The 144,179-nt window shown below is 44.7% G+C and overlaps 1 protein-coding gene across 1 annotated transcript; it reads right to left on the bottom strand.

The window, feature by feature from the left end:
* Positions 1-24,438: 24,438 nt before the first annotated feature.
* Positions 24,439-138,660, bottom strand: fto (FTO alpha-ketoglutarate dependent dioxygenase; the record flags this gene model as incomplete). Its single annotated transcript, XM_079160427.1, is given in 11 exon segments — positions 24,439-25,940; positions 26,660-26,800; positions 86,999-87,126; positions 104,717-104,836; positions 110,712-110,855; positions 111,153-111,232; positions 114,902-115,027; positions 117,313-118,348; positions 118,576-118,653; positions 138,584-138,633; positions 138,636-138,660. Coding segments are annotated over 11 exon segments (1,935 nt in total). The 3' UTR covers positions 24,439-25,933.
* Positions 138,661-144,179: the final 5,519 nt, after the last annotated feature.

Here is a 144,179-nt window from a genome sequence, read left to right as displayed (position 1 = left end):
GAGAGACTGCGGAGGTATTACTGAGGGTGACAGTTCTGACTGCCAGGATATAAATCCCCCCCCCCTCACACCCAGCATGTTGCACAGAATCCACAGTGCCCCCTACAGTTAAAACACACACATGTCAAACTTTATTGGCCTTAATAGTAAATGCCAGAATGATAAATAAAACAGTATCAAGAGTCCTGCTGTGGGGAGTTTAGTATGAAAGATCAATGAATGGCTGTCTACAGGGAGTAGGCTAAAAGCATCCGTGCCATCTGCGGAAGCAGTGGGTTGACATGGCACACTAATCTCCTCTGGTTTGTGTGTTTGGGGTCCACGACGTCCAACAGGCTCAGTGACAGCTGCACGTAGAAGCAAATCTGAACCATGCTCGCTAACGGAGCAACTGCAAACTGATGACAAACGCTTTGTTTGGGGGAAAAGATTTTTTTCTTCTCTTGCCTGTTTTAGTGGGATCACAAGTCTGGATGTACTAATGGGAGAAAAAGAGTACCAATTAGGGATGTAGACCACGCTGGCCTCAGTTATTTCCAAACCACTTAAAATGTGTAATAAATGATCAAATGAGACAACTTTGTTTTAAGCTCACAGTCGGATTTTGTTTTCCTCAAGAGCACATTGGCTCTAATAACAGAGCGGGCCTTTGATTTAGCTCTTAGTAACAGGCAAGTGGGCTGCAGACACAAAACTTTCTGCTGTTTGTGGTGGTTAATCAGTGAGTTGGAGGCATGTGGGTATATCCCCCTCCTTGGCTTGAGTCTGCTGGTTGGTGTGAGGTGGGTTTTTGCTGGTAGACGGATCACCTTAATCCCTAAAACATTATGATTCATGTCCCAAACTGGGACACACGTTAGAAATTGCTAAGTCTGTGACTGTGAGACATGAAGTACAGATCATTGAACGGATCATGTGAAAAAAGTCACTTCACTTGGGTTGTATATATGTGGTTATGAAAAATTCCCAGAATCCACTGCAGCTACTGAGGGTGTCTCCCGCAGAAAGGAGAAGGGATAAGAAAACATGTGTCCTATGTCAAGGCTTGAACCAAACACAGTGTCTACTTCTTCCCCTATGTCTTTACATAATGCAGTACTTTGATCACAGCCAAACATGGAAAGTGGACCATTTTGATTATCCATTGGCATTATGACTGAATAAAATCCCTCCTGTGTCAACACCATGTTAAGCCCTGATAACAGCTCATCCAGCAGGACCTTCTCCCACCACTCCCATTCCCTCAAGAAATCACCATCAGTTCCACGCCTGACTTTCAAATGCTGTGACTGAGTTGTACAAACACAACAGCAACAGAGGGGCGCAAGCAGAACGGTGTGACAAGCAGAAAGGACGGGAGGTAAAATGGGATATAAAGGTAAAAATGAAAAGACTGAAGAAAGTATAGAAGAAAACCCAAAGTCTCTCACCATAGTCCTTATCATATATCTTTTTTATTTTCCTAGGATGTAGCCTTTACACAATGGTAATGAAGTCCACCACGGTTCCTGAACCGGTCTTTGCAGACTCACATGCTCACCAGCAAGCCTCCCGCATTTATGTAATTGCGGCTGGTGTGCAGACTCAGCGCGTGCCTCTTGAAATCTGAAGCATTAGCGTCCGTGGTTGCGCAGCTCCTTTTTGATGATTGGCTTCTGCTTTTTGTGACCAACACTTGTAATCAGTTGGTGGTCACACAGAACAGTATTCTTTTATCTGGGGGATTGTTTTTAATGGCATAAAAGGATCAGCACTGTAGAAAGGAATTCAAGGTTGTACACAGTTTTTTAGGCTGTCTTTGCGGTTAACCTCCCGGTCTGCTTGCTGCAGATTTGCCCACAGCACAAGCTGAAGTGCCTAACTGCAATGCTAACTTTTGCACATCCGAACACCTGAATGTGGTGGCACAGTGTGTACATTGTCGCAGAGGACTATGCTGAGCCCTTAAGATGTGTCCTGTAGGATGGACCCCTTTTCCAACTAGAGGAAATTAATGCTTTGAGGTTTTTGGAATGATATACACTAAGACGTGTTTTTTTTTTTCTCTTTACATGGTCCCAATAAGATTCCTCTTATTCTTAAGACCCACTCGCTTAAGTCCAAGCTCCACACACCACACCCCCACTCCTCAGGACAAGCACATGGTTCTACTTTCTCCGGTCTACATCAGCCAATTCATGTGCGTTTCCAAACAGAGGACGTCATCACCGCAGATCACTTTACAGGGATCACAGAGACATCTGCTAGGAAAATGGAATAACAAAACTGAACCAGGTTTTTACATGTTCGCTGGAATTCAATTAAAATCTGATTAGCAGGAGTATTAGAGGGAGAGCTTGGTGCGCCATTGCACGTTTGGTTGCCACTATCCCCTGGCCTGGTCAGGTTACGTTGGGGATTACCCCTAACAGGATGGCCTCTGACCTCTAGACAGGTGCCAGTGGGAAGGATGGGAGAGCGTTCATTTCACCATACCAAGTGGGATTCACAGTGGCAGACAGGGGTCTACCCATGCCATTCCAGAGAACATTCCAACTTTGTAATCACACAACAGCATGCACATACTCCAAATACTCAAGAATAATGGATTGCATGTACTGAAATCACAATAAATAACCTGATCAGTTATACAAATTCTAATCAACTCTGTCACAGTTTGCAAGTACTAAAACGTTAAAAAATATCTAAAAACGGTGTCCTTCAGTAAAAAAAAGGTTACTTATAAGATTGTAAATGCACAAGTAGCAGACTGTTTGTTTTATTCCATGTACAGAGCATGAGGACACCAGAATTAAATCTAATGAGCACTTCAACTTCACACTTTAACAACTAGATTATGTTTATGACTTCAATTTTGCGCATGTCAACACTAATCAGGACCAGATCACAATGTGAAAACAACCGCTTCAACCTGTATGACATACAGGGCATGAGAGGTGCAAACAACACATCAATGTCCTAATGCTGTAAAAAAAAAAAAGGAAAAGAAACTTAATTAAGTGATCAATAACATGTTGGAATCATAATGCTTGGAAACATGTGCACAGTAACTGTAACCGTCAACATGAAGGCAAAGTGGAGTCCAAGTGAATTTACACATGTGGAAAAGCTCAAAGATCAAACTACAATGCTGCCAAGATACATTGTGGTCAACACAAAACAGTATGAAAAAAAATAATGCTTTCATTGTAATGTTTCATCATCACCAGAATAAAGAGTTTGGTATGCCTTGATCATCATAGCAAATCCATTATATTTCCCAACCCAGACTGATAGTGTAGAAACAGGAGCATTTAGATAAAAAAAAAAAAAAGAAAACAACACGAAAACTAAAATCCCCAGCTGCTTCCATTCTGCACTGTTTACCATGGTTTTCTCCACCAGACTAAATAGGCCCGTGTTTGTCTTCACCATGCGCTACACAGCCGCTCCAACCCCAAGACCTCTACTTAGGCAGTGTGTGGAATAAACAGCTTTCCTCTGAGGGCCTGAGAGTGGAACCGGTGGTGGATTCGTGTGGCGATGGGAGAGGTGAGTGGAGGTCTTATTGGATGAGCCGTTATCACAGTCCAACACAGCACAGATGCTGGAACACTTCTTGTTTTTATTTATTTATATATTTGTGTCTTCTGTTGCGACATTATTGGATAATCACACTGGTCTACTTTCCATGCCTGGCTGAGCTCACATTACAAAATTATGTAAAGACATAGGGAAAGAAGTAGACACTGTTTTTGATCCTAATACACAGAGATTTGGTTCAAGCCTTGAGGTAGGACATACGTGGAAGCGTTTCCAAACAGCATCAGCACCGCCAGCTCCTCGCTGAGGCCATTTGCTGGGGAGCATGGCATCTCTGAATGCCGTGGCGAGAGGGGGAGCTGCAGAAATGTAGAAAAACAAAGTCAATCTGTACTTTCCAGCAGTTTGGAAATGCTTCTGAAGGACGGTAGATACGCCGTGGCAAATACACTGGAGTGAAATTCCCTCATTTAGGGATCATGACCTGTTCTCACAAGTGCATTATCTCTGGAAGAAAGCCTCTGTGCTGCAGAATCAATTAAAAACAACGAGACAGAATGGAAGGATTAAAAAAACAACTGCACAGCTGATAAGAGTGTTTGAAATCCTCATTTATCAGATAAAATGATTATCCTCGAAAGTTGTTGATGTGGCCATTAAAAACAATGGAGCCAGATTATGGGTGTATTTTAAAGTTTACAGTCAAATGCCAAACCGCATCGATTGCCACAGCTGAAGCCCACATATTCCCTATGCTAAAGGAAGAAAAAAAAACGGACTGAGAAGTGCACTCACGCTTGATGGAGTTCAGTTTTTGTTAACATTTGTGTGTGTGTGTGCGTCTCTTTTTTCATTTTGTTGCTCCTTTGTCCATTTGTTTGCATGCATTGATGGCTCAAAGCTGTGCAGCATCAAGGACAATCATAGATTATTTGAATGAGTGAAGAACAACAACTGGGAAGCAATCATCCATAACCCTCTTGAAAGAAGTGAAATATCCATATAATAAGAGGCAGATTATGTTTTAGTCTTTATCAACACAAACAGACACACTCAGGCTTAGTGAAAAATCTATATTATCTGTACAGTACACAGTTTGATATCCCAGCCATCATGTCCTTTTCAATCCATTAATCACTTACTGACAAGGCAGCGAATGTAACTCCACTCTGAGAGAGGCATTGCAGATAAAGTCTCATCAGTCAGACTTCCGCTGTGTGACGGGCAGATCACAGCTGAAAAGCATCACACTTACAAAGTCTTGATGCATGAGCAGGTTCTATAATGTGTTGTGGAGATGAACGTGTCACATCATGCTTTCATTTGGGCAAATAATACATCAGTGTTCAGAGAGAGAGAGATAATAAAGTCACATTGGATCCTTCTCCTCAGTCATGGAGCGTCACAGTGACCCTTCAGCTTTCATTAGAGGAAAACAGGCCGACCAATATGGGAGGGAGTTGTCCAGCTCAGGAGGTTGTAGTAAATATGACTGAAGATCTTGTGATTTTAGTGCAGCCTAATTGAGCTCTGACCAAAGACATATTATGATTGTACCCTCCATTACGCGAACCAAATTCAAAATCTGGTCGACCACCCCTGTGAAGTAGTTAATAATTATAGAAAATGTGCATGTTATAGGCCTAACTGTTTTGAAAACATGGGGTCTTCAGCTTTAAGAATCCATAACCCTACTGTATGTTTTCCAAATTTTGTCAGTTACTAAGTGTTTTAATAACAACGTCGTACATCCTTCTTGAATATAAGACCATGTTGTGTTCAAAAGATCCGACCGGGATCATTTTTGAACAATAACATGTTTGGTATCATTGGATGTTAGAAATTCCGAGCTTTCCAATATACACAAACGCATCTCGGCTGGAAAAACACAACGCCGGCTATTAACGCGTAAACGAAGCAGTAAAACATCACATTTTACAGCTACACTGACATTAATCTAGCCCATGTTGTTGCCAAACATATCTAACCAGGGCGCCAAAAAACGGCGGATTTTGGTTACTTACGGTTCCACAGTAAAGCTCGGGCCAACGGGAAATAACAACGAGGCTCAGGGGGGAAGTTGGCATGTTAGTCAAGTTTGACTGACTTGCACCGGTGGGAGCGCTGGCTGTTCGTGGGCACCTGGTGGCTGTGTAGAAGCACAACAAGCCTTATTTTTGGGTGGAGATTTATGTTTATTTGTAAAATGGTTATCTGGAAATAAATTGTGGTTTGAAGTGAAAGTCAACATGTAAACAGTTTGCTGTATCTTCGTGAACTGTATCATGTTGTATGTTGGTGTGTATTCATCAAATTCACAGTCCCAGGTGTAGAAGCCTTAAGTAGACGACATTCAGTTGCATCATTATACATGAAATTTAGATTACATACTCAGCAGGGATAAACAATCCTTTTTCCTTTATTGAATACATTTACTGTGGAATTGTTTACTGCTTACAATGGATTCATATTTGTTAACTGTTTGGCCTACGGGGGCTATCACAATATCAGATATTCACTACATGAATATTGTGGCCAAATAATTCATGATAACAATATTATTGCACTATAGAACATTTGAAACAATAATAACTTTACTTTGTTTGTTATGCATTTTGTCTCTTTTTTTGGCAAATTAATTGGAGAGGTGGAGAGAGTCTGTAACCATAACTGTACAAAAGCATGATTTTAGAGGCACTGAATTATTGACCCAAAATGATTATTGACATCATTATTTCATTTTTAAATATATATTTTAAATATTGATGTCAATACGTCTGTTATTTAGGCATTTTTCCTGTAGTGCCATAGACTTAAGTGGTTAAACTAAGTCTGATGAAACAAGCCCTTTTGAATATGTTTGTTTTTACTCTGGAAAAATTGGGATACCTGCATCCAAATTTACATATGGTACCCTAATTAAAATATGTATGGCATGAAAGGAAAGCACTGCCAAGCCACTGCAACAAAAAACTCTTTAGGACAAGAGAAGCCAAATCTCTTTTCTCTACAGTGCAGACTGACCCGGCCTGTCACTCTAGTTTATACATTTCTATCACTCTCAGACATTTGACCATTTGGCTCTGCAGGACCTCAAACATGTGCCACCATCCACAGTGGAGATGAATGGAATTTTGCTTTTGATGTGTAAAATATTGAATAATGACGTCTCACCACCAACAGCGTTCCTTCAAATTAAGATAATCCACAAACCACACTGTCAACAGCTCAGATCGGGACAGTTTACTTTGTTGAAAGTAGCAATAAAACTGATGAAAGCAACTTTTGTGCATTGCCCTGTGAATTACTGTTACAGCTTTATTGGACAGATTACAGATATACTGTTCAGTAGATCTTTAGTCATACCAATGTATTCCTATTTCAGTGTTGGTGCAGATTTCACAATCGGCAAATTTAAAGAACTTGAACATCAGCTCTCAGTATGTTATTTTACAACCAAGAAAATATAACAACTGTGTCTATCCCAACACCCATTTGCAGCTTATGTGATTTAAAAGTTGTTGGCGCACACACACAACATCAACACCTGTTTTGATAGGTTTGGACAGTCCCTAGAAAACTTGCATGGATTTGCATCAAAGTGGCCGTTTATACATGCACATGGAGAGAGACATAGATGTAGTGATAGCAACATAAAAATAGGACTTTTTTTTGGTTATATTATAATTGATCATAGCAACTTCTGATTTATAAATTGGTGTTGCCATATTTTTCCAATTTAATATTCTAATTTAATGTGATGTCACATGATGTTACATTTTCCAAAAGAAATAAGAAAACATAGGATTAAACTTGGAAACACACTTGCATGTAAAATGTATAATATTCAGATCACTGTTCAATAAATATATACATATTTCTATACAGAAACATCTATCTTTCAGATCTGATCAGCACAGGATAGCAACATTCTTTTTCCAAACAGATATACAGCACATTGGACCAAAACGATATATTTTTTACAACGGTAGATGTTGGAATTGTGATCATCTTTTGACGTTCATCTTAGTTTACCCACCTTTTGATTTACCACTGCATCACTGGCCGTCAGGGAGCTGATGTGGGCCAGAGAGGTGAGGGGCTGCTTTGTTCTGAGCCGAGGCTGACAGCCTCTTTATCTCCTCCTGTCAGACAGAATACTGTTTGATCTGCAGCTTCTCTATGTCTTCTATCTCTGGTCAAATGACCTCAGCCCACTAGCAGAGGCTGCTTTAACAGCCCCACCACTCCCAGGCTTGCTGAAAGTGTGAGGAAAGTGTGATAGTGTTCCAGTCCATGTGGTTTATGTTTAATGAATGGTCCAAATCACACACACACACACACACACACATTCTCTTTGCCTTTGCTTGCATGTATTGTACCCATGTTGTGTTCAAACACACTTCTAACCATTTGAAACACACAATATATACAATGTACACATATTGTGCTTGAAGTTTGGCCTTGGCCCTTGCTGTAGAAGTAGCTAGAGCTGAAGTGAATGTATTTCACTGCCTCTCTCTGTCTCCGTCTCCTGTTCTTTTATAGGATGGGTGTCTTTCAGTAGTTCACATCACAGAGCCCTACAAACGGCAATTAAAACGGATGTGCTACACTGGTTCTGTATGGGAAGAGAGTAGAGAGAGAAAGAAAAGAGAAATGAGAGGGGACATGAGCGAGGGAGACGCAGTGAAAGAAAGAAAGAGAGGAAGTATGCGAGGGAAAATGTACAGCACCACCTCTCCTTCAAAACCATGACTGATACCGTGTCTATTGATCTTTATTACAATAGCAGCAAGCTGTAAAATGTTTGATGGTTTTGTACAGATCTTAGTCCCCCTCATTCATAATTACTGCTACACATGTAGAACCAAGGGCAACTTCAGAAGGGGCGCTGTTTGAAAAGCTGCTGCCAGACTGTGGGGATGATGGGAAATCTCGGCGGGGCCTCATGGTAGCTCCAAGCCCTAAGGCTATCATTCCTCCTGCCGAACACCTGAAGCAACGTAAGTTTTACAAAGATCAAATTATGGAGCTGATTTCAAATACGAAATGAAACCAACCTCGTCCCTCTACCCACAAAGTAACTCTTCTTTATTTTGATTTCCGACTTTGGTCCTGAGGGTTTGTGAGAAAACTCAATAGCGCTCATTTTGCAGAAATTCAACACCTAATATTTAGAGCAAAGTGACCTATGTTTCAACTATAAGTTAGGTATTAGCATTTAATGTTAACAAATGCAGATGTGATGTGTTTGCTTGTATTAACTATACATTGAATGTGGCCATTCTCTCCCTCATCCCTTTAAATACCCTTACTTTGTTAATTGCATGTCCCTGCGCTCAAAACTACACTGAGGAGAAGTTTGAGCTGAATGCTACACTAATCACTACTCTAACTCATAGTTTTGGCTCGGAGAAACAGCCTCACTCTAGCCTAAACAAAGAAGCAGTCTAGAGTCTTTGCAACTTATCATCCCATGCCCTGTTTTCTGGGACAAAAGTGTGCAGCAGTACACCAGGACCCTCAGGCTGGCCCTGACTCTCCGTCTCCCCTCTCTGCTCAAATTTTAATGTCTTCTCTGAGTGGGAGCCAGGGGAGATACAGAACAGAGAGCGGGGAGACAACAGACCCAGAATACAAGACAATATATTTGGATCTGTTCCTCCATCTGTGACGAGAGAAGCAAAGAGGCTAAATTATAGGACAGCGGTTTGAGTTTAAAGAGATGACAAGAGAAAGTTGTGTGTATGTGGAGATGTAGAGGGAACAGCAGAGTGCAAGACGGTGGCCAAACGTCAACATCAATAAATACTTTTCAAATTTCCCAAAACTTAAAAAGGTGACATAATAATCAGAGTTTTTTAACGCCAGCACAGGATGTCTTTGAATCAACATGTATCTGGCAACAGGCACTAAAAAGACTGAGGAAAGTATGCATTTACAGGCCAGAGAGATGAAGAAAGTAATTCCACAAGGCATTTGGATTTACACCAAAAATGAAAATATCACCATGATTCAACAGAGGTTGAGAGAGGCAAAGACAGACAGGGACAACAGCCAGAGAAAGGAGAGGACAGATAGTTTACAGACAGAGAACAGTGTCCCAGCAGGAGGAGTGTAGCTTCCACCAGTTGAGAGCAGGGAGAACAGTCTAGCCTGGCACACCCTGAATAATGCATCACCCTCTCTGTAGCTGGGCAGATATACGGGCGAGGGGAGCACTGATTTTTTGCCCCCTGGCATTGTTAGAGATATGAATAATAGATAGGTTAAATGCTTGTGTTAAGAATGAATTAATGTAGGGTCTGCTCAGTGGCTGTATTTATGTAATCATTTGGTTTGGACTCTACAAAGGGAACAAAGAGCGTTATATAGTTAGCACTGATCTCACTGTGGTCCAACATCTACTGCAGCCCAATATCATCCCAGATGAGTTGCAGTACACCACCAGAAGCTGGAGCCTCTCTTGTCACCCTGCCGCCTGCCACTGATTAACATTTTACAACCAGGGAATACTTTGTCACTGAAAAGAAAAGCAAACTTTGAGCTCTTGAAAGCAACGGTATAGAGAGAAATGGGGAGGGAGGGCTGGAGGGGGAAGGAAGGGGGTTAAAGAAGAAACAAAAGAAAAGAAAGAAAAGAGCATGATACACACAGTACACAGGAAGCATTTTCACATAGCACGTCATGTATACTTCATGAAGTCCTGACAGAGCAGTGTGCACATTCCCCATTCCCTTTGGCTGTCTCCGGCCGGCAGTCCGCACAAGCCAGGATGAACAAGTTGTTCCGGTCTCTCTCGCTGTCCTTCTTTCTCTTTCCCTCTTTCGGGCTCTCCAGGCTCGGGCACTGCTCCCGCGGGCAAGAGGTCATGGTGATGGAAACGAGGGAGGGGTGGCTGGAAGGGAAGGCAGGCAGCCCAGGCAGCCCGGACTGCGGTCACGGCCAGCGCTGCAGCCGAGCTGGGCCGCCCTGCTGGTGAAGCTGGTGAAGCTGGTGAAGCTGGCGAAGCTGGCTGTGTGCTCGATGCCCCCTGCTCCACAGCAGTGCATAACAGTGGGCCTTGTGTTTAGACAGTCTGACAGATCTCAACCTGAACACCCCGAGAACCCAGGGAATCAGCACTCCACACATATATCACCCAGCCAACATCTACATCCTCTCTCTCTCTCTCTCTGCTTGTCTGTTTTGCGAAGCTATCTTGGTTTGTGTCTCTTCATCCTTCCCCGCTTGGAATCTCTTTCCTGACTTTTCCCTCTGTTTCACTCTCTTTCTCGCGCACGCGTGCGAGCCTCCCCCTTTCTCCCCCTTTCTCCCCCAGTCCCTCTTCAACTCTGCTCTCTCTTATTCTCTCATGTTTCTCTCTCTGTCTCTCCCTCCCTCTCCTTATGAGATTCAATAAGAGCCCTGGAGGCAGGAGAGAGAAAACAGGGGGGTGTAAAAACATCTATGGCTTTATTTACAAAGGGTCCAGGTATTGCCCGGAAATGATTTATTTTCCGCCCGTGTGTGGCACTGATCCCCGAGGCGTATAACTCAACAGTGGACCGGCTTCGTGCTTGCAATTTACGGTGGCTGCAGAGGCTCATAAAGGAAGAATGGATTAATCTGGAACACGACATAAACAATATGACTCTGACAGCCCTATTAAAACCTGTGCTACTCAGCATCAATTCTCTTTTGAGCTCTCTCTCCCTCTATCTTTCTGTCTGTGGGTCTCCGCAGCAAGCGTCTGTTGGTGGGAGGCCGACTGGTAGCTCTGGAAAACTGACCAGAGCTCACAGCCTTGTTATTGTGATTCCCAGAGTATCGGATTCAGAACAGGGGGGTGTTGCGCATCTACATATAGCAACCGGACCTTTTAACTGTTTAGCCTTTGGACATCATCGGGGGTATCGGATGTACCGGGTCCAGAGTGGAGGCTCCCACAGTGCTCGTTAGACCCGGGCCGAGAAGGCTTCCTGTCCCAATGCCGGTGGCCTCTCATTTTCCATGAGCTGGGCTTCTTTTGGGAATGTGCTGCGCTCACTGCTGTTGGCACGGGCCCTCTGTCTTTGGATGTGTGCACAAATTTGTGGGGAAAACATGTTGTGCATGTGATACATGATATGGATTAGTAGTGGATGCACATGTACTCACGGACACACACACACGCAGACATACACAAACAGTTGTCAGCTGCTGCCTGACCCCCCTGGGAAGAGGTCACTCAGCATCTTCAATGACCCCCAATGGCTGATGGCACACTCACACACACATATATACACACACACACGCACACACACACACACACACACACACAGCTTGGCATTTCCTTAGCTCCATCTCTGTCAGGGACAGGTGTATGCTAAGCCACACAGAAAACACCCACACAGAGCATCCATCTAACCACAGAAGCTTTTAACACATTTAAAAACAGCATTTCCAAGATAGCAACCTGTCTCCGAGAGACGGGCAGAGCGAGCGAGAGGGATGAGCAAAAAAAAAAAGAAAAAGTCCCCGAACAAGAGACAGAGTTACTAATTTATGTCCAGAAATGGATGAAAGCTTCAGAAGCGTCAGGCGGGGAGAAAACAGCCCTGAAATTGAAATCAATAAGTTCATTAGACTGCAGAGCCTGTTCGTGCTGCACCCTCCACTTCCCCCGCAGACAAACACAACAACACCCTGAAAAAAAACTGGGGCGAAACAAGGCTTGACCTATGTCCACTAGCCAAGCATTCCATTTATTTAGCCCTTATCGCAAGCCTGATCTGAAGAGGCAGCTACACACTGATAACGCCCCAGGATAATAGCAAGACCAGACAGGGTCTGACCAAAGAAAGACAGCCGAAAGAAAAGGGAAAGCGAAATAAAGAAAAATGCATTTGGGATCTTCTTGACATTCGTTCTCTCTTTTCTTTGTGTACACTCACACAATGCTGAAATGTGAGGGGCTTGTAGGAAACTTTTACAAGGGTTGTTTTTTTGCAGCCGCCTCTCTTGTTTGAGCCTGTAATTTAGTGGATCCCCATCAATAAGTGAGAGAATAGCTTTGTGGATGCTTGGCCTGACAGCTAACAAGACCCAGGCTCTATCTGCAACAAACAGACAGAATAACAAACGCTGTTGTCTGCGTGCGCACATTGAACAAACCATGAATACAGCTCATCGTTCACGAGGCGGTACAGTATTGTCAAGGCTTCGACTGAGCATATTGTACAGAAGCGATTGTGTGTGGTACAGGCATGCTGTAGAAAAAGTTTTTAACCTTCTGAGTAACCTAAATAGTGTTTCTTCTCGTACAGTGGTAATCTCCAGGGCCCTGCAGGGTAGTAAAGATCAGTGCAGCTGATGTCTTCCTCAAACTGAAACAGGGCCCATTATAGCTCCAGTCCATATCAGCAAGGCCCTGCAGCCTGTGTCACGCCACTTCCTATTGCTGATTTATGGCTACAAGGCTCATGGGTGTTAGCGTACTGCATATTCTCACAGTAAGACACACACACACACACACACCTAAGAACACACAAAATCAACGAGGCACAAATTGTTCCTGACCTGAGCTCCACTTGCTGCACCAGAGGAAGCCAAACCTGTCTTCAAGGGTGCCTTTATCGCACTCACAGTCCCCCTTTTCACCTGCAGATTAGCGCACAAGGCTAAATGGCCTGGCTAGACCAAGACCATATCTCCATTCACTAAAATGAAATACAAATGGACTTCTATGTATCTACAAAAGAAAATCTTTATTTCAATCCCTCTTATCCTAATACCTATGCAACTCTGTATGACATTTCTTTCTCTTTTTTCTTCGTCTTTCAATCAAAGAGAGAAAGTGTTCGCCCTCCATCCGGAGGCTCAGGGAGTCACAATCCCGGGGGGTTTCTGGGAACCAAAACACACTGCTACTGTTGGCAAGCCACTGCTCGCTAAAGAGTTCAACAGAAGCCAAAACATTTGTTACGGACTCATTTCATTTCCTGGTAGGAATGTCCAACACTGCAAGGCAAATGTGAGAACACGCGTTTACATAGGAAAGCTCAAAGGAAACCAAGCGTCAAGCTTTTCCCTTAACAGAAACAAGAGCAGCTTTGGAGCTATTGGGGGAAAAGGGTGGGGGGGGGGGGGGGGGGGGGTCAATGAAGAGGGGAGGGGTAAATGGTCAGTTAACATTGTTGGAATGCAAAAGGGAAGCCCAGTATATGGCGACACAGTTAACTGGTTGTAAGGCTGAGTGCCGTCTAAACAAATGTCACCAGGTTCAGTTCTTTTTGATGAGTCAGTGTATCGCTCAACGGATATTTTTGCTCTGGAAATAACAGAAGCTAAACAGTGGACACTGTATCTGCGCCTTCTGGCTCTGGATACAAGCATACAATGTGAAAAAAAACACATCTAAACTAATATTCCTCGTTGCACACCCAACAGCCTTGCATTCCCTAAGATGGCATGAAGGTTTTTACATTTTCTATTCGGGGGTGTCTCGCCGTGTGTACAGCTGAGCTTTATCCAACATTATACTGACTACATAGGAGAGTGTCCAGAGGTGTTTCACAGCTTATCCATATTTAAGGCCTGGAACTTACTGGCAGGGCTTAGCCTCGGGCACACGAACAACTCCGCCATATATATACAGGAGACAGGGCAGTTGAAGAGGCCACTGTTGACCATTTATTTATGAAATCAAAGCTCTGTGGCAACAAGCTATCCACTCTGAAATGACTTAAAGCGCTTATACCCAAGCTGAATATTTCATCTTTGGATCGCTACTCCTTTTGAGTCCCTTTCAAGGTAGGGGAGCGAGGAGGAAAGACAGAGGGTGAGTAAGAGCATAGAAAGAAAGAGAGGACACTGTAGGTGATGCAAGACCCCTCTCTAACCCAGTCAAAGTAAACAGGTGGGGCTGGCAAAGCAAGCGGAGGAGGGAGGGAGAGGAGGGGGGGGGGAGGGGAGGGAGAGAGGGTGCTGCTTACAGGCCTCCTCAAGGTCAGAAGAAGGAGAAGCTTAGTATTCTTTCTCTCTGTCTTGTCTTGAGCTTGCGCCGGCTCATTCTTTCGTCTCTTGCTCTTTCCCTATCTCCCTCCTTTCCCAGCACAACCATCTCGGAAGCTAAACCTGCACCTTTTATGTGCAGAGTAGAGAAGAAAAATGCTTAGGGGCAAAAAAAAAAAAAAGGGCCTCAGAAAACAAAACGTTGTTGGGCACAGATTTGACAACATCCAGGGAATCTTTCCATCTTTTGAAAGGACTCGATCTGTTATGAAGCCAGGATACAGAGCAGAGAGCCCCGGCTCACTGAAAATGTAAATGCGCACTAGGCAGGCAGAGAGAGCAGTCGCCTACCCCCTTTCTCTCATTCCACCTCCTCCTCCTTTACCTTCACTTTGCTCTCTTTCATTTTGATCTGTCTATCCACGGTCTGTGTGCGAGAGGAGAGGCGGCTGGCAGGTGGCTGTGTGCAAAGGTATTGAGGCCTATGAAATATTTACCAAAGCAATAATGACTCCCTGGACAGAGTGAGTGGAGGAAGAAGGCGAGGAGGGGAGAGGGGAGAGGGGAGGGGCGGGGGAAAGAGTAGGAAGAGAGAAATAGGAGAGTGAAGAGTGCCTGTCTTCTTTTTTGTCAGAAGCAAGGATGAACAAAGATGAAAGAAGCCTTTCAAGACTTTCAAACTTTAGTTGTTCTGTGAATGGAGAATAAAGATTAGTAGTGACACAGTGAAGGGCCTAAAAGTGCAGAGAGCAGTGATAACAAAATCAACGGCAATTGGTGATATTGGTCCCTTATCTTTGACAAAAAGATATGAAATAAATTACAAAACCCTGCTGCTCGATTACTAGTAAAATATTACATTCAAAGAATTTAAAGTGGTAATCATTGGTTTAAGCTACATGCTATTTTAGCAAGCAATCATTGCTGTGGTGTTTTTAGACTCTTTCCAAAGATCACTTGTAAATAAAACCAAGTGTCATGTGTTACGACAGATTATTCCTTCAATTTTCTTCGAGTGAAGTTTGACTTCTAAGTAGTTCTCTTTTGCTTTACTGTCCAGTTCTTCTTCTGTGTACACAAGCACACCATTTCATGTCTGTGAGAAATGGAATGATTTCTCCCAGGAAACACCTGCAACCCAGGACCCTTTGTGATGAGAGAAAGTACTTCTGTGACTTTGATGTATCTATAGCATATTGGACAAATAAATGAAAAACATTTTTTTTTTTTTAAAAGGATGCTTTATAAAGAAAATTGCCTTAAACATACAGTATCAGAACACATACACACACATAAATAAACTATTTTTGTAACATTACCCTCTCCAGGACTGTTGGAGAGTAAAACTTCTAGGACGAGTGCCCCTGTGGTGAGTCTTTAATGCATGGGCCCCATCTTGTTTGCAGACAGGACTCAGCACCACACTGTGGGCCAGTTTGATCCGGACAGCCAGCAGAGCCTGCTTCAGATGAGACAGAGGAAGGAAACGCCACTGCGGTGCTGCTGTTTTCCCTTCATAGCACTACCAGGATGCTGGGGTGGCTCAGAACAACAGTGAGCTCTCTAACCCAAGACTCAGGGTTAAGGATGGAAGGACGGACTGCCTCGGTGTGGCGGAGGTAGGGGGTCCATTTGGATGTGTCTACAATGGGAGTGAGCCGCAGATAGAGAGCAAGGGTTGGGAGAAACAAACATGAACCTTTGCCCTGTTTGACTCTGTATAGGACAGCCGAGGCAGGAGAAGAAATATGCATAAGATAAGTAGAAATGGTTACACTTGAGTTGAGATTTTCTTTCAAGTTGGCCTTATAGTTTTTTGTCTAGAAATCTGAAAATAGAATTAATTAAATTAGAAAGTAGCTTGATACAATGCAAAATGTACCAAAATCAAGAAGATGGAAGAAGATGTGGGAGTTTTTAAATCGAATTAAAGATCGTGTAAGGTACAGCAGGATATTGGTTGAATTTGTTTATTTCAAAGCATTCGACACTAGCGTAGTAGTGGGTACATGGGTTTTCACTTACCTCAGTGGCAATTAAACCAATAATTCCTGCAGTAATATTAATTATGATGTGCCCTCTAAGCTGCAAACACCAATCAGCACAAAAAGTCCAATAATCAGCTCTTGCACAGTCACTTTGAGTAGTTGTTACTGGCATCTTCCCACCACTTTCCTGCAGCGCACTGACTTAGCAGGGCGCTCCACTGCATGTAAGCATGGAAGATTTATGTCAGGCTGCGAGTATGTGTCCAAAACATGACACTCCCTGTGTACTCCCCGAAGCGAGAGGCTACACTTCCTGATCAGCAAGCCTGACACACTGGACAGCTGACCCTTGACCCCTCATTTCACCTGAGTTGCACAGCGACCCCGCCGCCCATTCTCTGGCTCCTGCGAGGTCGCTGGGGTCACAGTTGACACAGCAGTACTGTGTTATGCTGAGCTATGAGAGCCTCCACACATTGGCAACACCCCTTCACTCAGGAAATCGGTGTCAGTACAGCTGTTTGTCTAAATGTGTGTAGACTTCCTTTTCTTGTTCTTTTACATCTTCTTCTTCAAATAATAATAATTATTACAACGCTAATGATGATCCAGCGTTTCTGTGTGAGTCAGTCTGTGTGTCAAGCTTTTCTCGCCTTCACCTTGAGGAAATTCCTTCAATCTAAATATTTATTTTTCTTCCTCCTCTACGTATCTTTATCAATGCAAACATTCATTTCTCCCCATGCAGATATTGCAAAACTAAGACAAATAGGAGGAGGGAGGTGGATAGAAAAGATTGAGCGCCTTTTAGAACAAATGCGTCATGGGGGCCATTCAAAACAAGCCCATCTGTATGATCCATAATTGATCAGCGTGACGGAGTGTAGTGCGGCAGCGCTCATGGGCCACATCTGACAAACGACTAGACACGACCTTAAGAGCTGACCTACACACAACTAGGAGAAGGGGGGGTGGGGGGGGGAATAGAATGAACATACAAGAAAGCCGAGGAGAAAAAAATCCATGCAGCTGAAGTGAAACCGCATTTCGTCTGATGAGCGATGTTAAACAACAACTGGACCGGCGGGCAATTACCATGATTGGAGTGCTGCTGTGCCTTGTGAGAGTCATCGAGACAGACGCAGAGAGACGGAGTTAGTGGAGAGGTATCCCCACCTTCTGCCTTCTCCATTGGCCACAGAGGCCCAGTGCTCATTAGCATGCAAGCTTTTACAGGCCTGGCCAAAGTAGTCAATGCTCTCCACTTTATTTATTAGTAAATAGAGACAGATGGCGATGAGGAGGTGGTATCGACTACCCATAGCCTTTTAAACAAGAATCAATGGCAGGGGTGGAGCACTGAGATGGGGGGCATTAATTCGCTAATATAGCCTTATGAAATGAGCCGGAGTTGTGTTGTGGCTTCTGAGGCTGGATTCTCTCAGTCTGCAAAGCCCATATACAGTGCAGTATACAGCTTTTCTTTTTGTTTGTCATGGCAGGGGGAAAAGATGACTTTACCGTTAACTTACAGGACCTGACAGCTGTCAGCATATTTATAAGCGGATACAATCCCATCGATTAGCCGAGCAGTCGTGTTGCAGGTTTTTATTTTAGTGGCAGAAAAGCATTAGAACGTAGCAGGGCTCGGATCGTGGATCGAAGCACGCACATGTTGTGGTTGTATGTGACAAGGTGAGAGGGCCTTGTAGCCGTCGGGCTGACTGATGCACACACACTGTCGCAGTTTGTCCAGATATGGGGGAGTCAGGACGGCAGACATACACTGCAAATGTCCACATTTACATTTACAGCATGTCCAGTTTAAATTAATCCCACTAGTGGGTATTGATTGTGGGCGTGTGGCTGCAGTAAATGTACCAGTATTTTATGGAATGGAGCGAGAAAGTGCAGAAAAAAAAGAGGAAAAGAAATAATAGAAAGGTGGTAGTGTTAGCGTGAGACACAGACAAATGAAGAAGAAAAAGATGGATAGATAGATAGATAGATAGATAGATATATAGATAGATAAAGACAGAGGTGTTAGGCTCATGTCTCGTCTCTGAGATGCTGCGGAGGCTTGCTGTAGAGCTGCTGTCAGAGGTCATCTCCATCATCTATATTAATAAGTCTTTATCATCTCCCAGCACTGTCTGCCAGCACACAACAGCCCCAATCCAACACAGAACAACTCACCCTACCCAATAACCCCGCAGCCCCCTGCACAGGGACCGGCTGAGCTGCAGTGAGCCAGCGCCTCACACCACCCACCGCCGAGGCAATTAAGAGTTTAACCTGGATGCAGCCCGGGGAATCCAGAGAGAGACTCCAGTCAAATAGAGCAAGGCTCTGCAGAAGGAGAGGCCGAAGGGAGGGAGCCAGAGAAAAGTCAGGTGAGGAATGTATGGAAAAGGAAAGGGAAGGATGATGCAAGAAAGGTAAGAATGGATAGGAAGTGACAGGAGAGCAGGGAGAAAGAGGGAAGGAAACATGTCTGAGTACATAAATAGACTGAAGAACGGCAGAGGCTGGTCGAGGCAGAGAGTGAATCTCAGCACAGTGTACACAACCCTCTCCTCCACGAGAAGAAGGTCACCAGCTCTCTCTGAGGACTCCCTTGAATAAAGTCCCCTAACCTGCACTTCTCTGGGCAAACAACCTCCTCTGCTCTTTATTAACTAAATATGAAGGGACTTTGACCGGGGTACAAAAATTCAATATTTTTCCCCCACCAAATATTTAAACCAAGCAAATAAACAGACAAATAAATAGATCTCCTCTGCCAGGGGAGAGCGGGCCAGTCGGTCCCCTGGATGTAATTTGACGGCCCACTTACTTGGAGGGCCAGAGCCCAGTGCTACTCAGACACTCATTTGAAGAGCTGTCAATCAAGGGGCAGCCGAGTTGACGTTGGGGATATGTATATGTCTGTGTCTGTTTGTGTGTGTGTGTGTGTGTGTGTGTGGGGGGGGGTTTGAGGGCTGGCCTGCAAATCATCCTCAAGGTTGGAGCAGATAAGGTGAGCGTCTCTCCTGATGAATACCTCACACATTACTGCTCTCCATACCTCTTTTAAACTATCCCTCCGCCCTCCTCATATCCATTCCTTACCACTTCTACCCTGCCCATCAAATCGCCTAATATTCACCATTTTATCATGTCGGTCTCCTGGTGATGCATTAAACATGGCAGCGGTGTAGAAGCAGAGATATGCAGCTGCTAATTCTGTGCAAATGATTAAGATTTAAATTGCTGTTTGAAGGCCTATACCTCTAATGTTTACACCTATGCTCCTTCTGTCTACCTTTCTTTCCTTTTGAAATATTTTTTCCCTCAATTTTTGACATTAGGCAGTGTTGTGACCTACCCCTTTCCTTAAGGTAGTTTTACTTGTTTAGGCTAAAGTACCTGTACTGATCTGTTTTCCTTTGATGTTACGGGTTAATCTTGGTGTTTGACTTCTTCTTCTCCTCCTTCTCCCCTTGGCCTGTCTTTCTAAAATGAAGTGATGCTAGCCTAAGTCTTTTCTCCCTCCTGCTGGGTAGGGAGTGGTGGTGGTGGTGGTGGTAGGGGGGTGTCGGGGGCTAGGGGCTGGCGATATCAAAAAGTCCTTTCATCCATTTTAGATGAGATGCAGATGACTCAATTATGCTTGGCTGGACATCAAGTCCACTGGGTGGACAAGCTGCTAACGCTGGAAAGCGATCCATTTAATCCCACTGATATGAATGGCAGGGCGCTAACAGGGCTTGCAATGGTAAGAGAGTGAGACAGGTATGAGCGGAGATGCATCAGCGACGCTCTGGAGAAACAGCAAGCAGTGCACATGAAAACGGGGGATGAGGCCTCGGTAGCGAAGGAGAGACGGGAGGGAAGAGAAGGATGTCAAGATGCTATCCGCAGTATTTTAGTACCATTAAAATTTAGACCAAGTTGCTACAACACACTTTTGTTACGTTATGTCACCGATGAAAGCAGAGAGAACTGGCATTATGCTAGAATAATGGAATAGAAATAAAGTTGAGCGTTATCTGACAAGCAAGGCTCGTTTAGTACTTCCAGTTTATTTCTGCTATCAGATCAAATGCCAACGGACGAATTGGCAGTTTCGCCTACAAAGTCTACAAAGTCTCCCAATCTTCTTGCTCACAACCTTTTTTTGTTCACGGCAATCATGAAGATGTATCTAAATCTATCCAGAAATCATTTAATTCAAATTAAAATGTGAAAATGCTACAAATATGACTTGTTTATTAATAAGGAAGCCCCTTTTGATTGGACTGTAACTGAAGATTGAGTGGAACATTTGACCAGAGGTGTGCGAAAATGGGTCAGCCACTTCAGATTGGAAATGAGTGAGGGAGAGATAAAAAGAGCAAGGTCCTGCAGGACTGATGATATCGGGGCCGCTGGTCACTAGAGCCAGGGCCACAGCGACGACCCACAAACATGCTCTATATTTGAACAGGCAAGTGTTTGATCTGCAAGGCCTCTCTCCCGCAAGAGCCCCACCACACATAAAGACGCACACACTCATCATACCATACCCTCTACTCATACTCATCAAGGCTGCTCAGCTGCCAGGCGTCCTGACAGCATCAGCTTCAAGACTTCCCCATCACTTCTCTTTCACTCTAATACTTAGTGAACAGGGGCCAGTGAGCATGTCAGTGGTGATCAGCCTGCTAACAGAGAGGGCAGTTGGTTTGCAGGAAGAGAAGCTTCAGATTTTAGAAATCAGCTCAACAGCTCCAGTGGCCCCCGGGTTTGGTCGGACCAAGTCATTGTATCGTGATCTTACTGAATGACATTTTATTTAAGACACATTTCATTAAAATACCGTCATCAATAAATCTAAATTAATCAAAAAACATGATTTAAAATGGGATTTGATAGGAAAATATTTTGGCTTGAAAGAAAGAACTTTTATCTTTACATTGATTAGGCCCATAATGTCTGTGTGACCTTAAGTGTCAGAGTAGTCACTGTAAATGCTGCCTTGTATTTACACTGACATGAACCTCCGGCGGTCTGCCTTTTTTACGACCTTTAGTGCAATTAACAGTTGCAAAACGTTAGGGCTGGTGTTGCTTCACATGTAGTCAATCAAGCCAGTGTTTTGTCGGTGCAGAGTGGTGTTTGTCTGCGTTGGTGACAAATGAGTGCAGCCCGTCCCACTGCTGACAGCCGCCCCCAGAGCGGCGATGCTATCTTCAGCTCTTCAGCCTGCTTCAACAATTACTACTGCCTCTCTGGCCCCAGGGCCTCCAACACCAGCCTGCACTTTGAAACCTGGGACACATACACACACATTGAGATACATTACACACATCTATTCCTTTGTACAATCATCCTCACAGAGAACTTTACACATTCTCGTAGACACAAATACTGTTGCGTGTTTTGTACAAAGTCAGAAGAATGCACCAAGCTGGTCAAAAAAACAAGTACAGGTTATGCAATCTAAATATACAGTATAACATTGTATGACATTAGGCTTGAGGTCAGATTTACTCCATTCTAAACATAAAATAAAAATGTCTTCTGTTGACATTGATACTCATCATTCACCAAAATAACATAATAAATATGTTGTGTTTGTTGATCCTTCTTTACAAATTGGATATAAAAACAATTTGAATTTAGATCCATGTCCAGATTTCATTAAAGTGCACTACAATCAACTCAGGCTTCATAGCCACACACCGAAACATTTGACTTGGATATGACCCCAAACCGATACCTTTCCCCACCACACACCTGGTTATTTTATCTATCCCTGCACCTATTGTTGGCCTAATTGAGGGTGGCTTGGCTGGTTGGCTGGCGGCTGACCCCAGTCAGAACAATGCATACCTGTGGCTCTCACCAGAGCTGTGTAATTGTCTCTTCAAGTGGGGCCCTTTTCCAGTCTGCCCCCGAGGGGAGAGCGCTCCGCGCTCATCCATCACTCAGTCACTCAGCCACTACAGGAAGTGGTTAACATGGGTGACCTCTGGGATGGCGGTCCACTGTTGGTAGGGGGTGTGGAGTTGAGGTTTTGGAGACACATACAGAACATTAGCCATCACTTCAACACCGACAGTGACATCACTCAATCAATCAATCCATCAATCAGTCCGTCATAGAAGCTGTTTGGTCTGCTAATCCAGCCGGTTCCTGTGAAGTTTAGAGAAAACAGAAAGCTGGCAGCGGGCTGAAAAAAAGAAGATGCGAAGAGCAGATGTCTTTAATGTCCACTTCTCAAATATCAGAAAAAAAGTCCACGATTCATGCAACAGTGTTTGTGGTTCCATTACCTTTGTATCTAGATGAATCTACAGCCATAGCTGTACTTAGGTACAGCAGTGCTTGGATCCAAATGCTAACATCAGCATGCTAACAGACTCACAATAACAATGTTACCATTGCTGCTGCTTCACTATGTTTAGTTTCCAACACGAAGGGAATGTCATTAGTTTTCTCAAGTATTTATTCATCAAAGTTTTGGACAAATGAAATCCTTGACCTACTGATGGTGCTGAATCTGACAACCCTCTAAGCCCTGTCTACCAGTTACTTGGTTTGTGTGCCTACTTTCTGGTGTACATGGCAAAGGTTCATCGGTAAAATGGCAACACCAGCAACATTATGTGCCAGTGCTCTTTTAAAAACCCACTTGGAGCGCATGTTACTGTCTCTGTCTCCGCCCTGGGACACTCATGTGGCTCTTGGTTGACGTTATGGACGCGGTTTGTGACATAAATTAAAAGTTATGGGATCACCAAATTATAGCAATTCATCCTGTGGGGGACATGAACATGTGTACCAAATATGACAATCCTTTTTTTTGTTGATCAAGATGGTTCATCCCCAGGGAACCACGAATGTCAGTACAACACTTCATAGAGAAACGCTAACAGAATAAGCCCCAACTAATTCAACAGAAAAACGTTGAATGATGCAACACTTTTGATGATTACCATATTTGGTCCATACAACAATGTTAACTGATTTGAGATGGTTGCATTCAAACTGGAAGTAGTTGGAGGTCAAAAGTAATGGAAAACCAGTTCTACTTGTGAATATTTGACAGTTTTGTGAAAAGAAAACAGCACCATGCTAGTCATAATGCGATAAGTATATCTAATATTTGTTTCTGCTTTCAAACCAAACGTTGTTTTCTCCATGGGAAACTCACATGAATGTATTTGTATTGCGATCCATTATCTTTAACACCTTATGCTATTCAGGGTCAGGGTGGCTGGAGCTGATCCCGGCTGACATTGGGCAAAGGCAGGGCACAAAGACATGCAGCTTAGGTTAATTAGGTTAATTGACGACCATAAATTGTCCATAGGTGTGGATGTGAGCATGAATGGTTGTCTGTTTATATGTCAGCACTGTAATAGTCTAGCGACTTGTCCAGGTCCAGGCTGTACCCTGCCGTCGCCCAATGTCAGCTGGGATCTTCTCCAGCCCCTCTACGACCCTGAACAGGATAAGCGGTTAAAGATAATGGATGGATGGATGGTATTTGTATTTAAAAGTTCTGGACTCATGTGTGCGACTGGCACTGTGAATTGTCCTGGTGCAGTGAACTTGACCCTTCTTGCACTCACAGCAACTTCATTCAAATGTTAGGGATTACTTTTTGGCCTACTTTGCATGTAAGTACTATTTCTCTTTATCTTGAGGGAGACAGAGATTCTAAGCACAGGCTACTTCAGAGCACAGTAACTCACCCACACCACAGAGGGAGAGCAATGAGACGCATGCTTGCATGGCTTGTCTAGGTTTAAGGTCAGGTCCAAAATATTCGGAGAAATACAACCAATCAACGTCTAAACTGAAACACACACGCAGGCATGTAAGAAGAAACTGTTGTACCTGTCGTAAGTGTGTTATCCACCAGCAATTAAAAGAGAATAGTGGACAAAAGCACAGAGAACAGAGGGACGCAGATTGTTGGATAAAACACTGTTTTTTTTATTTACTGCCATTCCTATTGCTTCAGACAGACAAGCTGTGGCACAGGGAGCACAGAGTGATTCAAACAAGTCAACGCTACTGCCGATCTACAAACAAATCTCTGACAACAACAAACAAGAGAGGCGCTGCAAAAGAAGAAGCAAGAAGAACAGCGTTTGGCAACCATTAACGTCTCGGAAACTTCAGAAGTAAAAAAAGGGGTGCATTCTGCATTTTTAATAGTAAACAGCGTCTCTACTTCATCATGAACTAGATAGAGAAAAGGAATCAAACAAGTAGGGCTTCTACACTGCTCTGACGTCGGCCCCCTTTTCCACCCTTTCTAGCTGTTTTGAAAGTGGATTTTGTCAGAAGCGCCGGATCTTTCTCCCGCTTTCTCGGATGGCCTGCAGCATTACAGGGGAATGTGGTGCTCTACACACTTTAAGAGTAATTAAAAGCGATTGAACAGCTGTAATTATGAGAAACGGCGGTTGTGTTCCGGGTCATTCTATCAGTGTTGCCTTTCATCAGAGCAGAGGCGCAGGGGCCCCGCTGCTAGCCTCTGTTTCTCCGTATGCATATCTTCAAGAACAAACAACTGGCAGGCTGCCTACAGGCTCACACACACACTATCACATTCGTACACTCGCGCCGTCATGTAGACACGTGGGAGAGAAAGCGTGCACGAACACACAGGCCAACAACTGATCACATGTATATTCACATGGCTAAATGCACACAAACACACACACACACACACACACACACACACACACACACACATACAGGCTGTCACACCTCCGCATGGCACAAGCACACAATCACGTGGTAAAACACTGAACAGCACATTCTTCATGCTCTCCATTGGGTGACATTCATGACTTCCTTCCAATAATCTTTCTTTGGTCGCGTCAGGTTCATTCTATTTCTGAACACAATAAAAGGGGGATACAATATACACACGTGAAGAATGAAATACTATGTGAGCAATTTTTACTATTGTATACTGTATTATAACACATATATGTATGTACTGTAAATACTGACAATGAGTTAATCTATTGATAAAAGCATGTCTGGGTTACATGAGATTAAGTAACAGAATACGCTGAAATAATAAATAGTTACACAATGTATGCCGACACTCAAATGCAGGTTCCGCTATTATTATGTTTCGTTAGACCATCGTGACACTAGTAGCTCGTGGCTAAGCTTGCGTTGTTGGCGTGTTACTGAAGCACTATTCTGGTTCTATTGCGGTGGTCTGGGTTTCCTTCAAGCCAACTCCAAGCAGGGGGTGGCTAGAGATGCCGGGGTGCAGTGGAGTAGGGGATGGGGTGGATGGGAGGGGTGTAGATGAACCAATCAAAACAAAATCAATCTTGGTGGAATCACAACAGAGGTGTCTGTCCTCTCAGCTGATGTGGGGGGGCATTCACAGAAGCTGGTGGGTTTTTCCCTGGTCTTTCTTTCTCACTTCCTCTATTCATCCTTCACATCCTGTTGAAAAAGACGAGAACACATATGTTATGATTGGACATAAGGCCTCCGGTGAGGTTATCTTCACGTTGCGATGTAATTGTGACCTTAATATATTTACAGAAGCTCAGTTGAGTTTATATATTGGCCATCCAAAGGCTTGCTCTGAGACAACAAGTGGTTGAAATGCCTTAATGCAGGTCTAGAGGGGCCCAGGATACTGTTATGATTGATCAATAGGAAGACCGACATTGTTGAACTTCAGCAAATGTAATGTATTGGCCACTCCAAACACCAATACTACTGAATACCACTGAATACATCTACTATTGGAGTCTGTGAAAGGACTTTCTGAGCATATTGTAGAGTGTGTATGTAAAATATGTGGGAAAGCAGGTGTTGAAGGGGTCAAGGCCAGGCCAAACCTCTGCCTTGGGCAGCTCCCAATGCTGAAAAAGTGATATTGTAATGTTGTTTTCGGCATTTGTTGCTTCACATGCACAACATGCAAAATACTATCTATATATCTTACTTGACTCTTCACCACCTCTCGAATCATGCATTGGTCTGTGAATAATCACACCAGCACCCATGTGGCTGTGTGAATTTATGTGAAAATAAAAATAATAAATACATAAAATGACCATTAAATCACAGATGAGTAATAAGTAAACAGGTTGTATGTATACAACGTGTACATACAACTCAAATTCCCCCCACTTCAACATCTCGGGGCCCACCTCCAGAGCAGTGACTCCACTCTGTTGATGATGTCAGCCAGATCAAAGGGCAGCGGCATGTTGGGGTCATCCACACCCCAGAAGGGCCGGTCCACTGGGGCCTCCTCAGGGGGTAATGTCTGCGCCAGACTTGAGTGGCACCTGAGGCGACAGGACACAGGAAACAAGCGCACCCATTAACTCCTCCCTCCCATCAAAACCAACTGGTAGACACTCATCAGTAATAGGGCACACGTCTCAGGTTGCTCGCTAAACCTTCTACCAGTGCTTCTCTTTTTGTGAGATGTGGGCACTTCTCATAGCAACATCAACACTACTGTGCCCAGTCAAATCCATATGAAGCAAAACATTCTCAAATCATCAAGAGTTCGGTTTCTTCATCCTTCTGTAATTGCAACTTTATTCATTCTAAAGGAAGTCGTGCCAGTTGACAACAGAGGCATTGTAGCGGGCGAAGAAGAACTGGAATCTTTCTTTCTGGATCTTCTGTATTGACTGATGGGGGTCTTTAAAGCGGTCGACCCCAGAAATGTCAAGTTGTTAAGTCAATGATATGTGTGTGTGTTAACTCCTCCCTAAACACACAGTGGGTAATGTGTGTTTGACCAGGAAGCAGTCGGCTTGTGTGTTTCCTCTCCTTTTTATGACCGCTAATAATACTGGCCTCAATTAAAACCTCCAGGATATGAGAGAGTAAGTGTGTCTGTGTGATAGGTCTGCACAAAGGAGACTGGAATTTATTTGCACAAACGCTTCAGATAAAAGCATCTTCACCCTACATATTGCTGATGATATTTAAACTGTTGACTTTTATGCGACTTGCACTTCCTTTTTTTTTTTTTGTTGCCATTTCCGTTTCAAAACCTTCAAGTCTGTGAGAGAAATGGAGCTGAGCGATAGGGAGACACTGATGCATCAGGAAAGTATCAAGCTGATGACAAATCATGATAGCATATATTGTGATTAATGTCCCATTCATTCTACCATGACGCTTTCAGAAGAACATCACTCTCTTGTCGTTGCAATCACGACAGAGCCGTGACGAATCCAGCCTTTTTCACGTCACGCCGTTATTTTCATATGATTCATAATCTGGGGTTAGTTGTAATTTCTACAGTGCTTGGAACCCCCACAGACCTTAGCCACATCTTTTGTCAGACCAATGTAAATATTTACTGCGGTGACTTGGTGTTGCTCTCCGCTGTCATTGTAAATCTGCCCTCCCTCTGCCTCTTGACAGATGAGAGTGACCCCTGACCTGGAGGTGAAAGAGGGAGAGGAGGAGGATGGCATTTGTGTGTGTGTGTAGCGTGTGTAGCGTGTGTGTGTGCGTGTTGGCCTAAGATTTCCTTCTAGAGCCACCAGGCCATTTCTAGTCCCCACTCAGTCATGATACCAGGGTCTGGTCCTATCATATTCCTTTACCCCATCCACACCCTAAAAAAACTCAAACAACCTCCACACACACACACACACACACACACACAAGACCACCACCACCTTGTGGCCAGCGACTAAAGAAGGGGATGGGGAAGGCACAGAGAGCCGAGGAGAAGGATATGATGGCCGGTTATGGATGGATGAGGGGATGTTAAAGTTGTCAGGGGACAGCCGGGGGCTGCCACAATTTGTGGTTATATATTTTCACCGGAGCCACTTAATGTTCGACTGGCTCTCGGCCTAAGTGCTGCATTTTGGTGCGGTTAGCCCTTTAAAGAGCTGCTGCATTACAGTGGTGAGGAGCAGCATTAACATCCACTGTTCCAATATATCTTCTGCGCCCTGGATCAGGGCCTGATAATAGCATCTGTTAACATGCACTAAGTACCATTATGTAGCACATCACTTCATAAATAATACGATTAGGCGACCTTGGGGCTTTGCGACGAGCCGTGTGTTTAAATGTTCTCATCATTTATTTAGGGTGCGAATTAAAGGAAGCGCCACTTCAGAGAAGGAGGAGGAGGAGGAGGAGGAGGACATGGCTGGCATACATATCTACAGAGTGTGCGAGAGAGAGAGAAAAACTGACCCAGACAGCACCCAGTCACACTGTGTGGTGCTGCTGACATCAGCTTGAGGACACCACAGGCCTTGGGAACCCGGGCCTTTGATTTGGTCTGATTAAGTATTCATGCAGTAGAGCTATGAGAGAAAACACTCGCCTCTTTCCTGCTGCCCTGACTCCTTCTGAAAGGCTACATGCCGTAAAAAAACCTGACCAGCCGCCTTCATGAGAGCTGCTGCATTTATCTGACAGGGGATCTTGCAACATTAGCTTGCAAATAGAAGGCTCCTGGGTTACCAAAGATATAAAAGATATCAAGACTGGAACACTATCAAAGATAATATAGTGTAGGTAATTCAGCACACACTTTTACACAATCTACCACTGTTCACAGCGTACCGTCCCTTGACTGCTAAAATGGAACCAAACAAAAAGTCAATATCGAGCGAGGTGCCTTAAGCTCTCCAGGGCTCTTGCTAGAAATTCAGTGTAAGCCACAGTGGCGTACAAACAAGACTTTCCCATGGCAGAGCAGCCCACCTTAAAGTTAAGGTCAAAGACAAAGAGGTTCGTAGGGGGGGGAGGCAGCGAATGCGTTTGTGAGTCCAGGCTGTTCCAATGGATTAACCCCAGACAGATATGGGCCTAACTATCCCATCTGGCGCTCGGTCAAGAGAGATTGGCAACACAATCACTCATTTCAATTTGCCCTGAAACCTTATAGCCTGGCAGGCCCCCGCTCAAATGGTATGCTAATGTGAAAGGTATCTAGGATTCTATCGCCTCTATTCCACAGAGGCCTTTCCCTCCACGCAGCGCAGTGCACTTGAACCTGCGGCTGGGGGCGGGAGCTCCACGGCCCTCGCTGCAATAAGGTCCGGAGCCCCCTTTGCGCTCAAACTAACCACTTTAGCTAAAGTGAGTGTTAATTATGGACAGGCAAAGCAGTCAATAAAAGGTTAATGTAAAAGTCAAAGGATAAATTCCTTTAAGCATTGCATCATTCCACCATCTCCGCGACCAACACACTGCTCGCAGGTCTCCTAATCAATACGTTTTACTGTAATGCGCTCCTCATCGATTTCCCCCCCCCCCCCCCCCCCCCTCTCCCCTGCTCTACGGTCCGGGCTCCATCACTTGGTTAAAGGAAAGGGAGAGGAAGAGAAGGGTGGGGGAAAGAGAGAGAGAGTAAATAAAATGATTAAACTCGGTTTCACTTTGTTGTTTCACTCTTAGTCTCTCTCTCTGAAAGGCTTGTTAGAAGAGTGCAGGGTGGTCCAATATCATCGTTGCCATCACCACCATCACGACCATCAGCATCATCAGCATCATCGGCCCACCCCATCTCCTGGCCGCTGTGTAATAGTGTAGCAGTTCACTCAAGCAGGGCCATACATTAAAAGGCCCTCTGCTCTTAACAGGATGGAAATCCGCCTAATAGACAACATCAGTGCTTCCGACTCTTGCAATTACACTGATAGATGCACAATTGTGTCAGGCCAAGTGAAAAAGAACCCTGAAAACGTAGATAGGAGACAACGCTTATTGCATTATTGCTACAGGGGGTCATTTGTAACCACATGGGATTAGACAGCTTGGGCTGCTTGACTCAGGACCTCATTTTAGGAAAAGGGCGGAGTCACGCCTCGCTGATGGAAGGCTTTTTGGAAGGAATATACTGAGGCTGAGGCTCAGATATCATTTCTAAACTTGATGTTTTTATGTGAGAGCCATGCAAATGACCGTTCCGTTGCAACAACATGTAAAATGTGTCCTTTGGAAGTTTTGTACGAAATGTAACATTAGTACCTTAAACAGAAGTATTTCGGAGGTTTTAGGTTGGGGTTTAATCGCATTTAATCAAATCCAGTCCAGTAAATAAATATCCACACAGTCCACCTCACAACTGTATCTTATAAAAATAGTTTATATAGTTAGTAAATATTTCAATGGATAGTAGAAAAATAAAACTTTTACTTGACAGACAACGTATTTGGCAACAGCTAAAGATAAAAAAAGACAAAAGATTAATTAGTCTTGGCTCTCGTTTACGTTATGAACATCTTCAAAATATGTGCCATGCCCTACGCATTAGTTACACCGGACCAAATAATAAAGCCTGCGTTAAAGTGAAAAGGCACAGACCATCAATCAATCATCCATGTTCATGTTGAGCTATAATATACGTCTGTGCTGATCAAGGGAAGCAGAATACCTCAGGTCACCTGCTTCCTCATGCTCTGCCTGCGCTCCATCTGACTCTAAAGCAAACCTGTGCAGGTGTGAAGTTTTATGATCTTGGCAACCTGAGTGCCCGATAGCTGAGAATGCAATCAAACAAGTCATGAAAAAACAGGCATGTGTCTCATAAATCAACCTTCCCCTGAAGGTAAGGCATGCATTCACGTTGCAGGAAGAGAAAAGAAAGTATATTATCCATGTACGCTCAGTATCTGTGCAGTGTTGTGTAAGAAATGAGTGATTGAGCACATCTGTCTTTGCATATCGTGCAGTTATATATGGTAGAGAGAGAGAGAGACAGGCAGATAGCATTTATCTACATACTTATCTTCCTACCGTGTTGTGCAAGATATTAGTGATGTCATGCAGAGGGCAATGTAACAGGGAGACATTAAGAACAAGCCCCAACCTGTGAAGTGTCGAGCTTTGGATCTCAACCTACACCACCCATGACTCCAAGGGTCCTGTGAACTCTCTGGGCTGTCCTCATTAGAGCCTGAACAGAGCCTCAGATCCCCACCCACCATCCCCAACTCCCATTATCCCAATCACTGCCACATTCAGCGTTAAATGTAAAGTGGTGCAGAATGTGAGCCCGCCAGCCAGCCAGCCAGAAAGCGTGGGCAGGGCCGCGTCTTAACCGTTTCCTCAGGATCAATCAAATGCTATTGTGTCTGCAGACAGCTGCTGACTGTACACTTTGTGAGTATGTGAGGTGGGCAATTGTGGAGAGAGAAACAGAGCGAAGGGTGGGGGCGTCATCAAATGCATGACATATGTTCCTTTCATTTTGATTCTCTCTAAGGAGCCTAGGCTAATAAAACTAACATCTGATGCACTCCTTTTCCCTTTAATTAATGCTTGTGGAAACCACACAAAAATGCATTAGCAATGGGGGTGGGTGGGGGGGTGGGAGGGGGTTCTGCGAAGAGGTGGGTGCAGCATGGTGCGTTCAACACTCTTCCCCACGTGCCACGATGGCTCTACTGCTGCTGCTGGGAACAATGATTCTGCCAGGGAGCATGGGTACCTTTGGGTGGGCCCGTGAGGAGTCCCTCGTGCCAGCTGCAGTCTCGGCTGCTCATTAAACCACATGAAACAAATAAGTCTAATTAATTGCATCTCCAGCCAGTTTGGAATGCAGGTCCTTGGGTTTGCATCGAGTGCACGTACCGTACAAAGAGTTGGAGTCCACAGCAGAAACGGAGAAGGTGCATCGTACCTGCACAGAGTGTTTGATGTGGTCTGGCTGGCTGCCCCGTCTAGAGCAGGGTGAACCAGATGTAACAGAAAAACACACACAAAGCCAGGTAGCCTCTAAATAGCCTTCATAATTGGAGGCAATAAAACACTATTGCAGTCTGGAAGTGCAAAGGAGGCAAGCCCCTGAACTACAGCTACTGCTCTCAAAAACCAGGTGGACGTCCATTAGGTGCTTAACAGCGTAACAAATTACCAAACACCCTGGCCTGCTCCCTCTTCTCCTCAGGCAATGGGATGGAATGTGGCCTAATGTCAACACAGGCGCAAAATTTACGAGCAGACAACTATTGTTAAAATGCAATCAGGTTCTAATAAAAAAAGAGGCAGGAAAAGGACAAACAGATAGGACCCTCCTGGCCGTTTACTCTTCCGACAAGGGTGGAGAGACAGATCACCCCCTAAGGCTCTGGATCTGAGTGTGTGTGTGTCAGAGAAAGAGTCAGAGAGCATATGTATATGTGTGCATCTGAGAGAGAGAGAGAGAGTGTGTGTGTGTGTGTGTGTGTATGCTCCAGGCTGACTGGGGAGGAATGAGGGTTGCTGCGGCTTTTGGCCTACCAGCCACCTGTGCCAGGCTACAGGCTAGCTCAACAGAAGCAGCTGGCTTGAAGGAAAAGTGAAAAAAACAACAAAAAAATACAAACGTTTACTCTAGGCCCTGCCAGTAACACCCCAAAGACAACACTAAGTAGGGACGGCCGCCTAGCTCAACAAAACAACCCTCTCCATCATCGCCGCAAATGAGCCACACATGGCCAAATACCACAGTGAAACATTTTGATATATACAGGCAAAACTAATTAGAGCTGGTTCTAAAGAGACACTGAAGTTTTTCCTGATGACGCTGTTCATTTATAAAGCCCAGGAGAGAAAATGGAGCAATAAGAGGACTTGATGGCGAGGGTAAGGAGGTTACGAGCCTGCGAGTGATTGCACTTTTTCACGGCTCGGCTTTCAAAGGCCGTAAATCTTCTGTTAGGGAATCAGGAAGAGGGTTACTGTGGCGTTGGGAGCACTAACTCTTAGTTTTCTAGGGCAATGGCAAACCGTTGCTGTGAAAACTTGTTCTAAGAGTGTTCTTGTAAAACGATAATTTTGAACCCTCATCCCATCCATCCATCGCACGCCCCCCCTCCCTCCTGGCCATGCGTCAGTGCCTTGTGGGCATCATCTGAATGGTGCAATAAAGCTCGTGATGGATGAGGCTCGCCTCGACAGCCATACAGCTGAGCCAGTGGACGACACCTGACCCCAGTCACATGATCAGGTCGATTCAACGTGGGCATATTTCCCACCTGTCTTCAGGTGACAATGGCGGGGTCAAGCGGGTCCAGCTAATTATAGTCTTTTGTAACTTCAATTGCCTGGTTACAAGTCATCCTTCTATAGCTCCAGGGGACGTGGTGTTATGTTCTGAAGCCTTTTTGTCAAGCGAAAACTGTGAGACAGAAGTTTTAAACTGTTGCACAACAGATATTGGGTTCCAGAAACATGTAACTGCATACAAAAAGAGAGAGACACTGAATGCGCTGTTCCCTTTAGATAAAGCGTGAAAACAAACAGTCAACTCTTTGTGGGTGTTATTCTTTGAATAAATATGAGATGTTGTTCAAGCTGCATACAAAAGGTCACCTCATTGTTGACATCCCTTGTCATGACGAGATCACATAATAGGCTAAGCCAACCAGTGACAGTAGACACGCCCGACTGAAACAGCCATGAATCTTAAACCCCATTAATTGGACAGGTCCAGGCGTAGGCTATAATATGACCACGAGCACTGAGGAGACATTCTTGTAAAAACAAAAAGCAGAAAAAAAAGAAACGTTAATAATTATATTTTATGTGTATGCTAGACAAAAGATGAAACACGTAACTATGATCTGATACTTTAATTTATTGCATGAACAGATAGATATCCCAGCTCTCCCTGATCTTTCTTCTGGTGCCGCTATCCGACAAACCTTTGCACCTTCAGACAAGAAATATCAAGTCAAGTCTAATTTGCAAATTGCCTTGATTGTTTTTTTTGGCAGGACTTTGGACTTTTCGTCCAATTTTAGCTGGTTTCTTTTTCTTTTACTTAAGCTTTGAATGGACAAACAAAAGAGTGGCACACAGAGAAGATGTTTACATTCCCACATGGGCATCCTCAATAAGTCAACAACTAAAACTACCATTCTATTTACAGAACGGAAAGAACTCATTCTGAAAATGACAGGCTGGGTATAGAGTAACTTATGAGTCGCACTTTCCCAGATGCTTTTTTTTTTCTTCTTTTTTCCAGTAAACAAACAAAAGAAAAAGTCCTAAACTCAGTGCAGCTTGTCATCCAAGCCTGAGAGAGGGCTATTGTATTTGTAGCACAGCAATGTGGGGGTGTACATGTGTCCGCTATGCGTCCATGCCAGAGGAGTGCTTTCCGCCAGGTGTTTGAACTTCTGCATCACCTGGTGCTCCTGCTGCGTGAACACGAGTTTTGTTTCACCCTATTAAGTAAATAGTGTAATTAAAGGGCCTCTGCATTTAAAACACGGCGAACAGCCAGCAATTTGTTTGGAAGAGCAGCCAGTCTCGGGCCCTGAGGCGCTGCACCAAACAGGATGCAGAGAGTGCACACAGCGAGCCAGGGAACGCAGTATAAAGGTGTGTGTGGGTGTGTGAGTACATATGTACCTGCCTATGAAGATGAGTCTGTTTGTGTAGGTGTGTTTGCAATCCATTCATTGAATGTTGTTCTGAGTGTTGAAAGACAAGCTGCTTGTGGTCTAACTGGTGCTTAATAGGGTTTCTGTTTGTGGTGACAATATCAGGGCTTTATATAATAACCGTACTACTGTCATAACCAAGGGCTGCGTGGCGTCGAACACAACCTTTTGTCTATAGAGGCACTGTCGTTCATATACTGATGGGAGTCAAACAAACATCAAAGAAAAAGGTGACACAGGCTTATCTTGTCTGCCGCAAAGGACAGCAAGAAGACATCAAGCACAAGCAGAGTTTGGCACAATGTAACAGAGGGATTACAGATGATGTAACAGAGATCAACTCTTCATTAGTTTCCCCTCTAAATGATTTTTCACTGCACAAAGTCGCCTGCTCTGCACTACCTAACCCAGAGAGGATGCTTCTAACTAAAGTCTCTGCATTTACTGCTGATCCAGGGTCAGCTGTGGGGAGTAAGAGAGGGATAACCTCTTTCTGAGCCCCATAGAAGCACAGATGGCTATGTGGAAGCGCTGATCCAAAAACTAGCTTACAACTCAATCGCTGTGGCCACATCTCCAAGTCCACAGTTTAACCCCCTCCGATGTCAGCCAAGGTCACAGATGCACACTTGAGAGGCAAAAAGAGCCAGCAGTGAAGTGCTGCCAGAGTCGAAGGAATTAGATCCGGGCTGAGTGGCCCTCATCTGGCTAAGCCTGGTAAGTAGCAAGACTAACAGGCTGAGGCACGGTGGTTTGGGTTCGCAGACACACACACACACACATGCATGCTTGTAAGCCTGCACGCAAACGGACACACACATAAATAAGGAGGTAAACACACACTTACGTAGTCACACACACACACACACACATGCACACACGGAAGGACTCCGAGGGCTACAGATGGTGTGCCCTGGGCCTGGTGACTGGGGCTCTGAATGAGCTAGTTTTAGATCCAGCGTGGAAGCTGTCACGACGCACAGGGCTCAAGGGTTGGGGCGGAAGACAAAGAACGGCGGAAGGAGTGCACGAGGGGAAGAGAGGAGCGGGCGGGGCCTGACTCCTTTGCCTGCATGGGGGCTCCTAAACATTTTTGGTACAACATCGACATGTCACTGTCCATTCGTGTGCACTCGCCCTCCTGCCCATGTCCTACCCCTGTGTCGCACCACAGCAACACATCTAACAGTGCAAGCAAATACCCCCAAAACTACACAAACACTGAGACACACACACACACACGCACGCACTCACTCTCTGGAAGCCAGCGGCCACTTCAGCCGTAATTCTGCCTGACTTCCGCTGCCTGACTGGCAGGAGACAGGGAGGGTGAGGACAACAAGCTGTGAATACGGGAAGAGACAGAAAATCATTGAGAACCTTGCCTTTATGAATCTTTGATGAGTGAGAGTGGGGGTTGGCGGGGACTTTGCCTCTGGTTAAATCAGAGCATAGCGTGTGTGGTGTGTGTATGACTGCCAACAGAGGTTGAGATAAACAGGGCTTGGACCAGGCCCAGACAACTGCACACCCCACAGTTGGGTACATTTGTCCCAGCAATTAGTCCCTGTCCTCCCCGTTCATGTTGCAGGTAAGTGGTATTGGTAGCTAGCAAAACAGCTGAAGCCACGGATGCCTTGGAGACCGGAGAGGGGTGGAATGTAGAAATGTACCAGTACTTCTTTGTGTGCCAATCAATCAATCATTCGATTTACACCAGGTAGGTTCTTAAAAAGGGGTTACATAACGTCTCATGCCATTTCACAAAAATTGCCAATATCCCTTAGCTGCATGTGTCAATCATATCCCTGTTGGTTAGTTTTAACTTGTCTGCTGTTCTTCTTTCATTATATTCTGTTTATCTGTATTTGTTTGACGTATTAATCGTTTTGTTGATACACATGCACTTTGGGCACAGCTGATATTGCCTACATTACTTCTGTAAGAAACGTACGTCAATGAATCTCCCATTTATAGCAAACAGGCATACAGTTTGATTTTCCTGTTTGAAGGAGCTCTCAAACATTAAATGGTAGTTAACAACACTTAAGGTTCTACGGGTCTGATGAATGTCTTTTTTTCTGTAATGCCATTTGACCCATGCTTTGGTTACTTCTTGACATGCAACCGTACTTCGGTGTGAAACACGAGATGGCTTCCAACTTACACTTGTATAACATTGAGGTACATATAAGAGGTGCCGCATTTTCTGAAAGCACACTGCACTGAGAAAGTTAGTAAAATTACACTTTGGTCATTGCATTGCAAGAATACGCGACGTCTGAAATATGACCATTCAAAACTATTGATATCTTTTAAGACGGGCGTCCCATTCAGTCACATTGTGCAGGTAGCCCTCAGCCTGGAAAGCATTTTATTTCTTATGGCTGACACGGCTGGTAATAGCCTCCATTTCTCATCCACGAGAACAGCAGTTTAACACACACTAACAAGTCTGGCATGATAAATGACATGTGACTATGTGCAAACAGAAAGAAAAACAATGATGTGACGACTGGGTATTATGCTGTCCTACAATGCAGTTTCCTCATTAACAATGATAAAGTATGTTGCAGTGTCTTGTAAGGACATATTTGCTTGCAACTAAAGCGTGGGAAGGTGTATTCCACCCACACCCTTGCGGTGTTCCTTTTTTCACCGCTCATTGTTTTACCCTCACACCTGTTCTCTCGTCGGGCACATGAGAAGCTCATGATGACTCAGAGGAGGTTGTTTTAATTAATAATACAAGGCATGTTACAACAACCCTCCCTCAAATCTCAGAAACGGCTTTTAATAGGTGTCAAGCAGGTGCCAATTTTCTTCTCAACACGAGTTGGGTTATGTTACGAAACAAGCGGAGCAGCATAGTAGCTTCATCTCATCTGCCACCTGTGACAGCTCAAAATTCCGAGTACTTCAGGAAGCTCGGCTCATGTTAATGTGTCACCAATGAGGCCTTTTGAAGACTCGATTCATCCACCTGTCAGCGAGCACAGAGGTGCTGCCGACTGACTTCCAATCACATAAGAGCTTGGCAATGAGATGAACTGTCTTAAGCTGATCAAGAGTTGCTTTGGCTTCTATCTACATCTGTCAGGTTCAAACTTTACACTTCGCTACACATGTTGATCACATATAGCAAAATACAGGCACAATTCAAGCTGCCGTGTGGACTAATCCACTTTAGGCTTGATTTAACACAGAATGTCTACTTTCTGGGATCCTGTGATGAAGGCGGTGGATTGATTGACAGCTACTCTAAAGGGCCTTTTTTCTCACAGCTTGTAGACCTGCCAAAGCAGTGAACTCATAGCTTCCTACAGCCTCAGGTACCGACAATGGCGAGGTATGCCAGGTGCCGGTTGGGTCGTTTACGGGGCAGGAGTGAGTCTAACAGTGCCCCCTGATGGTAACATGAAAATAATATACACCATACATCCCCTGTGCCAGGGAGGGGGGTCTATAGGTAGTGTGGCTAGAAAATGTAATGCCAAGGAATACAACATCACCTGACATCAAATGCAGCCTGTGTCCAGCCTTTGTTTGCAGGCAAAGGGAGGTGAAAAGAGCAGTACTTAGCAGAGCAGCTAACCTGTGGTCATATCTGCTGAACAAATCAATAGAAGTGTCTGAGAGCAGAGCAGAGTATGCTGGGGGGGAAGCTGGAGGGGCTACCCCTGGCCCACTGCCCCCCAGGCACCTCCTGGGGGGTACCTGCCTGTCTCTTCGCCCTCCATCTCTTCCGCCTCAGTGCTCCCATCCTGCGACTACTTGCTCATACACAAACAAACACACACACACACACACACACACACACACACACACACACACACACACACACACACACACACACAGGCGTGCAACAAGCCCACATATAGTCTGATTTAGGCGTCCCGTGTCATTGTGTAGCACCATCTGTACTGTGAAGTGCACCAGGGTATCCACATTGTCTAAAATGTTACACTGCCAATGCAGACATATAAAAAGTTATATATACAAGCAAATTCAGACCTGTGCGTGTACACACATACACACATACACACACACACACACACACACTGAGACACATATGGATAAATGTGCACACAGTTTGTCCCCTGATGCCCTATAGTTCATGGACTACAATATGAACACGCTTCAAATGGCTTCCCATTGTAGTGGCCTTTCACACAAGAGGGCAGAAGAAGCCTTACCTAATGCACAACAGAACATCTCCTCCCACCTGACCCTAAAGCCCCGGAGAACAGCAAGGCCCTGAGCAACAGCAACAACAGTACTCCTCCAAACTACAGGAGTCCAAGTCTGTAAAAAGCAGCGACCCTTCCCCTCATCTCTCCCTCACTTGCTGCTGCCTACTTACTTTCAATCACAGTTAACATCACAGAACAAGAAGTGGAGGGATGGGAGGAGGCGAAACACAAGCCTGCTGCACAATGCACTTGTCTGGCAGCTGCTTGCTCTGACATTTGAGGCCATGGGGACCTTGTTGAAAGAGCAGATGCTCACTGATGTACAGGCACATGAACATGGCAACTACACAAGTGGCTCAAGCTGAAAAAGAAAAAAATCTGCACAAACATATGACAGAACAGAACAAGGGGAAAAGGCTGAAGATGGCAGGCTCAAGCAGAGATGTGCCGAGTGTAGAAACACAACCACAAATAACACAGCAGAGTGGACATGGCACACTGACATGCACATAGATAGAAGATGACACCATGCAAATAGTGAAACGGATGAAGTACACTTACGACAACAAACTATTAGTTATTTGCGCACTAAAGGAGCAGAAAAAGATTTATGCAAAGTATACATATTTTGAATAAGGATTTAAACACGCACACATTTCCTCATAAGAATCTTTGTGATGAAAAAGACAAACACTCCCACTAACCCATTGGACAGGTGGAGTACAAGCTGCACACAAATCAACCTATATGCAACTTTTATATTGACCTACATGCTAAACACTGCCATGGGATACCTTGTTATGCCAACGATCTTGTTACATCTTCAGTGACAACATGTACCTGGAATACTTTCAACAATCACTGAATTAACAGGAAAGGACAGAATTCGATTGTGAGGGCTGGAAGATAGCCAAGAAAAAACGAGCGGGGGGGGGGGGGGGGGGAGAATAGAGGCACAGCAAAAGAAAGTGTGATGGAAAGATGAGATGGGAGGAAAACAGATGGAGACAAAAGAGAGAAATACAAGACAGAGAATTGCAAAGTGAGACGGGTACAGAGCAGGCAACATCACGGTGCATCTCCGGCAGAGAGAAATTAGTTTCCGCAGAGGACCGCAGGCAGCGTTATGGAAATGGATGGCTGGCAGCTTCTTTGGCTGACTGTAAACAGGATCTTGGTAAGGCATATAGCCTCTGGTGAGGCCCATGGAGCCTGGCATCATCGCGGTGCTGTGTCGAGCTGCAGCACTCCCACGGTCCCTCCTTCTATCTGTCTGGTTCCTTTGCTCCAACCTGCCCGAACTCCACTCGTGAGTAATTTATGAAGCCGGTCGGGGGTGGTTGCGGAAGCGGTACGCGCACATCCTGACACCAAATACATGACATGTTCCACATGTCTTCCCACGAAACTACAAAGAGGCCTTTTGTCTCTACAAAGAAAAAGAAACACTAAAAAGTAGTTAAGGCGTTTGGGGTGCTTGCATTACTTTGTGAACTGATGTGAACCAGGCAGTTGACGGCCACGCCAGTTAGGAGGCTAAACCAGGGTTAAAGTAGCTCTCTGTACTAATGGTGAGCTTAAGCACTAATTAACTTGTTCCTTCAAGGAACATGACGTTCTCTGGCAGCATTGTCTTGGTCATCTGGCAGCATTGTCCTCCGGTTATGCCAGGGTACCGATGTGAGATATTGCCAAGTGACTGTAAGAAAACCAGGCCAAAAGAATAGCCACAATCGTAGCACTCGGGAAAAGAAATCCAATATTAATACGGTGCCAAATTACTGCAAATGACTGTTGAACCAGGACAACAATATCCATGTTTCCAATTTGACTATCTCTTACCTCATTGCCTATCAATCTATTCCATCAAATTCAAACTCCAAGTGTCACATTTTATGTGGCTGTGTGTTAGTCCTATATGTGCAAGTATAAGTGTGTCTACTTGTCTGCCTCAGTAGCTGAGGGCAGGTCTCTCTCTCTCTGCTCTTCCTAACAGCTGTACAGCACAATTACAGAAGCGTCCTGCATTATCTTTGCCATGCTGCAAAACAAAGTGCAGTGGCGTAATGCGAGGTCTTACACAACAGTAAACAACTTCATCTTGTGTCTGAAATATGTGTCACTTCGATTGTGCAAAGCTGCCCATCGACACAGCTGTGTCGGGTAGAAGGAGCGCCTCCTAATTAATGAGAGAGAGAGAGAGAGAGAGAGAGTCAAAGAGAGAGAAACTCTCTCTTCCGCAGTTCTCCTTCAAACAAACACTTCCTACGGGACCCCATTGTTTGGACTGAGGCATCATGGGTAGCCTTATTTACAGATTTTAATTGCTCTGGTGATCTGTGGGTAAAACACCCTGTCGTAATCACCCCACAATAGAATTGCTACTCTTTCTGACAACTGTAATAAAATGCTCTACAGCGTCCGGGGGGAGAACGAGGCAGAGGAAACAGAGAAGGGCAGAGAAAAGGAGACAAGGATGGAAGACGAAGTAAAGAAAACAGGAAATAAGGAGAAAATATTTTGGATGCAAATCTTCTCAGCGAGAGGAACTAATCCGAGCGGGCGGGAAGCAGGGATGAGGATGGGACTGTTGTCCAAGGAAATGATTGCTCTCCCACCTCAAAGTGACAACCATGAGAGGCTCTCCGTTCCTGGACCTCCGAAGCGGAACCGCAGAGGAGACATGCACTGCAACCATCACACAACACACTCACACACACACCTACACAAACAGATTGGGAATGAGGTGGTAGGTCACCTACAGGAAGAGATTAGTGTCACCAGGCGGAGGTATGAACATGGGACCGTCAACTGCAGCTGGTCTGGAGGGAGCTGGCACAACTAGCTCTCATGTACTCATGCTGCGTTCAAAGAGGTGGTAAACACACTCTATGCTGGAGTTGAGACCAGAAGATTCCCAAAAATTTGAAATTAAACATAATGCGCAGAGATAAAAATCAGTCCATTACAAATAGGCAACTACCTTATTATGTACAATGACTCAATGCCTGAAAAATAAACATGTGTGCAATAAACACTACATGTATCCCACTTGAAACGCTCAGTGTTTTGTTGAGACAACTACCTCAGCAGTTTGTTTGTTAACTCAAGGCAATGGTACAATTTGAGGCCATACTCAGTAGTAGAGTTGTGTTAGACTACACTGCATGACACAGGAAGGTGTTTCTAATATGTTGATCACTTCTTTTACATAATATTGAAGAAGAAAAAATATTTATAAAACACCATCAACTCAAATCCAATAAAACTACATTCTCTAAACATTCTGTACAGTTCAATCAACAACCGTCTACCATACTGTCAAAACAAAAGAAAATGTATTTAAGTTTGTATTTATTCTATTTAAATTACAATATCGTGTGTGCTATCAGTCCATGGGGCCTCCATATGGATACATTGAACTTTTCTTTAATTGTAATGTATTAGCTGCACAGAAGACTGTTTCAAGAACGGAAGAGAAACACTGACGCCCCACTGCGGTCTGTTTGTTTCTGCTGAGACGAAGAGTAGCCGCTCCTTTATTTTGTGAAGAAGCCTGTTTTACTTAAGTGTGTCAGACTCTATCCCATTATTATGCCCGCTGATAAAGGTAATACAAACACCCTGTGCATCAAAGGTCCATGAAAAATTAAACAGCCAATCAGCTGGCAATTATTCTCTTTAATCTCCTAGAGGCAGCCAATGGGGATGTGCCTCTGGTGGTGGTGGCCTGGAAGGGATTCATGCCTTCGGTTCTGCACATTCCACAATCCAAACACTTGCTTTGCATTATGCTCCGCTCAGGCTAAAATAAAGTACGAGCAAACTTTCTAAACTGTTTTTCTTTTTCTCACTTGTCCTTATTTGTGAGAATTCACCATCTTGAGTATTGATACATTAAAGCGAGATAAGTCAATTTGCCTCTGTTTCTCCTAGACTATTGATCGTTTAAAGACATTTCAACTGGACATGAAGACACCCTGTTCATGTTCCAAAAGAGCTGATCAATTGCTCATTTAAAGCAGCAGGACGTGGTGCCATGGTGTTTAGAGGAGGTAATGTTTATTGTATTACCATCAGAGCTTATGCGCCGTTGATCTCCAGTTGTCAATGCCCTCCGTTAGAATGTATTACAAAGTATTGAATACTCTGTTATGGATTACAATAGATGCAGATCAGCAGCTACAAAAATCGGTTATTACAGCTGCAACATAAAAAAAATAGGAAATTTATGCTTTTAACTGCCTGGTGCTGCCAGAAGTCAAGCGTATAGTCAGAAGGCCACAGGCGCTGCTTTTGCAAAATGCAACAGTCTCGGCTGTTCGTCAGCACCTGCTCCACGATATAATAAGACGCTCATTTCTCAAAAGACTGAGTGCCATGTTGCACCCGAGATGACCTAAAAAAGACACAAAGTCTGACTCTGGATGTTATACGGACCGTCTTACGTAATGTCGCTGTGGCTGTGGCTCCACCCACCAGTTTGATTCCTGTCACTGCTGTCCACACTCTCCTCACAAACACTCACTCACTTCCCGTCCAATCGATGGGCGTGTAGAGTCGCTCAATGCCAATGATTCTCCCCTGATCTTAATTAGAGAAACACATCAGATACAAACGACATCTCAAATCAATCGACAAGTACTGGGTGAGGGGACTGGGGTCATATAAAGAGACAACTTTCAGTCTCTTTTCCACAGGATGAATTAAAGAATCCTGAAGTCCTATATCCTAAATTTCAACTGAACAACCTTGAGGCCTCACATGAAATGTAAGCAGCTCCACGCAAAGAGTCTCTCTGGATTACAAATTACTCTGAATCTTGCACAACATAATTACCAAAAACTATTCCTGAACGTGCCGATGAAATATAGATGGAGAGAGATGCAATCCAGTCAATCTCTGACTGCTCCACCCTATATCCTCTCCTTTCCTCTTCATCCCCATTTTCCACTCCATCTCTTCCCCACTCTGTCATGGTAGATGGATGAACGGTGGCGTAAACGGCAGAAACAGGCTGACAGGCTCCTTAGCCGCATCGCTGAGTGTATAACTAGCAAAATTAGTGAACATCTACACCCAAGGAGCCCATCAAAGACAAGGCTATTTAGTTTGGCGTCTAGGGAAATGCACACGCACGCACACACACACAAACACACACACACAAAAAGACACACCTGTTTGCCATACGCTTGTACACACATGTTCATTCTTATTGGCACATATGTGCACATTGACATTGATGTTCTCAAATATGTAAGCAAGTGTGTCCCCACACTGATATGTTGCAAAGGTACACACACATACACACACACACATACACACACCGCTAAGGGAGTCAATAGTGCTGATTTTCCTTGTCAGCTCCTCGGCAGGCACTGGTTTAAAGAGACATCAATCTGTGATGTCAGCACTTACCTAATGAACCCTCTCAGATCGATAGAAGCACTGGTCCGCTACACAGCCTGCCTTCACTGCCTGGCCTGCTTTTATGTATACTCTGGCTCTTTTGGGATCTTCCGTATGCTGGAGCACAACAGCGCCTGTGAACACCTGAGCATGTCTTTTGTCTGCGCAAAGGGTTGCATTGTGAATACATTTTCAACAATTGTCTTGTGTCTGTTTTTATGCATACACATGTGCCAGTCAAACACAACAGAACCTGGCCATCGCTGTATCTGTAAACCTGGATACTGATGTCCCTTCTTTTCTCCTAAAATGCTTCGGCATATGGGCTTGCTGGTGATGGCAATGCCTATGACGGCAGCAGCGTGAGATGCTGTGCAATTAGATTAGTTCCATTTCCTTTGATCGGCCTCACCCTATCCCATCTCGCATGTGACACTTCAAATGCAGGAGCCTTCCTGTGCCACTTAATTGACCAGAATAAACATATTATATTGTGATAAGTGTCGCGATTGTAACAAATTGTACGGCGTGACTGACACAAATCATGGCATTAGCCTTGCCTCTCTTATCGGCGGCCTCCTTGTGCCTTTTCAATAAACAATCTAGTAGACGAGAAGAGAGAGAAAGGCAGAACGAGGGAGAGAGGAAAAGAGAGAGGGAAGGGATTGATGGTGGGTGAGGCGAACGGGAGCGCTGTGGCCGTGATCTAACGTTTACCCACTTAACCATTCAAAAAGTCATCTTCTTCCATCAGCGCCTCACTCGGCGCTGCATGAGAAACATTATCTTTCCACAGGAGCTATCATTCACAGATGGCTTCCCCCTTCTCAGCAACCTGCCACCATGCATTTCCAACACTGGGTATTGTGTATGTGTGTGTTTGTGTGTGTCTTTTAGCGGGTATGTGTCTATAGTATGGGCATGTGAATGGTGTGGGATGTTCGGAGAAGAAATAAAAGTAACGGAAGAAAACTAGAGGAAGAGGATATGTTTGTATATGGATTTCTTTTTCGGTGTAGCTATGAGCGGAGAGGTTTGAAGGGAGAGAGGTTAAGGGATGAAGAGAACTGCTGGAGGCATGGGGGTGGGGGGTGGGGGGGGGGGGGGGGGGGGGCTGACGTGTTAATCAGTGAATCAGCGTCCATCCACTAATGTCTGCCAGTGTAAATAAGGCCCTCATCTCCTGCCGTCACATACGCTGGCTTTCCAGCCCATTAGGCCCGAGCTGGCTGGCTGAGGCGGCCCACCGCTCGCTGGAGACTCATTTACGTGTCTATAGGCATCTGTGGCTGGTGATAGGGAGCCCACGTGAAATTAATGGGACTATGGGTGCTGCCAGCCAACCAGTCAACCAGCCAGCCAACCAGCCAGCTCTCTTGCGCCCACACACACACACACACACACACACACACTTTACCCACACCAATCACCAGCATGTACGCTTGAATGCATGAGCTCGCACACCATGTGCATGCACACACACGCACACACACACACACACACAGAAAGAGGCATGGACGCACACACGTGCAGCTTTTTCTTTATGCATGCTGGGTAAACTAACCTTTGCAGTAAAGATTTAGCAGCTTTATTAGTTTAGGAAATGGCTGTAATTAAGGATAATTCATAATGGTTGCTTCTCCCCTCTCTGTGGTATTAAAAGGGGGCAGGCCTAATTTAGACCGCTAGCATTTGTGCACTAAGGCAGTAAAATGGGTGGAGTGGGGGAAATACATAGGCATGGAGAGCGAGAGGGAGGCCTCTGCAAGGTTCAGATATACAGTATGGTCGACAGGCCAGCTGAGGGTTATTGCCTCATGGTCTTTACACTTCCTTCATAAAATTCAACATTTTATTTGTCTGACAGTTTCTAAAATGAACACCATTCATGGGGAACATAAGGTAAATCTGAATAAAGGCAGGGCATTTCACCATCTTTAAAAAAGACGGCGCAAATTTCCCAGTGACAGTTATTTGAGTAGTTACAGGCGTTAACGCACTGTGTGATACTTTACAAAAAATCACCTTAATTGGTTTTTCCATTTAACAATAGCAATAGAGGACAGATCTTGTGTAATCACAGATGTCTAAACCATGGCAAGACAATGAGACACTAATGTCTCAGTGCCAGGTGGCCGGGCAGCCAGGGCAGAGAAACAGGGGGCTGGGCACGTTCCCTAGGCTCCAGAGAAGAGGTGTGCGTCTGGGTTCAGCCCACCTCCTTCTCTCCTCCCCCACCGGAGGTGAGGCACGAAACCAGAGGATAGGATCAATAAGTCCACAGATGCTGCCAGCTCCTTTCACTCATTACCACTGATGAATAATAGAGGACAGACCCAACCTCCTCAAGATCCTTGTCCTCTCTGCATGTGCACACATAGAGAGACACAAAAGAAAACACACTAATGCTGGAATATGAGGACAGGAGTCTGATCAAGTTCGAATCGCATGAATGCATCACATCGTGTTGGATCTGACAGGGCAGAAAGAAGTTGTGGAGCATTTTGTGCAACATGCCCGACTCACACAGCCCACGGAAAAGCAAATTAGTCCCCTCACTCCTCAAAACAACAAGCAGCCCAGTTCTGTAAGGCAGGAAATCGCACTCTGAGGGCGCCTCAGTTTTGGTTTACACCATCTTCCACAGTACACCTTTCACCTTCTTCAGTGCGAAAGGTATGAGCAGCAGTGCGGCACTGACCATCAGCCCTTAAATTCAAGAAAAAGAAGAAAAAAAACATCAGCTGCTTAAAGCTACACCCAATCAATTATGGAGAAGCAACCTGTCCAAAATGTGATTTCCACACTGTCCACCGCATCTTTCACACCATTATCGATTACCTTCGCTTGTAACGTTTTCTGTTAATTCTGTTCACCCACACAAAATCTATATGTGTGCATTTCAAAGCAGGCATCTGAGCAGAGCAGAGGCTGCCTCAGCTCTGCAGGCCAGACAATCACTGTCAATCTACCTAATGACCAAGTGTCTGCTGATGCATGCTAGTGAAGTGGGGAGAGTCCCCGGGTGCAACTTGAAGCAGAATGGAGAGCATCCCCAGCTTCTTAAAGTGTTGAAAGGGCATAAACCCCCCTGCTGGAGCTTTCCCAATGCTTCACACTTTCCTCTGTAACTTTAGTTAGATCAAAGAGAATGGGGCCCCTTAAGTAGAAGTAGTACAGATCAACTAGGGTTGGGGTGAGTCGCATACGGATGCAGAGGGAAAGTTGAATGATAGAGTATTCTGTCAGAGTGCGATTCCTTGGCTTAACGAAAGTGTGTTTTAACAATGTATGGCGCAAGAAAATCCTCACTGAAGGTTTAGGTTCAGTGAGGAGAGAGCAAAGGATGAGTGGTGGGCAGGAAGTTGCAAGACAAGGGGGCCTGATGTTCCTGCTGTAAGACCCTGCCCCCGCTTCATTTCTGGGAGCGCTATCGCAGAAGGCGCCGGCTCTGTCCAGTACATCAGCCTAAGGATGTAGGAGATTGAATCAGACCTGCCGGTTCGCTGGCCGATTCAGCAGCAAAATAAATGACAAGGCAAGTGCTCGGGGAAAGAGAGCGAGGGCAGCCCAAAGGTGTGACCCCACTGATGAGATGAGAGGCAGACCAGACCTGCCAGACGCACTATTAGAGTCTGAGACAGAGATGGGGAGAGAGGAAAAGATAGCGGGGGCCCGATGTCACTTTATCAAATTCCTCCCTGGCACATGGTAACAGAGGTCAGGGGAAGAAAAGCATGGGGGCAGAGTGTAAAGCTGAGTGAAAACACAATGCTGCTCTAATACCTTTCATAAAGAGAAAAGCCTCCTCATCCACCAGCCGTGATTAAATATAACCTGAGTGCCGAAAAACTAACCCCCGCTACCCCTCCAAGGCCTAACTTTGTGTGCGCATGTGACTGCGTGTGTACACTCACGGGGTGAGGAGGGTAAAAGCAATTTGTGGAGAACTTGTTGGGTGAGTGGAGTGTGTTTTCGTGGCACCGGGGAGGGAGCTGGGGGAGGGTGGGGGGGGAGGAGTGGGTGCTAGATGTGCACATCCTGGCCCGCAGCTCTCTGACACCATGCCGGGCAACAGTTAATGTGTTAGACTGCTGGTCGCCTGAAATTAATGCTGTCATCAGCAGCTGTTAGAAGAGGAGTTAGAGTGAGACGATGTAACTTTTGCCGAACAGCGGCCACTGTGGTCACATATGGCAATTACGAGATTCTCTTGAGTCTGTTCCTTTAATAAAGACATCATGAGATTACCTGAGGCCCGTTTTCACCATGCAAGCTGCGGTTTGCAACATGATCTGATTTCCTGTTAATTTTTGACAAGTTTCAAAGTTAACAGCTGTTAATTTCTGCAATCTGTGAGCGACAATCATTTCTGAAACGTGACATTGCCACCATTTGCGATCTGCATGTTCATAACAGCCCCTGGATGAGAGCGAGTAGGAGGCCCACGAGCAGGACACAACAAACACTACACTTGTCATGTAGGGTGTGTCTACTCTGTGCTTTACTTTAGTGATACAATTATGAAAAGTGTATCTGTAACAGTAGCACAGATAAAAAAAAAAAAGGGATATAAAGTCATGAGGGACCTGCCACCCACATATCAATATATAGGTTTTGGAATATTTTGTTATTTCTTCTTTCATGACATAGAGTAGCTTTCAATACTGGGAGCAGGTGAAGCTACACAGGGCACGTTGTTTTTAAAGAACACACATTCATTGTCCACAAAGCCAATATGTACATCCATTCAGACCACACTTGCCCCTGAATGCCCCCTGTCATCTGACCACACCAGTGAAATACATGTTTGTACATGAATAATTAGGATTTTTTTCTTTCATATGCAATGCGGCAAAAAGAGAACTATACACAAGGAAGACAACACCATTGACACTCGGATGTGAAGAGCCAATATAAACAATAACCTTATTTTAGATATGCCTATGTGGTCCTCAGAGATAGAGGGAAATTGGGCCATCAGTGTCACTCAGAGCCCCAGTGTGGAGGCTTGTTTTCTTGATCTAATAGAAGGTAATGATCCAGAGAGCAGGGCTAGGCTTCCTCTACCACGGAGCAGGCCTCCGGGGGCTACTCCACCCCTGACAGCGGCAGTGGTCGTGGCAGTGCAATAAGAATAAACACATGCAGGCGGGGAGTCTATTTGGCTGAGAGTGATGGCTAGCTTGTTGCTTATCCCAGCCCAATAAATCTCCATACAGGGCAGAGAGATGAGCGGCGCTTATCTCATCAGCCTCGCGACTGATGCCTCTGACCGAGCGCCGCCGCTCAGACCCCTGATTTATCATGAACAGGGGAGGGGAGAAGTTCCCCGCCGTAGTGAAGCTAAAGTAGAGAGAGCGAGGATGGGAGAGGGAGACAGCGGGAGATGCAAAGACAGGGAGGGAGGGAGGGAGGGAGAAAATGAAATAAAAAAGGGGGAGAAAAATAGACATATTGAAAAGCAGAGGGCAAAGTCAGATAATGCAGAAATATAGAGAGCAAACAGAAAGGTTTTCAAGGGAAAACATGGAGGCTTTGGCGTGAGGCGACGCAATAAACTAAAAATAAAATCCCCCAAACCTGAGGAGGGGGGGGGGGGGGGGGGGGGGGGGTAAATGTCACCATCTCCATGTCAGGGGGTGGCGGTGAGGGGAATTGCACTTGACGGCTGGATTCTGAGGGATTCAGCAGTTTTTTTTCAAGGCAGGGAAGAAGGATAAAAAGGGACACCAAGCTGTTATACTTTAAGGGAGCCAAATGCACTCTGTCTTATAAGAAAACATGCCCTTTTTCTGACTGATGCTAGTAGAACAAATACTGTACCGTGGACTCAAGGGCTGCTCATTATATATAAAAAACTGGTTGTTGAAGGTTCTTGAGTAGCTTGTATATAAAATAAATCTACTATACACGCTGGATGAAGAAAAGTTCATTTTTTATATTTTGGATTTAAGATCATGTCTGGCATCGTACGATGACACACAGATGGAGTCTCAACATTGAAGCCTCCTTAATATCTTCACAACGATGAGTTTCAGTCCAACAGAACTTCTACGCTGACAATGTGCCCCCATCTGCCCATCAGCTCCCCATTGCGTTGAATAGTTTGGCCCGGTAGCGCCAGCAGATTAACCCAACAAAAGGCTTAGAGCCGAGGGTCACAGGATGAAGAGAATGTGCACGTGTTGGTGGCAGGAGTTGGCAGTGGTGGCGGAGGTGTTGTTTGAGGGTGGGAGGGACAACAAAGAGGAGCGAGAGGGATCGGGAGATTTATGTCAGCGTGATTGTCAATCATGGGTGGCGGGGAGAAGGCAAAAGTCAAAGACGGCAAACCAGAGGGGCAGCCTGGGCACTGCTCTCTCTCATTTCACCTCGCTCACTCCCTCTCTCTCCATCTTGTGGCCGTATGAATTAGTGGGGTGAGAATGAAGAAGGTGGGAGGGGAGGATGAGGAGTGACGGGAAACAGACGGGAATAATATTCTCATCACTCTTCACTCTGCAGTCGTTGGTGAGGAGCGTGGCCCAGGGCACTCAGCGGCCCAGCCAGCCGCCTCGCAGACCCTGCAAATATTCCTAAACCTCAATTTTTCATATTTCCCTGTATGCATAAGGAGATGAAAAATCATCCGATCATTTGTATTGTCTGACTGAGGTTATACACAAATATTAGTTTATCTACTGCACCTAAGATTGCCTCCCTAAACAAGACGGATTGGTCTTTTGGAGAGGGCAATATTCCCCGGGAAAACATTCAGTCCATCTTTTATGTGCTGCAATTCACAGAGCAGCAGGTATGAGTTCCATCTCCAGACAGGCTCGATAAAGCTAAACACCCAGTAGAGACACTGTTTATTATACACAATATGCTTTAATTGCGAGACAATTTTCAGCCGGGTAAAATGTATAGTTTTCAAAACTGATCATGCAAAGAGGCTTGACACCTAATATTCATATTCATTTTCTGCACATTTACTGAACACCTAGCTAAAATGATTATTAAAGCGAAACATGCAAAATAATCAATTTGACTTGAGAGAGGGGAGAAAAGAGGTAAAAAAAAAAAACCCTCCTCAAATCACAGTCTCAATTGATTTCCGTTACCTCTTCTGTGAAGTACCAGAGTGTCTGGTCCTTTGCTCGGAGAGTGAGGAAGGGAGAAAGGGAGAAAAAAAATAAGAGGAGGGGGGGGGTGTGAAGAAGAGTTCTGGGTCAGAAATCACTGGGTGATTATTCACCACTCAGCCATGTGTAAAACTCATTAGACAATGCGTAATGCCTTTAATCAAATCAATGGCACAAGCAACTCCAAACTGATAGCCCCCATCAAAACTTCCATAAAGCATGGCAAATTTTTCATTTACTTATAAAAATAAGTGAAGACAGGGGAATTATCCCCAAAATGGTCCTAATTGTTCTCCGTCTTCAAATCAATACTGTGGTGGGTAATAAATAAATAAATAAATAACAAAAGTTAAGTGCAAGAACATTGTGGGAAGAAGGCTAAGGGGGCGAGAGAGAGAGTGTCTCCTTTAATATAATAGGTTTAATAAGAGTAAGTGGCGCATTTCAGGTAAAAGCTGCTGTAAAATCAAACCCTAGTACAGCCAAAACATTGTGACAAGTCATTTCTGAAGCAGGGAAAATTAAAAAAGGGGAAAAAAAACAATACTGTACGGTGAAACTGTACGATGAAGACCGGCAAAGTGGTAACACTCTTCTCACCTTCTCTCTTTCCTGCCGCTCTCCAGCGAGCTTTGAGGTGGTGACAGACTAGGAAGCGGTTGGGCAGGGGTGTTGTGGGTAATTAGGCGGCTGGAGGTACAGATGTTGAGCTGTGGAGGACCCTTACCGGGACACTGAGAAGCACTGGAGCATAAATAACCCTGCATCTGCCTCCCTCTGCCAGCTCTAAGTACCTTTCTTTGTTAGGGTATGGGTCTTCATTTTTTACTGTTGACAGGCAACGTTATTTCAGTTATTTGGTGGCATCTGGTTAGGCTGGGTGTGAGAGAAAGGGAGTAAGGAGAGAAAAAAAAGGCTAACACACACACACACACACACACACACACACACACACACACACACACAGGACGCACTTTAATTAATTGCAGGGAGATTACATGGTCTTCCAACCGTGTAGTTTGTCATCAGAGCCCATTACACACTTCTATTAGATGTTTCTTCACAGTGTCAAGTGTAATTTGAAGGAGAGTCTTGGTGGAGGATCTCTAAGTACAGTGAGAGGCCTAATCGGGCCGACTAAGGTTCATCTTGACTGAGGCAAAAATAACAAACTCTGCCACACCACAATTAGCAGAAAGCAATGTGTAAACAAATAAGTCTATTGGAGCGGGGCCTATTTCATGGTGTGTCACTCACTCATGCTGGTGATTCAGGGCTGTGGTTGTCTCCAGGCCTGGCGCTGGTCTGCCTCTGTTGCCCTATTGCCATTCCTCTTCATTTCAGCGGGAGAAGCTTTATTTTCATTGCCAAGCAATGAAGTGTCTTTGTATGACTGCGGAGCACACCGCAATCAATCTTACACCAGCGGAGTTAACAGGACAGAAACCAATGCAGCCGTTACTCGGCACAGAACATTACCAGTGTATGGACTCATTATTCATCAGAGGCTCCATTAGACACCGCTCACTACGCTGCCACACGGGGTATGAGACAGACAGACAGCAAGTCAATGCTGTGTCACATACACACACACACACACACACAACTCTGCCCACAGTGGAACAAAACAGTAGAGGAATCATGCGCAGGATGCTATTGTATACACTGCGGCGGTATCAACAGAAAACTCACGATTCATATGTTTGTTTCTGTGGTTTGTACAATTCCTGGGCAAATTTCATGACTCAACAAACCATTCAACAATGTATATTTTTGAAATGCAAAAGCCAATTTAAAAGTAAAATTGATGTTCTTGCTATTTTCTTTTAATTAGATGGCAACCATATATTGCGGTTCCTGGTTTACTGTAATAAAATCCCCCAGAATACTGTCACCGTTTTGCAGGCACATTCCTGTGTCCCGTGCCTTGTACCCACAGAGAAATGCGTATGGCAGACTGTGTGCCTTCCTGTGCCGCCACCGCAGTTGGTAGAGTAACTAATGACAAAGCAGTTAATGGTCGACATTAGGGAAGAAGAAATAATAGACTATAATCCATACATCAGCCTCGTAACCCCAGCTCTAATTGGCCACACACACTGTGTAAACCGGGAGGAACGCGCATGACTTCAGTGGCAGCGTCTCGTACGGGATTTTACAACATCAGACAGCAGTTAAAAGTGGTGGGGAGACAGACAGGGAGAGCTGTCTGCTGAGCAGAACCAAGGTGGCAGCACACAACACATGAGGAGTCCCTTATAAGCCTGTCTGCTTCTTCCTCCTCCTCGCTGTCACCGTTGCAACCGTAACCATCCCCTGCCATCACTGCCAGTGGGGCCTGGGACAGCTGCTCACCAGAACAACTCCGACACACACACACACACACACACACACAGCCCAACCTACAACTACAACCAGGCACTGGGACCCGTGGTAATTGGGCTTTCTCACTCCAGCAGCCAACAACAAGCAATGGCACATTCCTGTCTTGCCACAATGGCAGTTAAAAAAAATGGCATAATAAAAGACAGCACAAACAAACATCCCAGAGGACCCCGGCTGCAACATTCAGATGGTTGCAAACAGGGCGATAAACACCGGCTCGGGACCAGAACATGGTCTGGAAAACAGGAAGCACTCCGGCAAACAGGAAGTGACACGGGCCCTCTCATCTCGATCCTCTAGCTCAATAACGTGTAAAAAGGAAAGCTAATGAGAACAGCAAAGACATAGGTATGGCTGTTTACAAGTCTGCCTTCAATTTGAGCGGGAACTGAAATGGAAATTGAGGACAAACAATCAATGCCTCATTATAATCTCACATCATGTACGCAGACTTGTTTTTATACCCCTGTCAGTTTATTGTGAGAGACTAATTTTGGCTTGTGTTTGTTATTCTACCGCTATTACAGGCTGATGTGTCCTCATTCTTAATTTCTGTCCCAGTTACTTTTTTTGCTTTCTTGTTTATATTCTGCTGAAATGTTTCCCGTCGTACTTTGAATCTACTTTGCATCTTCAGCAGGCTCCATGTAAGTCACCCTACAGTGAAATAGTTAAGTAGATGACATAGCTCTCCCGTGCTTTATGTGCAACATTATCTTTTTATTCTCGTTTTCTTCCCAAGGCAGGGGGCGTGTTGATGTCTGCTAACTCAACTCCTATTCTGAGTCAAACCTGCAATTACCGCGGTGTCCATCTCTACCTTAAACATTGCTTAACAAGAAAAATATGCCAATATGCTGCAAACTCTGAATTTAAACAAACTGCTCCGAGCCATGTTGTAAATTACCTTGAGGAATGTCCAACCGGGTGCAGAAACAAAGAGCACATCACACAGACTCCCTCAATAGCAGAGCACTTATAATTTGTAACATTTTAGAGATATTTATTATTTTTCAACCTGTTCTTTTGTCCCAGTGGCCCTTCTCTGGCCTCAGGGTTGAGCTCTTATCAGATTAGTGTGTCATGTCAGAGATTTGTCACAAAGCCATAACATACACTTTGGCTTTCCAAAGGAGCAGAGGACCTTTCTTGGCATGTGAAGACATGACCACATATAGCCGCTTATATAGAGGAGCTCAACTGTTTAGCGTCTGTCTGTCTCATAGGCACAGTACGATGGCGTCATTAATATTGCTCCACATGTGAATGTGTGCGTCTATTAAAATGTGCATATTTTATGTTTGGCAATAAGGTTTTATAGTTACAATAGTACCAACCAAAACATGATGTGTAATTGCAAGAATCCATTCACATTTCAAATTATATTAATGTCCAAAAACATTTTAAAAAACATATGCAACCACATTAATCACTAAGGTAATTGAAAAGGCAACCTGAGAAATAGCATCTATTTTTTTTCTTGTGCTATAGAATAAGTTACTACAGATATGAATTGTGGATGGATTGAAACTTTGAAAAGAAAGAATTGTGTCTCATTATGCACGGACAACTTGGTGATCAAATTTCCAACATGCACAAAACCATAAAGGCAGAATTTCTGCATCATGCCATACCTCCGATGTATGTTTCCCACGTCTCTGATCTGCATATTGAACTGTACATAACAGAGTAGCAGGTGTGCTTGGACACAGCTTGCCCGCATGGTCTGGCTCTTTGTTGTTGGACAATGTTGCAATCAGATTCAGCTTCCGCTAAGTTCGGCAGTAACTTGATAACACTGCCCGCCACAATTCATTTGAACCCGCATTTGGTGAGTTGATGGGTGTTCATTGTAAGTCCTGTGCACTCATGACCACTAGCATCTGAGGGCAGGACTGGGCCCTAAACAAGCCTTAATACCTGGCCCAGTGTCCCGCCCCAGGCTGCTGTCAGAGCATGACGGATCAGACACACCTGATAGCTCTATCTGTAACAAGAATCTCTGAATCCTCATCAGAGCACTTACTGAATGTGATTAATTCCCTCCAACACTGCTGACAGACAAGTTGCTTCATCTGTCGCTGTTCACTTGCCTGACTAGGCCCCGAGCAAAAACAGACAGGCGGAATGGAGCGATACAGACAGAGAGAAAAAGAAAGCGTAATAGAGTTTAGCTGCTGGTAAAACAAACAATATTGAGAGCAGCGTACTGTAAAGGAGGGAGAACAAAGAGAGTGAGTGATCTATTGGCAAACCTTTCATTTAACAAAGGGAGTACTGTGAGACCAGTGGAGGAGAGAGAAAGATGTAGCGCAAGACAAAAAGAAAGTAGGAGCGGTAAAGAAGAATGACAAGAACAGAGTAGGAGGCAAAATAAAGAAAATGCCAGGCAAACAACAAAGGGATTACTGGAGAGACACGACGAGACGGGGAGATGTTCGTTATGCGGTAAGAGAGGGAGACAAAGACGATCAGCTGCTGACACCTTTACACTTTAATTGCCGAAATAAGAAATTAGTGCAGGCTCTTTGTGTTTTCTCTTGAGAAAAGAGGAGACAATGAGCAGTCATGGGCAAAAACACGCATGTCATGAGGACGACATGTGATGGGATGTCAAAGTGGAAGCCTCTGTCTCAAGTTCTATGCGCCATGCGCACATATTATATATGTATTTGTCAGAGAGCAACCACCCCGTAGTCAAACTTCTGCAGACTGCCAGAAGCCACGAAAGCAAATCCAGTGTCCCTCTGAATTCATTATCATGTGTTTTGAAAAAGACAAGAAGAAATAGCTGGGCCAACACTTCGGGTTAGTTTGCATATTAGCATCCAGGACGGGTTAGTGCTTACTAATTGTTTCCAGGTAGTGACGTGCATGTTGTGCTCGATTAGATGGAGGGATGCCGGGAGTATCCGCTGCTTTGGTGGTTGGTCTCCAAGGCTGAAATGGAGTAAAGCCGAATCAATGCTAGCTGCTTTACCCCTGTCATCGCTGATATCATAAGAAAGTGCTAATTAACTTACTGCAACCCCTGGAACAGCTCTGACCAGAGGGCTAATGTAGCCTAATCGCGTGTGGGGCCCTGTGCTTACTTCCCCAGGACTTTCTCCCTTCCCAGTCAGAGTTAATCGATTGTAAACTGCAGCTGGGGTCACAGCAGCCCACAACTTCCCCTGCTGACCCTTCCACACCCCCGGGCAGGACCTTAATGGAGCCATGCTCCCCAGAAATCAATACTCAAACCGGGCATGGATCACTAAATGAGCCCTCTCCTGATGGGATCTGACAATACGGCTGAGCTTTGAATGTCTAATACGAGAAGCAGTTACTAGAATTTATGGACGGACGCCTTAAATTATTTCCCCGATCCAACCGACTTCCAGAAAAGGATAAATGGAGCTGCAACAAATATGAACAGCTGTGTTTTCCAATCCAGGAGCTTCCTCCAACTCCCGCCTCGATACGACGCGTGCAGAGGAACACATGTCAGCTACAGGCCGATGTGGTCTATGGAGATGCCTAAGCCCATGCGCTGAGTGGGGAATGACCTAAAAGACAACAGCAGCAATAACCAATAAGAAAACCACATTAATTCCTCCTCACCTTGGGAGGACCTGTTTGAGTGGCTGTGTCCCACTAAGATTAATTCCCGCCTAATACTAATTGGTCCTTCGGCTGGGAGGGCCCTGGGGGAACGGTTCCCTTTGGTCCACTCTCGCTGGGGCTTGCCACCATTTGAGGGGTGCTGATGAGCTGGCGTTTTTATCAGCCGCAGCATTCCGCCAGAGCTCCCCCAGGGCTCTGCACAAGCTATAATTAAGTCTCACACAATCCATAATTGCTGTGTTTACAATTACTGTAGAAGAGGAACACAGAGGCAAGAAGAAGATAGGAGAGTGCACAAGGAAATAGAATAAAAGAGAAAAAAGAAAAAGGACATAACTGAGAAAAGAATAACCCTGGTCCTACATTAAAAGGTGCAAAATTCATATTAAAATCTCTTTTCTTTCTGCCCTATCTCCCTTCACTTTGCCTTAATGAGCTCTCAGGACTATTTGGCAGTGGTAAAACCCATCACTTATTTATTTTTCCCAGATAGCCCTATTAATTTTCCCCAGGCCTGGAGTGCTCCGGCAGTCAGAGATGTGGACTGGATCTGCCGTCCCTCGGGTGCTCCTCGAGGAAGAGCCGTAAATGACCCAAATAAAGGGTACTTTTGAAGGCTGCGGAGAGGCGCCGGCACCATTAAAAATAAATGAAGTGTTTATTAGCCATGCCGACAGCACTCTAAACACTGCCAGATCAAGGGCAGTTACAGTTAATGTGTCCCTCCAAAGCATTCGCTGTTTGTTTAGCCTCGCCAACGGGCCTGAAAGAACCAAAGGACAGACTTTTTCATGCTATTTTTCATGCATTTCTCTCGCCAAGTCTCTCCCTTTCTCACACCTGATCCTCCCTCGTCTGTCTTACTTTTGTCCCATCACCCACCACCAAGCTCCCGTTCCCGTCTTTCCAGCGGGACAAAGCCTGTATATTGTGATTTCCCTTTGGATCCCGAAGCCACACAGCGAGGTTAATGTTAGGGAGGTGTGACAGCAGCAAAGCACACCCACAGAAGGTAGAATAAAAACAGTAAGACGTTGTGTGCCTCTGTGGAAAGGGGGCCCGTTACACTCTGTGTACTGTCTGTGGCTGGGCAGTAGTCTCTCTGATGGGGGACCAAAAGCGGCTTTTAAGGCTCTGATTGCTCGGCATTCTGAAATTCCCCTTAAAAGTTTCCCTTCCCTCTAATTACATTCTTCGTTTCATTTCGGCTTTTAGACAAACTGCCAGGGAAGCTTTTGGAGAAGGCAAAAAAAAAAGAAAAGAAAGCCGGGCTCGATTTCACTTTATTTTTTTATAAGGTTTGAGTTTGTAATGAAAGAAATGTGCTGAAATTGGATAAAATGGGGAATAAACTGTCCATTTATCTTCTTTATATTTTCCCTCTAATAGGCAGAGTTATTACGCACATGACATAAAACAGACATTTACATTTACAAAAACACATTTCATAGCAAATACTGTACCTGAAATGGCTCTGTGGCAGGTTTGATGATGCCCAAAAATCAGCTGGTGAGTGTTATTTTCTCATTAACTCATATTTAACATTTTAATGTGATATTTTTTCCAAGCACTCGTATATTTTCCTCCACAATAATACCACGTGTGAGTGAGAATAATGACACTCATTTAGAGCTGAATTAAAAGTTCAAACAATGAAAGCTTATGAACTTTCATATGCCACCTCAAAACACATATTCTTTTCTTCCATACAGATCTCTAATTATTTTTCATAACCTCAAGCTGTGTACAGTAATATCAAGGCTCCCTGTTCTAACTTGCCTTGTCTATGGCTGACACCATTGAAAGCAACCCTCCACCCTTTCTGCCCCCACTTCTCCGTAACACTTCACTTCTTAAAAATGAGCTTCAGTTGGAGACTCAACAACACTAAATTGCTGTGGTTTCCAATGTAGATTGATGTTGGACACAGTACACTTCTGAAGTCAGAGGCTGAAATTACAATCCAGAGTGATTATCCTTGCCCATTAATAGCAGCAGATAGCATGTCACAATCAGGGATGTGCATAATTAATCAGTGGTTACTCTTTGCACCCCCTCCTCTCTCTGCTCTTACCCCTTTTCCTCTGGGCTATTTCCAATGTAAAACAGGGTTATGGACAATTCCCAGCAGCGTAACTAAATGCACCGCCCAAAGCTTACAAGACGACGGGAGTCCTGCAATTGACAAAACATCAGTGACTGGTAATGAACACAGTGACTGCTCTTACTAATTCCTTATTCCTCCATTTATCATCCCTACACATTATCACACACCTTCACGTGAGATCAGCCAACAGCAGAAAAAAACACACTCGCTTCCGATTGAACACAGTTTTCAAGAAGACACTATTTACGTTCCCTCCCTTTCTTGATGTTTGTGTGCCCTTTTTTAATGAGAACAGCCTGATTTTGTAATCCAGCATTATTTTTCTCATTTTCTTTTTGATATCGAAATGAAGCCCTTCAGGCAAGGCAAGAGACAGGAACGAAATTCAGACAAATCCAGCTCCCTTTTATAAATATTTCTTTATATATCTTCACCTGTCCTGGTCTAACACGCTGTTTGTAGATCAGTATCAAAGCGTTCCTCTCTCTATATTTGACCTTCCTCCCCAGAAGAAAACCTTAGGCTGATTCCCTTCGCAAAACAAAACAACACTCTCAAACCTAAAGCCCGCTGACTTTCAAACTTTCCTTCAGCATACACAAGACTGTTTTTGCTCGCCGGTCCTCTGGAGAACCAGGCCTTCCATCAATGCCAAGCCCAAACCGTGGAGCTCCAGCTCAGTCACTGTGATTTATATAAGTTATTATAGCCCATTACGGAACAAAAACAGGACAAAAACCCACTTCACAACAGAAGCCGGGCCAAACAATGGGCCCACAGCGGTGAGCGCTGGCGTATACGGGCGGGTGAAGTCCAGCACAAGCCTGAGCCGCCACTCACCACACATTGTCTTTAATCTAATTCTACACATGGTTTCGTTTCAATCCGAATCAAAAGCTCTCATGTTAACAAACCATAACAGATCTCCCTTAATCCGCCTGGCAACAAAAGATGGATGCCAGAGACACTCCGCCTCTCCGTCCATGAAATCACACCTCATTTGCATACAAAACACTTGCTGGAGGTAAGGGCATAATATTAAAGCCATTATTTTTTGCGTTGTTCTCATGGAAGAAAAAGAAGTTTGCATAATTGTGTTAAGCATTATGTGTGATGGAGCCTCAGCTATCCAAGAGCAACATAGCAAATCCTTCCTGTTGCTGCTGGCCATCCATACGCCTGCGTTCTCTTGATAATGCAGGAGTAGACAAATAGGGACATGTCTCCCTTGCAATAACCATACTGCTTCAAAGGCTTGCCCGCTGCAATGTATCTATGCATGACCTTCTTAAGAGTGTGTCCTCCATAAAAGTATTACAACAGCTGCACAGGGAGCCTCACGAAAAACTGTACTTTATGCGACATACATTCTCTAGAAACGGAGCATGGAATGATGACTTAGATTTGTATTAACATCAGCTGACACTGAAATTACTAAATTAATACAGAACTAACCATCAAATTGTCATCTCCACAGACATCTGTCAGGATGTCCACCATTGAGTTCTTACTCCTCTCTACTTTGTATGTATGACACCATGTTAACGTTTCCAGAAAGTTCAAAGAGACATCTTGAAGAACAAAGGCATGTGCCCACTTCTTCCTCCTGCCAAAAGCGGATGTCAGTCCTGTGATTGACAAACGGGTAAGGCCATGTGCCCAACTGATGACTGATGCCTCTTCTTAAAAAAAAAAACATGTGGGGAGGAGGGGGTGGGGGGGTTCAAAGACTTTACTCTTACAATCAAAGTGTGACAGAAGGCCTCAAGAACGTGTGCTGAGCCCAAACCCACAGCCAAGGGAATTAGTCAGTGCTAATGTGGCCACTTTGCTGGATCAGACGATTGAGAGGCTAGTCACTCGCAGCAGGACTGGATGATAAGCATTCGACGGCGTGTCGGTGCAGGAGGTCTGATTTGCACAATCTTCGTACTCCAACGCAAACAGTAATGATGAGAACCTGACTAGTACATCTGTTCATGACAGCCACCTCGGGCGAAATATGCAAGGGCTGAATCAAAACATAATTCATTATGTTGATGTGATGCTTTTTTATATTTTTACAACCCCTGCGCTCCCTCTTCCACACACACACACACACACACACACCTTTTTTTCCGAGATAATTTGACGTTTGTGTTGATCTCTATCACTGGGATACGCGGTAACTCACCCAGCCTGACTTGCTGGGCCCTGTTCTGTGCCGGGTGCCTTCAGGGGTTTTACCGCACACCTGTGTGTTGAGCGGGACTTGAGCTGTCCTGAGCGGCAGTTTTTTTTAATGTTGTCCCTGCCTCCTGGTGGCTCGGAGCAGCAGCACTATATGTATGAAAAACAAAACTTGAGCCTTCGATCTCTTCAAACGCAAACATGAAGGCCTTGGTGGCTGCTTTTATCATGTTGCACATTAGCCCTGCCCCCTTCATACATGTGAGTGCATTCCCTCAAAGGTGTGCTCATATCACATGTGTGCAGCCCTGTCATCTGCATAAAAGCGTGCTTACACACACACACACAAAAACACATACACATTAGCATGTTGTCATGGGTGTGTGAGCGGCAGCTGGGTGTAAATTGCACACGGGTCTGGCGTAATGAGGACTGATGGCTTATGCCTGCTGTATATTCCAGGAGGGTGTCTTCTGACAGCTTTGGGAGCCGATAAAGTAATAACTAATAATGTGCAGATAGCGGCGCCACAGTGTGACAACTATGCTAACGCTGAGAGAGTGTGAGGTTGTGTATGAGTGAGAGAGAGAAAGCGAGAGAGAGAGAGAGAGAGAGAGAGAGAGTGGGGCGGATGAGCGAGAGAGGGAGGGGGCCTGTGCTATGGGGGCTTCCTTTCAAGTTTCAAACACAACCTCCGGTGATGGTTTCAAACCTAATTCACTACCTCCAATAAACACACAGGCAGAAAGAGAATACATAAACTGTTTAACAATCACTCACTTTGAAAAAAAGAAAAAAAAGAAAAGAGAACAGAGGGGGGAAAAAAGAGAAGGTATCCATCCGTCATTGCTTTTTTATAATCCGTCAAAACTATAAACAGAAATTGAAATAAGAAGAGCTAAGATAGGTGTGTAAGGGAAGCACCAGGGACAGAGGAGACTGCTCTCTCCCCCCCCCCCCCTCTCTCTTCCAGCAGAAGCGAGTGATGCTGCTCAGGTTCTTAAAACACGGAGTCTCCTCCATAAATCATAGTCCCCACTGCAAGAAGACTGAAGAGTGTCTTGGCAGTGACAGAAGACTCTCTGTGCATACTGCTCTCCGTCTCTTCTCCTCCGTCCCCTCTTCCACTACAGCTTTACAGGAGTCAAAGCCACCATCTCGCTGACAGGGTCTTGTGATTCCGTAGCACAGAACAACCTCCACAGAGCAAGAGGTTCTGTGAACACTGGAGGAAGAGTTGTGGAGGGCCATGGAGTTAGCAGCGAGCACACCATTCCACATAGGGCACTCGCAATCAGAACCATTCGTGCAAAGTAAACTGTACATGTGTTTCTCATGATATGCAATGTGTTGACATTCACAGTGCAACGGATAATCCTGAAGATGTGTTCAGACTGAAGGCAAGGCGAATTTTAGTAGCATGGAAAAGTCGATGGAATTTGAAATGGATTAAAACATGCATGTGTTTGCTCGAGGTGGTGTTAATCAATGTAAAGACACGTCCGTTCAAGTTAAAGATGTTTCATTTGGCAAATAAAATGTGCAATTATTCCAAAACTGTATGACTGCACTCCATGAGAGAAACCAACGAGAGGGCGACTGGAGAGACTGGTGGAAAATACGAGACAGAACTAGAGTTGCTGGTAAGTTTAGAAATCTGTCTGAGTCAGGACTGTAGCACATATTCTGTACAGGGACACTGGAAAGTCACACACAGTTAATACATTTTTGCAAGGCAAAAGCAAACTGACCCCACAGTGGAGCCCACTGACACACGCAGTGAAATTTGTGGAAAATAAATCCCTGGTCATTTGTGTCATTATTCATATTAGAAAGTTTGTAACGTGGGCGAGCAGAAGACGGAATAACAAACCTCTAAAGACGTAAAAAAACGGGGGGAAAAAACGTAAAAGTGGACTCCCACTATTCCATTATTTTCCTTTTACAGTTGCTAAAGCACCTGATACACCATTAGTATCTCCCTGCTTTGACATTCAAGGTGTAATTAGCAGTGTATGCTATATATATATATATATACACACATATTCTGCTTAAGTTTACAAGGCATGTCAGCCTGTACGTTGCTGCTCTGACTCACAGTCTGCAGCTGAAAACGTAAACTGTCTTCACCAATATGAGATGAAACTAAGAACTCTAGCAGCATGCAATCCACGGGAGCTGTAAGGCCACATTTTGGCCCTGGTGTTAATCTATATATTTACAGATCTGAGTGGATCAGTGCAGCTGCACAATCAACTTTGATCAAATTCGGTTGTAAAAAAAGAGTCATGACAGGAGGTGGAGGGAACGACATAGTGGAAGCAAAAGAAAAAGAAAAGGGGAAAAAGAGAGAACGAAGGAGTGTGGTTATGTTTCAAGAGGTAAACCACAGCTTGGGTCTGGTGTAGCAGGACTGATCCGTCTTTTCCCTCTGTGTGATTGGGTCTCTCATTAGGAGCCAGGCCCTGAAACCGGAGCCCGGCCTAATGCCTCGCCGTGTTTAGAGAAGCACAGAAACCATTTGGCTATAATAGCAACCTTTTCAAAAACAAACCTCTGAAATGAAAGGCGGCCAGACTTGCAAAAAACCGACAGCCGATTATTTTTGAAAAGGAGGCAGGGGAGACATGACCATGAAAAATCGTAAACTGCAATTGAAAATAAAGCCAGGCGCGCTTGTATGCACCACCCACTCCCCTCTCATTTCCCTCTCCGCCTCTCTTCTTTCCACGGCTGTTCATCTGTGCATCTTCTGTGTGTTTCACTCACCTTCACCCTCGCCAAGAGATGTGTCAAAGGGTTAACTCACACACAACACCAGGCCTTCATTCCACACTGATGCTGTCTCACGATAAGCTGCTCTCTCTGTCACTTATCAGTAATTTACTGCTACTCCTTTTTCCCCCTTTTTGCCCCGCTCTCTTTCACACAAAATGAGCTTGTTTCGCCTGAAGCCATTCGACTGCCGTGGAAGACAAGAACGTATCCCCAACTCTCTGACTCTGACACAAGGTTTACCGACATCAACAAGCGTTACCTAGGAATTTTCCAAATGAACACAGAAATGTTCAGAGTATTCCAAAAGCACTGATGTCTCCGTGCCTCGACTTGCACCAATCACCCAAATGAGCATGAAGCTGTGTAGCCTGTGTCTTCGTGTTAATCACCAAGGATTCTTACGGTGGACGTGCCTGCTCCCACGGCTAAGGTGATAGCAAAGTCAGGGGGTAACTGGGTTTGGGGGTCAGGGGTGCTGGGTGCGGACGCATCCTAATTTTAGAGCTCCATGCTCCGGGGCACAGGCCATCAAAGAGAGAAGGCCACCCTGTTTAGAGCAACAGCCTGGGCCTCAGGGGCCCCACCAGTGACAGCTCCCATGTCACAGCCAGCCCTGTGGAACACAGGTAATGTACCCTGGGGCCCTGCAGAGAGATAAAAAAAAAAAACGAACCGGGACACCTGCGTCTGAAGCTGTAATTTGTCTTCTCTCATGTTCAAGGTGTTTTATGAGAGCAAAAGGACAAGGTGAAACAGCGGACAAAACAAGCAAGCAAGCCCACGTATTCCTCCGGAAATCCTCCCTCTCTGGGTTTGCAAGCTGCACATTCTCAAATGAGCCAGGGCACAAACAGAAAGATGTGTGGCTGCTGTGTGAGTGAGGACTTAAATAATACGAATAACTCCACTCCAAAGTTTTGGGAGGGTGAAATGTGTTATTGCACCGTCTAGCTTGAGTCACTAACAGATCCATCAACTAGTAGCCAACATAAGTAAGAGTAAAAAAGTTCACTGAAAGTACTTTTCTGTTGTTGTCAAAGTGAGTGGGTGTCTATGAGAATGTATCCGTGTGTGTGTGTGTGTGTATGGCTGGCGGTGACTGGTGATCCCTGCCTCTTCCTGTATATCTTATGCTGGGGTATTAGAGAGGGTCCCTCCCAGAGGCAGTGACTACACAGGCTCTTCTGAGAAGGCGCTCATCAACGCCCCTGCTTTCAAAGGCAGCTTTAGCCAGTGCCATTCAAAGCAATCAGCCCAGTCAGGGTCTGCCCATCCAGCCCAAATCCCTTCATGGCTATCAGAAGAACTCTGAGCTGGGCCTGCTGGGGGCAAGGCATGGGATGGGGGTGGGATTTGCTCATAAGGGATTGTGAAAAGGCCGTGACACACGCTTATTCATGCCCCAATAACCCCCAACAAAATATATATACTAGCTCATGAAATAAATAATTAAAAAAAAGATGGGAGTTAAGGGATACCCTGCTGCAGAAGAAATGGAGCCCATCTTGAATATTGCACATATTTATGTGCACAGTACGCAAACGAGCACTCATACACACTTGCATGCAGTCAAGCTGCTATCTGCCATGGTGGATGACTTAACCTCCTACATTATTCAGATGCCATAGGACATTGCTTTGGAGTTGGGGAGTGATGGCATGGCACAGGATAAGTGCCAAAGAAGTGACTACTGAGAGGCCAGCAAAGCCTATGTATGTGCCAAAGTTGGCAAATAATGGAGCTGTGGGGATGTATGTGACATTGTTCAAGCCGACAGTACACCTGGCATGTACGCTACGCAAATCCTTCAATGTTTTGCTCACTAGTGGTGCAGAATTTATTTACATAGACACAAACTTTAGTGGAACATGCTAACTCGCGCCGCAGTCTCTACAGTAAAGTGCCTCTACTCGTTTATAGTACGAGACTCACCTCTCTGCGAATTTAATCTACAACATCAACAGGGCATCGTTTGTTCTGAAGACGGATGCACTGAGAAATAATGAAAGCAAACAAAGAAGTTGGGAAATAGTCGGTTAGAATAACATCCGTTATAGTTTCAAACTACCATCTTAGATTATGAATGTAAGCAACGATCCAAATATGGTCCCAGCTGTGATCTTTCAACTGTATTTAGTATACAATATTTGATGTGTGTGAAAGAAAAATGCAAATGCTCTAGATTCTGCTGTGGACTGGTTTTGGTTATACGTGTGTGTGCGTGTGCGTGTGTGTGTGTGTGTGTGCGGAGGGGTTCACAGGGAATAACACTGGGCAGAATGTACCCATGAGAAACAACAAAAGATGCCTCAGAAGTATGTCAGCGTGCCCTGATATCTGCGGTTAGGGCAGAGAAGGTACAGAGTCCTGGGAAAGGGTCAACCAATTTTAGAGTATCTTGTCTTCTATCTGCATCTCAATCCAGGGGCTGTCTTTGGGCAGCTGCAGTGAAACACATAACAAAAGCTCTTCTTGAGAAACAACGAGCCAATCAAAACAGGCATCAGGGGCTAGATGCAGTAAATATGAGCCAGTTATTTGAAGTCTGAGGTTTGTTCTCCTACCAAACAAGCTCATTTACGTTTCAAGGTTTATGACAATTTCCCACGAAAGAGAAGAAAAAATAGCTGCACTAAACAATTGTTTGGGTTTTGGACCCATATCATGATACATTTCAAATATGTATGAAACACAAACAGATGAGAAAAAGACTGCTAAGCTTCAAGTTATGTAAAAACGGGAGCTGAGGGGTTTGACTGAGATGGGTTTATAACTCTGAATACCTACCAAAATTAAGCCATCAGCACACAATATTTTTGCAAATAGTCAACCTGTAATTTCTTTCCTTTGTCATACCAAAACTGTAGGTCGTAACTATAGTGTTTGTTGTCAAATATGAAGCTTGTTTGGGAAGAAAAGTACCGGACACAGTTAGCCGTCATAGGATATTTCACTAGCTTTAAATCAACAATCAATGTGCCAAAATCTTACAGAACAGTAAAATTATTTGACAATGTATTGCTAAATTCAATATACAGTTTGAAAATCATCAACTGTCACATCCAACTGTCTTTATAATTATAAATAAAATCGTTCAGTTGGAAATGTGGGTCAAATGGTTACAGTAATAATATCTATAATTCAGGCAAGAGACAAGGAAACCTTTGCATATTTCCACAAAACAGTCATGACCTGAGAGACGGTTGTAACGACGGGGATCTTGGGTGCGCTCGATGCTCTGCACAATTAGCTGCAGCTTTCTAGGGTTGATCCACCAGTATGGAACCAAGGCCCAAGCCTCATCCTGCATCTGGCAACCCACAACTCCCAGCATAATTACCCCAGCAACTGTGCTCCTCCTCTGAGCCTTGCTAATCCGTAGAGGCCGTGGCCCTGCCGTCAGCTCCACGCGGCTGAAAGGGAGGCGAGGAGGCACAGTACTGTACCACGTACATCCTTGCTGCCATGAATCATAATGTATAAACAGAGCAAAAGAACAGAGGACATCTTGACCTGAAACAGGATGAGGGACAAGGGAAAGGGCACAGAAAGGAAGGAGGTTATTGGCCCAAACTTTGAAAGCAACTATCTGCAGAGGAGTCTAAGGAGGGCTAAAATTCACCTTCTGAGAGCACTGGTGCTTTCAAGCCCATGGACAGTGGGGGTATCAGGAAGGTAAAGGGCCTATTGAGTGCCGAGCTATCTTGCCCTGGCACTTAATCAAAGGGATTAAAGCTTGGGAAGCCAAGCCCACAGGTTATCCTCCAGGAAGCATACCAAGTAGTTATCAAAAACACCAAAGTTCAAAGCAGCTCAATTTTCCTATATTAGAAGTGTTTTGGTCAGAGCCCTCAGGCTTGTTTCAAGGTAAAAGAACTGTGTTAGAAATGTTTGTGCTTGCATGCTTGGAAGGCATGAGGAGCGGGCGGTTGCTTGTACTTCATTGAAGACCTGAGTCCATCACGCTCAACGCAGTGTAGTCAATCAGTCCCAGACCCGGCCTCGGTCCCCAGAAAACCTGATACAACTGTGTCTCCCACAGACTGAACAGGGTGGGGCAGTGTATTTGTTACAGTTAACCTAAACACTTTCGGACAGCTGTTCGATTAGCCCATTTACTGTTGCACAATTCCGGTAGCCTTTGTATTTAAAACAGGAGTTAGCAAGAACTCTCTTGGTTCCTACTGACTACTGCCGCATTGTAGCAGCCCAGGGAGGAACAGGATCAGACTGGAAGTAAGAGGACTACTCTATAACAGCATACACGACTGTGGCCAAGCTGTTTACACACATGCGCTATGCATTGGGGATCAGTGTGAGATTGTGAGATTTTCTTTGACATGTATAATTGGGCAAGCACGGGGTCAGTGGTTTGAAGCTTAATGTGAGGAGTTTGAAAGTGAAAGCATGTGACAAATCCCATGACTCCTCAAAAGTTGTAAAGTACTGCAGCCTTTACAGTGGCCCAGTGCAGCTCAACCAGAATCAGGATTGCATGTCCCACAAAATGCTAACTAACATTGTCAGGTTTAGTGGTTAGGGGCCCCGACTAGGACGAGAGCTTCTCCTGCTGAAAACGTGTGCCTTCATAGTACTCTGAGGTGTTACTCTAAAAACATGGAAAACATGTGAATGAGAAAATGAATTGCTGTTCACGAGTTGATAGCATATAGGGACGAATATTATGGTATTGCATATGGATGCATAGATAGCCTTCATTACTTTGTATCCTCACATTTTAAAAATCACTGTGGACCACCAGACAGTTTTCCTTCAGATCGGCGGACCTTGCAGTGACTGCAGCCGTCTCATGAGACTTACCTATATGCGAATACCTACAAACACAAGTCCTGCATTTTCCCCGGACTGTCGCCAAGGCTAAAGTGCGACGGCTTGACTTTATGAAAACAAATATGTACCCATTCTAGCCCATACAGGCCTTGTTGTGATGAAATCAGCCTGGTCACATATTTAGCAAGTTCATTATTGAAGCCTCTAACCTGCCAGGATCCGGGTATGGCTTCAATAGACAGACCTCATCTGTCTGACGTTAGGACCATTGGAAACAGATGGGCCTTTAATTGTATTTTAGTCCACATTGTAAAATAGCTACTTGGGAACGAAGCTAAAATAACATACAAACAACAGCAACTATGATAACAACCGCGCCTGGTATGAAATGAGTACAGTAAGAGATCAAAAACATAAGGCGTACAAATTCAGCTCTGCTCTTTGAAAGAGGATCCCCCCCCAAACATTACTGGCCCAGTATTGATTTACACTGCAATTTCGTATTTCTCTCCCCACGCCAGCTCCACAATCTCTGTTGAGCAGGAGGTCCAGCAAATAGCACTCATCAGATTTTTCCAAAACATAAAAGATTGATACCTTGCCTCTTTTCAGACAAAAGAATAATTGCGGAAGGGTTGAAATTGGTATTTGGAAAAAAAAAAAGAAGCACCGAAGCCAAAAGTAGATCGCCAGGCCCCAGAGTTAGTTTAATAAACCATAATGGGAAATTGTTGCAGAAAGGGCACTTGTGTGATGGAGAATCTGTACCTTGTAGAAATATCCACTCTTACCCATTAGATCCTTCAAACACAATGCCGTGGTTATGAGGATTGCAACGGCATCTGGTTTGAACACGGAACAGCTACGACAGAAAAAAAAGGGGTAAATAGCTAACAATGTGAAGAAAACTTTTATAATAATACTTGTTGAATCATTTTCTACCAGCTTCAGACACTAAAAACAAAAGAGGAGATTTCCTTTGGTCCAACCATTGCCAGCAGTGCAGTGTATCGGAATAGCCTCCCTTTCCTAAACCCTGCAATTTTCAGCCATGGACGAAAGGGAAAGAACAGATAAACAGGCTTTTTTTTATATTTCAGTCCAAATCACATCAAGGTATAAACAGTGAGCCCAGAGCACATCTCCTATTCTTTTTCAAAGTAAGTCCTGCTGTTCCATTTCAAATACCTCAGGGTTATGGGTCATAATGCTGCTTTCCAGCTTCTGAACACGTTTATTCAGGCATCCTACTGTAAATAGGGGGAGATTCAACATCAAATATCTCTATTCCCCATGCTGGCCCTTTCGTCTGTTCTGAGTGGATGTGTGCTTTTGGCTAACAAAGTAATGGTTTCTCCTCTTCTCTTACCAGACTCTGAATACAAAGTGGCAAAATAATTGAAGCAAGTGTTGAATAAAGTTCTCTTTGGTGTCACAATGCATTAGGCAAGACCCTGAATAAGGTATAGAGTCAATCAACTTGGCAAAATAACCAAAACCTAAAGATAACATAAAGCCAATATATGTCAGGAAATTAAATTAGTGGTAGCTTATGTTATGGCTCACAGCTCCTCAGCCATTAAAGGGGTAATAAATGTGTTATAAAGCTCTTACAAGCCCCTAAGGCCATTAAGGCCTGAGCTGCAGAGCTGTTTACGAGATTGTTTATTACAGGCTAGGCTTATCATCATTTACCACACAGAGGTGGCTAAAATGAACTCTATAAATAGCAGATTCACTGGTGCTAAGCCAAGCTAAACAAGGACGCCATAACAGGAATATATGAATTGTCAGAAATGCATCCAGTGGGAAGGTGAGGCAAAGAGAAGAGGAGTAGAAGAGAGCAGGAGAGAGGAGAGGAGAGGGGCAGGGCGACTAGCAGGTGGCTTCATATTGTCTCTATCCACCACATATGTCCAGTCCACTGCTGAGCTGACAGGTAGGGACACAATGTGTTGACCCGAGGGCCTGTTAGAGACCGCCAAGTGGATAAATATAGAGCAGTGGGAAAGCATAGGTGTCTTAAATGACATGTCGAATTATACTCATCCTCTGCAGTCTGTTCCCTCAGTCCAGAAGAGGCTTACGAAGACACAACTGCCGTCGTGCAGGCAGAGCCACAGCTCTAACTGCTCACTCTTTGAAGTGAACATTGATAGCGGCACAATTGTGTCTCTTATTGTATCTTTCATGTGCTTCGACCATCCTCTTCTAGCGGCCGCATGCGCAACATAAACATAAACGGCCCTATGCCTCATTCGTATCTGCAGTGAATGGAGGAGATTGCAGCTGTGTGTGTGTTTCATTTGCATACGAGAAAACAGTTTCAAAAGGCTTGTCTATAATGCATAAGAGCCTTTTAGGCTGTCTTTACTGCAACACTCTATTCCTCCCACTGACAATCCATGCACGGGTTTGCATCATTTTGTGAGACATGCCAGTTTTGAATTATTCAGTCACTCGTCTCTGCCGCAGCACCGCATTTAACAAACACACATGCATGTTCACATGTGAAAAGACGGAGCGGTCTACAAGGATACTACAACAGCACCTCAGTCAGTCCCTTTGGAGAGGTTGGAATCCTATTACCTAGCTGTCAGAACCCGTCGGACGCATTTCCCTATGCTTTGTTAGAGGGGAATACGATGTACACCAGCAGTCCATTTAGAGGCTGCCTGCTCTGCGTGCTTTAATGGGCCTTGGGCCTTGAGCGTCATGAGCAGAAGACAACACAGTTCAATTTCCCCCTCACAAGTGCATAAAACAAGCACCTCCACTGTACCAGCGCCATGCATAATTCACTGTCGGTGATGTGTGTCTTAAACGCTGCTGAAATATACATGGCGGCATATGCAAATTTGGCAGTGCTCTCATGCTGTACTTGCTAAACAGACAACAAGAGAATAGCATGCCACGCAGACCGCCCCTTCTGGACACAGACAGTATGTAGTACAGTATGTCATTTTATGTGTGCGTGTTGAGGGAGTGTTAGCTGAACATAATAGGTCTTGAATGTGTAGAGAAACGTGCGACGGTCCATGCTGTACCTTTAAATGTCCTCCAAGCCAACCGAGGGATTTAAATCATAGGAAGGGATTTACACACTGAAGTTGAAAACACCGAAGTAGCATCTGTGAAACTGTATATAGGTTGCTGAAGGTTTCTGGACGATCGTTGTGAAGCTATTGCGCGGCTTTACCGCTTGTAGTCAACTTGGCGTATACTGGAGCCAGCAAAAGTTGTTCAATGAAACAAGGATTGTTGAAATTGCTACCAAGTTAGGGGTATAATTAACTATCAAGACCAACGAATATTCATTGCATTCTAATTTGAGGAAGACATTGACCAATTTTGAAAGGAATCCTGTGGTTATCAGAGGAACTGCAGCTCAAGACTCTAGACTACAGCTTGGATTTTCACTGTCTGTGCACCAGCATGTGTGCGTGTGTGTATATATGTGTCTGCGATCTTTGTGAAGGGATGTTGATGAGGGAGGAGGAGAGGGCAGACTGGTGGTGTCAGATTTTATAAATGAGGGAGGAAATGTCTTTATCCCAGGTTTGGACACCCCCACTACTTTCCTTACCAATCCCTCCCGGTGTGTGTGTGTTTGTGTGTGTGTGCGTGGTTTGGACCAGGCGCTGGCTCAGTCCGATTCCCAGCAGTGTATCTTTAACAGGGCCTTCCCGCCGGGCTGCCAGCCTGTTCCCCCCCTGATGGGACAACAGCCCAGCTGACGCCCCCGCAGCCCTGCCAACACGACCCACACCTTCGACACACAATCTGCTGCCCTGATCCTGATGGAGGGAGGGTGGGGAGTGATTAAGAAGAGACGAGAGCAGAGACAATAAGGAAGAAAAACGAGAGAAACAAAAGGTGTCCCACTCTCTCAAACAAAGCAGTTTAAGTGCAAACTATCGCTAAAACGAGGGGTAAACATACGATAAAAGGGTTTTATTGTGCCTTCGGCAGGACTTATGATCATAGGGTGCTCAAGTTTATCCCAGCACACATTAGGTAAGACATGGGGTGTATTCTAGCCTGGTTGTTGGTCTTTCACAGTGCTAACACTTTTTTTGTGTTTGTTTTTTTGGAAAACCCACGTAAATATGGAGAAAACATGCAAAGTCCACACAGACAACAGAGCAAACCACAGAGCCACCAAAATGCACAGATATATTAAACTTAGGTTGTGTCTGTGTGTGTGTAGCGAGGAATTTTAATCAAACAGTATTCCATAGAAACTTCTCTGAAAATGACAGGGCAGCTATACTAAGGCATTAACAAAGGTATCCAGTTCCATATATAAAGTAAATGAAGGCAATAACCAACTGTTTTATAACTTATAAAATAATGCAATATCTGACCAAACAAAGAGAGCCTGCAATAGAGAGGGAAGTTGCAGACGTGTAGTCATTAAACTTGAACTTGACATTCACTGAGCTGCTAATGTGCCGTGGATATGCTTTGATTTGACATTTATATTGCAGCGGCTTAAGATTTTTATAAGCAATATTTTTAAGCAATATTTCTTTTTATACCTTTTTTTACAATTTCCTATAACTTTATTTCATGACTCCTACTTCAACCTTTCTATAAATGAAGACAATTATTGCAATTTTAGCAACACATATCACTATTTTTTTTTGATTTCTTTTCTGGAATCCCACTGCCGAACTGCACATTTTGAAGCTATCCTTCTTTCCCAGAATACACCAAGAAGGCAGACCCAGTCAATGATTGCACACACAGTTGCTGCTTTGGAAAATCAGACTCAACTGTCATGCATATCGCAAGCACAAATAGAATGAAAAGTGCAGCGCGTATTTTTGTTTGTGCCGTCACATACGTACCAGCAAGGCTGGCCCTCGGTGCACATGTGCAGCTGCCAGAGCTGTGGTGTCACCGGTGTTCACTGGTGTCGAACAGTGTGTTAACAGGATGTGTAATGTGGTGTGCCGGTCCTGTGCTGCAGCCAGGGCTGGGTGGCAGCGGCACTGTAGGCTACAGTAGGGCGGTTATCATGAAGCAGTTATGTAGCTGCTCTGCTGGGCCAGTCTAATTACAGGAGAACAGCGTGCACCAGTCTGGGCCTCCAAATGGCACCATATGTTTTCCCAGACTAACCGGCTGAATAAATGCCATTTACTCATTCAGGATGCACTGGGCTCTGTGTCTGGGAATCAGTCACTCACACTCGTATAAAACCATTCACACCCCCAAACACCCTACCGCCTACCCCTCCCATATAAAACTCAGCTGTCTGTGATTTATCCTGCTCACCCCACCGTGTATCCTCACACAGCTTCCTGTTTAACCATTTACAACTCCTATTGTAAGTTGCTCTATGTCTCTCTAACACGCACGGACTCGCATAATAAGGCTGTAACCAGTTAAGTTAACTGACGGGATTTGGTTAATCAGAAACAGTGTTTCCAAAAAGCCAGGGTGTGGTCAGGTCCATCTGTCTTTCCTGCGGTGACATGTTGTGAGCGACCCGTGCAGCGAACACGATCGGTAGCTTGACAAAGGTCACCACTGGTGAAGTGCTGATGGAGTCAGTGACCCAAGAGGAAGAAGAAAGAAAAAAACAAAAGGAGAAAAATATTCAATTGGAGTTGTTTGCCTTTTCGGTCTTTCAAACATGATATTTCAAGGGACACGTTTGTTACATCTGGTGTCTGCGCACTGCAGTCTAGCTGTTAGCTGCTTGTGCTACTGATACTGGGTTTTGAAAGCCAGTCAGTACAAGTACTGTACCTCCGACACAGTATTCAGTCAGTGCCTCTCAAACTATTTGGCTTATGCCCATATAAAATGAAGCTAAAGGAACTTTATGTGAACAGTACAGGCAAGGAGTGAAACTTTCTCAGTAAAATTGACTGTCAGAGCAGAGACAATTTTGAAAAAATACATTTTGTGTAGCTGTTTTTCTTCCTTTCGTCTTCCTTGTTAATCGTGTCTCAACCCCCACCCAAGTTAGGGAGCAGTGACTGATTATGGGGCAATAATACAATTTAATAAGGTTCTGATACAAGTTAGCGTTAATGCCTTTTTCATTTGGCTTTGATTCGAACATGGAGTATTTCCCCACCAACCCTTGCTAGTGAAATTACAATCAGTGTCAATGATAACAAGAGCATAATTCTTTGTCGTGGAAAAAAAGCTGACAACATTTGTATCATGACCTCTTTTTTGGGGAAAGCTCCCTGTATCATCACTAGATAGACCTATCACACATCATCAGTCTGTTAATGAGAAGAGCCTAGGCTGAGGCGCTCACAGATGCCTATCGAGGGCAGAAAACAAAAAGAGAATGTAAGTAAATATGGACTGTAATTAGTATGACAAGGTTGAAAAAACAGATAACACACCGCAGCAGCCCGAAGGCCTACTCTTTTTTTCCATAAAAGCGCATGCACGTGTACGCAAACACGCACAGGACACACACACACAGGCCCTTCACTGTACGCTCACACACACACACACACACACTGGGAACAAATCAAATGTTTTAATCAGCTTGCTACAGCACATAATGAGGATCCACTAAGCCCCAGCTATCAGCTGCCATCGGCCACTTACTTGTGCCTTCAAAGAGCTGATTTTTCACTTCTTCTACAACCAGCTTAAGACATTAGCTATCGAGACTGAACACAGTCTGTGGATGTGCAATAAAACCTGAAAAGTGCAAGTGATGTTTCAGCAAGTGATATGTATGCAGTACAGCAAGGAAGCAATTATGTGCAAATAGAGAAGGCCTATGGGGGGAATGGCTGGGTAGCTGAATACTGTACATTCTATTTGTAACCACTGTGATTTGCAGCACGGAAATACTGGTTGTATAAGGTCTTGGCTGGAGATCACATGAAAGCATACGATACGCCACGCCACAGCTCATAAACCTGACGATACAATGACCATGGATTCCATGCATAACGCGACTCACTCCTACACTAAGAAGATACCGCATTAGATTTATCTCTCGCCTTGAGTGCACACACCTTGTGATGCAGCACAGTGTGCACCTGGCCACCTAGCCACACCTGCACAGCACAAGGCAATCACATGAATCAGTCAAGTCGGTTACAGCTAAACTAGTTTCCACAGAACTCATGGCATGTCAGAATTCTTACTCAACCATCCAGGTGTGTGTGTGTGTGTGTGTGTGTGTGTGTGTGTGAGAGAGAGAGAAGGGTGTAAATGCAGAGATGCACAGAATGTGTGCAGGTGGGCCTCCTGGTGCAGTTCGTGGCCTCCTGGCATAGCTCTGACCTCTGTGAGGTGGGCTTACAGCTCCAGCCCTCCAGCTGGAGAAGTGATGACCTGAGAAGTGAACGAACAGAGAGACTCGTCCTCCTGTCCTTGTCTCTTTCCTGCCTGCCTGCTGTAGTGTGTCCTGACTGGGGGACATGCAGAGGTGGGATATCAGGCTGGATGACTCAGTGTCCTCCTTTATTAAGTCACTGCTTGAAACTTAATTTCTTAGCTGGATTTTTTTAAACAACTCTTGTTACTAATTTAAGCATTTTACCACCTCTTTTTTAAATATATTGTTCTTTCTTTACCATGTATGATAAACAAATGTATAAATGTTTGTATTTGTTGGAGTAACGTGGAAATACTGGAAAACTGTCTTTATGCATGTAAAGATGAATCTGGGATTCTTTTTTTTAAATAAATTCTGTTTGTATGATATCTTTACAAACTTTATTAATTTCATTATTAATGTGATTGTCAAAAGTTCACAAATTCAAACAAACAGTGGAGTGTGTGAACGACTCATTTTTCTCCTGAAGTTTAACATCAGAGTAAAAATGTTTAAGAAACAAAATTGATTGGGCTGTCCCATCTGTGCCAGGGGTTGCTTTACATGTCAAACCTAAAGCAAGCTAACTCAGGCCTCTGTAGCAACATCCGCCGCAGCCTGCTGTAAAATAAATGACGTTGTTAGCTGCAGTCTCGCAGGTGAAATGTGCTGCTGCTACAATTATTCTAATGCCAGCATGCCAGAATGCCAGTGCAACCAAACGCTGCTGTCAACCCAGGGGTTTAATTAGTTTGGCACGTGTGCCACTTATAATCACCTGCCATTACCAGTTCTGGCTGCATCTGCTTACACGTCTGTCAGTGCCGGGCAGGCTGTGTATGTGTGTATAGGTTTCTGGGTGTGTCGGACACCAGGGTGGTGAGTGTCTATTTTGGCAACACAACACAGACATCATCCAATGTGAAATCTAGACACAAAGGGTTCATTGGCAAAGTTCTCTACAATGGCGTTATATATATTTACATACACATATTTATGGAGACAGAAATTAATCAAACACTGGTCGCCCTTTTTGAGTGTGTATTCAAAGTAGCTGTCGATTACAGCCAGGACAATTGTATTAGTGGTACAGACTTCTCAGCAGTCCGTCTGTACGGGTGCATTGTGAGAGCAGAGGGGAGCAGGGCTTCGTAGTGTCAAACTGCATTGTGAATAGAGCTACACCTCAGGCTGAATACATCACATTGTGATTTCATGAGAGCTGGAAGAGGCGGAAGAAAAAAAAAAACTTCAGGGCGGCTAGTGAATCTCGACCCAAAACATGAGAAATGGAAGTTAAAAGTGAATCGTTCACTCCCCCTGGCTGTAGCAGTGGCTACCTCTGGGGCTGTGATAGGAGGAGGAGGAGGAGGAACAGGAGGAGAAGAGGAGCCCCCTGGCTCTCACAGTCATGTGACAACTGAGCTCAATAGCTGAAGGATGGACCTCAGGCTGTGTATTTAGCTATCAGGTCATGAGCTCAAGTGTGTGTGTGTGTGTGTGTGTGTGTGTGTGTGTGTGTGTGTACACATGGCTCCATACATTTGTGTGTACTGTAGGTGTGTCTGTGCAGCACAACACGTTCACACTTCCCCTCCTCCAGATTCACCTATGTCTGCCGCAATACAATAGCTCCAACTGTCCCTATTCTTTGCCGGAAGTTCCCATTTAGCACTAAAACAAGGCTTCAATATTGTGCCGCCTCAAAAACATCTGTCGGGGACTTGTGTGGCTACACTAATTACAAATATCTGCAGTAATCCGGCGCCGATAAGAGAGTCATTACTCCACCAGACATTTATCACTATGGGATTGATGACCCATTTCAGAGGCTGCCTTTGTACACAGAAGTGAAATCGCTGATATCCCTTTTATCCTACATCGCTGCTGAAGCCATCCATTCGTCAGGAGGCAAGCTAGTTAGAATTGTAATTAACAGCAATGGACTTTGGCCCTAATAGAATTTTTGCAGGAAACTGCAGATTGACAGAAGAAGGGGAAAAGTGGGAGGTATACTGTGTTTTTCTTTTCTTACTAATTGCCACTTGGAGTGGCTGTCTGTTGAGGAGAGCTGCTCTCCGCTCTGTCAAGAATAGTGCCACAGCAGCAATTCAGTTTCTCCAAATGCAGAACTTCTGTACATTTGTAAATATGTAAGCACAGCCATTAAGAGATGTGCCTGTACAGGCACATTGCCTCCATGCAATAATCTGTCAGAGACACAAACGCACACTCATAGGTCAAACATAAAATATGCACTTCCCTGCTCCAATACATAACTTATGGGGTTCCTTTGACTCTTTTTCATTCTCAAACACGCTCGTACACCCACCCACCCACACAGACACACACACATACACAGAGTGGAGCAGCAGATGATCACAGTAGGTAAGGACTAAAGGTCTGGCCACCTGCCGGCCACGTCCCGTCTCTGTAGCGGTAATGAACAGAGACAGCTTGGGGACCGCCCTGCGAGCTCGTCCCCCCCTCCCAGTCTCCCTGCTTCAGGGGCAGAGCTGGGGGCCCCGGGGTGACAGCGACGCCAGAGATGTTCCACACACTGACAGGCAGGTCTTACCTGGCCAGCCCTCTGTGCACACTGGCCCAGCAACACACACGGGAACAGGCACATGCACACAGGGACAAATGTGGGGATACACAAAGACCTGCATGCGCGAGTGCCGTGTACACGTGCACACTGTAACTGTTCACATGAGTTCACGTGCCTACGCATATGCACAAACTGAAGAACACACACACACACACACAAACGCTGACCCGGTGTAATTCCTCCAGCACACGGCTGGTGACAGGAGCAGCTGCGGCCGCTACGGCAGACAGATGAAATTTTCATAACTATCTCCTCCAACTTCCATCCTCACCTTCAGGATAATTTATGACCCGCCTGCCAGCCTTGAAGAGACAATATGCTTGATATGAAATGAAGTGTTCCAGCGGTGTAGGTTATAATTAACAGAGGAGGGGAGAGAGATGTGCATATATAGAGGGGAAGGGGTGGAGGTGTTTGTAGGAGGGGAGCGCCCAGGTGTGGTGGTGGTGGTAGATGAGGTGGAGAAAACGGGAAAGGACGGAGCATGTGGTGGTGTGCATGCGTGTATACTGTGCATGTGTGTCTGTGTTTAAAGACGGCATACATTCTTTCAGTTAGTTCTGTGATATAGACATTAACGACCCGAACCCAGCGCAGATATGTCCAACCTCCAAGTGGCTGCAAAAAAAAAAAATCATACACAAAACACAACGTGAAACTTTAAAAGCATCTGATACGCACATTGTTTGTATGTTTACTGACGCTGATGCATAATTACTGTCATCATTTTCTGTCATGGTTCTAATTGCTCATCTAAATAGCTCACTTACCTTTCACAAACAATTATTCACACGTACACTACTCCAGTCTAGAAATCCTAATTTAATACCGTTTCAACGTGGTCCTCAAATGAGGACTGCTATCCCACCAAGAACAAACAGGATTTACTTGAGGTAAACAAGATGTTTTTGGTGAGCACACCCTCCGCCGGGCCAAAATGGTACGTCCTTGCCGTTTGTTTCACATCCTCACCCAATCATGCTCTATCAGCTCTCTGGGATTTTGGGTTTGACCAGAAGGAATGTCCTGGTTTTTGTGACTACCAGTAAAACAGGCCCAGGCCCAAACCCTAACCCCCCCCCCCCCTCTCCTTACCGCTTCGTCTTTTCCAAACACAAATCTTGTTTCCATATTAAAAAAGGCAGCATTTAATGGGCAACTGTCTATGCAACAAGTGTGTTTAAATGTCTGTGGGACATTTAATGACATTTCTAACTCTCTCTTTCTCCCTTTCTGTGCCACATTGCATTGCCAAGCTCTTACTCTGAAATGCGTAATTATGAAATGACTGTTTTCATTAAAACCTGCGAGCAATTTAATGCAGTTGTGACTCAGTCAAGGATAAGCAGAGAAAAATCGACAGAAAAAAGAGAGCGTGATACTGAACCCTGCCAGTTGCAAGCCTTCCATTCCCACACTTAACCACAAAACGAGAGAAAGCATGTACCTCGATGGCCAATTACTGACTTGTTTGAGAACAAGGCAAGACAGAGGTAAGTGCATATTTACACGGGTAGAACTTGTTTGTACAGTAAGTAGAAGGTAAAGAAACAGCATCACCAGTCATCTTATTCAAGGTGCATTCCTGCAAGAATAAGATATACTCTGGACTAGTTTCCAGCCTGGGAGCTATCTACGATGGGAGTGCAACGGGTACGGCAACAGCAGCTGTGAGGTCAGGACATGTCATGCATAACTGACTGATTGCTAAACAAGGGCGGGTGCATGAGAGAAGAATTCATAATTTACAATCAAGCGCACACAAACACACACCTCAAAGACACACAGGCCACAGGCGATCTCGTGGCACGCATGTAACCGGTCTAAGGGACCACACAGACATGTTTTAGATAAAGACAGACAAATTAGACGACAGCGTCTTCGGCTAACCACTGCGCTTGCACTAATTACAGGCTGGTCGGCGATGAAAGAGACAGATGACATGTACTTATTTGTTTTCTCCTCCAGCGCCCTGAACCAAGTAAACACAGCAATGTCAATGACGGCAAAAGTAGGTGGTACAAAAAAAACAACCACACAGATAAAGAGCATGGTTGTTGGATGGCAGTTCCACCCGACACACACAGGTGTGTGTCCACCTTTGCCGCGAGCAAGCCCTGGAGGTAAAGGGAAACAATGGCGCAGCCAGCTAAACTTTTGGCTGGCAACTCATTTCAAGGAAAACAGACTGAGCTCGCACTGTCTCTTCTGCTGTGGGGCTGATGTGGAGGCAAATGTGGGGCTACTGCCTGGGAGATCCGATTGACGTGTCACCTCAGGTTGCAACTTACATCACAGAGGCCTGGTTGACAATGTGCCCGGACCGACCTGCCGCCAACCAGAACTTTGGTTCATGACGCCATCCTGAACACCACCACCACCATCCTTGCTAATTAAACCTACTTATTGACAGCTTGATTCCAGCTTCTCTTAACTTTACCGCACAAACCCTATTTCCCAAACGCATCCACGTAATCCACGTCAGATTCCTTAATGCTGAAAGAAAGTCATGGAAGGACACGTTGTCCCCAAGCAATCACTTGTGCAATGACAGCTGAACAGATGACGGCTTTGCTAGAGGTCTATGGGAACCTGTGCCCAGCCTACCCTTGAGTGTATAAAGAGAGTGAGTCGTAAATGGCATGAAAGTGATCCCTGCAGTATGGCGTCTCCATTTCTAGGGCTTTAAGGAGGTCATTGGCCACATTAGACAAGGCTGTGGTCTGTCCATTTTTATTGTGGACACGACATTGACAATCTTTCCAACTCCCATCTGGGACAGGGGACCTCCATTGTCTTCTAACTCCCGGTCCCACCCCAGTGCAGGATTCTGGGCGGGGTCCGTCAGGGACAACACAAAAGAAATGTCACCACTCCTGGAATGAAATGCCTGCCAACGAGGGTCTCTCTCCTCCTTTTTCTCTGTCTCTATGCGTCTCCACAGGGGTGCAACTGGTAGCTGACATCATTGGTAGGGTCATCCCCGGCTGGGCACAGCTTCAACGTCAGGTCTCTGGCCCCTGCTGGCCCCCGGTGACCCTTGGTTTTGATGACAGACTGGGCCTTTTGTGAAGCATCGCCCTGTCCAGGTGAGGACAAGGGAGGATGACAATGGCAGGAAACATAAAGCCGATGGAGGCTGTGAGACGGCCCTACAGGTCATGGGTCAAGCTGGACAGCTGAGTGATGAGTGCAGCTGTGGACACGTGGACCTCCTTCTCTGTCCTTTAGCTCTGCCTGCCATGTCAGCTGATGTTGCCTTTGTCGTGGGATAAAGACCTCACTAACTCTCAACAAGTTGGAGAAAAGTAATAAACACAGGCGACAGATGTACTACCCCACAGATTCAGAATGTACAGCTATTATAGTGACACCCTAACCTGTGTGGTGTAGGTCAACTGCTTGTCTTCTCAAAGGGAGACAGAAATTGAATTTGATAATAAAAAGGCATTTGCCTCTGATAAAAAAAAATGAAATAGTTTTAATTAGAACATTTCATTTCTTCAAAGAATTAAAAATAACCTAAATTAAAAGAAATATGGAAATAAATTGAACTAGATGCTCTCTCGTAGATACATACCTTTCACTGTAGTTAACATTTGCATTGTTAAAAGGAACTTGCAAAGCGAGAGAAAAAGCCTTTACATAAGTGTATCTGTGCAGTCCAAAATCACAGACGATGTCTCAATGGGATACAGATGAATATGATGTTCTTCCATCCCGGGCTGCCACTGCTGCAGAATGTGCTGCCTCTTTCTTGTCACTTGGTATAAACATCAAAATGCAGAAACAAATGAAATGGACTATTTTAAACCTTGTTGTATTGCCAACAAAGCCTATTAAACAAAGAAGGCCTAAATGTCTCCAAACTTCAGCGACTCACTCATCCTGAGCGGTCCAACTGTTTCCGATGCCAAAGGTCAATGGCTGCCTACTCTCCTCCCGGCCCACACTGAGAGATGGGAGGACAGGGTTTGCCAAGTCATGCACAAACCCTGCTCTGGGTCATAAACACCTCCGCCTGTCTCCCCTCTTCTTTTCTCCTCCACAGAGGTGAGTTGGGTTTGCACTCTGTTAATGTTTCACTACAGGCCTGCTTGCTTTTACACTGGCCCGCTGCAGAACAGAGGAGGGGAATGAAAGAGGGGTAGTAAAGGACGAGAGTGGATAAAAGAGCAGGAAGAAAAAGCCATAGAGAGGGCCAGATGGGCACCTTCACAGTCCATTTATCAAACCCAATGTGGCCCTCCCCTCCCCTCCCCGCTGCTCTCATGTCCTAAACCCCCATGTAATTCTGTAATGATTTTCATTATCATATAATGACCTTACAAAGCCTACAGCAGTTTGCATGGTCAGTACAAAACTCGCAGCTGTTCCCTTCAGTGTTTGCTCGCCGGCTGTGACAAACCTCTTTTATGTTGTTTCTGTTGGTCAGAGCCTTGACCTCAAGGCACTGGAAGGTTAGCATGAGGTCACCTCATCCAGGAGGTTCAAAGGTAGCCATACTGTAATCAGACAGCTTCAAGATAGCATCCCATCGAATATCTACTGGCAGTAGGTTCAAATGTAGCAAACAAAATACAGAATACTGTTGGATTTTCTGTGTACATACTTCCAGTGTGTCAGACCGAGTATTCTTCTCGACCAGTATTTGCGTAGATGTCAAACAAAAACCCAATAACTCCCACATTAAGTGTTTTGAATCTCTATACTTCCGGTGCCATTGAGATGTGCCATTTTCTATCCTAATGTGTTCCCGGGAGGTTGTGCTTTGCTCGTCAATCTGCACTTCCTGTGTGGCATACTCAACTGCTCTCCGACAGTACAGTCACCCACCCACATAATAATCCATCTATTTCTAGGGCACTCACGGGGCATTTACCAAAGGGACACGGAGGGCAGCATCTATCAAAGAATTCACCATGTGCATCGGGAAAACCCAGTTACCAGAAAAGCTCATAAGAATAAAAAAGCTCTCATAACTTCGTTGGCTCAGAGTGAATGAATGGACTGCTTCTGCTAGCGGGGCAAGCTGAGGCATCACTCACTCTGAGTGCCTATAAGTCACTCATGAAGAACCACTGGTCACCAGGTCCAATTTCTCTTTCTTTGCTTCTTGGTAGTGCTAAAAATGCCCCGGAGGCAGAAAACGGCAGCGAGCAGGCCCGCGTTGCAGCGAGCGCTGCTTTAACTGGTGTTTAAGAAACAAAAGTCAGCGAGAAACTTAATCAATCAGCGGTGGTTGTTTATGTTTATGTGCCTCTAGCAAGAGTCATCAATCATCCGTTGTTGTATTTTTTTTTTTTTCTTTTTTTCATCCTTTTGGAAGTATTATGACTATGGAAACAAAAGGCAGCATTATAATAAAAGCCTGCCTGTTGCATATTGTGTGCAAACCTAATTTGGACACCCACTATAAAGAAAGCAGCAAAAAGAATCAGCTAATTAATTCCAAAAGTCCTCTTGTGGTGAGTGCTTTTATGAAAACAAATGAAGATTAAAAAACATCTGACTGAAGTGGACTCATTCCCTCACTGTGTGTCTGATTCTGTACTATACTGTATCTGTAATTCAACACAAAGACTTTTCTTCTAAGTGGTATGCATAAAGAAATACAAACTTTTTCTTGTTTTAGCATCTCGAATCTCTAATCAGTACCAGTGCGTCCCACTTAACATTGCACATAGCCATGTGTTTAGTTTTGCGTAAATGAGATCTGTTGACAGCTACTTGACAGGATGGCCCCTGGCTTTTTTTATAAGTGGGGGCAATGGGGGTTAGGGATAGACATTTAATGTGTGTAAAGGGGAGAGGAGGTATCAGGAGCAGCTGGAGTTCAAACATATTGTGTGGGACGCTTGCCCTCCTCCAAAACTAATCTAATCAGTCTTTCACTGCTGATAGAGTAAACGTCTGTCTGCCCCGCTGACAAGGACGGAGCATTTCCTGTCCTGGTCTGTGATACTGGTTGTCAGGATCTTAAGGTGGGCTGAGCTAAGTCTAGGGTTTAGACATGGTTAAGAGGTGGAAACATTGCATTGTGGGTGGTGGGGGAACCGGGATGGCGGGGGACAGCGCTGATGTTAGGTTGGGGGGGTGGGGGGGGTGTGGCGACATGGTTTCTAGCTTTCAGCACCTGCGGCTGGAATGCACTATCAGAGCTGGCCCTACATCAGAGTTGTGAGGCCGTGGGCGTCGACACAGCAAAGCAAGGTGTGTGGAAACAGCCTGTTTACAAGGCTCATCTGGATGGGGCAGAGCTAAAGGGTCAACCAAGGGGGACAACTCAAAACAGAGGGGCGCCATGAGGGCAGCAACACTGCAGGAAGCTGACATACATCTTTCAAAAGAAAAGATGTTGCTTTCAGGAATTTCTAGTCGGTGGATACTTCCCCTGGCACTTTTGCTTTCTTTAGGCTCTGGATCATGTCTGGTCCAAAGTGTGTGTGTATATATGTGTGTGTGTGTGTGTGTGTGTGTGTGTGACACTGAGGTCAAAACCATTGATAGAGACAATAAGCAGTGAAACATATGTGGATGCAGATCTAGTATATACATGCATGCCAGTGTTTGTGTGTGTCCTTGCTCATGCTGAGGGGGGGGGGGGGGGGTGACTGAGAGAATGAACAGCTAAAATAACACTGTGCTGTGTGCGTGTGTGTGTGTGTGTGTGTGTGTGTGTGTGTGTGCGTGTGTGTGTGTGTGTGTGTCTGTGAGGCCCTGCTTTATCAGAATGAATGGCCAGTGTTCTAATCCTTGAGCTCTCTGCCCTTATCTGGGAGGAAGGAAGTGACTGGGCTTATCCAAGACACACGTGTCGTTGTGATAGCTGTAATAGCTGCCAGACCCAAGGACCACAAACAAACACCAACTACACCACTGCAGGTCTGTGGAGCTCACATCGCCCCTGAATGAAAGCAGGACCAAGGTGTTGATTCATGATTGTTTTGCTTGACGATGTGATCACAGTTGTTAACCCTGCTAAGCCCTTACTGTGAGGCTTGCACTTGCTATCATGTTAATAGCTCTGGTTGTGACCTCTACTTGTGCGTTGTTGTGTGCCTCAAAGTTGTGTCCACGTTTTTGGGATGCACAAAATATTTGCCTCTGTTGCTTATTGATAATGGTACCCATGTGTATTCACATCCTGGGTGTTGACCCTTGACCCAAATGTTTCACAGGTGTTATTTATTGTTTGCGAGCCTGTTGTAGGCCCATAGTTTCAGTTGGTTTTATTAACTGAGTGAGTTAATATTCACCATTAGTTTTAATGGTTTCAGGAACAACATGTTCTTGCTGCAGTGTCGGACTATCTCATTGTAATTACAATTTTTGCAATTTCCGGCACGCAACATTTATTCCATTACCTTGTTTTGGGGATTTCAAGGCTCCTAAAATAGAAACATAAAATTTTCTCAGCAGCCCGCTGCAAAATATATGACTTCTATATAAAGTTTTAAATATTAAGCAGAATAGCTCATTTGCAAAATGAGTTTGGAGTAATTTTCTTTTTTGTGTGTGATGGTGTTCCCATTACGAATATGAGAGAGTGTCCTACTTTACCTGTCTCACACATCAGATGTATTTTTCGAGGACCTTTCGAGGAAAGAACAGTTGGGTGTACATTGTGTTACCTGTCTCTCCATGTCTGTCTTTGCTGGTGTCGGTCTGTCAAGGCAGACAGCAGGGTTTCTGCCATCTCCCTCCTTCCCTCTCCTTCCTGACCCTCCTCCTCCTCCACTGTATCCAGGAAGAGCATAGTCTGAAAAAGAAAAGTAGAAAATAGTTGCATCAAGCTCAACTCCGTCATTTATTGTAATTCCCATTTTCCATACAGAAAGTTGTCTCCATAAAACGGAAACTACGATGACATTGGTAGGTTTACAACCCACAACTATTTGGTTCTATTTAAATTCCCCTGAATATTAAACTCCATGAAATAGAGTTGAAAGACTACCTGAAGCAATTCCCTCCATCATTCAGCTTCCTCAGTTTAGAAATTACGCAGCTCTGAGCAAAAACTCCATTATAACGTCCCTGGGACGGCGACATGCAGTAAGTCTAGTATAAAGTCAGTTTCACATCAGAGGATGGGCAAATTACACCCAATATTAGAGTGTGAGTCAATTAATCACGTCCTGCACAGCACAGTGTAATGTGTGAGTATCCCCCTGTTGAACATGAATTACAGGCCGGCTTAAAGTGTGACGTGGCACATCATTGCTAATCTGAGACATCCTGGCAAACCTTCGCCTCCAAGTCCTCCGCAGCCTCTAAGCTGGTTGAGAGGGAGTCAAATGAAAAAGGATCTGGCAGCCCAAATTAAATGCAGTGCTGTCAGCCGCACTCAAATCCCTCTTTCTCCCTCTTCTTTTCTACCCTTCACAGACTCTCTCCCTCTCTGAATATCCTTAAATGTCTCCCCCTCCTCCTGCTCCCAGCCTCTGAGAAGTGATGGATCTGTAACTCTGACTGACTCTGACGCCTTGTTAAGAACAGTCTCTTCCTGTCACATCCACCAGTAAAGCACGTTCATTTCTTCCCATTAACAGTCACTCGCTTCCCCAGTCATCCAGCCCTCTTTTAAAAAAAAAAAAAACACAATATAAGGGAACCTTCATTTCTTCTCCTTTCCCTCTTTTTTTAATCCATTTCTGACAATCTACCTGTCTGTCTTAATTCATGTGAAGAAAGGTTTGATTGTCTGTGTGTGTGTTTTCAAGGGAAAGGAGTCTGATTTGCAGCAGAGTAATATGCTTACTTCCTCCACACCACACAGGACAGGTGTCAAAACATGTGGCGGTGTGTGACTGATTACACCTGACTCGAAGGAGACACCAAAGATTACAGTGACCAGGAGGAAGCGGGGCCGGCTGTACTCCCTAAGGAAATTGTACTTTTCAGTTTGGTTCAAACCCCGTCTTCCTGGGATGAGTGTCAGGGCAAGAAAGTGCCAGAAAGTGCATTCAGACTGTATCACCATCTCAGCTAGTAGACATCACATTTCCAAGCTAGCTGTTTAGCACAGTTCCAGTGTCTCTGATGAGCAAGTGATTTGTAGTTGATCTGAAACCTGCTCTGACGTACTTCTGAACTTGCTACGGCTCTTCCCAAAGCTTGGCCTGGGAACAGAAAGAGTAGCAGGAACAGAGAGACAGCGCAGTCAAATGAGCTTATTCTAACCATGCTAAAACAAAATAAAATACAGCCAATGCTGAAATTTGATATTCAAAGAATTAATATAGCAGCAAACATCTATATGCAATGTAAAGATGCAGTGGGGTAATGGCTACCTGAGCAGAGGATACAGTCGCTCTCCCTCTCTCTGTGTATTGCAATCAGAGATTTTCTGTGCTTTGCTAACATCGTTGGGCCGGCCGCGCGTGCATTTTAGTGCATGTGAGTGTCTCTGTTGTCCCCCATTGGACAGCTAATGGACGCCGCTCTGTACTGCACTCATATGGCGGTTAGCGTTGATAACGGCGTGTCAACCCACGCCCCGACGGTTCCCCCTCAAGCTAACAATGTTACTTTTTGCGCTGTTAGCACCGTTAGCTCCTAGCAGCCGGCTCATCAGTGTCCATGTTAAGTGCCGCGTGGAGGCAATAGATATGCTCTGAAATCCGAACTAACCCTTTAAACTGAGTCCACCATTTGTACATCATCACAGCCTATACATTGATGGCCAAAAGCTTTCTGTCCCAACTGACAGTCAGAAGTCTAAAAAATAAACCCCAAAGCCGGCCAGCTCTTCATTAAACGCGTTAAACACACCGGTGACAACTTCTGCTTTGGGAGAGTGTGTGTACATTTGTGGGCGTGTACGTTCAAGCCTCTCTTTATGTTTGTTCTCAGCTAGCTTTTGTGAGTAAAGGTGTGCCTATGATAATGTGAATGTGTGTTACCAAGCCTCCTACTAATGAAATTTGTGCACGTGTGTTTGCGTGCCAGAGTGTGTGTGCCTGTGGTCTTGTGTTTAGACGACCCAGTGCTGAGAGAGGCCATCAGGTTTAGCCACAGGCTGATCCTGAGGCCATTTAGACACCCCACTGGTTGTTTACTGGTCGAGCCCTGCCTCATAGTCAGCCACGGCAAGACCACAGCCCTTTATCTCCGGGCCTGTGTTAGCACTAATCATCCCCCTCTTTCCTTCTATTTACCCCATGATGACAGTAGCTATCCTCAGCCTCCACCTCCCTCAGCCTGATGCTGACCACAGATGTCCCCCTGACCCAGGCCACATCCCGAGGTGAACAAGAGGACAAGGAGGATCTGGGTACCCTCCATCCCCTGGTCCCCAGATCCCAAACTCAACCCCTGTCTATTGCCCAACAGACAGGCATAAACATTTCCGGCCCGGTGCAGAAGCAGGGTAGGTAAACAAACGTGCAGGCAGGCTGAGGTGATATTGTGGTTGAAGGGGAGCCGGAGTGATGATAGGGTTCCAAGCGAAGGCTGGCTGGAGGGCAGCCCGGGGCGGCTCACTAACACCTCGAGCCAGGACTGTATCTTAACACCAACAAGCATCTGTCTATTCCATCACATAGCAACACGTCACTCATTCTACACAGAATAACAGAACGGGAAGATTGTTTGTTGCTACACATGTGCAATACGGTGTACATCCCTTGAAACTTCTCAGAATTGTAGGTCACGTAAAAGCTCAAAGGTAGGAGTGTTAAAAAAAAGATGCATGCAGAACTGAGGGTTTATACTGCATAAAACAGAGGTAGTAGCTAGAGGAACTGTTAACACCCCATGAAATGTACTAGCTGACTTTAGACCAGGACTTTCAGGGGACCCAGAGCACTCTTAAGCTTATTGGCACTCTCTTATATAGGAAACCTTTTATATCGGCAGGCCATAAACGCTTCAAAATCTTCAAATTGACCTCCCCTTTTAACTAGTTTAACAGACATGGGTGATTTAAACACCAGAATAGACCATCTAAAAATGAAGGGTTGGTTACCTAAAAAAGTAGGTGCTAAACGAAATCACCAGTACATTTCCTTTACATTCCCCAGGTTTTGGCTGGTGGCTGGTGTTAATTGGCCGCCATGGTGCCACCCCCCCCTCCTAAGTGCACCTCTGTCTGTGAGACTGGCAACCTCGCCGCCTGTCTCCCTGCCACTTCCCTGTGGAACAGGCCAGTAGACCTGCGCCTGTCTCTCTGTGTGCCAACAATCATGCCTGAGATCTACGGGACATATATATTAGTAATGTGTTGTGTTCACACTGTGTAGTGTGTTGAGAAAGGGACCTATATTAACTCTTCACCCAGCCGAACGACACGTTGGGTGCAGCCCGCTCTCCGTCGCTCGCTACAGGACATTCAAGAACAGACAAAGAAAGAGAGAGATGCCGCAGAGCTATGGGACATATTTATTGGTCATTTTCTCGACAGGTGTATTGCTCAAGACCCAAGGAAGTGAAGTGACGAGTGTGAAGTTGTTTGGGTGAGCAGCAATACCGGAGGCCAAACAATCAGCCCATTTCCAAACGGGCATGTTCGGAATGGGCACAGCACTAGTGATGGCGATTGCCAGAAAGTGGGTTAACTCTTCAGTAGGGCGTCGGCCTGGTCACCAGGCCGAGGACTCAGAGCGCTGCTGGTTTTGATTTTAGCCAGACTAACACCTGTGATTTTGGGCGACACATCCAAGACGGAAAACCTGATTTTCAGACCCCTAGCAATAACATGAGGTTTGTGAAATGAAATTACCTTTTCTAATACCTCTGTTACCAGTTCTGCCTTTTATTGTAATTCCTCCTTAACTTCCTCTTGCTCACCAAAATGACTCAGAAAATCAACAAGGTATCTCGAGCTTTACGGTTCAACCCTTTTCTCCAGATCGTCAGACACTCCACGGACTTCTGCCACAGTTTAAGCTCAGCTGCTCTGACATCTGATTTCATAGGCCTTAGGAGTGGGAGTTTGGCAGACTCCATTTCCCTCTCCCCTCTAATACATGAAACCAATATCACTTTGACCGCTGGAGGAAAAAGGCATCAGGCACCTTGCTCGGGGTAATGGATAGCTTCTGCTCACTGATATAAACAACTTGGGAGCTGTGATCCTGCCAGGTCCAGTTCTAGTCTGGACAAGGGATCTGTGTGTTTTTGCTGCATGCCATTGTCGAGTTACTTTGCTCTTGGGGGTGGGGGGACTCTCCACCGGTGGAAAAATTATATTAGCCCAGGAAGAAATAAGCCCAGACCACATTCACTTTTCTGTGACATCACACTTGAAGTCATAAAAAGTGTGTGTGTGTGCGTGTGTGTGTGTGTGTCTGTGTGTGTGCGCGTGTGTGAATATTGTCCTGCCGTCTGCCTGCTGTCACATGATTACAGATGGTTCAAAATTGAGGCATATCTGAAATTAAATTAGTTCAGTTTCCATTACGTAAGATTGGTTGATAAACACACAGTGTGTGTGTGTTTGTGTGTGTGTCTGCGTGTGTGAAGGGGCCGAGTGAAGGGTGTGAACATTGCTGGTCAGGGTTGTCTTCCAGACTTTAAAGCCTCACAACCTTTCATATTATCAAAGAGTAAAGAAAATGAGGCAAGCCAGCTCTATAAAAATGTTCTCTAGAAGATGATTCTAGTCTTTTCTTTGTATGTGTGTGTGTTTGTCTTTTGATTTATGTGTGCAGATTTGAGCAGTTCTCACGACCGAAACGACTGACTTTCAAAAAGGTCTGTTGCACTAGCAACTTTGCAGTTACGCTAAATATAGATAATTATAACATTCAAGAGATTTTTAAAGGCAGTCAGTGTCCACTTTATTTTGTCCACCTGTACAGTCGAGTGCAGTCAAATACTACTGTTCTGCTATAATGTTGTTTTTGTAGACCCTCTCAAAGAGGTGTAAATAAATCAAAGGTTTTAGCATTGAGGTCACAGTGACAGCGTTGTACTGGATTAGATTAGAGGATTTAATTAACAATACATTTAACTATGACCTCAATAATAAAGATTTAATTGACACATTTCGGACGAGGCCACGAAAAACTGAACATTAAGAACTTTGTAAAGATAGATGTTATGGCAGCGCTGTTGTATTGGATTGCAGTAGATTGCACAGGTTTACCTAAAAGGTGGCCTCTGAGTATACATACTGATAAGTACTCGTCATTGGTAATGAGTGTTGAAACCAATCCCTAAAATCCAGATTTTGTAATTTCTAAAAAGATCTCGAAAAATACTTTATTCAAAGTCTATTTGGATGTTTCTACTATCAATCAACGTACTTCAAATTAATTCGAGGGGCATCTAAAGTTCCCTAATTTTACTCTGTGCGTGTTAACGTGTTTTCGTAATCTCCGTGGTGATAGAAACCAAGACCCTTCTGCCAGAGTGACCCTTGCAAGGTTACGGGCACCATCAATTATGTCAGCTAGTAAAATGGGCTTTGCTACACACAGCAGATTATATGGAGTGTAAAACATTAGAAAAATGTGTCTGAAACACCAGAGCAGCATGTTTGAAGTGACAATGGGTTGGGGGTGGAGGGGGGGGGGGGGGGGGGGGGGGGGGGGGGGGGAGGAGACACTCCCAAAAAGGAACGACCCCTGACAAGTGATTTTGTTTGAAGGCATTGTAACACACTCAAGTGGGCAGGGAGGCCCCAACGGCACTCCATCTTCTGGGCAGAATACAGGCGGGATGGAAGGACATATGCTTTCCACAGGGTCAAATGAAGCAGAACTCACAGGCTTTTGTGGTGCTCCCTTTTGGTGGCAAGAAGAAAAGGCAAATCTGTTGTTGGGTTGTAGACCAATGGGCCCACAAATATCGCATAAAAATTCACCGGCCTGTTTCTTGCGAGGCTTTTGTCTCTTCTTCATGATAAGGAGTGTGGCTCCAGTTGGTCTTAATGGCTAAACCACATAGTTCTTAGTCTGAATGAGCTGTCCAGCAGGCTGGGACAGGACACACACACACACACACACACACACTCGTGCAAACTCCTCACTGGCCTGGCAAGAATGCGTCATCCATCCATCACAAGAAGGCTTTGAGAGGCGCTTTGACTAATTCAGGACAATGAAGACAGAGCTGGACAGAGATGTTTGCGATGAGCGTGACACTCAAGCACCTTCTGCTCTGTTAAAACCCTCTTACTCTCTTTCACTATATGAAAGCTGAGTCTAGATTCTAGCTAGATAGCAGATTGTGATCAGCACCTCACTCTCCTGCCAGTAAAAAGCTTTTTGCTGACTGGGGCCAAAGCCAGCCTTTTCTAAGCCCTGGAGTTACAGTGTAACGCACACTGCCCCATACTTCAGGTCTTGAAAAATGCTAAACCAATAAAAAGGGTTTCCATTCATCTAGACACGCTCACATACAGTTTTTTTTTTTTTTTTTTTTTTGGTAACTAATGTCTGTAGGGGCTGAAATGTGCCACTAACAAAGTTTTGATTGACTACAAGAAGTCTGAAGCGTAGTGATTCTTCAATTTTTGCATCTGGCTGAAAATGGTGGAGCAAAACTAAACAGGCCCTCTTATATGTCTAGTCTGACATCAATTGTGAATTACCTATAAGAGTACAGTGAAAAAGAATGGCTAAAGTAGAACAGATTAGGATCTGCAGGTTGCCTACCATAAACATACTTTAAGAACAGTATCAGCAGTATCAGCCATATACAAACCTTGGTTTAACGAATACATTTGGATTTTCATGAGATGAGCCAACATAGTTAAAGGAACAGTTCACCCCCAAAATAAAAAAAAAAAAAATGTATTTTTCCTCTTAGCGTTAGTGCTATTTATGCTATTTAGGCTGGAAACAGACACTGCTGTTCAGTTTCTCCAATGTTTTTTTTGTTTTCTTTGCATTTTGAGCACCTCAAACCGAGTGCCATTAAGGTATATATATATTCAACAGAAGGCAGACATCTCTGGGGCCGATATCTCCAACATTAGTCAACTCACACCAAAACAATCTAGATAAATAGCATTACGGGTAAGAGGAAAAATATGCATTTTTGATTTTGAGGGGGCCTGTCCCTTTAATATCAGTTTCGTTTGTTTGTGATATTATTCTGGATTTCAATGCTTTGCTCAATGTAAAACTTGCATCATTCTATCCCAACTCCTAGTACTGATCATTCAAAGCACTATACATTACGAGACAAAAAACAGAAGTGTGTTTAATCAGCTGCTTCCCTACAGCTCAGTTGTGTTTAGACTGGCAGCTTTGTTGCCTTAAACAATTCTCTCCACACTATGCGGCCGTACAGTAATAGACAATGGCACACACCATGAAGCAGTTACATATAACTGGATTACGGACTCACATACTCTATAAGACGCTGTCTACTTCAATCTAGCTAAGAAGTCCAAGACACACTAGTTTCTTTTTTTTTTACGTTTAATGCTGTATGTTCAACACAAACCTTACACGCTTTAAAAACACTCCACTGTGGAGTATATTGATCTAATTAATTAAAAGACATTAAAAGTGAATACATGACATCATGTAGCTAATTATCGCAATGAATCAAAAATCTATATTACTTTGTATCTCGGCATCATGAAGCTGTTGAGTTCAAACAATTTCTCATAACATTTATGTCATCATTTGTATTCCAGGTTTAATCTTTCGACAAAATAGACACTAATTATAATGCTGTTCAACCGCCAACTCTTGCTCTAAGTGTGGAGTGTTGAAACTCTTGATCAGTATTTTAACAAAGCCCCTAAGGACTTGTCAATCAATATGTACTTTGAAATGCATTATCCTTCGAAAAAAGCAAAAAAAGTCAAGACTTACTTCCTATTTCAATTCACAGTAAAGAAAGGAACCAAAACAACTGGCCACAGGGAAGAAAGGAAATCAGCAGCAGCAATGTTGAGTGTACGTACGTACCTTTAAATGTAAAGTATTCATTTCAAAACGTGTTAACATACGATGCTAATATGGTGTTGCTATTATGTGCTGGTTACCTCTTCTGCTTCTAGGGGTGGAACAATATACCGGTGATGACGATAACCATGATAATCAAAAATGAAATATTGATAACATGTTAGTAATATACATAATAATCATTTTGTACATACAGTTATGGCTACAGACTCTCTCTCCAGCGTTCTACACTCATATTTTGAGTATAATTAATTTGCCAAAAACAGAGAGATAAAACGTACAATAAACAAAGTTTAAGATAAATTTGACTGAAAGCAATATTTTTCAAATTTTCTATAGATTGCGATAATACCGCCATCTACAATCATGTAGTTAAACTCTCATGTCGGCACAGCCAGTACTACTCCTCATTAATAGAAAAAGGATTATGTTGATTATGTTAGAGTTACTAAAGTGTTTCTTAATGCACCTGTTTTTCCACACATTTGTTATTTGTGTATGTGTGATTGTTTCCCACCAAGGGAGGCTGATGAGAGCAGCTAAAGGGTGTTTATGAGAGGATGCCGCCCTGCAGCTCTCGCCCAAATAAAAGAGCCATTTATTACATCCAACATGACCCTCTCATTACACACAAATAGGAATTAATGAGCGCTATATCGGGCGCTCCCAGCGGAGCGAGGCGGGGCCCGCTAAAGGACTAGCGTTAATTACATTGTCCTACATCTCACCCATTTAACACCACCCATCAGATCGCTCTATCTGCGCGGGGAGGATATGAGCGTGGAAGAGATTCACTACCTGGAAGGTTGGCCGCTCTCCGCGAGTTAGAGGTTTGTGTCTCCTTGTTGTCTCCTACTGCAATCTGATGTTTTGTTTTTCTGTGACGGCCTGGGTGTGTGAGTGTCATCAGTTTTACCCATCATTCCCTTTGAAAATGGGAGCTATGTATTTGAATAATCAGCCAGGTTTCAAACAAGTCCAGTGGAAACAGTTATCATGTTAAGTTACTACCCAAACAATCCGTAGGGAAAGTCAATTAATCAACTTCTTGGTTCAACTTTGAAATACCATAAATCCGTGGGTGTACATGCTCACAGTTTTAACAGTGGATTATGACGCCTTCTTGTTTTAAAAGTAATTTAAACACCTAGAGTGCTCTGTTGTAAAAGTGTACCACTAGTGTCGGGATCTCAGCAATGAAACTGGCGAGTAAAAAACATAACTGATAGGATTGATGGTCAAAACTACAAAAACAGACCTCGGGTTGTAAAATAAAAAGGGATTTTCCTTTCAGGCAGCACATGGGAGAGAATCTGCTTCACCAAAAAACACACATTTCAGGTTTGATCTCTGTTGGGTTACCCTCTTTACACTGTACCTGCCATGTTTTGAAAGGTGACAGACAAAAAAAACAAAGCATGAAACTTCCCAGAATGCTCCCAGGATTTGTACTTCCTCCCGACTGTGCTCACATCCCCTTAAAGCATCTACAGCATCAGCTTTCCGTCTCTTTCTCGCAGCTGCCTGATCCCAACTTAAGTCTTTAACTTGATCTCTCGCTTCCTTTCACCTCTGCAAATGCCACAGTCCATGCCTTCTTTGTTTACACCTCCCGAACATCCTCCAACTCCTCCAAAATGATAGAATCCTCGTCAACAATGTTTTCCGATAATTCTTCCTTTTTCTTTGCTTTTCTTCAAGCGATTCACATAATTTAGCATCAGGATCACTCCATTCTCTGCCCTCACTTTTCACAGACGGCTTCATGTACTGTGTGTGTGTGTGTGTGTGTGTGTGTGTGTGTGCGTGTGTGTGTGTAGCTGCTCCAGTGATTGTGAAGAATTAGCAAGGTGCCGAGGTATTAAGTGGTAAGTATTGTGCTGTGCGAGATGCAACACTCAAACAAAAAGCTGATTGAGGATTACATTCTCATCACATTGGAGACCTTATGCCTACAGCTTCCTCAAAGATGAAACTTTTGTTTGGTTGTATTTTTTGCTTATTTTGTGTAAAACATTTCGTTTTTTTAACTCTTGAGATTTATGACCTCACCTTTGTGTAATTATGCCAGAAAATTGGTTGTATTTATCCTCTCTGTTTGCACCAAAAGAAGGTATGTTCTATTTTTGTCCCTAATTAGATTTTGGAGTTTTTTTATTGTTCACTTTGAGGCTCTATAGTTGGGGTGGGCTGTTTTCATTTTCATTATTGTGTTTTAACTTATTGTTTTGCTATGTGTGGGAGATCCTCTGAGACCGTGACTGTGATTAGGGGCTGTACAAATAAATGCTAAATTAATTTGAGGTGACATGCGGATAAACAAGAGTAAGGGTATCAAAAGGACCTGATGAGGAACCAGATTCAGCTTTGAATGGTTGTAATAAAAAGTAAGTTCAGAGTAAGAAGGCTCTACTTTTGCTCTCTCTGGCTTATAGAGCTCAGCACCACATCAAAACGTGTGTATTGCTATCTCAGAATATGACAAATATTGACAAGTAATATGACAAGATCTGGCCATGTATTCAATAAGATCAATATTCCACTAAAACGGCATAAAATGAACAAGATTCCAAGTCATTTTCTTTGCCTTTAGTGACAAATCAGTGTGTTTTCTTGTGTCTGTGGTAATTTCTTGTACTCCACTACTTTGACACGATTGCCTGCGTGAGTAAACAATCACACCTGGATCAAAGTACTGGGATAATCATATATCAAGAGTCGGTTCGTGGTAATGTCTCTAGTCAGCTATAAGCGGGGCGGGCTTTGCTATGAGATGCTCTGAAATCTCTCTTTCATCTTTTTCATACTTTCTCCTCCATCAAGGCATCAACACACAAACACACACACACTCCTTCCTTGCATCTCTATCTCTGTTGGTATGACACAGGAAAAAAGCCGGGGCCCTGCAGCCAACCCCGCCGTCCGCACTGAATGCGATTAAACGGAGCAGTGATTAATCTGGGCTGCCCCATAATTCCTCTTTACCACTTTAATGGATGTTATCTCCCCTCCTCTGAAGGCTTATCTTGCTGATCGGGGCCAAGGATGAAGTGAGGGAGAGGAAGAGGAGGGGGGAGGGGGGGGGGGGGAGCATTCAAACTAAATCCATACAGAGGTAAGTAAATGAATAAGTCAGGAAATAAGTAAGTAAATAAATAAATGCAGGGATTGAGGAAGCTGCTAAGCGGATAAGGCAGATCAGTCTCTGTAAAGTGCTCATTTGTTTTCTAAGACGACGAGACGAGCCGCCTTCAAAGCCTGCTGATACAGTAAAAACACTGTCAACATCACAATTCACAGGCAAACAAAATAAATTATCCAAACCACTGTCAATAAAAGTCCCCACCCCCTCACTGCAAAGAAGAGAGAATACTGTAGCTGACGGTTACATGTAAAAAGACAAATGTGGGAGTTTTCGGGGAGCTCACTTTCTTTCACACAGTGACGCAAAACAACGGCATTGTTACATTTGCAGTTGCCACGCTGCAAACTAAAGTCAAGGTTGGCTATGTTCCTCGATTCTAAGTTTAGTCATCACAGCCCTGAAACAACAAGTTTGTCCAGGTCTATTGTGGGAATGAAAACATGTCACAACTCACCCCACCTTAGTTTACAGCACAATCAGCGACATCGTGTTATTGAAAAACAATTACACCCATATGAGTAATTATGATTGGCAACCGTGCATGTCTCTTTGTGCACATTTGAATAGGGCACTTTTATTCTACTAATAGTAGAACAAAAAAATTAATATTGTAATAATGCAATATAGCTAAATCCATGAAAGGATATTGGAAAAAAAAAAATCCAACTGCAGCAATACTCTCCATTTCAAACTTCTTTTTAACTCTCCTACATGGACACCACAGTGCATGCTCGTAAGTGTGTTTGCTGCTATGTCTGTCCCAGTGTTTGTGTCCTTTCATGTCTGTTGTCCATCTATATAAATAAATGCATACGTGAGACGTGATGGGGTTAAACCAGCTCGTAGCTCTTTTTTCCCCGGCTTCGGCTTACAGCGATGTTGCAGTGAGATTCTGTCATAGACAAACCTCTGTGGGATTCCATTCACTACTAGTGTACATCTTTAGGTACAAAGCTGCGAGCTGCATTGGCTCCAGGTAACATAAACGCTCCCTTCAAGCCACTGCGTATCTGCCCATGAAAATTCTCTAAAGGGGTTTAAGCATTTACGCAGAACACTATCAGGCAGTGCCGAAAATTCAGCTTACCCTGTTGAATAGGGACTTCAAAGAGAATTGCAAATACCTTTGCACCGCTACATTTTCTCCCCTCTCTCTCTCTCTCTCTGTCTGTCTCTCTTCCTGCTTCTTTTCATTTTATATTTCCAAACACAAGCTGCTGCGTGATGTAAAATGTATTATCAGCCGTATATTTCCTCTTTAAATGAATAATAACAATAATCTTTGAGTAATTTCTTTTTTATACAGCCCCGTCTAAATAGGGCAAAGCAAGCAAGCTAATATTGAGCCGCGGGTAAACAAGGCCATGCAATAATGAGTGTGTGGATTAGGCCTCTAGTCTATGTTGTGCGATAAGGAAAAACAGCTGCTACTATCCAGGTAACAGCACGTATTGACTGTCAATGAAGGATAAACTACTGTGCAGCTGCACATTTACCTTTTTCATTCGCACTGTGGACACACTGCACACACATATAAAGACACACAGACACAGACTGCATATGTGTGTTACAACCACAACGAATTGGAATATAATAAATGTATGAGCCTATTTCTCAAGTAAAGAGCTTAAAATGCAAAACAATATGATGCATAAACACAGTGTGATTTAATGCAAGAGATAATAAATGGCTTCATAATGAGCAGTATAAATGATCTTTAAACAGTTTACTGCTTAGTTCACACTTGTAATGAATCTGGGTTCCATGTGTGCATATAAAGTGGGTGTAAAACTCTGCCCGACTGTGCAAGTAAAACGGCGAGCGAAAAAGAGAAAAATGACTGCTGGTAAACATCTGCAGCGCGATTCAGCTGCGGCCTCTGGCTTACGAAATGCGCTGCCTTCTTCCCGCGGCAGGACCAGCACGGCAAGCTCTCCAAATAATGCATTACAAAAAATTGCTCCCTGAAATTATTTACGGCGAAACGCGCTACAGAAACCATAACATTTATAATGTTTTACAAAGCCATCAAATAAGTGGAGGGGGGATTAATTGCCCCGGCCCGACCTTAAAATAATTATTTTGAGCGGTGCAACTCTAAACTCCAATGAAATTGATACACTTTGATAATTAGATTCTTGGCACTGACCCGCTGAAGTCAATAAAGGTTATTAAGGCCAATTGCTGTCTAAACGCATTACGGGCAGGGTAAACTGTCCATCGGAGGCCCCTGCTACTCCAGCGCCAATATGATAATCCATTCTCCGTCCTGGGGGTTTCTTCCCCAGCGCCTGTGTCTCCACTCTGCCATACAAAACCAGATTGGATTCGCTTAACCTTTCCAGGACTTTGATCAAATGAGCTCACACAGCAATAACATTTACATTGACCCCCCCCACCCCTCCTCCCCAACACACACACACACACACACAACCCCTCTCTCCTCCCCCTCTCTCTGTGTCTCTCCCTGCAGCTCACTGGCCTCCCTCCCCGACCACTCCTCAGCACCGACCCTCCACGCGCTAGGTCAATAACCTAATCAGCTATCGATGGCGACCGGGCCAGGCTGCGTATTATCGCAGTGCAAGCCTCCTCAGCAGCCCAGATTGTTTCCGAAGACAGTTATTAAAGTGAGGGGAGAAGATGATATGGTCACTAAGCGCATCCCTGCACATTCACCCACACGTGCACGCACGCACAAGTCAGCCTCTATTACAAATTGGAGGAGGTAAATTGTGTCACACAAAGAGGAAGAGTGTACAGCATATGTATGTCTGTGTGTGTGACCAAACCGTCTGAAAACAGGGAGTGACAGGCTGGGTGAATGGAGTAGAGGAAGACATGGCCCCGATACCACTTCCTGTTTTGTACATCTTGAAGTATACAAATGTATTCAACTGAGTGGATCCCATTTATTATGAAAGTAGATTAATTTCCTTGATGTGTGTTGAAAAGATTTCCATCTACAAGGCTCGTTCTCCTGTCAAATGAGGGAGAAAGTGTGAGAAAGAGACAGAGCTATGGCGAGATAGCGGGAGCGAGAGAGGGAGAAAAACAAGGGAAAGAAAGAACATAGAGAGAGAGAGGGAGAGAGAGGGAGACGGAGTGCACTGAAATCTCTTTGCTTCCGCGGTGGCTTTTGAAGTTGTGAGATGAGCAGCCACAGAAGTCAGGAAAGTGACAAATTAGGGAAAAAGCTGTACTGTGCGAGCAGAGCTGCTAAATCAATTAAAGTCATGCCAAGTGCATACATTAACATCAATGGCACACACATACACACAAAAACACACACACACACACACACACACATGCAAAAAAAAAAGGGGGAGACTTGCTCATGGGCTCGTCGCTGTCGCTTCTCCCCCACAGTGAAGAGAGGAAAGATTAAAAAAAAAATGCCACACCGGTATTTAATATATTCTGCATAAAGCCAAGACTCTCTGTCTATTGTCAGTCAGACGGAAGCTATTCATTGTAGCTAGTTTTAGAAAATGTCACTATTGTATGATGGCCACGATAGTGGAGTCCTGAGGGGACGCAAAGCTGCAAGCGCGGCAGGTCAAAACAGACTTTAGCACTCTGGATCACAAGGGAATGTAAAACCTTTAAGTTAACGTCCTTTTTTTCTCCAGAAACAACCTTTAACTTATATACACTAAACAGCTTACACACACACACACACACATACACACAGAACACATTTGCTGTACAGTCACATACCTCCACATGAAGTTTATTCAGCGGCGCGTCTCTTTGTTTCTATCAAGAAAATACCAAAAAGAGACGAGCAAGCAAGTGGACTTTTTTTTTGGGGGGGGTTCTTTATTTATTTATTTATTTATTTATGTATTTTATCAGAATGTCATTCAAATAGAAGGATAAGCATTTGCATGACAACAGGCTGAGGAGCAGAGCGGGAGCCCCAGGGAGAGACAGTATCCATAAACAGGAGCTAGTCCCCCCATATTGCAATATTCTTCATACAGACTAACAAACGCATACATAGCCCAGCGCATCCCACAACACTGTGTGCTAAATATGACAATAAAGAGAGGGAGGTTGGCTGTTTGTATTGCTATTTTAGCAGGATAAAACAATAGGCTGTTTTATTGCTACAGCACAGAGTGTAAAACAACACGGTGTCAATTTATAAACCCTATTTAAAGAGACATATATTTGTTATTTTAAAATACCCGTGGTGATGTCGGATTTGACAAAAATAATGCTGTATTAAAATAAACTGCAGGCAAGAACAGAAAAAGTCTAAATAAATAAATGGCAAACAGCATCTGCACCCAGTAGGTCACTCGCGTTTCACTAAATTACACTCTACTGTCAATTGCCAGCTTCCAAATGTAAAATATATGCAATAAAGGAATGTAGGGGAACCCACATAATCTAAATAACTCAAAGTAATTTAGAGGAATGCGTTTTAATCTTACTGCCGAAAAAGCTACAGCTATCAAAACCTCTAAAAGTAAAATCTATAAGTCACATCTATAGAGTGCTTTTCATCAGCATATCAGAGGTCGATGCATGTATGTAAATATTGCTTGCGAGAGCAATAATGTTGTCTTTCATCACAATAGTGAGTGAGTACATTTCTGCACTCACCAGTGTATTATTTTTGCGAAGGTTCAATATGCGTCTCCGCAGAAGATATACTTGGTTTTGTGTGATTTGACGCGTGATTAAACTGTGAAATTACTAATGTTGTTATGAACACAAATCAGAGTAACTTGAGATGTTAGAAATATAAAAAATAATACTACATATCATTTTCAAATATATATCAATATTTATTTTATTAGTCGCGCATTTTATTTGCTGTGTTGTGCGTTTCTACAGCACGTCAGGAATCCACATGAGTGACACACACGCAAACACACACGGTGGATATGGTTTTCTTTTCCATTAAAGAGGGGCTGAGACAGCAACAAAGAGAGAGAGAGACAGTGAGAGAGACCTCACATTTCACTGATGCCCTTTTCTAAATACAGGTCCAAATCGCACACTTCATCTGGGCCCGGAGGTGGAGCTCTAGATGAGTTTAGCCCCTGTCTACTAACCCCTCCACCCACCCACCCTCTGCCAGGCTGTTCGACTAAGTGAGAGAGAGGGAAGTGCAGGAGAGAGACTACGGCTGGAGCCGAACAGCGTCGGCAGCAGTACAGTTCTCCTCCAGCTCCTGCCTTTATCCCCGCCTGAGCATTAGATGTGATTACTGCTCAGCGCTCGACACTGACAGAGACAGAGAGCTCCCACAGACAGCAGGAGAGGGTGAGAGACATAAAGAGACATGGAGAAGGAGAAAGAGAGAGAGAGAGAGAGAGAGAGAGAGAGACGGAGCAGAGAGGAAAAGAGGAGCGCAGCTCTTTCGCTCCCGCCGCCGCCGCTGCTGCTGCTGCTGCTGCTGCTACAGTGATACAAGAGTGCCCCCTGCTGCTTCCGCTGTCTGGGTATTAAACACACGCACATACATGAACACACACACACACACACACTCTTTGAAATCTAGCTGTGAGAGACAGACTGCAAAGAACCTGCAGGGAGGGCGAGAAAGCGAGACCAAGCATGTTTACGTGTGATTTTGGGTGCTGCATTTCTACAGTATGTGTGTGTGTGTGTGTGTTTGTGCGCGTGTGTATGCGTCACATATGTATTGTACAGAGCTGTGACTAAGGTAACTTAATTATGAGTCTGACATTACTAAGTGATTCCTTTACAGTGGTGTCTTAAGTAATAGCTGCGTGCCCACGTTCCTCTCTAATAAAACTTCTGTGAAGCTGCAATTTAACACATGACACATCCTTAATAACGCAGCGTGGTGAGAAGTTAGACAATCCATCATGTAATTTTAAACACACCCTCCCGTGTGAAGAACATTATTGGACAACAGATCACTTATGTAGTTTGTGTAAGAAGCACAGGCGCAGGCATGTTGGGTATTTAGAAAGCTGAAAACCCTTATTATGAAATGACAGAGTGCCTACACTGGAACTGCTCATATTTTGGTTACTATTACTATTATATATATTTTTATTTTCTAGTTCATGTTTTATTATTATTATTATTATCAAACTGATTTTGTATATCAAAAAAGCTATTTCATGCGATGTTTTTCCTTTCATGTATTTTCTAAAACAGGAATGGAATCCCTGTAACATCTAGGACTGAGGATAGTGTGTATGGCACTAAAGAAACAGCCTGTACATTAACAAGGAAATGCATTTAGTTCAGCCACTAAAGGATTAGTAAAGTAATGAAAACGAGTTCAGTAAACTACCGAGGTGGAGAGAGCAGACAGTGAGGCCAGCAGTGTGTCTGAGCGGCCTTACCATCGTCTCCATGAGCTTCCAGTCCTTCTCCAGCTGCTCCATCGGTCCGGTCCACCAGCTGCAGAAGCGAGCGAAGCGCTGGCCCTGAAACCAGTACTGCCGCAGCCACTCAAACTCCACCTGCAGACACACACACACACACACACACACACACATGCAAACAATATTTTAAAAAAAGCTGGTTCAGACCAATTCTCCCATGGCTTTAACTAAACTAAACGACTAATGAGTATTGTCACTGCTCCTCAGGTAAAACATTAAACATTACAGTATAATATTTAAATTAATGTAGAGGATAAACATTTTTATATATTACTCTAAATTGTGAAATATTCATGTGAAACAAACTTCCATATGGAACTGTATAATATCATACATGTCTACAAACAAATACATTGACAATTGCTTTATTAGCGCCATTTTATTCCAAAATGGTCTGTCAACACTGACAAATAATCAAGTAAAAAAAAATATAATAATAAAATATTTCAGTGTTCACCTTTATACTTACATGTACAATATTGGCGTTTTTGTGTCTCAGTAAATTTCTAATTTTATTAAGACAATAAAAAATAATATATTTTATAAAAACTGCATAAAAAATATTTTGAAATGTCCTATTTTTTCTTTCGGGCATGAGGTCTACCCATTTGCCCTTTTAAATATATTACTTTCAAATATAAGAGTATATAATAATATTTATGAGATCTTTGAAAGGAAAGACACAGAAAAGTCACATTTTTGAATTGCATGAGTCACAAATTGTCCTAACTCAAATAGTTGGTCATCTCTCTGAGTAGAATCACACCCTCACCAAAAACACCCAGACAAACAGTGCATCACAAAAAAAAACATGAATACGTCGGTTCACACACACACACCTTCCAGTCAGCACACCTGAAAACTCCGCCCTCCTCCTCCTCTCCTCATTCTCCTCCCTCCTTCCCCTCCTCTCCCACTCCCACTCCCTCGCTCCGTCTGGAGATGACAGTCTCGGCTGCCGAGCCTCTCCTCCGCTGGGAGTGTTTTTGTTTCCTGCTCTTTTGAAGTGCTGATTTAATCCTCGCAAGGATGCTTCATGTAGCCTATCTATTTCTAAGTGTGTCGTTCCTTGTGCATTCGTGTGTTTGTACCTGTATGTGCCGCAGTATGTTCGCGCCCTTGTGTGGATCTGTCTACATAGGTTCTGTGAGTGGCTTTGTTAACGTCTCTGCATACAATTGCCAATGTGAGTGTCAAAGATTGCCCCAATTGCCGCCAACGTAAACGCGAGACGCTGTGAGTTGCCCTCCCCCAAAACGTCCTACAAAGCATCATCCACCCAAAACAATGCACGCTCCATTTCATTTTGACGCCGACAACTGTACAACACAAAAAGTCGCTGCGTATAAAGGAGTCGCATATCAAATGGGACAGAGAGAGCTATTGTTCCTTTTCTGAAAACTATTTAGTTCATTGTTCTTTTAACAGAGCATTATCCAATGTAAACAACAGACCCCTTTCAGAGGAGCTGCAAACTCGTAAATAGTAGAAACAAGGTTTAAGTGGGTAAGTTCTACCCAAAAAGTCTCCATTCAAATGTGCTTTTGTTCACCAGTCATTCACTTTCATCCAATGCTGTCTGTAACAAATTATGCTCATATATATAACTAAATGCACAAGTTTCGGAGGGCTATAAAAAGATAGCACGTCTTGGTTAAGTTTTGAAAAGTCGATGCCGTCAATGACTTGAAACATGAGATGGAACATGAACACCGGTCTGTATTGTTGATGTTGAGTGCTTAGCATGGCACCCACCCTCACATCCCGAGAACCTTTTGCTGCAGTACAAGGAAGTGAAAAGATCTGAAAAAGATGGAGTCATGACCTGCGAGCAAGCATAGTCCGGGTAGCAGGAAGGTTAGTTATATTAGGTTATCGGCATAATCTGTGGCAGAAAGGTTTGTCTCTTCATTATAGTGGTCGAATAGCTTCGGAACTTTGAATCTTTGGAAAGTGACTTGTGGCCAAAGACGCAAATGGTCATTTGGATATGCTATTAAGCACGTCACCTACTGTCCCGCACCCCGAGCAAGTTAACACAAAGGGTACGTATTATTTGCACAAACAACTTGAGTGAGGTCTGCCTTCGGTAGAGACTGTGCACAGAATCATCCTGCCATTTGCTTCCAAAAGGCTCTGATCACAGCGGGGATGACATGCAAGGACTGGAGCATGTCAGGGAGAATACACAGCCAGTGGCACTGCTCAGCAGCCTCTCACTCACTCCATACAACCCGCCCTTCAAAGAAATGTCATCCTTTATGGTCCCCTCAACACCCTCCAAATCCACTCCCCTTCGATCACTACAGCTCAAACGCACAACAAAGCCGCAAGAGCGCCGATATCGGACATCCCTTTTCTCTGTGTCAGTCCCTCCTTCCATCTCTCTGATTGTCTGCCTGTCCTTTAGTGAGAAGAAACCAACCTGTGTCTCTCCACTTTGAGCCGACATGGCTGCCTGTCCCCCACTGCGCAGGCCAGTGGCAGCCACAAAGCTGGCCATCTGAAGCTACTGAGGAGTGCTAGCTATGTGGCATTTGGAGTCCGGCCGCCCAGCTGAGAGTTACCAAGAGGGGAACTCGGACTAAATGCCACCTATCCAGGCAGACAGATCGAAAGTGTGTGCCAAAGAGAGAGTGGTTGTTAGGGCTAGTTTTTCTCTGAGACGGCGTGGGGGAGCGAGAGGGGAGCTAGTGGCTCCCCTGCGGCAGTGGCTGTCATCTCTCCAGGTGATGGACACACTAACTACACATTAGCCCCACATTAGTCGACTGGCCGCCCACCATGGCAAGTCTGGAGTTAAAGCAAAGCAGCCCCCTTTTTTTCCCCATTTAATGAGCCGCGTTTTCTTTTTCTTTCCAACACCTTCACGGTATTCCCTGAGCGGGTCCAATCAATTTCCATTGCCGTGGCCCTGAGGTGGGAGCTGATGAGAGTTGGTTCGATCCCACTCTGCCGTCCTCTGTTTACCTTTCCAGGCCTCCTCACACATCAGCCAGGAGAACTGGTACCCCCCCCCCCCCCCCCCCCCCCCAATCTCTCTGTGAGCAACCAGGCACGCAATTTACACTCATCACACACTTGCCAGTGGTCATACACAACCTAGGTTACACTGTACATGCACAGATAACCTTTCTATTTCTTTCTACATCTATAAAATAGTAGGAGATTCAATTTTCTTTCTGTCTCAGGCCACATATGTAGAAGTGGTATTTCTGTCTTAGCTGCCATTGGAGTAGAGCTCCTTCATATCACATATGTGACTGATGCCATTCAATTACAGATAAATCATGAGGACCTTTGGCCTGATCATGATTTCACCGAGCTCAGAGAGTGTGAAACGCATTCACTTTGAGAATATTCTATCGCTTGTGATCGTCAAAGAAAAACAAAACAATAAACCCTTAAAATGAACAGGTAGAATGTCTCACATTAATTAAAAACATCATTAAAGCCTAATGAAACTGGTAGATACAACAGCACAAACTACGAACTGCACAGATCTGCTGGTGTTTTGAGAGGTGATTTATATGATTACAATGATATTGCCAGCACCAGGCCCTAAGGACAGGTGTTTCAAAGCCAAGCAAATACCGTAGCGCCTGGGGAGACGTTGTGGCCTGAAAACAGGACATTGGAAGGTCACGCACACCTGCTTCCACACAGTTTACTTTCTGCCAGAACATGTGGCAAAACCTTGTCCCTCCCTTCAATATTTACCGTGGGGGGACTAGCATCATTAGAGGGGGTCCCTCAGGGCACTCTGTCACACACACACCTGGGAAGTGACACAGTGGCTTTAAATGAGACAAGACGTTTGCATCTGGGATTAGCATTTCAAAGCCAAACATGCACACGGGGGCCGTGTGGCGATGCTATGTTAGACTACCCCCACCGCCACCTAAGACAGGAGGAAAGATTAAAAAGAGACAGTGAGAGGGGCCACGCTTAACAAACAGGTGGGAACTTCAGTTTTCTTCATTTCTGTCTCTGTCTCCCATCAACCCCTACTTCAACTCGACATCCCGCCCCATCCCTGAACAACTCGTACTCAGATGGCAGACGCTCTGCTTCATCATCGTCAGACCCGCCCACGTCTTCTGACAAGTGTCAACCTCCACCCCCACCGCGTTGCACAATATATCCGTGGCATGTCAAACGGTGCTAGCTTTCTGTTAAGCGCTTTTTAAGGAAAGGCCCATAAGGCACCGCTCAGGTCAGGCTGCATGCGCGTTTCAGGCTTGTTCGCTCCTCGGTCGTCCGTGTCAAACACGACCAGCGCAATGTGCACCCGCCAAGCACCAAAGTGGGCCGCCATCATAAATAACCGCACCAACAATACATCATTTAAGTGGGTGTTCTGCTCTCGTGGGCAACTCCAAACAAATGGCCACATCTATCATTGTGAGTGCCAGGTAGGGTTGGGTTGAGCCCCCGAGAGCACCCCCCTTACTTAAACATTCACACATACATACACACACACACCTGCTCTGTTATAAATAGCATCCTGGTGTTCCTGAATAAACCTGCTTTGCCCTCCTGGCGGGGGCCTATGCTTGCTAATCCTGTGGCGCTATGCGGCAAACTAGCAGGTGTTGCTAGCTCAACTAGCGCAGCGCTCCTCCTGACACAGACAGCACCTATTGTTTGGCAGTGCTGAATAATTAATATTGTCTACAACCTTTAAACAACCTTACGTCAGACTCATCTGTCATGGCGTCCCGCTGAGGGGCCTGGGTGCTAGCGTCGGCTAGGATGCTCGCTTTGAGCCCAGGGGTGTAAAAAGGGGGGAGAGGTGACGTGCTATAATAACTGTTGGCCTGCGGCAAGCTAGCACAAGGGGCTGGTGGCTCCGCAGGCGGCCCCTCGCATTCCTCTTTTTTTGACCTCGCTCTATCCCTCTATACCATCACTCCTTGTGTGGGAATAGAGGTTAGCGAGGGGAGCGGGGCATGACTCCATCTTTAGATAACATATGGAGAGGCTACTGCCACACGATCCATCACCAGGCCAGGACAAATGAGAACAACCTGGATTTCATATTGGAGGCTTTTCCCAGGGTAGAAACAATCAGGTAAGAAGGTAGAAAGCTGGTGAGCTCGCATTTTGCCGTTTACAGTGTTTTAACCTGCTACCAGTGGACAGCCAGTATGGTCTGTAAGTCCCATGATGTGGCGGATATGCAAAGGACTATTCAAACCAGGATTAAGAGTACCTGGACTTTAGTGCAGCTCAATTCATTTGACTATCATTTTCCATACTCTATGCACGGTTTCAATTAACAAAATGTTGTTAGTGTATTTGTTCAAATGCTGTGTTGTTTGTCAAGTAGATTATTCTAAAAAAGCACAAATGCATATGTTTGATCAAATACATTATTCCTGCATATTATTAAGAATCTAAATTCTCTATATTCCATGGTCATTTTCTAATATCTTCCCCTCTTCCTTTTGATTCTGTCCCGATAAATCCTGTCATGTTTGCAGATGGTTGTTTGCCATCTTTGCTCTCCTTGGAGTGCCAGATGATCGCGGACTACAGCATCAGGAGGATTCAGATAGCATCAGGCAGGTTCACAGAGAAACGTATTAGAACTTTCAAAGACTGGCACGCTATTGTCTAAACTTTATTGGCACATGTTCTGTTGTCCAATGTGGCAAGCCTTACTCATCCAATCCTCAAAGCAGGCCAAACTAATTTCACATATTTTCAAATGCCATTTGTTTCAGACCCGCTGCAAAAGTTGTAATAAGGGCAAAAATAGGATTCTACAAGCTAAAAATGACCAATACAAACTCAACAGTCCCAATACAAACGTTAACAGTTGAAATTATGCAAAAATCACAGACACGTGTGTGCAATCATGCAAAACAGACACACACAGAAACGCACATGAACACACACACATGCTGATGCGCATGTGAACACACACACACACACACCATGTCCCCACCTCATTGTGAATCTCCTCACAGTGCTGTAGCGTTGTCGGCAGCAGGGCCAGCAGGCTGTGGGAGCCTGTCTCTGGGTCAGTGTGCAGGTTGGACAGGGCCTCTTGACATCGCGACTGGATGTAGGTCAGGGTCCCACTGGAACACTGGTGGGAGAGGGACAAACCCAGTGTTATACAAATAACTGCCATGCAGGGTTTAGCTAGGGCCCTGCCAATTAAAATACAATCCAAAACTTAAGTTTCAGTGTGAGAATGTTTGTTTTTGACACATACACACACATAGTCTGTTCAATTCAACATAGCTATGTACTGCAAATGCCATTACTACTTTAATTACTACATTAGTACTGAAATCAAAGGGCACTGTTGGCTCGCTATACAGCATTTTCACAACAAATTCAAAACAACAACTTTTCCCTTTTAGGCCTATCGGCTTCTCACCTCGGCCACTCTGTGAGTGGAGCTGAAGCGTGCGGTCTCTCCAGCCAGGACACAGTGCTGGTGGGTACTGTTCAGGTCATCTGGCGAAAACACGGAAGAGAAATCTATCAGAACATGCAGACGATACCACCAGCGATCATCAAACAGAGTAGTGAAGAATAGTTCACAGACTAACCGCAATAACTATCTAACAAAACATTGTGGGGCAAAAAAAGACCAGCAGAATGGAAGAAGAGTTGAGATTTCTTATTTTGATCGTGTGTTTTTAATTAATTATAATGAAAAGACAACAACCGATGACAACAGAAAAACAGATGAAAAGCAGGGCATGAAGCAACATGACGACTAAATCATCTTGTACACTCAGACAGATTGCGCTTGGTCCAGCAACGAATCAAATAGAATGAGCAGCATTGTACTCTAATTTTAATTACCAAACAAAACCAGATCGTGCTCAATCTGTCAAGATGGAAGAGCCATACCAACAAACATTTGTCCAATATCACAGAAGCTTTACAAAGAGGCCTTACTGCTGTTTCCTGTGTATCCCTCCATGTGTTTCTTTGTGTGTATAGATGTTTCTCAGCTCTGCCATTATTTGCCTCGAACCAATAATTAATTTAGCCATGACAGAGCTGTCATTCACAGCACATGTGCATATTTACACCCGCCTTGAGCAAGAGTACACTGGCTAATGCCTTTGATTTGAAAGTCAAACAGCCAAATGCTTTGGGAGGAAGATATTATTGTTTGGTGGGAGGGAAAAAAAGATGGTGACAAACAAAACAACTTGCCGGTGTTTTCTTCACCCTGATGAGATTGTGAGGGATTAGGTCTCTGGGCAGAATTACTCTGCGTCTTTAAAACTGTTTATATCCAATAACAAATTATCTCCATCAATCTGCTCTTTTCTTGGCGCGTCTGATGCGTCAGTGGGATCAGGAGGGAGTAGAGGCAAACTCGATAACTGTAATAAATATTTATCTTTCTTTCAACCCCTGCGCCTGCTGCCACTTGTCCTCCTTTTCCAGGAAGCAGGCTTTTAAATATATTGGGTCAACTCTCTTCTCCAGTCCCCCTGTGCATTGGGAGCTGGAAATCAGATTATTGAACAGGCCCGGTGTCAAGACTTGCATTGTTCTTTTTTAACCACTGAAATTCCATTTGGGTGGAAATGATGGTGATTCAATTTGCCTCCAGCAGCTCAGACATTAGCAGTTCAAAGGGGCCACCCGGCGACAAATGGTGCTGAAAAGACATTACGGTGTCTGCGGTTACACAACGTTGTAGTTTTTCTTTTAATACCACTAACTATCTATCATATGGTGTATGTCGCTAAAACACTGGTACAATATATTGGCACACACGGTCTAGCGGTGGCTGCTCTGTCTGAGTGTACGTGTGTGTGTTTGAAACCACATTGGGGGGGGGGGGGGGGGGGGGGGGGGGGGGGGGGGGGGCGTTTATCCTTCCACCAATAAGCAGAGGACTGTGTGTGAGTTTGTGCAAATTTATAGGTGCGTGCATATGTTCGTGCATTGTGCCAAGTATTTAATTCAGGTAGACCGACAAAGCGTCAGACAGCCAAGGACTGTGTGTGAGCTGCTATCGTTGTGCAGCAGTTGGCCTCTCAAGGGCGTACTTACCAAGTGGAGCATAAATCCCCACTGATCCGCGACAGTCAAGTCCCATTAGAATGGTCTGCACAACAGCCCATCACTCTATTATCATGGCTGGGCTGAAACTGACTGTTCTATTGTAAATCTTATCCAGCTAAAGGAGGTCGGCTTCAAGCCCTGTCAGGCTGAATATTAGGTGCAGACATCGCTGCTCTCAGATGAAAACATAGCAGCTTCAAATGCGCAACTTCAGGCATCCATTCAAAAACCTTCCTATTCCTTGATTGTAAAATGATTCAGATCGGCAAACACTTGAGCATAATGTAGATGAAGTAGATAGTAGCTGACTAGACAAGAACAAGTAAAGCAGCTTCCTGTGTAACATTAACACTTCTCCCTCATGCTAACAAAACAGCAGTTTCTCCCCCGCTGTAGTCATGCTGATTAATCCAGAATGCAGTTACTTATAACACAGCGTTTGTGTTATGCATTTGCTGTTGTAAACCTTGACAGGCAACCAGGTACGCTAGCTGTACAACATCTGGACGGTCCATGTGTTGGTGCACCGCTGATACACTATGTCCCTGCAATAAAAAAAAGGAACCAGTTCCCGACATGTTTTGGTTCAGGTTCTGCCTTTGGACCATAAATCACCGGCACAATTTCACGTGTCACGCCCTACCTGGGGAGACGCTGGATTAACTTGTGGAGGCCAACACGTGGAAAAAATAAGCCATTGTGCTGTTCGGTGAAATATGGGGTATATATTGTATACTTTAACAGTACAGGTACAAATCTCACTAACCAAAACCTCCTCTTGAGTAAATGTACGTTTTGTAGTTTGGTTGTATGTTTTGAATTTGTAGAATGGGTCTCGTGGGATCTCGGGCTGAAAAAAACTAAAATGAAATTCAAGAAAAACATCAAAGAAAAACACAAAAAAAAAGTAAAGTGCATCTCCCCAAAAAATGTGTTTGATATAGGCCTGTAGATCACGTCAGTCACATCCCTCTGACTTTATATTCTACTCTATGCTGAAAGCTGCTGTAAATCTTACCACTGTATTTATGATTTTGACATTCATGCAGCGTGCATAGGTAGGGGTTCAGTGTCTTCATAAAACAGCACATGTGATTGTACACTATGGATGTACGTATTTACTGTTGGAAGAATCCAAGCGGCCATCTTTTAAGACTCTCTAAACACTAGGTCAAATATGTACATTACCACACACCTAGCAGGTTGGATGATAAAATATAGAAATAAAAGAAAGTTCATTTGTTGAACTGATTTCTAGAGAAGTAAGCCGTAACAGGGACTACAGTAAAAAAAGGCATTAGCCAATTTAAGTTGGGGGGAAAGTATAGATATTATTTTCTTGATAAATATCATGGATGAATATGGTGTTCAGGCTGTTCAGTTTAAACTGTTTTTTGTAAAAATAAATCAGTTATTTAACAAAAAAATACAGTAATTCATTGAGCAGATTAGGAAAAGACTGAGTTAAGACCGTACTGTAAAGTATGTTTATCCCTGAATACGTTCGAGAGCAGAGTACCTTTAAGAATGACAAAACGTAACTCATTGTTCATCTGAACGCGAGCTTCTGCTGTGAGGTGGATGAATGTCCTCACACTCACAAAACATGAGAAAGCTTGGACGGGCCCACAGGGCCGAAACAGAGGAGTGTGGAGGTGTCTGCTGCAGCCAGAAAGCATTAAGCTGTGATTTACACCCATGTGGCTCACTGTCGGTCCTCTCCATAGAGACATAGTCAGCACTGGGTCACAGGACTTCAAAAAATAACATTTGGCTTTCCTAACCTCTCTAATGCACACAATTTCATGGAACCTTAAAGCTCCATGTTCAGGCCAAGTCACCACACACACACACACACACACACACACACACACCTCAGCTCCACTTCTCCTGCGGAGAGGGTTAGAAGTTAGAAGAAGAGAATAAAGCGTGAGTGGGAAGTGCATCCTGCTGGCATGGGTCATTTGGGACAAAGTACAAGCAACACTCAAACGCGGGGTAATAAACGTGTTCCTTCCTCCTAAGTCAGACACACCGGTGAAAGTCGTGTGGGCGACGTGTTTACATGTGCATGCGGGGAAGATTTAGTACCTCTCATGTAATAGCAGTCTCCAGACTCCAGCGGCAGCGTCAGGCCAGGTGTGCGGATGTCCCAGGCTACCTTGAGCCCGATCCTCCAGCATGCCTCCTCACCGCTGCCTCCCTCACTGCTCTCACCTGTCAGTCACACACAGCCCCGACTCACTGTAACATTTGCATTTTACATTTATATTCACATTTCAGGCATTGGGTTTGACAGTTTCACCCAGCGTGACTTAAACTGAGTGTAAAAGTGCAATAGGCTTAAATTCCTCACATTTTCATGGGAAAGCATGAGGTTTATCGCCATAGAATGACGGCTATTTAACACAATATTAATCCCAACCGCTTTTTTTCACATCAGAAAATACAAGTGATATCTGGGTAATGCAGTGCTAAAACGCTATAACAATGCCTTGAATGTAGCCAAAATGAAAGAATAAAATGAAATAGTAAGGAGCGCAATGATTAAAACCATTGCACTCAAACAAGGGCTGTAAGATGTAAGCCTTTGTCTCTAAAAGGGGAGAATCACTTAACAGCAGAGCGAAGATGATATGTGTTGGCTGTTAGCAACGGATCTTTATGCCATCATTATGCTGTGCAAGAGGAAATAGTTGGATAAAAGCCCTTGATGTTGTTTCGTGAGTGTGTGAGACTGTGTTATTGGACAGCAGGTATCCTATGATATTCCTGTTTCTGAACCCATTCGCTGTGACCACCTCTCTCCTTCCATTCTTACACGGCATACTAAGAAAACAAGATTTGGCCTGGCTGGCCAACACCCTTGAGCAAAATCAATACTAAAGTCTTTCTGGGCCTCTCTGCCCCACAGCTGCCTTTTCCTTTGCTCAGCACGGATAAATAGTAACTTAATTTCCAGCCATTGTGCTCTGAGAGCCAGCTAATGGCAGCACTCCCCAAGGCCACGGGAATGGTGGAATATCATCCTCCGTGCCGGAAAATGTTCAGTCGTGGCAGATTCCTTTGGATCAGCGCAGCTGGGAAAAACACTCAGAACACTCCACTGGCTGAAAAACAAGGTGAGGCTCTTTAAAGAGAAGGGAAAAAAAAGCCTATCAAAGGGAGCAGGTGTGATGCAAAACATCTAATCACTGTGCATCTAAGGTATCTAATGTACTGTGTTTCTTTCTTCTCAGGGACAATTTAAGAAACGTGACCTTATTGTGAAAGTGCAACGTTTCCCTAAGGTAACAATTTCATTAGCCTGGTTCTGGGAGTCCTCAGAGCTCCATCAGACTTTCCTCTCTAAAGTCTGGAGCTGTGGGGTCATTCAGGACTAGAAAAGACGCAGCTGCTGAGCACTGCAAGGTGTTCTGCCACGGTGTTTGAAGCTCGTGTTCACAGGGTCAGAGTTGAAATGGCCTAGAACAAATCATCGAAACAGGCCGCTGTAGCAGGTGTTTCTGGTTAAGCAACCACAATGAAGAAAGCCCAGCTGTAAAGTGGGTCGGGATGTCAGAGCAGTTGGCATCTCACCTGTTTGATATTGTAAAATTACAGTTTCATGACACAGATGCAGACCGTACAGCCAGTAAAACAGGTGGAGCTCCCGCTGTTGACAGCACAGTACATGCTGAACTACAGCTGCACATGTATCCGCCTCCACAACAGGAGAGCATGTTCTGCTGTCCTTCCAGCCTGTGGAAGGTCCAAGGAATGATCTGGTGAGTGGCTGCTCAAGGGACTTTATATGAGAGTAAAGGACAAAGAGCAGCTGCTTGAGTAATTAAATCTTCCATAGTTGCTTTGCTCTAGAAAGCGATGTTCCTCTCTCACTGAGATTCTCTATCAACTCGATCAGCACGCACTATCAGCTCTTGAAAGAGTGCACATTCCATAATTAGGAGACGTGGTATCATCCATACAGTGTACAGTCTAGGAACACTTATCAAAGCAGGGCTCATTATTCCATATCAGATAATTGCACATCGATCATTTCTTGGGGAAATGATTTAGATGAGATGCGGCGTGTGTGATAAGGCCTGTTTGTTAAGACTGCGCCATTCAGTGCATGTTAAGAGCTCAGATCCACACGTCTGTGATCTCCCGACGCGCGCTCGGCGATAAGGCTGTCAGCAGCGAGCCGGTGATGACATTTGATAATGCCCTGACACTATCACGTAGATGGATCTGATGGCTGCCTCACCAGAGGCCGTGTCTACAGCTGCTGCCGCGCTGCTGTAGGGCCATAATACACAAGGTTAGCTGTATCTGATCCGCCACAAAGCCACTGAGATAAGTTGATGGGATATTGAAGGGAGAGAGAGAAAAACTGAATATTAATTTCAGAAACAACATGACATACTTTGGATTTAAGTGCCTAAAGTGTTACATCTCGGGATCTCAACTATTGTTATCCAATTTGCACAATTTTAAGCTATTTTAGCTTTGACGCTTACCTTTGTCATTGTGACAGCTATGGCTGTAAACAGCGACTGGAGAATGACTGATGAGGTTCTCGTCGTGGTGCCACCCTACTGCCATTTTCCCCATGCCATAGTAAGGCTCCTCTTTGAGCTGGCTCATAGCCGCCGGGTCCATGTAGTTGAGTAAGGTGACATTGAACTTGACCGGACCGGTGCATACCTGTCGAGGACTCGGCTGGGAACACCCCTGCTCGCTTGCCTGTTCGTCCCTGTCTTTAATGTGGTGATCTGACAAGCTGTGCTTGAGTTGTGCCACAGGTGTCTCCGGGGCCCCTAGTCCCGCAGGTTTAATATCGGTGCCACCGACGGCCTTAGGCGCCCAGCCGGGGAGTTTTCCTTCATTGTGCTCCGATCCTGCTGCGACGGCCGATTCGCTTGGTTTGACCTGGCGGGGCTCTCCCTCCTCACTGCTGGGTTTGGACTCCGTCTCCCATTCGCCTTCTTGTTTCGACCCAGAGCAGCCTTCTTCGCTGTGTTTCGACTCAATGTCCCACTCCTCGCTGTGCTTGGACTCCGCGTCCCCTTCCTCACTCTGTCGGGACTCAGAGTCGCCTCCTTCACTATTTTTGGAGTCTTCGCTGTGTTTAGACCCTGCGTCCCCCTCTTCACCCTGTGTGGCCTCTGCCTCCCCCTTCGCACCTTGTGTAAGCCGGTCTCCTTCCTTCAGCAGAGACACATCAGAGCAGAAGAAGGTGTTAAGCTCACACAATGCCTTGCAAGCGGCCCTGAAATCCGGGTCACAACAGTTTTGTCCTTTGAGCTCAGAGTCCTCGCTGTGCCAGGGGATGGCAAAGAGCCGTGTGTCCAGATAGCGATAGGTGTGGCCCGGCTCACCCAGCAGAGTCCGCGACACGGCGGTGAACACATCTCGTTCACGGATGCGAACCAAATCTCTCAGGAGGCAGCCCTTCCTTCTCAGGGTGAACAGAGCCGTCTGCACCCGACCATGGAGCTCGGCGGGCAGCGAGACGGATCTCCTCAGAACCAGGCCGGAGTAACTGGAGTCCCACTTGGGAACACAAGACATTCTTATCAGGATGATCATGACACACAAAAACATAACAAACAATCTGATTACAATCTGATTTGGAAAACAGGCTTCTTGCTCCAATCTTGAGCCAAACTATTACACATTACAGGGCTGTAAGAGCAGGTTATAGAAGACAAAAGGCCGCTGTAGGCTTTTTAAGGAGGAGCTCATATCAGTAGCATAATGCCGAAGTGTGGTTAACTCACCAGTTGCTGATAGCCCCGATCTGCAGGTCCCAGAAAGGGGATCTTCTGGTCTCCCAACTCCTGCAGTAGCTTCCGCCTCTTTGAAAGACAACACAGTAAAACAGCCTGATAAGTAGCAGCAGGAACCTTCTGCATGTAGCTAGTGCATTTCTTTTTTTTTTACGTACTCACTTTGGTGTCTAAGTTAACAAATACCTCTATTAAAATATAAACAGTGTATTACTTTTGGGGAATTGCGGAGATGGTGTGAGGGGCAAACTGTGACTTCTGTATACCTTAAAGCATCCACACCAAAGTGCTGTGATTGGTCACAAATTAGAAAATGATCACTCTACTTCCTGGCATAAGAAACTGTAGAAAGACATAAGAGTGTGTGAGACACACATCTCTTATGGGCCTGTATGGCCTACATAAGTCAGAGTCTGGCTCTACTGCCACTTCCACTGTGGCACTTTATTTTAAAGTACTGGAAACACAATCTTTGAATACAAGACTCCCTTTGCCTCGCGGGCCGTGAATACATTTCCAACCATCGTGCCTTGCCTCACTATAAATATATTCGTTAGAAATAAACAGTGTGAAATGTAGAATAGCGTCACATACTGGAGCATACGGACTAACGAGAACAAACTGTTCAACTAAAATCAATTTGTTATTTGGGGATCAAAAAAATATATTAGTTTGAACAAATGAAGCTCTCAAACACAAGCAGAGATAGCACTGGAACTTGTTCATTTTCATTGAGGGCTCACATTTTTATGATTTCGTGAAGGCTGCTGCGGGGTTCCTCGCAACCTAATAAAAGATGCCCTGTGCCATACAGAGCTCGCCTAATAAAAACGTCAACCTGGTGGAGGGATCAAAGTACTTTTCATTGGGACGCATTCCATTCTGACCTGTAAATCCAGTGGCAACTGGCATAAAAACTATATGCCCAAATAAATTTCACAACTATTTCCCCCACCCTGCCTTCCGTATGTGCTTGTGCGAAGGTATGTGTGAAGGCGTTGTATCTGTGCGCGTATGTGGGTTCAGACCCTCATACTCATTCCCCACAGGTGCACAAACACACACAAACACACAAACACACACACACACACACACACACAGCGTTGAATGGTGTCTCAGCAGCAGGGCAAGGAGGAATATCACTGACATGCCACTGCCTTTTTACGTCTTTAAAAGTTTTGCATGAACGGCCGCAACCACCGCGCGGTCGTGACGGTTTGAGGAGAGACGACCCCGTGTATATTTCCGAGACATTTACAACAGGCGTCTCGCATTTCAACTGCCCTAATAATGCCAAAGACCTCATGCGGCACACCGCAGGGAATATGGGAACCGGCTGCCAAAACATGTCCCGACTTTAAGAGTGAAATAAAATGTCCTGTTAATAACATTAAAGTGCAGGTATGAAAGGATGCGTGTCCTGACTCAAACGGGGTCAGGATCAAAAAAAAAAGAGGGCAAGCGGTGAAGTGTGTGCATTAAAGACAGGAGGGAGGGAAACAGAGCCCAGGCGGAGGAAATGGGAGGGCGTCAGATCAGAAGCAGTTTGGTGAATTTACCTTCAGGGCTGAGTCTTTACCTTAGGCTAAACAACACAACACCTGCTGAAAAGTTTTCTTAAAGGATGCACATGAGTGTACAGGCCTTCCAAGTTATTCCGGAACAAACAAAAACAGACTCGCAGACAGTTGGAATGTAAAAAAAACAAAACAACATGCACTATTCATGGCCAGACTGCATTCAAAGGCTGTTGGAAGAAATTCACAACCTGACACACATTCATTGGTGTCAAATTCAAACTCATGACAGAAGCTCAAGATATCAAGGTGAGGCTCTGGGCGAGTGTTGTCTGTGTGTATGTGTGTGTGTGTGTGTGTGTGTGTGTGTGTGTGTGTGTGTGTGTGTGTGTGTGTGTGTGTGTGTGTGTGTGTGTTTTTATCCGTGCGCTGCTGTGAGCCAGTACAGATCCATATCCTGGCATCCATCTGCTGTAAGTAAGATCCTTACAGTTTGCTTTGGTCACACCACCGCTGTGTACACAAGCACATACAAGTGTGTCTTCACACTGTGTGTGTGTGTGTGTGTGTGTGTCTAAGGCTCCAATAGCTATACACACACACATACATGGCCATCCCAAAAGAAAAACACGTAGCCGGGGTAGCGAGCGTGATGCCTCAACGCCAATCGCACACAACCAGGGCCGTCACACACATGTCGGAAACATCAAGCTACTCAGAAATTCCACAGAAAAAAAGGAAAGACAAGAAGTTACCGGAGCCCTCTGAAGCAGATGGACTCGCTCAGTATCAGAAGGCCGCTGTGTCTGTCTCCCCGTCTCTGTACCTGATTCTAGAAGGGAAACCACGAGGCTCAAAAAAAAAAGGTCTGCGTTCCTACTCAGACCCAAGAAATGAGATTACCAATCCCATAATAACACAGAGGCGTCACGGTAGCCCTGCCGACCGTCTGCGCTGAGTGATATATCTGATGCTTTTTTTAATCTCTCTCTTGCTTGATGGGATTATTCCCTCAGCCGGACTGTTTATCACAGAAAAACATATTAGGTAGAATAGACCTCAATTGGTTCGCTTTGATCTTGGCCTATAAGGGATATCAAACTGTGTACCATATATTTATTAATTTCATTTATTTCCCCATTCGTGACACTTCAACGGACACTTTCTTCAAAGCGTTCCTCGCGGAGTAGATTAATGTCCAGCGCTTAGCATCAATAGCTAAAAAAAAAAAAAAAAGTCAGATAACTCCGCCGCTGTGGGGATGAAGACACGTCCAGTCTAACTTGTGTCTGCCCCAGAGGGTGCATTGGAACGTACTGGATGTGATAGGACTGCTTAAGGGGGACACGAGTCCCACTGGACTTGTTTAGATCTGGCTGATGCATCTCAAACTGTAGCTACAATGTAGAGTAAGCCCTAAAGATGGCTTGACAAGTCGTCAAGTCACCCCATGTGAAAGCACTTCTTGTGCTTTCCAGTATACACTTTTCAGTAAGACAGAAATTCTTTCCATCTTGGCTGATATCTATTTTTGCCATATTTTCCTCAACACCTCCAGCCAAAGGAGGGCAGCACTCTCTTTTTGCATGCGGGTCAGACCGACAGAAGACTCTGGCTCTCACCAGGCCCTGTGAAGTGATGAGAGGCGGCTGTGTAATACAGCCCATTGGTACTTGTGTGACACCCGTTTCAGAACCGTTCGTCTTCTGCAAAAGTGATGGTGAATCAACAGTTTTGACAAGTACGGCTGTAAAACTTCAGACTCCGACAGAGAGACTTGTGCGCGTGCATCAAAGGCGCTTCCGCCGCGCTCCATTTGGCGCCGGATCGCAGAATGTCGGGAGCTCGTGTGAAGCGACACGGGGCGTAAAGAAGGGGCGACCCCATCGGAACATTGGTGTTTGCATGGGCGATGCATAGAAGGTCAGCAGGAGCTTTGAATTCGGCTTTGATCCGAGAAAAGAACTGAGGAAAAAAAACACACATTCACGAAAACACAACCGGTAGTCAAGTTGGTTCCATAAAGGTCTCTATAGTTCTATAGTTCGTCTACCTCATCTTCGGGGTATGTCACTAACTCAAACTATGGTGAGAAAACACAGCACCTAGGTGCCACCACACACAAATACCTACAGAGTCACACACATACACGACCACACAGGCAGAGAGGTTCCACTTTCACGGCAGTTGTATCACTTTTAACAACTTTCTGAAATGCATCTAAAAGATGTGTCCACCCTACCTAATGCACAAACTGAAAAACAGCAGCTCCAGTACCAGTTACAATGTCATAAATTACCTTTTTTAACTATTTTTACAGATCATTTCATAATGCATGCATGCCAAGCTGAACAAAAAAATTAACCATTTCTTAATTCTAACATTTTCTTTACAGCCACTTGTGGCATTCATTTATTTTGAGAATACCAGCTAGACGTTTGGTGGCTCAGTGTGATGGCTGACTGGGCAGACAGGTCAATGGCTAACCGGAATGTGTGGGAGTTGACCTCAGAGCCGGGGCGTCGGTAATGTGTAAACCTGTGTCTCCACACGCTCAGGACCAGCCCATGAATATGAATGAGGTCAGTCAGGAGGATGTAGCCAGAAACATCTGAAAAAAAAACACTTCAGCTTTCGGCTACTTTTCCTGTTGATTGTTGTCGATTCTTTCCTGGATAATCTGTATTATCCTGAGATGTATTTACGGATTCAATTTGGCGTGTAGTTCTAGCCTTTAATGCAAGGTCGTCAGTCCGAGCCCATGCAAATAATACGGATCAGATGTTTACGTCTCATATTAAGAACATAATCCTCAGCATGTTTTTCATATAGACACAAGAATGAGTCATAATAATTTAATCATTTTCAGACACGTGTTTGGTTTAGTTTTTTTTCAAATAAGAAACATAAGAAAAAAGATATATACCCAGAAATAACTGCGGATGAATGCTATGCCATTAAACTCTGCATATTAAATTTCATATCAAGGCAGTGAACAGTCTGTATATACATATTGACAGACACGCTCAACATGTGTTCGGTGGGGGTCCACAGGTGGAGTGCGCGTGATGACAAATGGCAGACAAGGCCGGCTCCGGCCTGTTAATTGTTGTTGGAGGGCGAAGGCTGCGTCGCTCGTTTCACCTCGTGACAGGTCGGCGGGGGACGCGATCATTAATATTAGAACATTTCCATCCATCTACCTAAAACAAGAGGCCAGTCATTTAAAGGGCTGGCGCTGGGCAGACCTTTCAAGCCCTGTTTATATCACTGATCCAAGCACATTACCAGAGCTGTGGGGGACCACTGCCAGTCATTAATTACATTAACACACACACACACACACAACCTTTATTGGCACCCGGTCACATTTGAAAAATGTCACACGTGCGAGATAAGGTACACTAACTAGCGAAACATCAAACGCCCCGTCGGCGAGCCATGTGTGCACTTTCTCACGCGCACACTTACTTAAGGCTACTCCTCCAGTCATCCCAGGGTGCACGTAAATTCTGTCAGGTGGAGAGTACGTGTGCATATGTGTGAGAAGAGGAAGAGATGAAGAAAGAAAGAAAGAAAAAAAAAAAAAAAAAAAGGTACTGGACCTCGTCTGTGTTTTGATCTCTCTCACTGCACCTGACAGGCCGTACAGAGAGACCCAGGTTCTTCAGATCAATCATTCAAAAGTATTTACAAATGCAGAAAGCCAGACACGGACAGGTTGGCACATGGCCACTCTGTTTAAGTGCTTTTCAATGTGTCTGTGGTGTCAACATCTATTTCACACTTATCTACACCTCAAAGGGGGAAAAAAAAGATGTTCCGGTGACCTTTAGCAAGTGTCAAATGTGAAGAGAAGAAGAGGAGAAAGAGAGACGGGCGATTCAAGAGATCTGTCCATGTATGCCTCGCATAACCTTTATATTTACCCGGGAAAGATTGACTGAGCGTGCTCTTTATTAGAAACATACCAGCGGCGTCACACGGTACATCTAAAGATTTCTGGTGGACAATAAAAAAAACATCTTGTTCAAGGGCATCTTGAGCTACACACCCAGTGCAGGATTCAAACTAGCAGCCTATTTTTTTTTTTTTTGTCACAAGAGCAGCAGTATGAGCTCTTGGCTGCCATGACCGACATGCAACGGCCATTTGCCATTTTGCCTTAATTGTTAGTTTGCGGCCCGGGCCGTAATGTTTCCATTAAGATTACGTTGATCGAGAAAAGCTTTTTAGTTTTCACCTTCAAATTACAACATGCTCTCATGAGGTCAGCTGTTTTCCATGCGGAATGGCCGGTTTTAATGCAGACGCAGTCCCTTGGTATTCAGGCAGGGTCCGGTTCAGCCCGGGGTAAGTCGGGGGGGGGGGGGGGGGGGGGGGGGGTGAGAAAAGGAGGAAGGGAAGGAGAAATGGACGGAAGGAGGAGAGGAAGGAGAGCGTTGATTGAAAGACTGTGATTAGCAGTTTCCAGCAGGGCACCAGGGCCACTGAGTTGTTCCAACAGGGTTGTCGCGTCTCGAGGTGCAGTCAAGGAGAAGTCAGTGCTTTACAAAGCTCCCTCAATTTCTCCATTTCCCCCTCCTTCCCTTCCCTTCCCTCCCTCGCTCTCACCACCCAGCCACACTTTTCCTGGCCCTCCAAAAAAAAATCAATATGGCTGTGTAAAGTGCAGCTTGGCCCAGGGGGGAGGGCCGGCTAGCTGTAGAGGCTGGATGCGGAGCTTACAGGGAGGACAAGAGGCGTCCTCCAGGCCTGTCCCACAGGCAGTGTCAAGGACAGACCTGAATATCAGAGGACTGAGGCCACCGGATTGCCCTTCCGCTCTCTCTCCCTCCCTCTCTCTCTCTCTCTCTCTCTCTCTGCTGGCCCGTCTTGGCTGGCTCAGCGGGGCAGAAGAGATCGATAAGCAGGTGGAGCGTTTAAAATCCCCGGCTCCGGAGGGCCGACGTTACGCTCCTCAGAGCCCAGCGGACCAGCGCATCGCTCAGGGCAGAGCAGCTGGATGGATGGATGAGTGGGCGGGCGTGTGCTAGTCGCACCTAGTCATTGAAAGGTTTGTGATTTGTGACAATAAACAATTCAATAGCACTTAGCCATACACAGTGTCTGAGGGGTGTAAGACCCAGACTCTTCACACACACACTGCCATTGTCTCAGCATGTCCCAGATCAGAAGCATTCAGAAAGGTCAGGCAGCTATGGACCGGCCTGGTACCGCATCTCACAGTAGGTCAGTAGCTGTAATGCTGCAGAATAAAGCATGTAAAATGGCCTTTAAAAAAAAATGTTCATTGTCAACAGCAGTGTTCCTCATTTCCATACAGTAGGCTTGACGAGGAAGCCTGTACATGACGTGGATGAAGTGTGCGAGGAGGATTTCAGTGTGTGAGTGACTGATCACAGTGGAAGTGGCTTGTGTCTCTAATCCAGTACCACTGTTAGACTGCGCAAAGACCCGGCTCTGTGTACCGCGCCGCGGGTTGATCAAACCCATCATGTGACAGGCAACCTCTTCAAATGACGATGATTTCCCAGCTCTGTGTCCTTTTCGGCTCCCATATTAGATCATCTTCTGACACTGCCGAGTCTGCTACTTCATCTGGGATAAAGATGATGTGCAAGCCGACCGGAGGGGCTGCGAGTCAAGGGTAAACGAGGGGCTGAGACAGGGGGTACTGTGCCGCATTGGCTGACAGCTGTGACAATTATCATGTGGTATATTATAACCTTATGCTAAACATAAGATTTGATGAAGTATGTTGCTTGACAAAACACTTCCAAGGACATTTTACCAGCTGTGTGTCACATTCACACACAACACATGGAATGAAGAAGATCATACAACGTATCAAAAATAGAGAGGATCCTGTCTGCTTCAATTTTTCCAATCGATCATCAAAATGTGACTTGGTGTTCTACTTTTCAACTATATCATATTTTCTTGAATTATTTGTTGGTACCCGTTTGTTGGAACTGATTTCTGAATATGGTATTATTAACAGGCTTGAGCCGTGGCTTTAGTACAAATGCTGACAATGACCTGAGCCACTAGAAAAACATATGGCTCAAAACAGATGTGGACTGAACATCTAGGACAGGTCTAATTCTATCTCATGTAGTTCTTTGACCCAGATAAACTGGCATTATGATGGGACCTCAGATTAATATTGAATTAAGGGCCCAATATCATTTGTGGCTGTTTACACGGCCGTCAGCCCGTCTTCCTGGAATCCTGAAGCAGATAAGTTTGCTATAATGGCATTAGCCAAATCCCGGAGTATAGCAGACGGCACTTGTCTTGCTTGAGAAGCCACCTCATTTCTTTATTTATTTTTCCTTCACTCATTGTGAACAAAGGGGAAATATTCTACCAGGAATTGAATAGCTTAATCCTCTTTTCACTCTTCCCAGTAGCTTGAATGGTGACAGATTAACATCCTGGAGGTTTACGAACCCAGCCATTTGAAAATGTAATTGCTGGTGCGACACTGCATGCATGTGTTTAAGTTGAGGGTTAATATTAAAGCTTAAAACACACACATGCACTGGAGTCAGGGGGGGGGGGGGGGGGACACATCTTGGGGGGGGCCGGACCCAAAGTCAGTAAAGCCCAGGCGGGACAGCCCATTCTGTCACGTATGTATCAGCAAGCTGTCCCAAACCCTCGCTAGGCACCATAGTTACTGTTCACTTCTGCTAATTATTACAGCCAATCAGAGGGGTTAACGGGGCGGAGCCTGGCCAGACCATGTTCTGGGGCATTTAACAGCTGGCAGGAACGGAGGTGAATGCATTACACACTGCCCTCATCCAATAAAAATAAAACACCCTGACATCTGAGGTGTACTTAGCACGGAGGGAAAAGGGAGGAAGTGAGGGAGCCAAGAAAGAAGGGATCAAGAGAGGGAGGGGAAGAGGAGGGTGGGCTGGGGTGAAGAAGGGGGAGAGAGAGCATCTGATAACATGATGTCCAAGTGCCACCTAGTGACAGCTTCCCAGCTCCTCTGGTCCTTAAGGCTCCAGAGCATCAGGGGTGAGGGGGGGGGGGGGGGTGGACAGATGAAGCGACCCAGGACGGCGGGATTGTATATCAGTAGTATATTGTTTTATTCTTCCAGACGTGTCAGCGAGCAGTCTGAACCGTTTTATATCAAATTACAACATACAGTAAGACGATGACGCTCAGAAGTGAGTGTTTACATCTTGATTCCAAAACTCAATCAAGCTAAAAAAAAATAAATAAACAAAGTCCTTCCTCAAGTGACCCCTCTGTGTGTAACACTGCACTGGTATGCTGGAGGACCTGGACTCCTATAGGTCCCCTCCCCTCGTTAACCCAGGTATAAATCACACTCCGCCAGTTGCCCCAGAGGTGAGAGGGATGAGAGTGGAGGTGAGCTTGAAATAATGCTTATGTCACGGCGGGTCAGCCCTCCATTATGGCCGTTTCAAAAACTATTAATCTTGCTTGTAGTCAGTGGCCTAGAAATAATTACTTCATCTAACCCATGTAATACAGCATGACCAGCAGTCGAGCCTGGTCAATTTGAGGCTCGGGAGGAAGGCTAGGGGGGTGGGGGGGGGGGGGATAGAGAAAAGGGAGTGAGAGAGAAACGGGGGAGAGCCACAAATTACCAGGCCCTGTCTCCTGCTACTGGGTGACTGATGTCCTGCTCACTTCAGCTGTGGCCTTTCACACTCCCAACACTGATTTAGATAGATACATACACACACTCTGAGAGGCACATCATGTACAAGCACACATATGTACGCACATTAGGTCATGATTAAATACATTCACACTGAGCGACATCTTTTTAAACAAGGGTTCAAAACCCTAAAATTAGATCTCGAAGACTCAACACGCAGCATTCCATTTGTTTTAGTTAGCACGCAGAAGTGAGCCGGATCAAATCAAACCATGAACTGGCTACCACTAAACATCCTTCGATACTGCATAAAACTCAAAATTCACATGTGTTCAAATAAAGCCCACAAAATATGCAAGTGAAAGCATTTCCCTTCGTTGTCAGTCAGAAGCAATTGTGAAAGCCGTGCTGTTACACGCAAGCATTTAAAACCCACGCTGTGGGTACACAGAGGCTCCGCTGCAAACTCAGGCCCCATGAACGTCACAGGAAGTATGTATGTATGGAGTGACATAAATAAATGCAGTCCTCCAGTGGCTGTCACAGCTGGCATTGCAGGTGCAAATTTAATTAGTCAAGGTGAAGTCTCCCCTTGTTGTCTGAGAAGGTGGAGGGGGGGGTGTGGGGGAGGGGGGAGGGGTCCTCGCCATGCACGGCTGTAAACACGCACTATATCCTAATCAGGTGTCACCGCAGCGTTTGATCAGCCTGCGAAAACTTGTCACGAATCCCCCGGCAGAGAGTGGGCCGAGAGGGGGGGGGGGGAGAACAAAGGAAAAGAGCTGTCACCGGAGAACAGGGTGGTGCTGGAGACGGCAGTGGATGGAGAGAGTTTGCCCATTAGCAGTCTCTCCTCCACTCCCCTGAACGTCTCCCCTCCTCTGGTTTTCTGTGGCTCTACCTTGCAGTGTAACACGCGCCTTACTGTATCCCGTCTGCGTCTGCGCTTCCGCTCTGAGGAAAGTCTCAACCACAGCTGTCACAACTCGCTGCTTCACAACCGCCAACAAAGCATCCCCCGAAAGAAAACCCCAAATACGCTACTTTTGTTTACCTCCCGAAAAAGAAAAACGTTCAGAAATACAAAGTGTGTGTTTTTTGTTTTTTTTATCAAGCGCCATTCTGAGACGTTGGGTCCTCCTGAAAGAGAACACGGGAGGTGCTGTTCTTCCTCCCGCCCGGCCGCCTGCAGGCTGCTCTGAGGCAGTGCAGAGGGAACACACGCGCCATTACATGCTGTTTACCTTTCAGTTTGGGGCGATATTGAATACATTAGCCGATTGAACCTCGTAAGAAACACAGGCGAGTGACAAGGCCCAATCGTCTTTGCGACTACCATGGTAACTGAGATTACAGGCTAACAAAGAGCAGACAGGGGGAAGAAATATTTAAAACCCGAATAGTGATACATAAATTAATTAAAGGACAAAAAAACAAGTGGAGAATTAAAGTTGGAACATCTGTCAGCGACTTAGCTTCCCAACGTAATACCAGTGTTAGAACATTTATACCCTTGAAGTTAATGATCCCCTCTTTAATTGACAGTCAAGGAAAAACCGGCTGCGGCAGCATCCTGCCGAGACACCGATAAGAGCCCCCCCCCCCCCCCCCTCCCAAAAATAAAATAAAAAAACAGTTTAAAGAACCTTGGCACTAATCCCTATTGTCATCCCAGCGCAGCAGAAGGACTTACAAACACAGATAACTCCGGCGAAGCTGTCTATTTCTCAGGAGTTATGGGGACAGCCGAAGCCGCCGCGCGCCTCGAATCAGTCACTCAGATTAGCCCAATCCCTCTGTGCTGTCAGTCAGCCGAGACAGTAGCCTGTCACCACATTTACATGAGTCCATCTCATACGTGACAATGCCCCCCCCCCCCCCCCCCCCCTATATAGATGACAATGGCTGCGAGGAAGGGGTCCACTCGCTGGCAGATTGCGGGCGTGCAGTGTTGCAGACGGGCTGTTGTTGGATTAAGCTCACGGTGCTCGCGTCTCCGCTGACACTCCAACAACAAGTTTAAGGAGTCTTAACCATCGCCGTTATTTTCCATAGTGGAAAGAATGTGGGAGATGTATGTCAGATGGAACACACACATACACCTACACTGACAAACGCAGATACACACACACACACACACATAAGGATAAACTTCAAATAACTTGGAAGTACAGAATGACTTGTTAGCTTAACTAGTTTATGTCTTCCCCAAAATTGGCTTCAAGCACGACTTTAATCCACCTACTTCACTTAACATGGTGCAGCTCAAAGAATAAAAGGGTAAAACAACATAAAATGAAGTACGCCCCATATATAAAACATCTGGATCAGTCTCCATCTTGAATAAACACAAGCACGATGGAGATTAAAAAGCCAACCGTAAAACAAATCTCCAAACTTTGGGGTGTCAAGTCATTCAGGGATTAGTTCCCGCCGAGTACGAGTTTGTACTTTTAAATGAACGTGTGATACTTGGCGGCACCTGAGAGCTCGCAGTGTGCTTGCTGCTTTTTATGCTCCTGTGGCTCACTCCACTTCAGGCAGTCCTGCAACAAATGACAGTGGATGCCCTCTACATAACAGGGCCAGTGCAAGCATGACACAGGGGTTGACAAGTGAACCCTCAAACTCCCTCACCCCTGCCACGGCACACACACACACACACACACACAAATAGCCCCGCAAACAGCCCTGACATGACCGCTCAGGAGCCCTTCCTAACCCCTCCTTGTGTTTCTTTCTCGCTCTCCATCTCACTGGAGACAACCCTCAATTCAGGACCGTTTTAGCCAGGCAAGTGGATGTGACCCGCTGCCCTCCAGTCAGGCTCATCTGAATAAACAGCGTTGAAGAAACAGGCAGAGGGAAAAATCTGCCTACATTACGATAGGAAGAGAGGAGATGGGATTCAGCCATGGGGCTCTTTTCTTTATGCACGTTTGATCAAGTGCTTGACAGCGGCGGTGGATGGAATTACGGACTGTTGAACAAAAAAGTTGCGGTGTGGGCGTTCAGCGTGCGCGGGTGTGCGAGTGTGTGAGTGTGCGTGTTTGTGCAGTTCAGTCTGGACAGCTGGGTTTCTCCGTGGCCTGACAGTGTTCGGCTTGTGACAAGCCTGCCGCGCCACACCACCACATACAAAGCGCAACCCGCCCACCAAGCCTTCCAGCGAGTCCATCACTCAGGACGGCCGAGGGAAGAGCCGTGAGAAGAGGTCAGACGTGGAGGAGACGAGGTGGGAGGAGAAGAGGATGAGGAAGAAGAGGAAGGAGGGAGGGCTGGTCAGGGGTTAAGTGTAGAGAAGACAGCGATGAAAGGCAACTGTCATGCACCAGTGCTCGCCCAGGAGCACCTGTCTCGAGAAGAACATGCAAAGTGTGCCGGTCACGTCCTGACAATACCCCCACTTTTCTACACACACACACACACACACACATATACAAGCTCACAGGAAAGGGCTGATGCTCCACCGTTGGAAAGGCATCGCCTGTCTGACAGCATGCCAGTCAAGCTGTCGTTGGCTCCTTCGCATATGCAAGGAAAAGTTAGGCTGATGAAGAAGAAAAAAAAAACACACACAGGGGCTCGAAAAAAAAAAAAAAAGAATCACTGAGACATGAACAGACTACCTGAAGTGAGGAGACACTTCTCAAAGACTTGATGCAGAGTAAATGCTGGAACGAACAGTACAAAAAGCTCCATGAAAGCAAATCCAGGATAACCCGGAGACCTACCACGGACTGGAAGATGGTGTGGTTACCAAAGTTATCTAAAGCATCTGATGTCACAGGGACCAGTAGGTTTCTGCTCTAGAATTAGAATATTTGCTAATCGAACAACATACAAAATTGAACGCCTTACGCCTGACATAATTACCATCACACCCCATAAAGCAACACTACTATTTTTCAATATCGTTCATTCTTTGTTTTACAAGTAGAAACTACCTGTGGTATTTTGGGGGAAGCCATGTGTACCTCCAGCTGGCTAAGCTAATTGCAATGCTAAAACCTGGCACCGGCTAAAAGGAGGCACTGCGTATGTTCAGCGTCTACAAAGCAATAAGCTCGCCGCCAGGTATTTTAACACACTTTCATTGCTCATGTTTATGGAAAAGAGCTTATGATGTACAAATTAACAGTTACTATTTACAGCGCCTCGTGAACCTGGTCTCCTGCAGCTTTTGTGAATGAAGGGTTTTGGACTTTCTATTGGAACCAGATGTTGGGCAACACCTTGGCAGTCGGCCCTTTTACTTTATTGGAAAGGTGAGTCATTACAAAGGGAAGAATAAATTCACAAATAAACAGCAGGCGGACTGATCTGTCTTATTTGCTTTGCAGAGTGAGATCATTTTATTAGAGTTAGCTAGAATTAGCAACCGTGGCGGCGGCGGCTATGACCGGGCTCCAGACTGACCTTCTACACTTCTACACCTAACTTAACTACGTGCACCAGCATTTAGGTTCACACAGAGATTTTAACATGCCTTTTGGGCGGCGAAATGAATTCAATTCGAACGTTAACTTTTTTCGGTTCCTATACACAATGGTCATATCTTAATACAATATGTAAACGATGGTTTTGGGTCAATGTTTTTGGAGTCACATGAGGCCATTTCCACCGAAGATGTTGGGTCCACATGTCCTGTAACGCATTAAGAATGAGAGACAAGGACGCGTGAATTGCTCGCAGTACCGCTGTGTGAAAAAGGCCAGGTTTTTATACAATCCTGTACGTTTACATATGTAAATATGTTGGTACAGGAGTAGCGTAATGAGTGCGGAGCAGTGTTTGGGCGAGCGACAGACTAAATGAAGTTGGAATGCGCTCACAGCAGTCAGCTGTTGCCGATCGTTGCAGAGAAGAAATTGGTGGTAAGGTTGTCTCGTTGAATATTGCTTCTGAGGGAAGAATTACTGAAAATGTTTGGAGACAGGTTTAACGGGCACCGAACCATTTTTCTTGCGACGAAAAAACCAATACCAATTACCAATAGTTTTTTGAACTAGCGGCACGTTTAAGGTTGCGATGTTGCTCGAGTAAGAGTTCAGGGCACGTTGGTCACACTCTGAATCCCTGTATGAAGTATTCAGGCCGGGTAGCATTAGTCTGAGACTGAATGAGTCTGATGCAATAGAACCTGTGTAAATGTTAATCTTTCCAATATCCATTGTGCTAATCAAGCCTACAGAAAGCAGCCTCAACACACACACACCTAGAAGAGTGTGTGCACACACACACACACATTCAAAGACACCCATACCTCACACTTACACCCATAAAGCTAAACAAAATCCCGCGCACGCACACACACACACACACACACACACACACACACACACACACACACACACACACACACACACACACACACACACACACACACACACACACACACACACACACACACACCACCACCACCACCACCACCACCACCACCACCACCACCACCACCACCACCACCAGAACGCCAAACAAACAGAAACGGAAAATAACGACTAGCCCGGATCATAGCCTCGAGTGGCTAATGAACCCCCAGGAGAGTCTTGCCTCTGTGTACGAGTTGAGAGGGTCATCCCCATGTTTATTCAGCACATGTCCAATGAGCCACCGCCATCTATTGATTGAACTGATTATTCTATGTCTCTCTTGTGACGGGACACATGCATGACAGATGAACCCTACTTGAGCGGGTCACATTTGATGTAATCTCATTGAATCTGACGGCTGATCTGGTCGCCCAGTTTGCATGAGCCACGCCGCGGCCTTGTTTGCGAATACGCTGACATCTGTGGCTAATGCCTCAACACTAATACGAGGTGCTCGGTTGGGGCTGTCAGACACGTGAGCTGTCAAGGGCTGTTTGGCCGATCCTAGTGACTGCTTCCATGAGAGGAACCATCCCGGTGGTAAATGCTAGCGATAGCGATATACTAAGTATCGTTACCTAAAGGGGTATTTCACAAATGTCTTCATGTGTTTGAAAGCTCAAGCTTCAACATTGATTTTTTAAAATTTGGATAGAGTGAAGGCCGCTAGAGGAAATCAAACTAAGCCGGATTGCATGGGTGTAAGACATGAATTATGTTGCCTCATATCTTGCTTCATGCCACATAGTAGCCAACCAGTCGGAGGTTGGACGGCAGCTGGAAACCTCTGCAGATGTCCCTTTTAGTTGCAGTTTGACTCACTATGGCGTTCAATCCCCGAGCCACACCAAACTGGAATGCAGAGCATGAGCCCATCTCTGTTTTTCCATTTAAATGTTCAGTTAGATCAAAGGGCCTCGCAAGCACACATAGGAGTCCGTGACAGGCCATCTTAGCCATGTACCCTGAGATAATGCAGGCGGGGCCGTAAAAGCTGATATCCTTCCAGATGCAAACCAAATGTGGACATCATGCACCTCTAAAATGTAATGCATTCAACACAGACCACTGTAAAAAAAAAAAAGGTGGTAAGAGGTGAGGGAACAACATCATATTGATCCTGAAGTGGAGCAAAACACACGACAATCAGCCCCATCCTTCTATCAGTGACATCTTTAAAGCTAAGACTCAACCTCCATCACTCTTACGGCAGCGCTCCAAAATTAAAGTCAAACTAAAATATACAAACACAAAAAAAAATGAACATCAACTATAAGCAGTATTGTAAAACACATTACATGCCATGCGACTATTTAGCCTGTTGGCTGAATTAGTTTGAAGAGAAGCTTGACCGACCGAGTTGATCTGTAAACACACCTCAGTCCAAATATATATGAGCCAAAGATCAAACAGGCAAAACAAGGTAAAGACATGTTGAGGAAAAGCAGCGGCAGACTAATCAGCCCCCCCTAACGCTCACATATAGCAAATCAATGAAATACCTGGGGCCTCGGGCCTGCGCTATATTACACACCAAAACTTCATATTCACTCATTGATTTTACTTTTCAGAATAGTATATCACTGAACTCCAATGGGAGTAGAATATAGAGTCCGGGGCTGAGGTCAACCCTCGCGTGGACGGATGTTTGCACAATATTGATGGCGCAAGCAGAAAGAAATGACTAAATATCTGGATCAATAGCTAGTTTCCCTCGCCAACGACAGGTTGTTCTAGATGGAAATATATAAATACTTCTTTATGGCTGCTGCAGTGGCCCTAACGAACAGGGCTAAATGCCCCCCCTTAAGGTAAACTCTTTGATTAGCCAGGGCCAGAGGTGACAAGTGCGGTCTGCTGATGCTCCTACGCCACGCTTCCAATGGCCCGAGGATGCTAATGCACACAGGGGCCCAGTAAAGGGGCCACGGATATGACAGGTCACAAGCCCTGGGCAAAGTGCTCTGTGCTACCTGACCCTGCTATTCATTTGTAATGATGATGGGCCCAGGCTACGCCGTTCTCGGTCATGTTCAAGTAATGCATACCATGAATAATTGAGGAAATCTTTTCTACAGTTTTCACATAAAGCCACTTTTCTAATTGCAGTAATCAGAACTGCAACTGGTAGGTCCAGTATGGTTAGGGCCTAAAGAAGCAAATGTGCAAGTGGAATTCTCCAATTTTCTGCCACATGAAGCACGAATGAAGGTAAATATGTGGAGCTTTGAGTAATCAACTCAGGCCAACGTGCCGCTGCTGCTGTTGGCACAGGAGATGCCTGTTCTTATTTACAGCACAACACAATTACTGCGAACAACACACAACCTCACAGCTTCCCCTGCTCCACAGCGGCCAATGGGGCCATAAAGAGGGAGGAACCACATAATTGCCTGCTCTTTAATTAAATGAAAGCTATATGGTTCATTTGCCTCCTTTTTTTGTTTTTTTTTCACACGTCGAACTGGCCAGCCCACTGCTGAAGACCTCCCAGACGCCATCCCTGCTCGGCCCTAAATCACGACTGGATAGACTGCCCGGCGGGTCCCTGCTGGACACACAGTGGCCGCCCAGCGGCAAGGCCAGAGCAGGGCACGCGGTGGATCGACACCTAGCCGGCGATAAGTAATTCTGTAGAGGATTAGCAGCATGATAGCCTGATCAATACTGTGTGCTCAGGCCATTAGGAATGCAGCGAGGAAATGACCCCCTCCGGTAATAAAGCAGGGCATCTGGGTTCTCCTTCATTTGCCAGCTCCATTAGTGTAATGGTATCATTATCTGCCACAGTCGTATTTTTTTCGGAGCCCTGGCTTTTCCACAGTTGGGCCGGCGGGGGTCTGATGAAGCTGTGAGAGCCCCCATGCAGAGTGTTCCCCTTTCTACCCTTCTATACTGAGCCGAGGTGTAAATCTAGCTCGGTTGGAGCTTATGTGCTACCCTGCCTTAGGTATCCAAACCCATGTTTTATGTCAGCACCCAGCACTATTTCTCCATCATTGGCTCATTAATAGAGCGGGCAGCATGTAGCTCGGGTTAAAAGGGAGAAAAAGATGGCCGGCAGAGCGCAAAGCTGCTGATTGTGCTGAATCCGACACCCCCCCACCCTCATGCTAAAACACCAGGCCTGACATGACAGGACGACGGCATTAGTCGCCATAAATCGTTTCCTTTACACTAATTCACCAGCTAACATTTTGTGCGGGAGAATTGATTAACCATGTCTGGATGTGTGGCCACATAATCAGCTTTTACCTCGGTAGTTGTTAATTTAACAGAATTGCCAAGGGAAACACAAACCATTTTAATGAGTGTTCAGAAATTAAATACCCTAAACAGCTTGCACTAGGTGCCACAACCAGAGCAAAGCAATGAGGCTGATCTAAGCAATGGGCTGGGCTGAGCCCGGGACCTCACAACATCTGGTGACCCTGTGTGATCATTACTTAGCCTGCCGCTCACACACACACACACACACACACTTCCTGTTTCGACACAGCACTTTATACTTGTCATCACCGTCCAAATGGCGAGCTTGCATCAAAGACAGCATTAAAACATCGGGTTAAGGGACAGGGTCAGGGCCGTTTTCACACTTGCCAGGGCATGAGTGAAATTTCATCCTGTGATGACAATACAGATAAAACATAATTCATTAGGGTAAAGGGCAAGTTGAGTGTTGCCATGAGGAGGACATTCATGGAAATATAGCTTTTTGAGAACCTTACAAATAGTCTGCGACTGTTGTAGTTGAAACAACGAAGAAAACAGTGAGTGTGTCTAACAATGTCTAATGGCTCCATCCATAGAAATGTTTTGTTATTTGGGATTTTTTCATTCAAATCTATGTGAAGCAACGCGGATGGGGTGTGAATAACTCTCCCGGTGAAGATAGGCAAATGTCCTATTGTATTTCATGGAGAGGATATATATAGACTATGGCATCCCACCTGTCAGTGTGCTTCACTGACCTGCTGTGGTGGGATTTTCTAAGGAGATTGTGTATTCATTTGGCACTAATCTGATGGCGCTTGCATTCCCTAACTCAGAACGACAGTGGACCTACATATTGGATTCCTCACGTTGTGCAGCATTGCAGACATTGCACACACTTACTGGATAACCAAGTTATTAGTTATTATCATAATATCTGTACAACCACTGATTTACAAAAATAAAGTGGCCAAAATGCATGCAGCTCTTTCCTTGGCTTCTCGAACAGTCATGCAGTCACTTTACAATTAAATTCCTCTCGCTCATCCTTATATTCATCTATAAAGAAAGGAAGCTAAGCCATTAGGTCTGTGCAGTTCTGCCTGACTGCCTGAGGGCCAGCTGGAATGAGTTCTCTCTCTGAGCCGCTCATCTGGCCGCCATGGCTGCTTTCATAAACAGGAGGAACCACGTCTTACATAGTTTCACTGCTGTCTGACATGATCCAAACATATGTGCCACGGCAGACGGCATCCAATTCAGGAGATAAGAGGAGGAACAGACAGAGACTCAGACAGACAGACACCATGACCATAGGCGAAACACATCCCAGGATGCCTGCACACCAGAGCTTCCCTTCCTTCCTTTCCTTTAGGATCTTAACGAAAACCGCAAAGTTTTAGGCTGTAGAGCGCGGAAAGCCCGGATAAGCCCAGGCCAGCACGAAACACCGCTTAGCGCACCAGCACACACAACAGTTGGTCAGCACGGGTTACATACATGCACTCCATCACTGTTCATACATATCATGTGCACACACCTCACTGGTATAGCAGGTTCAACAGCTGGCATATTCACAGAGGGTATTATTTGAGGACGGCCATCACTACATTTGCTGACAACTCATCATTGCTAGAGCTCTTATCCACTGTATCGACTGTAAAGCCTGAAGCAGCAGGATTGGCACGTGCCAACTCTAAACTACCCTACACACTAACTTGACCATTTGTTTTTACTGTGCTGTTCCTTTAATTCTCCACTACTAAGAACTGATTAATTGTTCGTTCTCCAAACTACACTGGCATCACGAATTAGGCTTAAACGCTCCTTTTTAGTTTTTTATTATTAATATGTTAACTCCTGCAGCCTATAGAATAGTTCTGAGTTGAACTATGTTGTTACAAATAACGTCACCCTACAAGCTGTGATTGATATCGTGTTATCAGTTGATATGGGGCGGTGCCGAGACGTTTATCCCGCGTGCTACCGCTTCTCCTCCGCAGTGTATTTAGGTGACAAAGCACCGTTTTAATGTAACTGCAATTCTACATTGTGGAAGTCTGAGGGGGGGCAGAAAATGGAAAACACAATAAAGGAAACAGGCAAGGTGAGGTATGCGCTGACATTCACGGCTTTGTAGCCGTTAAAAGGCAGCCAGCAGCATCACACGCGGAGCATTAGATATTCAACGAGCGACAGGGCTTAAAAAATATGCCAGACCTAATGGAGAAAAACGCTATCAATACCTTTCTTCTCTTCTCCCCCTCACTGTCACCCGATCTTTTCATGTTCCGGACTTGTGTTTACACTGCCTCGCTTTCATTAGAGGCAACCCTGGTTGTTGTAGTACACGACTACCTGGTATTTATGTCTCTTCTTGTGTTAGAAAAGGCACATGCACGTGCAATCTTCCGCGTTATTTAAGTCAGAGCCTGGTGGTCAATATTTTCAGTGCAAAATGTTTTTTGGTGGAGAGATTCTTGAAGGGGATTCTAAAAGCGTTGCGATGAGAACTACAAGTCCCAGAGTGAACGTGTGCTCGCGGCGGAAGCAGCTTCCGGCACGCTCTAGAGGTTGCACTGCGCAGATGCAGCGCAGGTACAGAGTCACAAATTGTCAACGCAAGTTTAGAAACTTGTTAAATCACTGATTTAAAGTTTTACAGCCCTTAAAATGGCTGTGACATGACAAAAAAATAATTAAAACGATATTCAAAAGCAAAACCAACTACTACTACACACTTGTATTATCATTATTATTAGTATAACTATTATTAATGTTATTATTATATCTGTGGTAGTAATGTAGTAAAAGTGAAAAATGCAAAATGTCCTCTTCAAAAATATCCTGGTCTTCAACATATTCCATATGTTTCCCCCTTTTTTGTAATCAGAAGCAGTTCCACTTTCATCTCAGACGATGTGTAAAAATAGCAATCATGCTTTGAACATGCTCCAGTTCAACTCCCGCCAAATTTCTTTCAACTCCTGCATGCATCTTAAATCCAGGTGCTTTTCTGCCGGTGTGGGCTTCAACCACGTCAGCCCTTTTCAACTCACTGCTGATCATGAAAGTGCACCGTAAAATGCACATCAGCGCCCATGTGGCTGCCTTTATGCATCACCCGCAGTTGAGGTACGCTCCGAGAGTTCATCCTCATAACATGTTTTGAATAGTGCTGAAATGTGTTCTGTCCATTGTTCCCTATCAAAGCACATGTGAAATAGTTTCACGGATGGAGCGGCGGCGGCCGTGGTGGTGGGAGGGTGGTGCAGCGGCGGATTGCAGGGGCCTGAAACACCTGCTACATATTACCATTACAGACTTTGATCAGTGTCTTCATTAGTTTCCTTTGTAATCTCTTTTCTTTTATGGTAGAGCTGACCCAAGTTAGCCGGGTACAATGATTTAACACACATGTTTCTTTCACCTGTCTTGTAAAATGCTCGCAAGCTCTCCCACTTTCAAAGTCGCCGGTGTCTCTGGCATCCCTTACTAATAAACGGAGGGGGAGTTCTTTTGATTCCTATTTATAACCTACATTTCCTCTCTTCTGTTCTGGTCCTCCAAAGGGAGTCTATGTTTGAAAAATATCCTTGGAGTCATTTTGTGAAAACTAGATCCATATGCATGGATATATAGTTGTTTTTTTTCACATTAACATATGTCAGCCTGTAGTGTCATTTAAGAGCTACTATTGTGGAAAGAATCCTATCATGTCGTAAATAATTTCTTTTTTTTTTATCTTCTAATGTCAAAATCTGCCTTCATCCAACCTCCATCACCCCGATCTATCATTACACTATGTTCTTTCTGTGCGTCAAACCATCATTCCCACTGTCAATCATCTTTATGGTATAACATTTCAAGGAACAGAGGCTTCTCTGCCTGACTGTTTTTGGCTGAGTCTGTCAGATCTGGGGCTCTTCCAGTGAACATAATGTATGGGGCCTTTACTGGCAGACAGGCCACTTACGTTGTCCGAAAAACCCCGCAGTCGCTTGGTTTTTAATTCCATCGCTGGTGGCCCATTGGTGGGATGGTGTGAACGTCCTCACAATCCACATGACTGAAGAATCATGTGTGCACATTGGGCCCTATTAAATTGTCATAAAGTATATAAACCATTCGAATCATTGAGTTTAGTTCTTAGTAATAGGGGTTTGTGGAATCAATTCAAAAGCAGGGTAGAGGGAATTGCTTTGATCATAATTCGGTGCGTTACTTTAAAAATGCAATTTAATACATTTACAAGTTACCTTATAAAAACCATAATGCAATTCATGAGACAGAAAACCTCTTTGAAGGAATGTGTTGACATTTTGGGAAACGCGTTGATTTTCTTTCACTCAGAGAGTTAGATGTGAAGTTTTATACCATTCTCTGACATTAGAGCAGTGTCAATCTCCTCTGTAATGCAACTCTTAGCAAGAAAATTAAAATAAATCTTCCCAAAATGACAAACTGTTCCTTTTAATATTCGATTTTTTGGGCTGTTAAAATCCTTTTTTAAATCCACACCACACCATTCCAACCATAAACACAATCCATCATTACTTTAGGCAACACTTCAAACTATCATTTATGTGTTCTCACTGTCAATCATTGTGATGGGGAACATGTCTAAGAGGAGAAAGTTCTGTGGACCCCTCCCCCTCCCGCTGGTTAGAAATGAGACTCTGTGAACAATCATAATGTACAGGTTCTTTACATGCAGACAAGCCAATTACCTGCTTCAACAAAGCCTGTCATTTGTCCTACAGTGAATCAGGCTCTAAAACAGGAACCTCTCCTCTCATGTCCGACCTGTGGAGTTCAGCACAAGGCGAGGTCATCCCTGTACACTTTAATGTGGTATCGTATGGGATGGAGCAGGGGGGAAAAAAATCACTTTGAACTTCTTCTATCATCATATAGCCATTTCTACTGGTCTGGCCAATGTGTTTGCGCTCACGACGGAGGTATGTTTTCCGTTATTGTGCTTTGCATCAGATCCGGATGACCCTTTGACAAGGCTCCTTTTTGTGATATAATGAGCGTCTAAAAAAGCCGGGGAAGAATAAAAGATGAGAAGTGCACGGTGCCAGAACGTACTAAAGCACAGTAAAGGAAGACAGAGACCATTGTGTTGTGTCTGTATTAAAACCAGAGCCCACAGCCCTGCAATCATCTCTCCCCCATGCTTCAAACTATTGTATGACCTGAAAAATCAGAAATACAAGAGACAGGCCTCTTTGTGAATAATGATATCTTTCCGATGCAGAAATTTCTGTTGGGCCACCTAGATTTTATTATTAGTTTATCAAGTTAAGCTGCGGTTTCTGTATAAAAGAGAGGAAGTACTACTGGGAAAACTGAAAAAAAAAAATACAGTCAAGCTTTGTCCTGCACCACACGGGACCTCTGGTGAAGGTACTGTTAAGAGCTGTAAACAACATTTCATATTCACCACAACTTCGGCCAGGGACTATCCTCGGCATATTGTGGTGCCTCAGTGAAGACGAGCTCTCTTTTGATTTTTATTTATATCGAATGAGCACATGGAGCAAGTATGCGCTTGCTGACCTTCAATGCTTAGCCCATAGGAAACTGTTATTTGTCAGTGCTATAAAGCAGATTGCTGCCCAGTGGTTTCAATTAACATCAAAGAGCGCTTCACAGCCAGTAATAGTTATATCAAAACCTGAAATGTATTATTTAGGTTACGTGCTGGAGTCCTCCAAACGATTATGTCCTCGTTCAGACGAGGGGTTTTCTTTTCTTGCTGACTTTTTCCATTCCATGTACTCCGCCGCCTTCGCCCTGTTTCTTTGAAGCACCACCACATCACTCCTGTATACGGTCTCTTTGTAGCACCAGGGTACCTGCGTGGCTCACACCCGGTGGCCTATTAGTTACGGGGCATAAAAGGTGGCAAAATAGTGATGCGGAAGATTAAAAGTCCTTTGTAGCTAAGTGGGTCGATTTTGACAATTTCGTAAGTGTCCCAGGTTTTTGCAATTCATTTCTGGTGCAAAAAGGTGCAAAGTAGGCATTTTGTGTTAAGTTAAATCATCTCTTTCATCTGTGTTACCACATGTAAATTCTATTACCTTGCTTTTTCTATGCAGCAACAGGCTCGCTTACAGATGGTACAAAACATGATGATACTTTACATTTCAATTGCAATGAAGAGCCCATTCAGCTATAGTGCATTTTAAATGAGTAAGTATTTAGCAGCAGGTCATGTGAATAAATGCCTAAATGGTCAAAAATAACAGATATGGTTGTTTTGGATCTAAATCCTTTCAATGTGTGCGGTTCAGCATGGAACAGCTTTCTGGTGACATGAGATACTCAGAATCTTTTAAACAAGTGCCACGAACAAGTGCTCCTGGACAAAAGCCCTGTTTCTGTTTGACCCATCCACCCGTCCCGTGCTCTGACTACATCAGTTGCTGTCAGTGTCTGAAAATGACGCAGATGGGTTTAAATTGGAGTTGGTTGACAGCGCCGTGCATCAGCAGCCAAGGGGCACTGACCAATCACTTGTATTTGACTTGAAGAGAGACCGGGTTGTAACACATTTTGCACTTTTTGTATGATGAATAATACCTACAGTAACTAAATCTGCATGTCACAACATGGCAGAGGCACAGTAATCTTTGTTGTCATCATGATTTGGGTCACTATAGTTCATTATAGAAGAATTTATATTGACTGAGTCACGTTCCAGTTTTATGCTTAACAGCTTTTTATGTTATATGTTATTTACAGCTTGTTTGGATGTTGGTGCTTTCTGCCAGTATAGTTCAGAATGATCGCAGGATTATGCCAGTTTTTTTGTAGTCCATGAACAAAGTGCTGCTTTGACAAGTTAAAACAGGTCGCCTTACTTTAACTTTTCCTAAGAATCATACCTCTGACTGTTTTGACTCATCTCAAACTTAAGTTTGCAGCCCTGCAGGGATAGAAATGCCAGACCTGAGTAGCACCTGCTGTCTAGTATAACTACTTTTCTTTAATTCTCAGTGAAAAGATTTGTTTCTTGCCACAATGAAAGCTCTTTAGGGACAGAAGTTATTTATTGCCTCTAGCCCTTAGCTGGAATATCGTTAAAAACCTTGCAACCCCATGGCCGAGGCTTAAAGTACACAGAGGGGCCTTTAAAATGGCTCAAAAAGTGCATACACCATTCAATACATGTTGATTAAGCCTCAATAAATGATTGTATAGCACCGCAGGAAAGAGCCCTTTGGTTAGCGAACAGAAAGAGCGTGCAGCCTTAGTCTAAGATGTGGTACACCTCCTTGCCTGGGATCACTTCCAGACACCGAAACGAGGAAGCGCTTTGCTATTGCTGTGATTTTAATACCATGATCACTGAGCACTTTTATAAGAAACCTATTAAAAGTGAGGTTTCTGACAATACAAAAGAGCCCCTTTTTAAATCTCACGCACAATGTCAGGCTGAAAGACGTTATAAAACTCTATACGGGAGCATACATCCTGTGTGTCCTTGCCCTCGCGCACCATCAGGAGGGAATATCCTTTGTAGAGGCAGAGATGACCCGTTTCCTGGAGAAGCCTGCGCCCGATCGCTCAGCGCCGCGCTGCAGATTAATCGCTCATTTGTTCAGCATGATACAATCACCCAGGACCGGACTTAACTTTTAACAAAGACGTCTGACTGAAATATGCTGATTTGTCATACTACTCCATGATCTGAGGGAAATAAGTCGTTCTGAATGGGACCAGCTGAGGTGGACACAATGGCCCAGTGTGACCCCTCGCTCCACCTGCTCTTGACAGTGTTTATAAAGTGCCAACTCCTCTCATTAGCGCTCTTATTACCCCAGAGTT

The sequence above is a fragment of the Pholis gunnellus genome (assembly GCF_910591455.1).
Source record: "Pholis gunnellus genome assembly, chromosome: 1".
In the NCBI taxonomy this organism is placed as follows: domain Eukaryota; kingdom Metazoa; phylum Chordata; class Actinopteri; order Perciformes; family Pholidae; genus Pholis; species Pholis gunnellus.
Note: the sequence above shows the minus strand (reverse complement) of the source record. Positions and strands in the feature narration are given on the sequence as shown.